Genomic DNA, 138,355 nt, shown 5'->3' with positions numbered 1-138,355 from the left:
AGGACCACTGCCCAAAGAAGCAGACGATGTCCCTCTTCCTCCAGAGCTGGGGAAGGCAGCCACCGTCCTGGGGGAGGACTGAGCCCAGGAGTGTGTTCTTTCTGAAGCCCCCGCCTTCAGTGGGCGTTGCTACGTCTCAGGCCCCCTCAGCCCCAGAGTCAGGAGCAGTGAGGGACTGTCTCCAGCCCTGACCCAGGATCGTGACCCAAAACCATCCTGTCTTTGGGATGACAAGCCTCCTTCAAATGCCACGGAGGGGACTGGCCCCTCTCCCCTCCCCAGGTCCAGGATGCTCAGGACCTGCAAAAGCTTTTCATTTGAGGAGGAGTCATGGAGAGCGTGTGTGTCTCATCAGCCCAGCAAGTGAAAGAACCAAACCCCAACGCTCAGGTTCTAACAGAAGCAGAATTTCAATGTACTGTTTAGGGGCAGCCTCCTCCCCTCTTACGTGGCCTTGGGGGACCCCAGGGAAAGGCTTCTTTGTTCTTCTTCCCTCAGAGAGGACCTGGCCCCGTGTCACGGGGTCCCCACCATCTCCCACTGCTGAGGAAGAGCCATACACGGGGGCCTGGTGTCAGGAGTGTGGTCAACCACTGCTCCTGGGCTCCCAGCCAGGGGCCTGGGGGCTGCATGGAAGGGCTAAATTGCTTCTGGGGGGGAGGGGTGCTCAATGCCGACACAGCTCACCATCCCCCACTGCACGCTGCAATCCAGGCTCTGTGCCCAGCTTAGGTCAATCACCAGCACTCCACATGTTCCTGCCATGGGAGGGATCATTCAGCATCACCCCATTGCACAAAGGAGGAGAGCAAGACCCAGAGAGGGATGTAAATGGTTCCAGTCCCAGGGCTGGTCAGCAGAGGAGCTGGAAGGCAAGCACTCCAGAAGCCCTGCTAGCCCAGCCAGAGACTCCCTGAGCCCAGAGCGAGCCCTCCCCTGGATGCCCAGCCACGCACTGGCCCCTGAGCTTCATGATGGCCTGTTCTTGGCCCTGAAGGTGTTGCTGACCGACTAGGAGGGGGAGTCCAGCTCATAGGACAGGCTGTAGATACAGGACAGAGTGACACGTCTGAGCTAGCAAGAGCCAAACTCTGGTCTCCCTCCCGGAGCCTGCCCGGGAGCAGGAGTCTGCGTGCCCTAGGGGCCAGCACACAACAGGGTCTGCGCTGACCAGGGAGCCATGGCCCCCAGGGAGAATCAACTCTGCCATCTCCCCACTCCTGCCTGGCCTCACCTCTCCTCACTGTGGGGCTCCAGGACCCGGAATCACGCCCCATTGGGCTGGCTCGGCCCCACCTTGTAATGATGTTGCACCCCCAGAGCAGCTGGATTTCCTGGGACTGGAGGGAGGACTGGCTGCAGACAGGGACTGGGCTGGGGAGGATGCGGGCCTTGTGGAGGGTGAAGGATGGGGCAGGGGCCGGGTCCTGGGGCTGAAATCCCTGGATGCCCATGGGGTCCCTGATTACAGTAACAACCACCTTCACACTCGGGCATCCTGCTGGGGGGCCCCTCCTCCCCGGCCTCCTTCCCGCCCCTCTGACTCCAGCCAGGGCTGCAGCCAGGGACAGGCTGGACCTCTGTCCTGGGTCCTGCCAGGAAGACAAGGCAGAAGGAGGAGAGGAGAAGGGGAAGGGGCGGACTGATCTTCTCCCTGCCCTGAGTTGGCCTCCACGGATGCCTCCAGGTCCTCTGGCCCAGCCCTGCACTTAGCTGGACCGTGAGAGGGTATCTGCATTCCAGGCCAGCTGGGTGGGGGTATTCAGTGACTTTTGCATCCCCAGATGTCCACCCACCTGGCCTTGCACCTGAGGCCTGCTGCCCAGGATGGGTGTGGTTGCAGGGCTCAGTGGACTTCAGGGCCACAGAGCAGTTGGTGGTGGTGAGAGAACGTGGGGGACCGGTCAGGTGTGGAGCCATGGGTCTCATGCACATCTGCCGCAGGGCTGGGTCATGGTACAGGAGCTGTGGACAGGTCATCTGTGCACACCTGGCCATGACACACCTGGCTGGCCCGCTCGGTGGGGAGGCCTGTGTGCCTGGTGAACCTGTCCCCCACCTAACCCTGGAGGAGCAGCCACATTCAAGCGTTTCCATGTCCAACCCTAAGGGACAGTTGGGAACCTGGGTCAAGAGAGGCAGGGACTGGCCCAGGACAACTGAGGGGTGCAGAGTCCAAGGAGCAGGGCCACTCTCCAGTCCTAGGCAAGCATCCCATGAGGTTCGTTTTGGGGGTGAGAGCCCCTCAGATCATCGGGAAGAGCTACCCACCCTGTCCCATGTGGGGACATGACCTTGGTCATCCCCAGGCACGTAGAGGCATGTGCACCTGCACGCACACAGACACACACACACACACACACACACACCACTCTGACTGGGGGTCAGAAGGGGAGGACACCCTGGGAGCGAGGTGGGTGACAAGGGGGAAAGAAGAAACAGGTTGCAGACAGCTGGGCCATGGGGCAGGGCATCAGGACTCCTGGCAAGGACCCAGATCCATAGCATGGGGAGGGGAGACAGGCCAGGCTGAGGGTCAGGGGTCCCCAAGGGGCCCCGAAGGGTTGCCAGGGCACTGGGAGAGGACAGGGTCTGGGTTCCGGTGTCCATCACCAGCCTGGGCACTTGGAAGCAGGAAGAGATACCCACCCCCAAGTCCAGAGGGGCTACAGCACAAAGGCCTCAGCTTACTCTTCTGTCACTTGGGCTGTAGAGATGCAGTGTCCCTAGGGTCCCACAGGCTTGTGGAAGAGCCTTTGGCCTTGAATCTCCATCCCCGACCCACTGTGCTCCCAGTCCTGGGAAAATGCTTTGTACTCCCTCGAGGTCCTTCTGAGCAGGGGACAGACTGGGGGCTTGGGGGGCTGAGGACCTGGGTACGCAGAACGTGGCAGAGCACTGGACCACTGGTCTGGGGACCAAGGTCAAGACCCTCCTTGTTGCAGCCTCAGGGTCCCCATTTGGAAGAGGTTCCAGAATCACTGCTCTGGTCTGGCTGAGGAGGCCTTAGGAAGGAAAGGAGCACCGGGACAGGAGAGGGAAACACGGACAAGGGAGGCTTCTGACGTTTCTCACATCACCCCTGGAGTCCACAGATCCTGCTCCTGTGAGAGACACAGAGACAGAGACAGAAACAGAGAAGGAGACAGAGAATGAACACACGACAGAGGGAACCAGAAGAAGTCACACACTTTCCTCCATCAGCTTGGAAATGACATCCCAGCATTTTGCCCCATTCTCTTCCTGAGAGCGCGGTCACACAGGCCATCCACCCCGGAGGGGAGGGGATTCCACAGGGATGTGTGAGCAGGATGCGGGAATGCCCGAGAACACCTGTGGGGACTGCCCAGCACATGGGTGCAGACGAGGCCCCGGGGCCTGAGCCTAAACCTAATGAGAGCCCCCTGGAAGTGTGCATCACCAGGGGACAAGGTCGGAATCCGTTCATTGCAACCTTCCCACAGGGGCTGGGAAGAGGCAAGAAGGGGGTGGCTTTGCCCAGACCCCAGAGCAGACCCAGGCCCCTCTGAGCTGTGTTCCATGTCCCGCCCAGCCCCTGGCTCATCCTTGCATTGCCAAGTGTGCCCCAGCCTCCTGTGATAGCAGGTACGGAATGTATGTAGAGGTCCTACCCCTGATGGCGTCCCTAGGAGTAGAAGCCAGAACACCCCACTGTGCAGATGGGGAGCCTGGGGAGGCCCTGAGAGGCACAGGGTCTGTCCAGGGTCACAGCCCTGGGCACGCACAGGAGCCCAGTCTGAAGCCAGCTCTGTGTCCTCACAGCGGGGACACCGGCTGCACCCAGGCCTTGGGAAGGCTGTAGGTGGGCTGTGAGGGAGTCACTGTATGGATGGGGCATGGGGGGAGGGGGAGCATTGAGCAGCTGGGGGAGGGGGCCCTCGGGGGCGGGGTCTTGTGTGAGGAGGAAGTTGGGTAAGGGGACCCCAGGCAGTGGTGACCTCACTTCCCTGACAACAGAGTCCAACAGAATTTGGAACCCAGGTAACAAGGCACCCACATTCCAGAGACAGCCCCCTGCCCAGCTCATTTCGTTGGAGATCATCCAACCATGAACATGTGGGCTTGTTGCCTCCCTAAGTCTGGATGCTGCAGGCTGAAGAAAGCCCGCCCTGCAAACACTAGCCCCCGCTGGGGATGTCCGATCAGGGCTCCCCACCGCCTCTGGCCGTTTGGCCGGAAGGCCCGAAAGGTGACACCAGCAGGCCCAAAGCCGGCCACCCAGCCCCACAGGGTCTAATCCACCTGTGCAGCCCCAGGTCCCCTCCCCTCCGTGTGTGTGTGTGTGTGTGTGTGTGTGAAGAGGGGTCATGTGGGGTGGGCCAACGCCATTCAAGAGCAGGCTGATGAGGGGTCAGATAACCCGTGGGCAGGTCATGTTCAAGGTCCAGGCTGGCTGGGTGGGACGGGGTGTGGGGGGCTGTGAGCTTCTGCCCAGGGTTTATCTCGATCGCCCTGCAGGGATGGGTCATTGTCCCGCGTGCAGGGCTGTGCACCCACAGGTGTGTGTCTGATCTGGGAGCAGCAGGGCGACTGGGCAGGGGACAGGGAGGTTGGCCGGGCAGGACTGGGATGCCTCCGGGCCGGCTACCCGTCCCTGTCTTTGCAGACCTCCGATGAGATCGGCACGAGGCTGGCGGACACCCACTCCATGTCCGGGATCCGGAGCGTGACCCCACAGGACTCCCCTGGAGCAGGTGCTGGGGATTGCGGGGAGAGGCCTCCGACACCACCCAGACCACTGTCCCTGGTGGTCATTGACTGCATTGTGCTCCAGGAGCCAGAGCCCACGGAGGCCGAGCCTGAGGCTGAGAAGCCCGGGGCTGGGTGCCCGTGCGTGTGTGCGGAAGGGTGGGGACTGGCCCCACAGGGAGGAGCCCCCAGAGCCTGGTGTGGGGCCTGGAGCAATGACTGGGCTCAGAGCGCCCAGCGGGTGGACTGCGGTCGGGGAGACGCCCCGGGGAGGGCTCCTTCCTGGCTGCGGCTTCTCTGGGAGGCCCTGGGCTGGGTTCTGTCTCCACGGAGAGCAGGCTCAGGGTGAGCTTTTCTCCTCTCACAGCTGCTCCACCACCTGAGGAGCTAGAGCCGGCTCCAACTCCATCGGCAGCTCTGGACGGAGAGGTGGTGGCTGCGACTTCAGCAGGAGACCAGGAGCCGGCAGGTGACCCAGCACCCGCCCACGGAGAGCCTGACGGGGGCCAGGAAGGGCCTGCTGGACAACCTGCCTCCGGAGAGCCTGCCCCTGGGCCTGCCCCTGTTCCTGCCAGAGCCGCCGCCCCTGCGCCTGCCCCAAACTGTGGCCCTGCTCCTGCGCCCGACCCAGCTCCTGCCCTGGATCCTGACCCATCCCTACCCCTGCCAGTGCCCCGGTTCTTGCCCCTGACCCAGATACTGCCCCGGGTCCTGTACGTGCCAATGCGGCAGACCCTGTCCCTCCCCTTGCACCTGCCCCCTCCCCTTCCCCGGCTTGTGCTCCTGTTCCGGCCCCTGCCCCAACTCCTGCCCCTTCCCCTGCCCCTTCCCCTGCCCCTGCTAGAGCCAATGTCCCTTCTCCTGACCCACCTCCTGCCCCTGCACCTGCCCCTTCCCCAGCACCTGCCTGTGCACCTGTTCTTGCCCCTGACCCAGCTCCTGACCCTGCACCAGCCCCTTCCCTTACCTGTGCACCTGTTCTTGCCCCTGATCCGGATCCTGACCCTGACCCAGCTCCTGCCCTGGATCCTGCCCCTTCCCTTGCCCCTGCCTGTGCTCCTATTCTTGCCCCTGACCCGGGTTCTGCCCCTGCCCCTGCCCCTGCCTGTGGTCCTGTTCCTGTCCCTGACCCACCTCCTGCCCCTGCACCTGCCCCTTCCCCTACCTGTGTTCCTGTTCTTGCCCCGGACCCAGCTCCTGCCCTGGATCCTGCCCCTTCTCCTGCCCCTGCCTGTATTCCTGTTCTTGCCCTTGACTCGGCTTCTGCCCCTGCAACTGTCCCTTCCCCAGCCCCTCCCTGTGCTCCTATCCTTGCCTCTGACCCAGCTCCTTCCCCTTTCACTACCCGTTTCCCTGCCCCTGCGTGTGCGCCCATTCCTGCCCCTGACCCACCCCCTGCCCCTGCACCTGTCCCTTCCTCTACCTGTGTCCCTGTTCCGGCCCCTGCCAGAGCTGATGCCCATTCCCCTGCCTGCATCCCTGTTCCTGCCCCTGCCCCTGCCAGAGCCGATGCCCTTTGCCCTGCCTGCGTCCCTGTTCCTGCCCCTGCCAGAGCCGATGCCCCTTCCCCTGCCTGCGTCCCTATTCCTGCCCCTGCCCCTGCCAGAGCCGATGCCCCTTCCCCTGCCTGCGTCCCTGTTCCTGCCCCTGCCCCTGCCAGAGCCGATGCCCCTTGCCCTGCCTGCGTCCCCGTTCCTGCCCCTGCCAGAGCCGATGCCCCTTCCCCTGCCTGCGTCCCTGTTCCTGCCCCTGCCCCTGCCAGAGCCGATGCCCCTTCCCCTGCCAGTGTCCCTGTTCCGGCCCCTGCCAGAGCCGATGCCCCTTCCCCTGCCAGTGTCCCTGTTCCTGCCCCTGACCCTGCCAGAGCCAATGCCCCTTCCCCTGCCGGTGTCCCTGTTCCTGCCCCTGCCCCTGCCAGAGCCGATGCCCCTTCCCCTGCTTTCCAGGGCCGCTGCCCCTTCCCCTGGCCCTGCCTGTGCTCCTGTACTTGCCCCTGACCCAGCTCTTACCGTGGATCCTACCCCTGGCCCTGCTCTTGCATCTGGCCCTGCTCTTGCATCTGGCCCTGCCCCTCCTCCTGCTCCTGCAGGGCTCCCAGAACCACATCCAGAGCCCACATCCTCATGGGGAGAGCTCCTTGTACCATTACCCTTAGCTCCATCACCCGACCCCGATGCCCCGCCAGATTGTTTCATCCCCTCCCCCTATGTTCTTTCTCTCTGGTTCGTATTAACTGTTCTATTCTCTTTCCATGTCCTATATGCTGTTTATTATTCATTTTAAATAAAATGAATTGTTTTCAGTTGAACAAGTCCTGAGCATCAAGTACATTCCCAACGCCGGGCCACCACACCACAGAACATGGCTGTGGAATATCTGCTTCCCCAAAGGAGTCCCCGAACCAGAAGGCCTCCCTGGAAACCCCTAAGCTGCTTCCTCTCTCTGTTCCTTTATGTGTTCTGGATGTTTCCTGTACGTGGAATCACACAGTATGGGCCTTTGTGTCTGCCCCCCTATTTTCAAAGGGGACTCCTTCTTTTCTGGGTTGACTTGACATAGAATTTCCCTTATTTGATGTTGAAATCCCCGATGGATTACAGATGAGATGGAACCATAGAGCCCCCTTTGGTAAATATGGACACAATCTCGGGGCGGAGACCCCTGTTCCTGCTGGGACACCTCAGCCTGACCCCAGACAGGAAAGGGCTGGTTCCTCCTGTGACCCACAGAGAAACCAGGGAAATGCAGAAAGCTGGAAGACACACCCCAAAGGGCCAAAGCATTGCTGACAACCCAAGGCCACAGAAAGGTTTCCCATGCCTCTGGTCCAAACCATGCTCCAAGTCACTGGGTTCCACAGGGACAGAGACGAAATGCATGCAAGTCCAAGGGGAGGGGGACAGGCATGGGGGGAGTCAGAGATGCAGGAGCTCCCGGGGAAGGACTCTGGCAAAGGAAACCCTATGGAGGCAGCACTGGTCACCCTCAGACTGGCAGGTGTCTGGTCTGGGGACCAGCAGCCCTGGCGAGAACGTGAGGAAACGGAGGTCCCCGGGAGAGAAGGGTGACGGGCACCCCTGTCTGGGAGAACAGTGAGCAGCACCCATCCCAGGCCACAGGTGCACCCATCACCTAGCGTGGGCAGCTCACTCCCACCCTGTTGAAGGAAGGGAACACCGTGTCCATCAACCTCTATTTGCAACAGAATCCATAAAGTGGAGTTTCTGGGTCAACACGTATACAGTGTTGAAGATACAAGCCTCAACTTCCAACATCCCAGGTCTGCTTGTCCACCTTGAGCCTTGTTTGGGAAGCAGGGGTGGGGAACCCTGGGGCTGTGACCTGTGGGAGGGGTGGGGAGGGGGAGCTCTGAGTAGAGTGACCAAGGTACCCGGGGTGACCTGCCCAGCAGGGACCCTCCCGCCCCCAGCCCCTCTCCTGACCTCGTGCACGACGGCGAGGGTGTGACGGTGAAGGTGCTGGCCCTTGGCTGGCGAGTTCCATAGCTGGTGCTGGAGCTGCTCAAGCTCCAAACTGGGCTCTGATCCCAGAGCTGGCGCGAGAGCCGAAGCTGCAGCTGCCCCAGTCTCGGGAGCTGCGGCACGCATCGGTGTAGGACCTGGCTCGAGCTCTGGGGCAGGTGCTGGAGCTGAATCCCCCTCCAGAGATGATCTAGACCCAGTTCCGCACTTGGATAGGGCTCTTGAACCCACGAACGGCTTTCCTCCCCTGCCCACTTCATGGATGCAAAACTCGGGATGGTGACGGGACCGGCTACATGGGGGTAATGGCTACGGGGGGATTCAGACCAAGGATCCTGCATCGCCTTCACCACGCGCCCCACGCGGGTCGGTCCTGAGCTGCCAGACGGGGACAAGGGCCTGAACCGCTGCTCCCGGCAGCTGCCCCCAGCTGAGCAGAGACACTTGCCGGGGACCTGAAGTCCTCGTTTGACCTCTGCTCCGGCCAGCCCCACGCGACCAGGGACCGTGCTTCCTCACCGCTGGGTCCCCAACCCCCAGAACAGTGCCTGGGAAGTGGTAGTACTTCACAGTTTAGTGAATCGGTGGGATCCCCCAGCAGCCCCGGGATGCGGGGGATGTTGTTACAGATGAGAGATCTGGGCCACAGACTCTTGTGTTCGCGCTTTCTTCCACGCGTGCATCATCCACACCTGTGTCTGTTCGCTGGAATGCAGAGGGGACCCCCAGACACCCTCCCTGCCCTCGGAGCTCCCAGCCTAACCAGTGGGTCAGCATCTCACCCACGGTCAGCAAGTGGGCGGTACAGAGCTAGAGCACCTCGAGCACGAGACCTTGCACGAGCCGTGGGGCAGCTAAGATCTAGAACCATCTGACGCACCAGAACGTGCCCCAGCGCTGACTCGAGCCAGCCGTGGAAGTAGCTCGAGAGCCTGAGCCAGGGCCCCGCAGACTAGAGCCCCTCCAGCTCCGACACGCGGTCCCCCTCCGGAGGCAAAAGCAGCTTCGGGGTGAATTCCAGAGCAGAGCCACCTCCACACCAGTTCTCCCACCCGATCCGGCACCACTGGCAGAGTGAGAGGCAGCCCGAGAACGAGAGCCAGGTCTCGAGGCAGCTCAGCGCTGCTGGGGGAGGCCGGTTTCCTCTGACAAGGCACAGGGACGGGCTGTGGGGATCAGCACAGGGTGATCACCCTGGCAGGGTGGTGACCTTCTCCCCTCCTGCTGCTTCGGCACCATCTCGAGATGGAGAACTGGCCTCTGCCCCGGGGCCGGTCACCGCTGCAGAGTCGACGTGGCTGCAGAAGCAGCTACAGACCCAAAGCCCGCTGCAGAGCTCGAGGCATTTCCATCTCCTGGTGCGGGGCCTTCGCCAGGAGCTCAGGAGCTGGAGCCACGTGCGCCCCAGTGGGAGGAAGCCCCTGGACCTACGGCTCCATCACCGACTGCAGAGCTAGAGCCAAGGCAAGACTCTGAGCTGGATCGGCTCCACAGTCAGCTCCGGCGGCACCTCCGACCTGGAGCCAGCGCTGGCTCCCCCTGCAGAGCTAGGGCCAGTGGGAGCGAGACCAAAGCCAGCACCAGCTACAGCCAGCTCCGGCCCCACCTCCCGGAGCAGCTGATGAGCTCCAGCCAGGGCCAGTTCCAGCACCAGAGTCGGCCTGTCCTCACCAGCGAACGCATTCCTTTTCTTCTCTTTTGGCTTTTGTTTCTTTTCATGTTTCCAGGTATATTTGTAGCTTAACATAAAATAAACTTTATCTTTTTAAACATTTCAAAGTGTGCAAACCACTGTTATCAACTCCATTTCCCGTGCTGGCACCATCACCCTATCTAGTCCCAGAACATTTAATGCCCTGGAGAGAAACCCCGCACCCTCTGAGCAGGCAGTCACTGGTCATTCCCCATCCCCCTGCTCCCAGGCAACCACTGATCTGGCACCTGTCATTTACCTGGGACGAATTTTTCATACACGTGGGATCATACCGTATGTGGTATTTGGGGTCTAGTTTCTTCCACTGAGTAGGATGTTTTCGAAGTTCACCCACGTGATAGCGTGTATCACTACTTCATTCCTGGCGTGGCTGAATGAATCCCATTGTATGAACAGACCACGTTGTGTTTGTCCATTCAACTGTGGATGCACCTGTGGGTTGTTTTCATCTTTCGATTATTGTCGAGAGTGTTGCTACGAATACTTCCGTGCAGGCTGTTGTTAGAGGGCCTGTATTCCATTCTTCTGTTTAGAGAATGAGTGGAGTTCGGCCAAATGAGAACAGTATGCTCAACGTATGGACGACGTGCCACACCCTTTGCCACAGTGGCTCCGCCATATTACATCTCCCCCAGCAATGGAGGAGGGTTCTGTTTCCCCAGATCCTCTCCAACACTTGTTATTTCTGCTTATTCACTATAGCCCCTCCTCCTGGATGGGGGAAGGCATGTCACTGTGGTGTTGGCTTGCATTTCCTACGATCTCATGAGGAAAATCGCCCCATGTGCTCACTGGGTCGTCTGACTATCTTCTTTGGAGAAATGTCTATTATTTTCAGTGGGGTTGTTTAGGTTCTTAAGTTGTAGGAGTTTTGTACACATTCTAGATGCAAGACTCGTATGAGATTTGCAAATATTTCCTACCATTCTTTGGGTTTCTTTACATTCTCTTGAGATTACCCTTTTGTTCACAAAAGTTTTTAGCAACGTTGAAGTCCAGTGTCTCTGTTTTCTCTGTTGTTGCTTGGGCTTCGGGTGCCATACAAGAGACACCATATTGCCAAATCCAAGGGAAGGAAGATCTGCCCCTAAGTGCTCTTAGTTTCCTTCTGAGTGTTAAGAATTTTCGCTCTTAAAGTTCATTCTTGGACCCATGTGGAGTTCATTTTTTATATGGTGGAAGGGAATGCTCTGACTTCACTCCTTCGTATGTGGATATCCGGTTTCTCAACACCGTTTGTTGGAGACACTGTTTTTGCCTCATTGAATGATCTTGCTCTCCGTGTTCGAAAACAACTGATAGTACATGTATGTATTCCTTGATTCTCAGCAGTATTCCATTGATCCATATGTGTTGGCCTTCTCTGCTCATACCTTTCGGGAAATATTATAATCTCATACAGAGTTTTTCAAATTCTTAGGATTATTTGCATAGAAGATCATGTCATATATAAATAACCTTTTTCTTCTTCCTTTCCATTTGTGAGCTTTTAGTAACTAATCTTGTATAATTTCTCTGACCAAACTTCCATGACAATATTGAAATGAAGTGGTGGACATGGGCATCCTTGACTTTTTGGGGATTTTAAGGAGAAAACTCCCAGTCTTTCACCACAGAGAATGATATACATATGAGTTATTTTTCATAAATATCCTTTATCATAATTTTTAAAGAATTATTTATTTATTTATTTATTTGAGAGCATGCAAACCCAAGAGTGGGGAGGGGCAGAGGGAGAGAATCTCCAAGCAGACTCCCGACTGAGTGCAGAGCCCTCCCTGGAGCTCAATCTGAAGACTCTTGAGATCATGACCTGAGCCCAAACCAAGAGTCGGACACTCAACCCACTGAGCCACCCAGGGACCTTTCCTTTATCACAACTGAATCTTCTATTTCTATTTTATTGAGAATACTTGTTATGAAAAGGTTTGGATTTTGTCAAAGCTTATCCTACAACAATTGACATGATCATGTTTCTTCTGGATGTGGTCTAGGACACTGATTAGCTACGTTGAACAGCCTTTGCATTCCCGGTGTAAATCACACTTGGTCATGATGTAGAGTCCTGTCAATGTGCTGCTAGATTCTGTCGCTAGAATTCTGTTGAGGATTTTTGCCTCGCTCTTCATAATGGATTTTGGCCTGCAACTGTCTTTTCTTGTAAGGTCTTTGTCAGTCTTTGGAATCGGGACAATGCTGGCATTCTAGGGTGACGTGGGAAGTGTTCCCTCCTCTTGTACTTTTTTCAGACTTTCAGAAGGATTGGTATTATGTCTTCTTTAAACGTGTGGGCCAAATCACCAGGGAAAGCATCAGGTTCTGGACTTTTCATTCTTGGGAAGTTCTCATGACTGCTTCAGTCTATTTACTTATTAGAGGTCTGCTCAGGGTTTCCATTTCTTCTGGAGTCACTTTGGTAGTTTGTGTGCTTCTCAGAATGATCTGCTTCATCTCAGGGAGCCAACTGGTTGGTATAAAGTGGTTCCATTTTTGTCTCTTTGTCAATTTTGGTAAATCTGCAAAAGAAAGAACTGTTGTTTTCACTGATTTTTCTCACATGCTCTTCTCTTCCATTTATCTCTGCCCTAATCTTCATAGTTTCCTTTGCTCTACTAACTTTGATCTTCTTCTTCGACTGAACCAGAGGAACATTCTAACTGTTCCAGATGCCAGCCAGCCAGAGGGCCATTGTCTAGGTCTGGGTTGTTGGGTAGAGAAGCAATACAGACTGGAGTGGATCAGGCTACCTGGGCAATTTCTACCTCACCTGGCATTCCAGGTCACCCCCAGACCGTCATTTCAGGCTGAAGCTCTCCTCCTGCCAGGCATGATGCCCAGCAACAGACTGACCTGACTTCCCATGAACCACTCACGACCTTAGGGGCCTTCTGTGCTCTAGGAACAAGCAGACTAGCTGAATTTTGCCAAGGAGCACTGCCCATGAGCAGAAAACCTGCATAGCTCAGGGCACTGTCTTCTGTGTGCTTCCTTCACACCTTCCCATGTGTGGGTCACAGCCACCTGTGCCCACGGACACCCTAGAGCACCCATTCACCCAGGGTGTCGGATCAATGCAAAGTCAGCCCTTCAATTCTGCCACCGCACCCCCAACACAACACCCAAGACCAAAAGGAGCGCTCACTCCAAGTCCTGGGACCAGCTCAGATGCAGCCCCTACCTGCGCAGCAGGGACATCGCCTACCCGCTCTGCATGCTCCTCCAGCCCGATGTAGATGTGGAGGACATTAGTGTGGGTTTTGTCCCAGGATCCCTGATGGCCAGGAAAAGGAGGTGACTGTCCCACCCTTTCTCCCTGACAGACATCCCTTCCTGGAGCCTGGATCCCCACTCCACAGCCACAAGGGGCCAAGAAGACTCAGTCTCTAGAAGCTTCTGGGCTAGATGCTGACCGGGGTTGCCTTACACAGTCTGGTGTTTCTGCTGGCCTTGCCGTTCCTCAAGTTCCGGAGTTGACCTCCCAGTCGTCGCTGCAGACCTCAGGCATCATCTCAGCCTCTGTCAGCACCTCCCCCTCCTCAGCCTCCATCACATCTGTGGCAGCCTCGGACTCACACGAGCGCCGTGTCTCGGGGTCTGCAACCACGGCTCCTCGCTGCTGCTCTCCATGCAGCAGGTGGGCGCTGCTGCCTCAACCCCATCAGCCTGGACATGAAGATCGGCACCATGTACAAGAGCATCCTGCTGAACTGGGCACGTGGGGCGTCCCTTTGGTCTCCTGACTCAGACGTCTCTGAGTACTGACCTCACTGAAACAGCTAGCTACTCTGACGAAGCCACCTCTGGACCTTCCAGGCAGCATGCCCAGGCCTGGAAGGACGCAGACGACCACCACGGCCCCACTCTACACAGGAGGAAACTGCGGCAGCCTCCTCACCTCTGGCTGGTGCTTGCTTGGTGATCCCCATGCTTGGGTGGGGACAATAACATGCCCACCAAGCTCCTTCTAAATCTACGATGCTGTGACTCTGGTAAGACTGCCCGGATTGTGTCCCCTGAACCCCCCAACCCGCAGTGTCCCCTGACTCCTTGCCCAATATCCAGAGAGCCCTGCGTGATCTGGTCTAGACATGCTCCCCAGTGTGCACCCCTCAGCCCACTCCAGCCTCTGTAGGGCCTTCGTCCCCCAGGGAGCCCGGCAAGAATTTGCCCCTCAGAACCCCTGCCGTCCCTCCCTATGACCCCCATCCAGGGTGGCCTCACCTCCAAGCCCGGGCTCAAAGGCTACTTCCTCCGGCTCCTCTGTAAGCTCAGGCTTTGGGTCAGATTGAGCTGGGTTCAAACCCACAGCAGGGCCATGTCACAGCCCTGTGACTGGCAAGCTCCTGTGGGAACTCCTGGGACCTCAGTTTTCTACTTTGGAGATGGGGTCAGTGACTCCCACCTCAGGAGGATGGGTTGGGGTTTAAAGCAGGGAGATGAAGGTGTTTGAGTGCCGGATTTTGGGGAGAGGGGCTGCTGCCAGGAAGACAGGGGGAGGGGATGTAGAGGAGGCAAAGGCGGCCTGACCTCCTCCCTGCCCACACGTGTCCCCATCACCCTCCCCTGACCCCCCCGCCATGCACTGAGATGAACACTGAAGTGGAACGTGGGGGCCAGGACGGCAGTGGGGGTATATTTCATTTCTCTCTAGTCCCCAGGTCTCCATGTCCACTCAGTCCAGCGGCCCTGCCTGGCGGGACTGGGGCTGGCCCCCGGCCTAAGAGGACGTGAGGGTCACTGAGCAGGCAGTGGAGATCGGGACACGGAGGACCAAGGCCACAGCCAGCCCCTCGGGGTTGCGCAGGCCTGCTGGCAGGTTGGGTCCCACGCAGGCGCCGTCTGCTGGGCCGTGTGCGCCTGCGCAGGATCCACCTGCCTCCGACCCACCATTGGTGGGAGGGCCCCACCCACCCAGAGTGCACCTGCGCCACGTCCACCCAAAAGGTGGGAGCCGACCGGCCACGCCGAGCCACGCTAATGAAGTTCCTCCTCCAAGCCCTCATGGGACAGTCGGCAAACTGAGGGCAGGAGAGGCAGGGACTGGCCTGGGACCCACCAGCTGAGCAGAGGCTAGAGGAACAGGGAGGGTTCCAGCTTCCGAGGCCAAGCTTCACCTCACATGGGGTTTCCTTTGGGAACGAGGACCCCTATGATCCGGGGGACCCCTGCCCACACTCCCATGTGGGGCCCTTTCCTCTGGTCACCCTCGCGCGGGCACACGTACACACAAGGCTCTGCGTGCGCGCGCGCGCACACACACACACACACACAAACTCCCCAGGGGCGTCCAAGGGGGCGTGGACCCTGGAGGGGACAAGGGGGAAAGAAGGAGGAGGTTGGAGGCAGCTGGGCCGTGGGCTGTGGGCATTGTCTCCTGGGAACATGCCCGGGGCCGTAGCATGGGGCTCGGGGGAGACATGCCAGGCTGATGGCCAGGGCGTCCCCAAGATGCCCAAGGGCTGTCACAGGCACCCACATTCTAGAGACAGCCCCCTTCCTACTCAGTTCACTTGGCTGGAGATGCTGCAATCCTGCTGTATCCCGATGTCCCCAGGATGTGGTCTCAGCAAAGCCGACAGTGAGAGCCGTTGCCTACACTGCAGACCTGGGGTCAGGTCCCACCCCTGACACCTCTGGCCATTTGCCTGGAGGGGCCCAAAGGGAACACAGGGAGGCCCAGAGCCAGCCAGGCCAGCCAGACACTGCTGTGATCCGACCGTGCAGCCCAGCACCCCTCCTGTGTGTGTGTGTGTGTGTGTGTGTGTGTGTGCAGAGGTCTCAGGCAGGGTAGCCCACCCTGAGCAGGAGCAGGGTGATGAGGGGCCAGATGCCTGGTGGGTGGATCATGTTGACACCCCGGGTCAAGGCTGGCTGGGTGGGACGGGGTGTGCTGGGGCGGCCTCCTTCTCCCCAGGGTTGATCCGGAGCCCTGTCGATACATGTCACTGCACCCCGGGCGCAGGGCTGTGCCCGCACGGGGCTGTGTCTGATCTGGGGGCAGCAGTGGGGCTGGGCAGGAGGACGGTGAGGACGGCTGGGCAGGGCTGTGATGCCTCCGGGCCGGGCGCCGCTCACTGTCTTCGCAGAGCCCCATGGAAGAAATTGGGGACAAGCTGGTCAACAGGAGCCTCACTCGACGGCTCCCCGGCGTGGGGCACGTGCACCAGGCAGTCGGTAAGGGCTGGTGCGGGCTCAGGGGGAGTGTGGGGACGAGGGCGCTCCAGGACCGGGCTCGGGGAGGGCCGGGAGGGTCTCCTGCCCCGACGCCATCCGGGACACTGACGACCCGGGGTGCCACGACGGCTGTGCCCCTTACGTGGCCATGATCTCAACCCAAGGGGTCTGGGCTGCTCCCTTCACAGACCCACACACACAGACACACACGCCAAACACACACACACACCCAGTCCTTCAAACACACACACACACACACACCTGGTCCTTCACACACACACACACACACCCGGTCCAGCCCCAGCCTTGGCCAGGTACAAAATCACCCTTCACATACGTGGAAGATGATCTGAACCAATTTGGATATTCTGTTGCACTTCAGGACACGGACAGGAATAGTTTTGCAGTTTGTGTGTTGTGAATTGTCCCTCCTTTACCGCAGATCAGCCCCACCGTGAACCTGAGTGGGCCCTGCCGCTGGGGGCGAGCCAGAGGCTGTGGGCAGTCCGTGCTGACAGCCTGAGGAAGCTGGTGGAGCCGGGCCAGGCCCTCTCCTGTGGCCCCTCTCCCGGAGCACCTCCCAGAGGAACGCCTCCCCAGCCCTTCCCACACCTGCTGCTCACCAAGGTGAGCAGGGCCCCCCGTCCCGCCCGGAGGCTCCCCCTCACCTGCGGGCTGTGTGTCTCGGGCCTGGCACGTCCCCTCTCTGAACCTCAGGTGTCTCCTGGGGACCCTGCGTGCCACGAGGCCAGGCCCCACACACGGGGTTGCCGTCGGGCCTGTTGGGACCGCTCCCCGACCCTGTGGCCGGCCCACGGGGAGGGTGGCCTGGGGCTGAGGCGGTTCCTCTCCACCATGAAGGAGCTCTCTGCCCCAAGCCTCGGTGTCCTGTGTCCGGGGCAAAGCCGCATTCCTGGCTGTGAGGAGGTTTCAGATTCCATCTGGGGCTCCCATCCTGGGTGGAGCCAGAGCAGGGATCCCTGGGGGCTGGCAGAGGGGCCCCAGAGCCACTCAGACATCTGAAAGGTGCTGGCTGGGCTTCATCGACTCCACACATGGACAGGAAGCCCCTTCTAGACATTTTCCATAATTCAGGGAACAGGGCAGACAAATGTCCCTGCCCCACGGGCCTCTTTCTAGGTGGGGGTCCGCCGCTAAGCCTAGACGACAAAGCAGAGATGGGCACACGACACTCCGTGGGACGCCCTGCCGGCCTCCTCTAGATACGGATCCCTCTGCTCTCATTGTCCAAAGGATGACGGGCCCTAGGACGAAGAAGAACCCTTGTCTCCGAGGTGGTGAGGGAATGCGGGGAACCAGTCAGGTGCGGAGCCATGGGTCTCGTGCACATCTGCCGCAGGGCTGGGTCATGGTACAGGAGCTGTGGGCAGGTCGTCTGTGCACACCTGGCCATGACACACCTGGCTGGCCCTCTCGGTGGGGAGGCCTGCGTGCCTGGTGCACCTGTCCCCCACCTACCCCTGGAGGAGCAGCCACGTTCAAGCCTTTCCATGTCCGACCCTCAGGGACAGTTGGGAACCTGGGTCAAGAGAGGCAGGGACTGGCCCAGGACAACTGAGGGGTGCAGAGTCCAAGGAGCTGCTCTCCAGTCCTAGGCCAGTCCCAACCCTCCCATGAGGTTTGCTTTGGGGGTGAGAGCCACTCAGATCCTCGGGAAGAGCTACCCACCCCGTTCCATGTGGGGACATGACCTTGGCATCCCCAGGCACGTAGAGGCACGTGCAGCTGCACACACCCCCCCACACACACACACACCCACACACACACCACTCTGACTGCCCAGCTGGGGGTCAGAAGGGGAGGACACCCTGGGAGCGAGGTGGGTGACAGGGGGGAAAGAAGAAACAGGTTGCAGACAGCTGGGCCATGGGGCAGGGCATCAGGACTCCTGGCAAGGACCCAGATCCATAGCATGGGGAGGGGAGACAGGCCAGGCTGAGGGTCAGGGGTCCCCAAGGGGCCCCGAAGGGTTGCCAGGGCACTGGGAGAGGACAGGGTCTGGGTTCCGGTGTCCATCACCAGCCTGGGCACTTGGAAGCAGGAAGAGATACCCACCCCCAAGTCCAGAGGGGCTACAGCACAAAGGCCTCAGCTTACTCTTCTGTCACTTGGGCTGTAGAGATGCAGTGTCCCTAGGGTCCCACAGGCTTGTGGAAGAGCCTATTGGCCTTGGATCTCCATCCCCGACCCACTGTGCTCCCAGTCCTGGGAAAATGCTTTGTACTCCCTCGAGGTCCTTCTGAGCAGGGGACAGACTGGGGACTTGGGGGGCTGAGGACCTGGGTACGCAGAACATGGCAGAGCACTGACCACTAGTCTGGGGACCAAGGCCAAGACCCTCCTTGTTGCAGCCTCCGGGTCTCCATTTGGAAGAGGTTCCAGATTCACTGCTCTGGTCCGGGTGACAAGGCCTTAGGAAGGAATGGAGCACCGGGACAGACGAGGGAAACACGGACAAGGGAGGCTTCTGAGGTTTCTCACATCACCCCTGGAGTCCACAGATCCTGCTCCTGTGAGAGACACAGAGACAGAGACAGAAAGAGATAAGGAGACAGAGAATGAACACACGACAGAGGGAACCAGAAGAAGTCACAGACTTTCCTCCATCAGCTTGGAAATGACATCCCAGCATTTTGCCCCATTCTCTTCCTGAGAGCGCGGTCACACAGGCCATCCACCCCGGAGGGGAGGGGATTCCACAGGGATGTGTGAGCAAGATGTGGGAATGCCCGGGAACCACTGTGGGGACTGCCCAGCACATGGGCGCAGACGAGGCCCCGGGGCCTGAGCCTAAACCTAATGGGAGCCCCTGGAAGTGTGCGTCACCAGGGGACAAGGTCGGAATCCGTTCATTGCAACCTTCCCACAGGGGCTGGTAACAGGCAAGAAGGGGGTGGCTTTGCCCAGACCCCAGAGCAGACCCAGGCCCCTCTGAGCTGTGCTCCATGTCCCGCCCAGCCCCTGGCTCATCCTTACATTGCCAAGTGTGCCCCAGCCTCCTGTGATAGCAAGTACGGAATGTATGTAGAGGTCCTACCCCTGATGGCGTCCCTAGGAGTAGAAGCCAGAACACCCCACTGTGCAGATGGGGAGCCTGGGGAGGCCCTGAGAGGCACAGGGTCTGTCCAGGGTCACAGCCCTGGGCACGCACAGGAGCCCAGTCTGAAGCCAGCTCTGTGTCCTCACAGCGGGGACACCGGCTGCACCCAGGCCTTGGGAAGGCTGTGGGTGGGCTGTGAGGGAGTCACTGTATGGATGGGGCATGGGGGGAGGGGGCCCTCGGGGGTGGGGTCTTGTGTGAGGAGGAAGTTGGGTAAGGGGACCCCAGGCAATGGTGACCTCACTTCCCTGACAACAGAGTCCAACAGAATTTGGAACCCAGGTAACCAGGCACCCACATTCCAGAGACAGCCCCTTGCCCAGCTCATTTCATTGGAGATCATCCAACCATGAACATGTGGGCTTGTTGCCTCCCTAAGTCTGGATGCTGCAGGCTGAAGAAAGCCCGCCCTGCAAACGCTGGCCCCCGCTGGGGATGTCCGATCAGGGCTCCCCACCGCCTCTGGCCGTTTGGCCGGAAGGCCCGAAAGGTGACACCAGGAGGCCCAGAGCCGGCCACCCAGCCCCACAGGGTCTAATCCACCTGTGCAGCCCCAGGTTCCCTCCCCTCCGTGCGTGTGTGTGTGTGTGTGTGTGTGTGTGTGTGTGTGTGTGTGTGTGTGAAGAGGGGTCATGTGGGGTGGGCCAACGCCATTCAAGAGCAGGCTGATGAGGGGTCAGATAACGCATGGGCAGGTCATGTTCAAGGTCCAGGCTGGCTGGGTGGGATGGGGTGTGGGGGGCTGTGAGCTTCTGCCCAGGGTTTGTCTCGATCGCCCTGCAGGGATGGGTCATTGTCCCGCGTGCAGGGCTGTACACCCACAGGTGTGTGTCTGATCTGGGAGCAGCAGGGCGACTGGGCAGGGGACAGGGAGGTTGGCCGGGCAGGACTGGGATGCCTCCGGGCCGGCTACCCATCCCTGTCTTTGCAGACCTCCGATGAGATCGGCACGAGGCTGGCGGACACCCACTCCATGTCCGGGATCCGGAGCATGACCCCACAGGACTCCCCTGGAGCAGGTGCTGGGGATTGCGGGGAGAGGCCTCCGACACCACCCAGACCACTGTCCCTGGTGGTCATTGACTGCATTGTGCTCCAGGAGCCAGAGCCCACGGAGGCCGAGCCTGAGGCTGAGAAGCCCGGGGCTGGGTGCCCGTGCGTGTGTGTGGAAGGGTGGGGGCTGGCCCCACAGGGAGGAGCCCCCAGAGCCTGGTGTGGGGCCTGGAGCAACGACTGGGCTCAGAGCGCCCAGCGGGTGGACTGCGGTCGGGGAGACGCCCCGGGGAGGTCTCCTTCCTGGCTGCGGCTTCTCTGGGAGGCCCTGGGCTGGGTTCTGTCTCCACGGAGAGCAGGCTCGGGGTGAGCTTTTCTCCTCTCACAGCTGCTCCACCACCTGAGGAGCTAGAGCCGGCTCCAACTCCACCGGCAGCTCTGGACGGAGGGGTGGTGGCTGCGACTTCAGCAGGAGACCAGGAGCCGGCAGGTGACCCAGCACCCGCCCACGGAGAGCCTGACGGGGGCCAGGAAGGGCCTGCTGGACAACCTGCCTCCGGAGAGCCTGCCCCTGTTCCTGCCAGAGCCGCCGCCCCTGCGCCTGCCCCAAACTGTGGCCCTGCTCCTGCGCCCGACCCAGCTCCTGCCCTGGATCCTGACCCATCCCTACCCCTGCCAGTGCCCCGGTTCTTGCCCCTGACCCAGATACTGCCCCGGGTCCTGTACGTGCCAGTGCGGCAGACCCTGTCCCTCCCCTTGCACCTGCCCCCTCCCTTTCTCCGGCTTGTGCTCCTGTTCCGGCCCCTGCCCCAACTCCTGCCCCTTCCCCTGCCCCTGCTAGAGCCAATGTCCCTTCTCCTGACCCACCTCCTGCCCCTGCACCTGCCCCTTCCCCAGCACCTGCCTGTGCACCTGTTCTTGCCCCTGACCCAGCTCCTGACCCTGCACCAGCCCCTTCCCTTACCTGTGCACCTGTTCTTGCCCCTGATCCGGATCCTGACCCTGACCCAGCTCCTGCCCTGGATCCTGCCCCTTCCCTTGCCCCTGCCTGTGCTCCTATTCTTGCCCCTGACCCGGGTTCTGCCCCTGCCCCTGCCTGTGGTCCTGTTCCTGTCCCTGACCCACCTCCTGCCCCTGCCCCTGCCCCTTCCCCTACCTGTGTTCCTGTTCTTGCCCCGGACCCAGCTCCTGCCCTGGATCCTGCCCCTTCTCCTGCCCCTGCCTGTATTCCTGTTCTTGCCCTTGACTCGGCTTCTGCCCCTGCAACTGTCCCTTCCCCAGCCCCTCCCTGTGCTCCTATCCTTGCCTCTGACCCAGCTCCTTCCCCTTTCACTACCCGTTTCCCTGCCCCTGCGTGTGCGCCCATTCCTGCCCCTGACCCACCCCCTGCCCCTGCACCTGTCCCTTCCTCTGCCTGTGTCCCTGTTCCGGCCCCTGCCAGAGCTGATGCCCGTTCCCCTGCCTGCGTCCCTGTTCCTGCCCCTGCCCCTGCCAGAGCCGATGCCCCTTGCCCTGCCTGCGTCCCTGTTCCTGCCCCTGCCAGAGCCGATGCCCCTTCCCCTGCCTGCGTCCCTGTTCCTGCCCCTGCCAAAGCCGATGCCCCTTCCCCTGCCTGCGTCCCTGTTCCTGCCCCTGCCCCTGCCAGAGCCGATGCCCGTTCCCCTGCCTGTGTCCCTGTTCCTGCCCCTGCCCCTGCCCCTGCCAGAGCCGATGCCCCTTCCCCTGCCTGCGTCCCCGTTCCTGCCCCTGCCAGAGCTGATGCCCCTTCCCCTGCCTGCGTCCCTATTCCGGCCCCTGCCAGAGCCGATGCCCCTTCCCCTGCCAGTGTCCCCGTTCCTGCCCCTGCCAGAGCCGATGCCCCTTCCCCTGCCTGTGTCCCTGTTCCTGCCCCTGCCAGAGCCGATGCCCCTTCCCCTGCCAGTGTCCCTGTTCCTGCCCCTGCCAAAGCCGATGCCCCTTCCCCTGCCTGCGTCCCTGTTCCTGCCCCTGCCCCTGCCAGAGCCGATGCCCCTTCCCCTGCCAGTGTCCCTGTTCCGGCCCCTGCCAGAGCCGATGCCCCTTCCCCTGCCAGTGTCCCTGTTCCTGCCCCTGCCAGAGCCGATGCCCCTTCCCCTGCCTGTGTCCCTGTTCCTGCCCCTGCCAGAGCCGATGCCCCTTCCCCTGCTTTCCAGGGCCGCTGCCCCTTCCCCTGGCCCTGCCTGTGCTCCTGTACTTGCCCCTGACCCAGCTCTTACCGTGGATCCTGCCCCTGGCCCTGCTCTTGCATCTGGCCCTGCCCCTCCTCCTGCTCCTGCAGGGCTCCCAGAACCACATCCAGAGCCCACATCCTCACGGGGAGAGCTCCTTGTACCATTACCCTTAGCTCCATCACCCGACCCCGATGCCCCGCCAGATTGTTTCATCCCCTCCCCCTATGTTCTTTCTCTCTGGTTCGTATTAACTGTTCTATTCTCTTTCCATGTCCTATATGCTGTTTATTATTCATTTTAAATAAAATGAATTGTTTTCAGTTGAACAAGTCCTGAGCATCAGTACATTCCCAACGCTGGGCCACCACACCACAGAACATGGCTGTGGAATATCTGCCTCCCCAAAGAAGTACCCGAACCAGAAGACCTCCCTGGAAACCCCTAAGCTGCTTCCTCTCTCTGTTCCTTTACCTGTTCTGGATGTTTCCTGTACGTGGAATCACACAGTATGGGCCTTTGTGTCTGCCCCCCTATTTTCAAAGGGGACTCCTTCTTTTCTGTGTTGACTTGACATAGAATTTCCCTTATTTGATGTTGAAATCCCTGATGGATTACAGATGAGATGGAACCATAGAGCCCCCTTTGGTAAATATGGACACAATCTCGGGGCGGAGACCCCTGTTCCTGCTGGGACACCTCAGCCTGACCCCAGACAGGAAAGGGCTGGTTCCTCCTGTGACCCACAGAGAAACCAGGGAAATGCAGAAAACTGGAAGACACACCCCAAAGGGCCAAAGCATTGCTGACAACCCAAGGCCACAGAAAGGTTTCCCATGCCTCTGGTCCAAACCATGCTCCAAGTCACTGGGTTCCACAGGGACAGAGACGACATGCATGCAAGTCCAAGGGGAGGGGGACAGGCATGGGGGGAGTCAGAGATGCAGGAGCTCCCGGGGAAGGACTCTGGCAAAGGAAACCCTATGGAGGCAGCACTGGTCACCCTCAGACTGGCAGGTGTCTGGTCTGGGGACCAGCAGCCCTGGCGAGAACGTGAGGAAACGGAGGTCCCCGGGAGAGAAGGGTGACGGGCACCCCTGTCTGGGAGAACAGTGAGCAGCACCCATCCCAGGCTACAGGTGCACCCATCACCTAGCGTGGGCAGCTCACTCCCACCCTGTTGAAGGAAGGGAACACCGTGTCCATCAACCTCTATTTGCAACAGAATCCATAAAGTGGAGTTTCTGGGTCAACACATATACCGTGTTGAAGGTACAAGCCTCAACTTCCAACATCCCAGGTCTGCTTGTCCACCTTGAGCCTTGTTTGGGAAGCAGGGGTGGGGATGCCTGGGGCTGTGACCTGTGGGAGGGGTGGGGAGGGGGAGCTCTGAGTGGAGTGACCAAGGTACCCGGGGTGACCTGCCCAGCAGGGACCCTCCCACCCCCAGCCCCTCTCCTGACCTCGTGCACGATGGCGAGGGTGTGACGGTGAAGGTGCTGGCCCTTGGCTGGCGAGTTCCATAGCTGGTGCTGGAGCTGCTCAAGCTCCAAACCGGGCTCTGATCCCAGAGCTGGCGCGAGAGCCGAAGCTGCAGCTGCCCAGTCTCGGGAGCTGTGGCATGCATCGGTGTAGGACCTGGCTCGAGCTCTGGGGCAGGTGCTGGAGCTGAATCCCCCTCCAGAGATGATCTAGACCCAGTTCCGCACTTGGATAGGGCTCTTGAACCCACGAACGGCTTTCTTCCCCTGCCCACTTCATGGATGACAAAACTCGGGACGGTGACGGGACCGGCTACATGGGGGTAATGGCTACGGGGGGATTCAGACCAAGGATCCTGCATCCCCTTCACCACGCGCCCCACGCAGATCGGTCCTGAGCTGCCAGACGGGGACAAGGGCCTGACCCGCTGCTCCCGGCAGCTGCCCCCAGCTGAGCAGAGACACTTGCCGGGGACCTGAAGTCCTCGTTTGACCTCTGCTCCGGCCAGCCCCACGTGAGCAGGGACTGTGCTTCCTCACCGCTGGGTCCCCAACCCCCAGAACAGTGCCTGGGAGGTGGTAGCACTTCAAAGTTTAGTGTACCGGTGGGATTCCCCCAGCAGCACCGTGATGCGGCGGATGTTGTTACAGATGACAGGTCTGGGCCACAGACTCTTGTGTTCGCGCTTTCTTCCACGCGTGCATCATCCACACCTGTGTCTGTTCGCTGGAACGCAGAGGGGACCCCCAGACACCCTCCCTGCCCTCGGAGCTCCCAGCCTAACCAGTGGGTCAGCATCTCACCCACGGTCAGCAAGTGGGCGATACAGAGCTAGAGCACCTCGAGCACGAGACCTTGCACGAGGCAGACGCTTAATGACTGAGCCACCCAGGCACCCTGAGACTGACATTTTTACACAGGCACTAAGACTACTTCCCTGTGCCTACCCCATACCTCGCAGGTTAGTAAATCGCTCACACAGGGAAGGTGGATACTACATTTAAATAGGGGACGAGCACATACACCCAGCAGACATGAGTCAGGTCACCAGGGGGCAAGTAGAGGCCCAGCCAATGGGGGAACAAGCCAGACATGATGCAAGGGGAGAGAAGAGTGCTCCTGGCAGAGGGCACAGAGAATGTAAAGGATTGGAGTCAGGCCCAAGGCACATGTGGGACAACCACACAGCTTGGTGGCCCACAGAGGGGGGCTGCAGTGGGAGAGGTGAGGCTGGAGAGTACAGACAGCTGGGGAGCGGATCGCAGAGAGGCTCAAAGGTTATGTTCTGAAATGATCAATCTGGTTACCGGAGGAGAATGGTCTCTATACAGCAGAGGACAGGGAGACCCTAACCCTAACCCTAACCCCTAACCCTAAACCTAACCCGTACCCTAACCCTAACCCTAACCCATACCCTAACCCGTACCCTAACCCTAACCCATACCCTAACCCGTACCCTCACCCGTAACCTCACCCATACCCTAACCTGTACCCTAACCCGTACCCTAACCCGTACCCTAACCCTAACCTGTACCCTCACCCGTACCCTAACCCTAACCCGTACCCTCACCCATACCCATACCCTCACCCGTAACCTCACCCATACCCTAACCCGTACCCTAAGAAAAGAAATGACACTCCCGCTGACCCACGCCTTCAACCCTCACCCCCGGGAACCTCAACGCAGCGCTGGCAGATCAGGCCTCCCGTGTCCCTATGTCCTAACCCTCACCCTACGTTGGCTTCTGAGGAGTCAGTCCCCAGAACCTCGCTCCAAAGCCCCAAAGATTCGGGACGCCCGAGCAGTATCAAGGGACTCAGGCTGCCACCCAGAAGGAAAACGCACCATTTGGAACTCGGGAAAGCATTCAGACCAGGAGAACTCTGAATGCCCATCCGAGGAACGCACAAATTTGGCGCCCTCTGGCGGCAAAACCTGAGCCTGACACTCAACCTGACCCAAGCCCTCAAGACAATCCCCGGTAAGCAGGCCACAGTGCTGGCACGTCGGGCCTGCCATGCCCCTAGGCCCTAACCCTATCCCTCATTGGCATCTGAGGGCTCTGGTCCCAGAGGCCTGGCTCGAAAGCCACAGGGATTGGGGGCACCTGAGCAATACCAGACGATTCAGTCTCCCAGAAGGAAACCGCACCATTTGGAACTCGGGCCAAACGTTTCAGAGTAGAACTCTGCGTGCCCATCCCAGCGAAATGCCACTTTCAACGGTCCCCTGCCCACAAACCCTGAGCCTGACACTCACCCTGACCCACACCCCCAACTCAGACCCCCGAGCCCCCCAAAGCTTGCCCCAGCGTGGGCACATCAGGGCTGAAATGACCCTAGGCCGTAAGTGTATCCCTAGGTTGGCTACTGAGTTTCTGTCCCCAGAAGCCTGACTCCAAAGCCCCAGGGATGGCAATAACCGAGCGACACCAGAGGACTCAGCTTGCCAAAAAGAATTCAAACACACTACTTGGAACTCTGGAAAGCATTCAGAACAGAAGTCTGAATGCCCATCCCAAGGAACGCACAAATTTGGCGCCCTCTGGCGGCCAACCCTGAGCCTGACACTCAACTTAACCCACGCCCACAAAACAAACCCCCAACAGCATGCTACAGTGCTTGCAGGGCAGGCCTGCCGTGCCCCTAGGCCCTAACCGTAACCCTACGGAGGCTTCTGGAGGGTATGTCCCCAGGGGCCTGGATCCAAAGCCCCAGGGATCTGGAACACCTGACCAGTACCAGAGGACTCAGCCTGCCACTAAACAGGAAAACGTGCCATTCGGAACTCTGGTAAGCATTCAGAGCAGGAAAACTGTGCCGGTCCATCCCAACGAGCCCCAAGTTCAACGTACCCAGGCCGCAATCCCTGATCCTGACACTGCCCCCGACCCACGACCTCAACTCAGACCCCGGGGAGCTCATCACAGCGCCGGCACATCAGGCCTGTCATGCCCCTAAGCCCTAATCCTAACCCTAGGTTGGTTTCTGAGCGGTCTGTCCCCAGAGCCTGGCGACAAATCCCCAAGGATTCGGGACACCCGAGCAATATCAAGGGACTCAGGCTGCCACCCAGAAGGAAACCGCACCACTGGGAACTCTGGAAAGCTTTCAGAGCAGGAGAATTCTGAATGCCCATCCCAGGGAACTCACAAATTTTGTGCCCTCTGATGACAAACCCTGAGCCTGACACTCAACCTGACCCGCCCTCAAGATGGACCCCCGGTAAGCAGGCCACAGTGCTGGCAGATTGGCCCTGTCGTGCCCCCAGGACCTAACCGTCACCCTATGAGGGCTTCTGAGGTGTCTGTCCCCAGAGCCTGGCTCCAAAGCCCCAGGGATTTCGGACACCTGACCAGCACCAGAGGACTCAGCCTGCCACCAAAAAGGAAAACATGCCATTTGGAACTCCAGAATGCATTCAGAGCAGCGAACTGTGCCGGTCCATCCCAACGAACCCCAAGTTCAACGTGCGCAGGCTGCAGTCCCTGAGCCTGACACTCCCCCGTGACCCACGGCCTCAACTCAGACCCCGGGGAGCTCATCACAGGGCTGGCACATCAGGCCTGTCATGCCCCTAAGCCCTAAGCCTAACCCTAGGTTGGCTTCTGAACAGTCTGTCCCCAGAGCCTGGCGACAAATCCCCAAGGATTCGGGACACCCGAGCAGTATCGAGTGACTCAGGTCGCCACCCAGAAGGACACCCCGCCATTTGGAACCCCGGAAAGCATTCATAGCAGGAGAAATCTGCATGCCCATCCAAGCGAAACTGCACTTTTAGGGGCCCCCTGGAGGCCAACCCTGAGCCTAACACTCCTCCTGACCCACGCCCTCAACTCAGAGCCCCGGGAAGCTCGCACAGCATGGGCAGATCTGGGCCAAAATGACCGGAGGCCCTAACCCTAACCCTAATTTGAGTTCTCAGGGGTCTGTGCGCAGAAGTCTGGCTCCAAAGCCACTGAGATGGGGACCCCTGAGCAAGACCAGAAGACTCAGCCTGTCACCCAGAAGGAAAACACACCTTTGGGAACTCCGGAACGCATTCAGAGCACAAGGATACTGCATGCCCAGCCCAGCGAACCCCCAGTATCATCGGCCCCTTGCCCGAAATCCATGAGCTTGGCGCTCATCCTGATGAACGCCCTTAAGTCAAACCACCCGTATCTCACCACAGCGCCGGCACTTGGGGCCTGCCATGCCCCCAGGCCCTAACCGTCATCCTGGGGAGGCTTCTGAGGGGTCTGTCCCCAGAGACCTGCCTCCAATCCCCAGTATTGAGGACACCTGACCAGTACCAGAGGACTCAGACTGCCACTGAAACGGAAAACGCGCCATGTGGAACTCTGGAAAGGCTTCATAGCAGGAGTACACTGCATGCACATTAAAGCATACATGCACTTTCATTGGCCCCCTGGCCGCAAACCATGAGCTTCACACTCACGCTGACCCATGCCCTCAACTCAGACCCCCAGGAAGCTAGCCATAGCGCCCGTAGATTCAACCTGCCAAGGCCCTAGGCCCTAACTGCAACCTAGCTTTGAGTCTCAGGAGTCGATCCTCAGAGGCCTGTTTCCAAAGCCCCAGGAATTGAGACCACCTGAGAAGTACCAGAAGACTCAGCCTGACACCCAGAAGGAAACCTTGCCATTTGGACTCCAGAAAGCATTCAGGGCAAGAGAAACCTGCATGCCCACCCCATCAATCTCCCACATTCAGCGGTCGGGCCTAAAATCCTCAGCCTGGCACTCACCCTGACCCACGCCCACAACACAGCCCCCCGGGAAGCTCGCCACAGTCCTGGTAGATCGGGCCTACCATGCACTTAAGCCCTAACCTTAACCCTATTTTGGCTTCTGAAGGGCCTGTCCCCAGAGATCTTCCTCTAAACTCCAAGGACTGGTGACAACTGAGCAATACCGGAGGACTCAGACTGCCACACAGAAGGAAACCTCGCCATTGGGAACTCCGTATGCCCATCCTAGCGAACCCCCGCTTTCAGCGGCACTCTGGCCAAAATCCCTAGCATGACATTCATCCTGATCGACACCCTCAACTCAGTCCCCTGGAAAGCCTGCCACAGTGCTTGCAGATCGGACCTGTTATGCCCCTAGTCCCGAACCCTAACCCTGGCTTGGGTTCTGATGGCTTTGTCCCCAGAGTCCTGGATACAAAGCCCCAGGCACTGGGGACACCTGAGGAATAGGAGAGGACTCAGGCCGCCACCCAGAAGGATCCCGTGCCATGTGGAACTACGGAAAGGTCTATGACCTGGAGACATCTGCATGCCTATCCCAGCGAGCCCCCACATTCAGCTGTACCTCAACAAAAATACTTGACAGGTTCAATATGCATTTGTGATAAAAACTCTAAACCATCTGGGTAGAGAGGGAACACCTCAAGACAACAAAGTCCATATATGAAAAGTTCACAACTGACATCATACTCAAGGCTGAAAAGCTGAAAACATTTCCACTAAGATCAAAAACAAGGCAAAGATGCCCACTCTCATCACTTTCATTCAACACAGTATTGAAAGCCCTAGCCAAAGCAATTAGACAAAAAGAAAGAAAGAAAGAAAAAGAAAAGATGAAATCCAAATAGGAAAACTGTCAGTATTTGCAAATGACATAATACTATATATAGAAGTCCCTAAAGATTCCACCAAAAAACCGTTAGAATAAACAAATTCAGTAAAGCTGCAGAATACAAAGTCAATATACAGAGACCTGTTGCATTTCTTTTTTTTCAAGATTTTATTTATTTATTTGACACAGAGAGAGAGACAGCACAAGCAGGGTACGTGGGAGAGGGAGAGGGAGAAGCACACTCCCCACTGAGCAGGGAGCCCAGTGTGGGTCTCGATCCCAGGACCCCGGGATCATGACCTGAGCCAAAGGCAGACGCTTAACTGACTGAGCCACCCGGGCGCCCCAACTTGTTGCATTTCTGTGTACCGATGACAAACCTTCCCAAACAGAAAATAAGAAGGCGATGCCATTTACAATTGCATCAAGAAAAAAAAAATCTAGGATTAAAAGTAACCAAGAATGAGAAAGAGCTGGTACACTGAACACATGGTGGAAAAGGAAGGAAAAACACGGGTGTGTTGACGGGGAATGTATGAGTCAAACAAACGGAGGACGACACAAATAAGTGAAAGCATACGCCATGCTCGTTAACCGAAGAGTAATCATGTTAGCATGTCCATCGCAACCAAAGTGATCTACAGATGTGATGAAATCCCTATCTGAATTCCAGTGGCATTATTCAAAGAAATAGAACACAGTCCTAAAATTCGTATGGAATCACAAAAGACACCAAATACCCAGAGCAATCGGGAGAAAGAAGAAGAGAGCAGGAGTCACCACACTCCCTCATTTCAAGCAAGATGACAAAGCTGTAGTCATCGAAACTGTATGGTACTGGCCTAGAAACACAGCTCAGTGGAACAGAAGAGAAAGCTCAGAAAATGATAATCATAGCACTTTTGGCAAAGTTTATTCATAGAGTCGGTACATTAAAGGTATATTTAAACTTAGTTCTGATACAATTATTATTAACTCTGAATGGGAATTAATATTTATGTCCCCTTTCAACAGCTGATGCCAATAAATGCATTTCTTTAAACTTGTTTTATATAAATATATATTATTAAATAAGGATGATTTAGAATCCATGTTTTTAAGAAATATTAAAATCGCTTTAATAAACCTATCATGGAAAAGGAAACAGAGATATCAATCAACACAACTGATTGCATCACAAAAGACGACCAGACACAGTCCCTTATCTGATGGAAGAATATAACATTTATTGAGTAGTTCTACCCAAATGTTAAACCTGTTGAAAGCTATAGATCCAGCAACTCATTGACAAAAACACACATGTCAGAGAAATGTCCTAACAAATAGTATGAACATGTAATCAATAAAGTCCACACTGCATATATTCCAACAAGAAAAATACTTTCCCAAAAAATAAACTGTAAAACAAAAAAATAAAGGAGGACGAGAAGGAGGAAAAGGGGAAGAGGAAGGGGAAGGAGGAAGGGGAAGAGAAGAGGAGGAGGAGAAGAAGAACAAAAAGAAACCTGAGAAACTAACCCACACATATATGGTCTTAACTTACGACACAAGAGCGGAAAATATACAATGGAGAAAGGACTGTCTCTTCAGTGAACGGTACTGGAAAACTGGACACTAAAGGCAGAAGAATGGAACTAGATCACTTTCTTACAGCACACATAAAAATTTTAAATGGATGAATGACTTGAATATAAAACCTGAACCCATAAACCTCCGAGAAGAAAACACAGGTAGTAAGTGTCTCCACATTGGTTTTGGCAAAGAGTCTTTTAGATCGCACACCAAAAGCAAAGGCAACAAATGCAAAAATAAACAAGTGGAACGACATCAAACAAAAATTTCTATGTGGCAAAAGAAACCATCAAAACTTAAAAGGCGACCTACCCAATGAGAAAAAACAATCTGCACATCATATGTGGGAGAAGAAACTAATATCCAAAATACACAAAACACTCCTACAAATCAAAAGACATAAACAAAAAAGACCTGTACAAAGAATGGGGAGAATATGTGAATACATACTTTCCAAAGATGGCACCCACATGGCCAACAGACACAGAAAAAGTTGTTCAACATCACTAATCGTCGTCAAGAAAACCTATGTCAAAACCGCAATCAGCTATCATCTCACAACTGTAGGGACGACAATCATCCCAGAGACAGACACCAGGTGTGGTCAAGGGTGTGTAGACAAGGGGACCCTGTGCACTGTTGGTGGGAATGTAAACTGGTGCAGCCACTGTGACAAACAGTATGGAGTTTCCTGAAAAAATAAATACAACTATCACATGGCCCAGGAATGGCTCTACTGAGTGGATTTCTTTGGAGAACACAAAAACACTACCTCAAAAAGACAGATGCATGTTCACTGCAGCATTATTCACAGTAACCAGACATCGAAACAGAGACCTTGGGAGCATTATGCTAAGTAACTCAGACACAGAAAGACAAATACCAGGTGCTGTCATGGACATTCCACACGGAAACAAAAATACTGAACGCATAGATACTGAGAACAGATGGGTGGTTGCCAGGTTCGGGGATGGGGGGGCACGTGGGAAGGTGGTCAAAGGCACATGTTTGAGTGATAAAATGCGTAAGTCATGGAACGTTTTCTGCAGCATGGAGACTAAAGCTAACCCTGCAGGATGGGGTACAGGTCCCCCCGCTATTTGAAAGTACAGTGTTCCTAGGAAACCTTTCACAGCAGAAATGGTGTAAACCAAAGGAGGAATTACCATTCATTTATACAGAAAAAATAGTGAGCGTGCTCACACTCCAAAAATGACTTCTCTTTGGCTTTTCCTAGGCCTCAGGGCACAACTTCCTAAGGGATGCCCAAAATAAATGGAGATGAAACACAGCAGATGCTCACAGACACGATTCAAAGTGCTGAGGGCTGGACGCAGAGAGCGGTTCCCAGGAAGGAGCTGGTTGGGGTGCAGGCTGCCTCTGCAGTGGCTCCCCGCAAAACAGATGCTGAACGCGAGGCTCACTTTTCGACTTCTTTCATAAGACGGAAATCCTCTTCAGGTTTCTTCCTGTTACTGAAGCCGAGTAATGACGTAGATCTTTCAAAAAACCCAAATGTCTTACCATGAACTTTTAAAAAGTGGGGGATACTTGTACTTGAAAGTTGCTGAGGGAGGAGATGTTAAATGTTCTCCCGGACACACGCATCAGCAGATCCACCGTGAGAGGCACCTTCCTCAGCATGGGGAACACGGACTACCTCCTACCCCCAGAAACCTCCTCCTTCCCCTTCCTCAGGACAACAAACCACAGCTGGGAGTTACCCCAATTCCTCCTTTCTGCCACTCCCAATATCTAATCCATTGGCAAATCCTGTGAGCTCCATCTTCAAAATGTACTCAGAATAGGACTAACCACTTCTTCCGAGACCACCTGTCTGGCCCACACTGGAGCCCATCTCTTGCCTGACTTCCTGGAAAAGCTTCATCATGGACCTCCCTTGCCCATCCTCAACCCTCTGTCACCTGTTCTCAGCACTGTAGCCAGGAAGGCCCAGTGAAACAGGGTCCCATGGGGTCACAGCCCTGCAGTGACTTTCTGTCTCCCTCTGTCCCCTCCCTGAGGCCATGTCCTAAGCTGTCTCCTGTGGCCACAGGGCCTTCTTGCTGCTCCTGGACATACCTGGTATGCTCCTGCCCCAGGGCCTTTGCACACGCTTTCCCTTCCATTTAGAATGCGCTTGATGTGATATCACTCACCTTCTTTAGATCTTGACTCAAGGATCACCTTCCTAGTGAAGTCCCACCTGGCCCCTACGTGAATGGCAAGCACCACCCCCACCTCCCCTTCAGCATGCCAGCCCTGTCTCCTGCTCTATATTTCCACATATAGAACTTATCACAGTCACCAGTCCATCTCGGCAGGGCAGAAACGGAGGCCTACACGGATGCTTTCACCACGGACTACCTCCGATTTCCTGGTCCAAAGCCCTGGGGAAAAGGTGCCCCAGAGCTCTTGCACAGCCAGGATGCCCGGGACAAGGGGGTCCACCTACTGCACCCTGAACACCATCAGGAAAATGAGCCATACGAGGACTCCACCTGCCCATGAGACCTGAAACCAGACACTTTCCTCGATTACAGGTGAGCACACACACGTCCTCTCCTTGCCTGAGGTGCTCATCTGAGAAAGCTGAGCAGAGACCCATCCCAGGACCCAAATCTCCCTTTGCCCAAGGTCCTGGGAAACAAACATCTCTCCTCCCTGCACCAACCACCTGTGATTGAAGTCCGGAATCCTCCTGTGGTCAAGCAGAGTGGTGCACCTGTCCCTCTTTCCTGTGATGTCATCACAAACCAAGCTTTGCTGCACAGGACATCTGCTGTGCCTCCTCTGAGGAAGCAAGGGGCACACTGCACAAGAATCGATAATGCTGCGAGTGAGCTGCTTCCCACCAACCACCCTGCTGAGCCGAGGGCTCGAGAACCAAACAGGAAGCAACTCTCTTATCACATCTGCAGCAGGAGGGCTGGCCAGGGAGGAGAGCCCAGGCCCTATCCCTGGAGCAAGCTGGCCTGCCCATCGTGAGCGATTGTCCACCACCACGGCGTCACAACCTCCCACCTATCTGATCCGACTACCCTGCCAGGCTCAGACCTGCTCACACAGAGAGTCATAAGACCCAGCGACTTCTTTCCACTCCAGCTCAATGCTTCTCACGGAGAAGCAAACTCCAGCCTCACATATGTGCTCATCGTTACCTCTGGAATTCCCTGGGTGGTGTCTACACTGGCCCACACAGCTGTCCCATCCAGGCCACTCCACAAATGCCCTAGGGTTTCAGCCACTTCCAAGCTGCCCTTAGAAAGGCAGGAACTGGCCCGATGAGGCACACCAGCCAAGTGACTCCATGTGCTAGAAACTCGGACAACATCCTCGCTGAACACCAACGCTTCCGAGTCCGAGCTTCAAACATTCGCTCACTGGGCACTGAGCACCATGTCAACATCAACACTGCTCTTTCAATTCACTTGTCTCCCATTCCTTAAAGTCGGAAACCAAGCTCCAGTCACTGCTCTAGTTTCCCTTCAGAGAAATAAGGCAAATGAGAGAATAAAACACTATGTGTGCACAGCACACTTCTATCAAAATATAACTCCTTCGTCTTTCTCATACGGGCAGCCCTACATGACCCATACGAATGAGACATGCCACGAGTTGAGTCATTATATATATATCTGACCTTGTGTTTTTCCTTTTGATATTTGTATCTCGAAGTCAATGTCTATATTGCTCTCTTAAAATAATAATAATAATAATGACATGGTCACATAAGGGTCTGGATCTCCATAGCCACACACCCTGGCTCTGGTCCAGATAAGGAGGAAGACACAACCTCAGCCCAGGAAGCGAGGCCCACACCCTCAGGGATCCCGACACGCCTCACGGGTGATGGGTTCCTTTGCGACATGCAGTTGTCCGAGCACAGAGGATGCAGGCACCCTCCAGGATTCCTTGTTTTCTTCATAAATTCCCCAGCTCAAGTCGCAAGCGACTCACGGGGTCAAGCTTCCAGAGCCCAAGATGGGCCACCAGGTAAGCAGCCCCATTGGGAAGGCTAACAGGGGGCTCGATTTCCTTTGGGAGCACGACGAGACACTCCCCAAGCTCCTAAAGAACCTACACTCCTTCTCCATGTGTCCCTCTCACAAAGGGCACCGTACCCTGTTACAGATCTGCGGCTGTGTTTTACTTTAAAACATAATTTCTAATATCGGAATGTGGTACATGGAACAGGAAAACATGAACACTCACAAAGGATTCTTTTAATATCTTTGAAGATTGTTTTCCCATTGTTTAATTAAAATGGGAAATAAAAACACACAGATAGCCCCTTCCACTAGCAGGAATGATTCTCTTTGGTGATTGAAAAAAAAGCAGGATAAAAAAAAATTAAAAAAAAAAAAGTTGCTAAATAAAAAATTTTTTAAAAATTTTAAAAAAAGAAAAAAGAGCAGGAAATGAAAGAGTAACAGATGTTCTGACGACCCGTCATTTCCATAATCAAAGTTTTGAAACTTCACACACAAAGAAAGAAGCTCAAACAAACGTCTCGGCCTGGCAACTCTGAGACGTCTGAACTGGACTAACAGGGACAGATGATGAGGTTGTGTGTGTTGGGTGAGCCTGGTGGCAAAGAAGGTGCTCGGCCAGCTCTCCACCTGGGCCTCACCTGTCCTCAGCCAGGAACCTGCTCACGGCCCTCACCTGTCACAACTCTCACACGGGAGACCCACAGCCAGCCCTGGAGCCCGCCCTGCCCACACCCTCCTGCATAATGCACTCAGCTCTCCTCTGAGGCCCCTGTCAGCTTTACCCAGACCTGGAACTCCCCCATCTGCTGCAGAGCTCCAGGATTTCCCCTCTTCTTCCAAAATGACACTGGCCCAAAGGTAGAAGGCTACTTAATGAATGGTTCACACCTACTTGCCCCTTCTGTCGTATTTCTCTCCATTTACCTTCCTACCTGTGCAAACTGTAAGTAACATATCAATGGAATATGAACATGCTCTGAGATCGGATTCTTTCACTGCAACCTTCTGAGGACTCCTTGTATAATAAAATACCATATCCTATGACGGGGGGATTAAAACTATTATTTACAGAATAATTCAGCCCAAATCACCTCAATTTTAATGGCTCTTCATTAGGCAGAACAGTTTCTGTGGAAAAAGACTTTCCATAGAGGGGCGCCTGGGTGGCTCAGTCGTTAGGCGTCTGCCTTCGGCTCGGGTGGTGATCTTGGGGTCCTGGGATCGAGCCCTGCATCAGGCTCCCTGTTCAGCGGGGAGCCTGCTTCTCCCTCTCCCACCCCCCCGCCCCCGCTTGTGTTCCCACTCGCTATCTCTCTGTCAAATAAATAAATAAAATGTTTAAAAAAAAAGACTTTCCATAGACATTACCTTCCAGCAATTTCATAAGGAGTCAACGGAAGCTCTGTGGGATAACCTGACGCACCTAGGCTCAGGCAAGCAGTTCCAGAACTCAACCCAGTGCTCCTGACACCAGCATGCCTCCATCCAGAATTCCCAAACACTCTCCTTCTGACTCCACCACCAAAGAAACTACAGAGAAAATACAGCATGTCAAAATATCTAGAGGATACATTTAGAAAAACTAGAAACTCAGGCTCAACTTTTAAACAGTAAAAGCCTGCTTTGAATAATTTTGATTTTTCCCTTGACCCTAACTGTAACTCTTCTGATGAAAACACTAATCAATTATGAAACATCACCTTTGACAAATGACAAGACATCATCCGAATCTGTATCTGACGACAAAAAGCCACCTAACTCTAGATGCTGGCCGCTCAACCATATCCTAGGCCCAATTGAATAAACGCTATTAGATTGAGGAACAAAAGATATCTTAAAAACACACAAAGAGTAAATTTCACCTTCCCCTTCTAATAAAAGTTACTTCTAGGAAACAGATGATCAGAATATATTTTGTAAGCAATAAATGAACAGAGAAAATCGGATCCCCTGCAATGTTCTACCCGCAGGGAAAGTAACTCTTGAACCAAATGGAGAATGCTGAGAGCTACTTAAGTTTTACTTCGTAGCTCAACTAGAAAAAAGAGGAAAGCCCAGGAGGTTTGGGGTTAATCAGAAGTTTTACCTCCAGTCCTGACTTGAAGATGACATTGTGCCAAATGGACCTGCTGCTCTCTCTGAATGCTGACGTCCTGTGACGAGCAGCATCACTGACTCACATGCTGATGTTCAAAACTTCGGGTCTCATGGAGCCAGAGGGGAGAAGTGCTGTCAGGTGGGGATAAGTAGGACCTCCGACCTATGGCAAGCACACCTGCTTCGGTTTCTGGGAGAAGGGGAAACACATACTTGTTTTTTAAGTACTAATTATCTTCATTCTAAAGTAGACCAATGACTTTGACATTTTTGGAAACGCGAAATGACTCTTCCAAATCAACACCTCAACTCATCTGTTCCTCATGCAACTTGAGTAGGGTCTAGTTTACTCCAGCCTCCAGGCCCCCACCTGGAGGACCCTCCCGCACAATCCTGACAGCCCATTACCACCATACCCGGGGAACATGGGGCACAATGCTAAGTTGGAGGACGGCTCTGGGGCTTGTTACCGCCACACCTGTGCCTGGGGGAAGAGGGGACACCCTGCTGAACTCGGGGTGCTACTCAAGGTCCATTACCTGCACTCTGCCAGGGGACAGGGGGCACCCCACTGAACTTGGGGACTGTGTGCGGTCCTTACGTGCACTCTTCCAGGGGAACACGGGAAACCCTGAAATGTCCGCAACCCATCCCAAAAAAGCTCGGGTGAGCGGAGCCCTGGAGTTCACGGGGCTGGGGGATACGGCCCGTTGAAGGACTTTCAACGATTAGGAAACTCATCTGAGTTCGCGGGATTAGCTCGCTCCCCGCCTCCTTCGAGGACCCAACTCCCACCCGAGGTGCACCCTACCCCCGGGACCCCACCCCGGCCCACAGCGTGGTCTCACCCAGCCGGGAACTCTACAGGTGAACTCTCTGGGAGCTGGCCTTCTGCCCCACCTCTGCATCCGGGGCCGCTCCGGGTCCTCCCTCAGAGAGGTAACTCCACCCCCACGCGGTGATTGGTCGGGGAGGGTGGTGCCCCGAGCCCATTGGATGCCGCGCCTGCCTCTACCGGCCAACCCGCCCTCAGTCCCGCGGCTCCCTATGACGGCAGGTGGTCCAGGAGGCCCGTCCTCACGCCAACACCTGGCTCGGCGGCGCAGGCGTGGGCGGGGGCTATGGGCGGGGTCCGCCCCCCCACACACACCCGGCCCATTCCGCGGCCGCCTCTGGCTGCAGACCACCCCCAGAGCCCTGCCCCTTCCCTTCCTGCACCAACCCCTGCCTGCAGAGCTGTTCCCGGCTCCCGGCAAGATCAGCTGCGCTCGGACCTTCTGAGGCTTTGGGCTTTAGGAAATGCAATGGTTTCACGCATTTCCAAGGCAGTTTTAAACCCAAAAACTAATGCTCTAAACGTGAAGAGCTTCGCCTTCTGGCCTCACCCATGGACTGGATAGTGCTTCTTGGACCTTCAAAGCATCCCTGTAGGATGAGCCCGTTTATGCTAGAATATATATACATATGCTTGGTTCTGCAGGGAAGCTCCAGGATGAAGAACAGCCACCCTTCTCTGCTGTTGGAGTTGTGAACGAGGAACATTTATTTTTCACTTAAAAAGAAAACATATTGTTATTCTCGACACTGAATGAACAAACCCTTTTACACACTTTAGGGAAAAAGGAAGGGAGTTTTATTCAAACCCAAGTCAGGACAGCTGCCTGGGAGACACAATCTTCACAAAAAAGGGAGTGCTCCGGGGAAGGAACATTTGAGGCAGGTTTATATATTTGTTCTGTGTTGATTTACATACAGAGTTACATATCATCATGAGGAAGAACATTCAAGAAAGTGACAGACTTTCTCTTACGTTTTCAGTTTGTACAAGTTGGTATGACTCTAATCTTATGGAAGCCAGAGAGGTTCTTTTGTTTTTCTTATCTTTATGTTTGCAATGGCATTTTGGGGTTATCTTTTTCTTCTCAAACCAGATGTACAATATGTGCTTGGGACAGAAATAGGACCCATACTCTGAGGCTTTGCCCAGTCATTTTGACCTTGGTAAAATGTTAAAGGATAGCTTCTCTGGGAGCCCAGGATCCAGGCCCACGGATGGTAAAAGATAAAAATTTCCATTATCATTAGAATTGCTACTAAAGGGAGGAACTTGAGACAAAAGTACCTTTAACAATAGTGCCAAAAAATCAAAATGATGCCTAGAGAAGTTCACCTGTCCCACGTCAACACAGGTAACAGAGGTGTTCACAGATGCTGGGCTCCTCCCCTTCTCCTGCCCAAATCTCTGAAGCACACAGATAATTTAAAGTCAGAATTTTAGAACTCCTAGACATCTCAGTGATGTCTGGCACCATTCCCTTGGACTATAGAATAAAAAAGAGTAGCTCATTTTCACAACACTAATGGAAACATGAAGTGCCCCTAAAGCTTGCATACACTGTCTCAGTTCTTTCCTTGCAGATTTTGACTAATGTTAAGTCATAGTCATACCATATAAACACTACGATGGTTGGGAAGTAAGTAATCATAGCTAAGGGACTATTTTAGCAATGTTTATAAGCACTGTCTCACTTTGTAGAAGAGGCTGAGCTGAGTGTTTTTAAATACTATTTCAGACTTGTCTTACAGCACACTCTGAACATACTAGAGGCTGAATCAATTAAAAAAAAAGACAGTTCTTTCAGTAACTTGAAGATCTCAAGCAGATTATAATGTCTCTATTCCTAGAGATCTTGGAGTACCTTACTCAAAGGTCCTCCACTGATCATGATGGGCATAGTTTAAAAGGCCAGCTGAATTCATTCCAGTTGGCCACACAAGAAAATCCTGGTACTTGATATGTTTCCAGATGGAGAAGACCAGAGATAACAGGGAAAGAGTTCCGTGTATGGAATAACAAGGGATTTGGAGTCAGTTTGGAGATCCCACTTAGGTCTCTGACACTAAAATCCTCCGTGACTCGTATCGTCTCTGAGCCCCCGTCTAACCATCTAGAAAATGTGACTAAAAATACCTACATCATAGTTTAGAAGTTTAAGAGGGAGAATTCCACAAAGAGCAGTGTGATGGAGCTCAAGGGCAGGTGCTCAGAAACCATAATTACTATTTGGATCTATTTCTTTTCCAGAAAAAAGGACACATGTTGAAACCATATTTCTGATAGATGACTCACAAGATGATTTTCAAACCTTAAGGAAGGTCAAGAAGCTGCTATTGTGTCATGTTTCACTCAGAAATCATCTTGTTGGACTGGTGAGGACAATACAATAGCACCATCGTCACTAGGAGTGGGGAGCTTCCCATTTCCATATGGCTATGTTGTCCTCCTTAGCTCAGGGCTACCAGAAAGGGCAGCTGGGGGCGACCACATGCCAAGGCTGCCAGGTGTGGCTGAGGCAGGCAGAACTCGGACTTAAGGCTCAACTCCTGTCTACCTTATTTATAGTGCTCTTCACGGATAGAATGCCATTGTCTGTGAGCTCTGATGTAGGAAAGATCGAGACTTTCCATTGTGATTCCCTCTCTGACCCTTAGGATATGTAGCAAATTTACATTTAAGTTTTAAGCATTGAGTGACTTCCTGCTTTTCTTTTCATTATGACTATGGCTCGATTCCCTGTAGTCTAAGAATATAACCTAGTTAATTTCAGGCTTTTAAAATGTGTAGACTTGATTCATGGCCCAACATATCGTCTATTTGGATAAATATTCTAGCACCACTTGAAAATAATGTATTCTGCACTTACTCTGTAATGTTCCATATATGTCAATTAGGTCACATGTCTTACCAATGTTTTGTCTGCTTTTTCTATCAGATATTGAGAAAGGTATATTAAAATCTTCAAGCAATGCTACTCTGGTCAACATTCCATTGGAGAATCTCCCAAGTGTTATAAGCCAAGAGAAACAAAAAGAATAAGAAGCGAGGAGATCATTGTGACTATTTACAGATAATATGATGGTATACATAGAAAATCCAAAGTATTCTATAAATACACTATTAGAATTAAAAATGGAAAACTTGCAAATCTTAGAACCAAGGAAGCAATCCAGAAAGCAGCCAGGGGGAACAGATTTCTTATGTACGGAGGGAGGAACATCAGAATAACGTCAGACCTGTCCATAGGGACTTTGCAGGCGAAAAAGAGCCGGAAAGACATATTCACAGTACTAAATGAGAACATGCAGCCAAGGATACATAACCAGGGAAATGTTGCAAAAGAAAACCAAACCTGGGGGCATCACAATGCCTGACGTCAATCTATATTGCAAATCTGTGACGGGATGGTATTGGCACAAAAACACATAGATCAATGGAACAGAATAAAGACCTCAGAAATGGACCCTCAACTCTATGGTCCACCAATCTTTGACAGATCAAGAATGAATGTCCAATGGAAAAAAGACAGTCTCTCCAATAAATGGTGCTGGGAAAATGGACAGCCACATGCAGAAGATTGAAACTCGACCATTCTCTAACATCATGGACAAAGATAAACTCAAAATGGATAAAAGACCTCAATGTGAGACAGGAGTCCATCAAAATCCTAGAGGAGAACAGAGGCAGTCACCTCTTTGACATCGGCCACAGCAACTTCTTTCAAGACATGTCTGTAAAGGCAAGGGAAACAAAGGCAAAAATGAACTTTTGGGACTTCATCAAGATAAAAAGCTTCTGCACAGCAAACGAAACAGTCAACAAAACTAAGAGGCAACCCATGGAATGGGAGAAGATATTTGCAAATGACATTACAGATGAAGGGCTGGTACCCAAGATCTAGAAAGAACTTCTCAAACTCAACACCCAAAAAAAAAATAATACTAATAATAATAACCCAATCAAGAAATGGGCAGAAGACATTAACAGACATTTCTCCAAAAAAGACATAAAAATGACTAACGTTTAACATCACTAGCCATCAGGGAAATTCAAATCAAAACCACAACGAGATACCACCTCACACTGGTCAGAATGGCTAAAATGAACAAGTCAGGAAATGACAGATGTTCTGAGGATGTGGAGAAAGGGGAACCCTCTTTACACTGTTGGTGGGAATGCAAGCTGGTACAGCCACTCTGGAAAACAGTATGGAGGTTCCTCAAGATGTTAAAAATAGAACTACACTACTACCTGACAATTGCACTACCGGGTATTTACCCCAAAGACACAGACGTAGTGAAAAGAAGGGGTACCTGAACCCCAATGTTCATAGCAACAATGTCTGCAATAGCCAAACTGGGGAAGGAGCTCAGATGCCCTTCAACAGATGAATGGATAAAGATGTGGTCCAAATATACAAGGGATTACTCAGCCATCAGAAAGGATAAATACCTACAATTTGCATTGACGTGGATGGAACTGGAGGGGATTAGGCTAAGTGAAATAAGTCAAGCAGAGAAAGACAGTTACCATATGGTTTCACTCATATGTGGAACATAAGGAATAGCATGGAGGACCGTAGCGGAAGAGAAGGAAAACTGAATGGGAAGAAATCAGAGAGGGAGACAAACCATGAGAGACTCTGGACTCCGGGAACCTAACTGAGGGTTACAGAAGGGAGGGGGTGGGGGAATGGGGTATCTGGGTGATAGGTATTAAGAAGGTCACATATTGTGACGAGCACTGGGTGTTATATGCAAATAATGAGTCATTTAACAATACATCAAAAAATAAAGATGTACTATATGTTGGCTAATTGAGCATAATTAAATAAGTAAATAAATAAATATGCTTTCTACATGAAAAACAAATAATGGGTACAGAATTTCAGATTTGCAAATGAAATGTTCTCAAGATATGCATCACAGCAGTATAAATATACTTAACACTACCGGACTTTATACTGAAAATATTAAAATGGCAAAATCAATGTTATGATTTTTTACAACTTTTTTCCCTTTTTTTATTATGTTAATCACCATACATTACATCATTTTCCCCTGCCTACTATCTTCTTTTTTCTTAACATATAATGTATTATTTGCTTCAGAGGTACAGGTCTGTGATTCAACAGTCTTACACAATTCACACTGCTCGCCATAGCACATACCCTCCCCAATGTCTATCACGCAGCCGCCCCATCCCTCCCACCCCCCACCACTCCAGCAACCCTCACTTGGTTTCCTGAGATTAAGAATTACTCACATCAGTGAGATCATATGACAGATTTTTTACAACTTTTTAAAAGTACATTCTGTAGGATTCCATTTTTATAAAGATTTTATTAATTTATTTTAGAGAGAGAGAGTGTGGCACGGGAGTGGTAGGAGAGGCAGGAGGTGGAAAAGAGAATCGTGAGCCCACGCTGCCCTGAACACAGACCCTACATGGGGCTCCATCCCACACCATGAGATCACATCCTGAGCCAAAATCAAGAGTCAATGGCTTAACGGACTGAGCCACCATCCATCTCCTTGGGCATTACTGCTGTTCCATTCCCTGCTCTCTCCACCACTGCTGTGCTGAACACTCCTGAAGACACATCTGTGAAAAACCGGGCCAGAGTTTCCGGGGGTGAGCCTGAGGCCAAGCACTGCCAGGTGATGGGTGCACCTGCGGCCTGGGATGGGTGCTGCTCACTGTTCTCCCAGACAGGGGTGCCCGTCACCCTTCTCTCCAGGGGATCTGCGGGGGACCCCCATGTCCTCAGGCACCTGAGGGCCACCTGGCCCAGGAATTCACCTTCTCTAGCAGAGGACAGATGGGACTTCTTTCTCTGGCCAGAAATATGAAACCTGATCCTGGGAAAGGAGAGCTCTCCTGGACTCCTCACCCAGCCAGGCAGCTGTGGCCACGATGTATGTGATGGAGCCAGAGCGGCTGGGCCTTGGGGGGAATGAGTGCCTTAAACCAGCCTTGCGCAGGGCATGTGGGAGCAACAGCCCCTGCTTCCTGGGGAGCAGTGATGTGTGCGGAAGGAAGGAGGCTGGGGTGGAGCCTTCCAAGCCACACCACAGTCTCTCCCTTGGTCCTGAAACCAGCAGGAAGGGAGCTCCGAGAGCAGAGACGAGACTCCAGGAGGATTCCTATCCAGAGAAAGGGTGCCCTAAAGCAGCCAGCCCCACCAACCCACAGACCATTTGCACAGGATCACCTCCCGCGCTTCCTTAGCAAGTTGTCCGTCTTCGTGTGTGGACAGTGACTGGCTGGTGCACTTCCAGAGGCAGACTAGAAACTTTTCAGTGCTTGCTCGTGGGTCAGAGGACCACCGCCCAAAGAAACAGAGGATGTCCCTCTTCCTCCGGAGCTGGGGAAGGCAGCCACCGTCCTGGAGCAGGACCGGGTCCAGGAGTGTGTTCTTTCTGAAGCCCCCACTTTCAGTGGGCGTTGCTGTGCCTGAGAAAGGCCCACTGAGCCCCAGAGTCAGGAGCAGTGAGGGGCTGTCTCCAGCCCTGGCCCAGGATCACGACCCGAAAACATCCTGTCTTTGGGAGGACAGGTCTCCTTCAGGAGCCAGGGAGGGGACTGGCCCCTCTCCCCTCCCCAGGTCCAGGACGCCCGGGACCTGCAAGAGTTCTTCATTTGAGAAGGAGTCATGGAGAGCGTGTGTGTCTCGTCAGCCCAGCAAGTGAAAGAACCAAACCCCAATGCTCAGGTTCTAACAGAAGCAGAATTTCAATGTACCATTTAGGGGCAGCCTCCTCCCTTCTTACGTGGCCTTAGGGGACCCCAGGGAAAGTCTTTGTTCTCCTTCCGTCAGAGACAAGAGCTGGCCCCGTGTCACGGGGTCCCCACCACATCCCCATTCCTGAGGAAGAGCCACACACAGGGGCCTGGTGTCTGGAGTGTGGTCGGCCACTGCTTCTGGGCTCCCAGCCAGGGGCCTGGGGGCTGCATGGAAGGGCTGGATTGCTTTTGGGGGGAGGGGTGCTCATTGCCGACATGGCTCACCATCCCCCACTGCACTCTGCAATCCAGGTTCTGTGCCCAGCACCCCACATGTTCCTGCCATGGGAGCAATCATTCACCATTACCCCACTGCACAGAGGAGGAGAGTGAGGCCCAGAGAGGGGAGGTACATGGCTCCAGTCCCAAGGCTGGTCAGCAGAGAAGCTGGAAGGCCAGCCCTCCCAAGCCCCTGCTAGCCCAGCCAGAGACTCCCTGAGCTGAAAGCAAGCCCTCCCCTGCCTGCCCAGCCACGCACTGGCCCCTGAGCTTCATGATGGCCTGTTCTTGGTCCTGAAGGTGTTGCTGGCCAACTAGGAGGGGGAGTCCAGCTCGGGAGACAGGCTGTAGATACAGGACAGAGTGACACGTCTGAGCTAATAGGAACCACACTCTGGTCTCCCTCCCAGAGCCTGCCCGGGAGCTGAAATCTGGGTGCCCTAGGGGCCAGCACACAACAGGGTCTGCGCTGACCAGGGAGCCATGGCCCCCAGGGAGAGTCCACTCTGCCCTCTCCCCGCTCCTGCCTGGCCTCACCTCTCCTCACTGTGGGGCTGCAGGACCCAGAATCAAGCCCCATAGGGCTGGCTCTGCTCCAGCTTGTAATGATTTTGCAGCCCCCGGAACAGCTGGATTTCCTGGGACTGGAGGGAGGACTGGCTGCAGACAGGGACTGGGCTGGGGAGGATGCGGGCCTTGTGGAGGGTGAAGGATGGGGCAGGGGCCGGGTCCTGGGGCTGAAATCCCTGAATGCCCACGGGGTCCCTGATTACAGTAACGACCACCTTCACACTCGGGCATCCTGCTGGGGGGCCCCTCCTCCCCGGCCTCCTTCCCGCCCCTCTGACTCCAGCCAGGGCTGCAGCCAGGGACAGGCTGGACCTCTGTCCTGGGTCCTGCCAGGAAGACAAGGCAGAAGGAGGAGAGGAGAAGGGGAAGGGGCGGACTGATCTTCTCCCTGCCCTGAGTTGGCCTCCACTGATGCCTCCAGGTCCTCTGGCCCAGCCCTGCACTTAGCTGGACCCGGAGAGGGTATCTGCATTCCAGGCCAGCTGGGTGGGGGGTATTCAGTGACTTTTGCATCCCCAGATATCCACCCCACCTGGCCTTGCACCCTAAGGCCTGCTGCCCAGGATGGGTGTGGTTGCGGGGCTCAGTGGACTTTGGGGCCACAGAGCAGTTGGCGGTGGTGAGAGAACGTGGGGGACCGGTCAGGTGCGGAGCCATGGGTCTCGTGCACATCCGCCGCAGGGCTGGGTCATGCTACAGGAGCTGTGGGCAGCTCATCTGTGCACACCTGGCCATGACACACTTGGCTGCCCCTCTCAGTGGGGAGAGCTGTGTGCCTGGTGCACCTGTCCTCCACCTACCCCTGGAGGAGTGGCCGCATTCAAGCATTTCCATGTCCAACCCTCAGGGACAGTTGGGAACCTGGGTCAAGAGAGGCAGGGACTGGCCCAGGACAAATAAGGGGTGCAGAGTCCAAGGAGCAGGGCCACTATCCAGTCCTAGGCCAGCCCCAACCTTCCCATGAGGTTCACTTCGGAAGTGAGAGCCCCTCAGATCCTCGGGAATAGCTACCCACCCCATCCCATGTGGGGACATGACCTTGGGCATCCCCAGACACATGGAGGCATGCACACCTGCACGCACACACGCGCACACACACACACACACACCCCACTCTGGCTGCCCAGCTGGGGGTCAGAAGGGGAGGACACCCTGGTAGCAAGGTGGGTGACAAGGGGTAAAGAAGAAACAGGTTGCAGACAGCTGGGCCATGGGGCAGGGCATCAGGACTCCTGGCAAGGACCCAGATCCATAGCATGGGGAGGGGAGACAGGCCAGGCTGGTGCTCAGGGGTCCCCAAGGGGCCCATGGGGTTTCCAGGGCACTGGGAGAGGACAGGGTCTGGGTTCCGGTGTCCATCACCAGCCTGGGCACTTGGAAGCAGGAAGAGATACCCACCCCCAAGTCCAGAGGGGCTACAGCACAAAGGCCTCAGCTTACTCTTCTGTCACTTGGGCTATAGAGATGCAGGGTCCCTAGGGTCCCACAGGCTTGTGGAAGAGCCTGTTGGCCTTGGATCTCCAACCCTGACCCACTGTGCTCCCAGTCCTGGGAAAATGCTTTGTACTCCCTCGAGGTCCTTCTGAGCAGAGCACAGCCTAGGGGCTTGGGGGGCTGAGGACCTGGGTACGCAGAACGTGGCAGAGCACTGAACCTCTGGTCTGGGGACCAAGGCCAAGACCCTCCTTGTTGCAGCCTCCGGGTCCCCATTTGGAAGAGGTTCCAGAATCACTGCTCTGGTCGGGCTGAGGAGGCCTTAGGAAGGAACGGAGCACCAGGACAGGAGAGGGAAACAGGGACAAGGGAGGCTTCTGAGGTTTCTCACATCACCCCTGGAGTCCGCAGATCCTGCTCCTGTGAGAAACACAGAGACAGAGACAGAGAAGGAGACAAAGAATGCACACAGGACAGAGGGAACCAGAAGTCACAGACTTTCCTCCATCAGCTTGGAAATGACATCCCAGCATTTTGCCCCATTATCTTCCTGAGAGGCCATCCACCCTGGAGGGGAGGGGATTCCATAGGGATCCGTGACCAGGATTCGGGGATGCTGGGAGCCACTGTGAGGACTGCTCAGCACATGGGCACAGATGAGTCCCTGGGACCTGAGCCTAACCCTAATAGAAGCCCCTGGAAGTCTGTGTTGTGAGAGGACAAGGTCAGAATCAGTTCATTATAACCTTCCCACGGGGGCTGGGACACAGGCAGGAGGGGGATGGCTTTGCCCGGACCCCAGAGCAGACCCAGGCCCCTCTGAGCTGTGCTCCATGTCCCGCCCAGCCCCTGGCTCATCCTTGCAATCCCAAGTGTGCACCAGCCTCCTGTGATAGCAGGTACGGAACATGTGTAGAGGTCCTATCCCTGATGGCGTCCCTAGAAATAGAAGCCAGAATACCCCAATGGGCAGATGGGCAGACTGGGGAGGCCCTGAGAGCCACAGGGTCTGTCCTGGGTCACAGCCCTGGGCACGCGCAGGAGCCCGGTCTGAACCCAGCTCTGTGTCCTCACAGCGGGGACACCTGATGCACCCAGGCCTCCCGGGGGCTGTGGGTGGGCTGTGTGGGTGGCACTGTATGGATGGGGCATGGGGGGAGGGTGAGCATTGAGCAGCTGGGGGAGGAGGCCCTCGGGGGTGGGGGTCTTGTGTGAGGAGGAAGTTGGGTAAGGGGACCCCAGGCAGTGGTGACCTCACTTCCCTGACAACAGAGCCCAACAGAATTTGGAACCCCAGTAACCAGGCACCCACATTCCAGAGACAGCCCCCTGCCCAGCTCATTTCTTTGGAGACCCTCCAACAAAAAGCATGTTCGGGTGTTGCTTCCCCAAATCTGGACGCTGCAGGCTGAAGAAAGAGCGCCCTGCAAACGCTGTCCCCCGCTGGGGATGTCGAATCAGGGCTCCCCACCGCCTCTGGCCATTTGGCCGGAAGGACAGAAAGGTGACACCAGGAGGCCCAGAGCCTGCCACCCAGCCCCACACGCTCTGATCTGACCTGTGCAGCCCCAGGCCCCCCTCTGTGTGTGTGTGTCTGTGCGTGTCTGTGTGTGAGTGTGCGTGTGCGTGCGTGTGTGTCTGTGGGTGTGCGTGCGTGTGTGTGTGTGAAGAGGGTTCATGCGGGGTGGGGCCACCCTGAGCAGGAGCAGGCTGATGAGGGGTCAGATTCCCAGTGGGCAGGTCATGTTCAAGGTCAAGGCTGGCTGTGTGGGATGGGGTGCGCAGGCGCTGCCCCTTCTACCCAGGGTTTATCCCGATAGCCCTGCAGGGATGGGTCACTGCATCCCGGGTGCAGGGCTGTGCACTCACAGGTCTGTGTCTGATCTGGGAGCAGCAGGGGGACTGGGCAGGAGGACAGTGAGGATGGCCGGGCAGGGCTGTGATGCCTCCAGCCGGCTACCCGTCCCTGTCTTTGCAGAAGGCCACGGATGACCTCCAGAGGCAGCTGGCGGACATGCCCTCCTCCCTGACAGAGGGGTTGACCCCACAGGCATCCCCAAAAACAAGTGCTGGGGATTGCCGGGCAAGACCTCCAACACCACCCAGACCACTGTCCCAGGTGGTTGGTCACTGGACAGTGGTCCAGGAGCCGGAGCCCACGGAGACCGAGCCCGAGGGTGAGAAGGCTGGGGCTGGGTGTTTGTGGTGTGTGGAGATGGGTCGGTGCTGGCCCCACAGGGACGAGCCCCCAGAGGCTGGTGTGGGGCCTGGAGCAAAGACTGGGCACAGAGCATCCAGCGGGTGGACTGCAGTCGGGGAGACACCCCAGGGAGGGCTCCTTCCTGGCTGCGGCTTCTCTGGGAGGCCCTGGGCTGGGTTCTGTCTCCGCAAAGGCCCACGGAGAGCAGGCACGGGGTGAGCTTTTCTCCTCTCACAGCTGCTCCACCACCTGAGGAGCTAGAGCCGGCTCCAACTCCATCGGCAGCTCTGGAGGGAGGGGTGGTGCCTGCAGCGACTTCAGGAGGAGACCAGGAGCCGGCAGGTGACCCGGCACCCACCCACGGACAGCCTGAACCGGACCAGGAAGAACTGGCACCTGCTCCTGACCCAGCTCCTGCTACTGTTCCTGCACCTGACCCAGCTCCTGCCCTGGATCCTGCACCTGCCACTGCTCCAACCCAGCTCCTGATCCTCCTCCTACCCCTTCCCCTGCCCCTGCCAGAGCCACTGCCCCTTCCCCTGCCTGAGCTCCGGTTCCTGCTCCTTCTCCTGCTCCTCTCCCTGCCCCTGCCAGACTCCGCTGCCCCTTCCCCTGACCCTTCCTGAGCTCCTGTTCTTGTCCCTGACCCTGCTCCTGCTCATAACCCTACCCCTGCCAGACCTGCTGCCCCTTCCCCTGCCCCTGCCTGAGCTCCTGTTCCTGCTCCTGCTTCTGCCCCTTCCCCTGCAAGACCTGCTGCCCCTGCCCCTGCCCCTGCCTGAGCTCCTGTTCCTGCCCCTGCTTCTGCCCCTTCCCCTGCCCCTGCCTGAGCTCCTGTTCCTGCTCCTTTTCCTGCTCCTGCTTCTGCCCCTTTCCCTGCCAGACCCGCTGCGCCTTCCCCTGCCCCTTCCTGGGCTCCTGTTCCTGCTCCTTCTCCTGCTGCTGCCCCTGCCCCTGTGCCTGCCGGAGCTCCTGTTCCTGCTCCTTACCCAGGTCCTGCCCTGGATCCTGCATCTGCCACTACTGCTGACCCCGTCCCTCCCCTTGCCCCTGCCCCTGGCCCTGCTCTTACACCTGTCCCTGCCCCAGCCCCTGGCCCTGCTCTTACACCTGTCCCTGCCCCTAGCCCTGCTCTTACACCTGTCCCTGCCCCTGCCCCTGGCCCTGCTCTTACACCTGGCCCTGCCCCAGGCCCTGCCCCATCCCAACCCCTGCCCCTGCTCCTGCTCCCGCAGGGCTCCCAGAGCCACATCCAGAGCCCACAGCCCTGCGGGGAGAGCTCCTTGTACAATTACCCTTAGTTCCATCGCCGGACCCCAATGCCCCACCAGATTGTTTCATCCCTTCCCCTTATGTTCTTTCTCTCTGGTACATATTAACTGTTATTTTATCCTTCCATGTCCTATATACTGTTTATGATTTGTTTTAAATAAAATTACTTGTTTTCATTTGAGTACGTCATGAGCATTAAGTACATTCCCAACGCTGTGCCACCACACTATAGAACATTGCTGCAGAATATCTCATTTCCCAAAGGAGTCCCCGAACCAGAAGCCCTCCCTGCCCATTTCTCCCCCAGCCCACACCATCAAAACCCCTAAGCTGCTTTCTCTCTCTGTTTCTTTACCTATTCCTGATGTTTCTGTACGTGGAATCACGCAATAGGTGCCTTTGTGTCTGCCCATCTATTTTCTTTTTTTTTTTTTTTTAAGATTTTATTTATTTATTTGAGACAGAGAGAATGAGAGACAGAGAGCATGAGAGGGAGGAGGGTCAGAGGGAGAAGCAGACTCCCTGCCAAGCAGGGAGCCCGATGCGGGACTCGATCCAGGGACTCCAGGATCATGACCTGAGCCGAAGGCGGTCGCTTAACCAACTGAGCCACCCAGGCGCCCTGCCCACCTATTTTCAAAGGGGATTTGTTTTCTTCTGTGTTTATTTGTCATAAAATTTCCCTTATTTGATATTGAAATCCCCGATGGATTACAGATCAGATGTTATCAGAGAGGCCGCTTTAGGAATTATGGGCACAATCTCGGGGCCGAGACCCCTGTTCCTGCTGGGACACCACAGCCTGACCCCAGACAGGACAGGGCTGGTTCCTCCTGTGGCACAGAAACCGAGGAAATGCAGAAAGCTGGAAGACACACCACAAAGGGCAAAAGCACTGCTCACAACCCAAGGCCAGAGAAAGGTTTCACCTGACTCTGGTCCAAACCATGCTCCAAGTCACTGGGTTCCACAGGGATGGAGACCAAACACATGCCAGTCCAAGGGGGAGGATAGGCATGCAGGGAATATGTGTCAGAGATGTGGAGCTCCCGGGGAAGGATTCCGGCAAAAGAAACCCTATGGAGGCAGTGCTGGTCACCCTCAGACTGGCAGGTGTCTGGTCTGGGGAGAACGTGAGGAAGCAGAGGTCCAGTGCAGATCCGCTGGAGGAAAGGGTGAAGGGCACCCCTGTCTGGGAGAACAGTGAGCAGCACCCATCCCAGGCCACAGGTGCACCCATCACCTGGCATGCTCAGCCTCTGACCAACCCCCGGAAACTCTGGCTCGGTTTTTCACACATGTATTTTCAGGAGTGTTCATCACAGCGGTGGTGGAGCAAGCAGAGAATGGAACAACACTAATGCCCAAGGAGATGGATGGGATCCATGGTCCCAGTCCTCAAGATAGAATACCTTGTAGCTACTGTCACATTGTCGTTTGGGGCACAGGATCCGGGAAGCCCCTCCTGAGACCCCCTCCTGCGACCCTCTTCCTGGGAACATTGAGAATTGTTTGAGGAGGAGGTGGAGAGGATCCAGGATGACACCGGGTCCAAGGAGAAGGAAGGTCAGCACCAGGAGGACAGTTGGACGTGCCCTGAGCCACCATCCAGGGCCCAGGCTGTGATGCCCTCGGACCTCACCCCAAATAATGGCTCCTGAGGTATGGATCCAGCTTCTGTGCTTTGACTCCCTCCCTCCCTACGTCATTTATTCACTCCCTCATTCACTCCCGCCCCTTCCCTTCCACCCCTCCCGTCCTCCCTGTCTCCCTCCCTCTCCTCTACCCCTCCCATCCTCCCTTCCCTCCTCCCTCTCTCCCCTCCCTCTCTCCCATCCTCCCTTCCTCTCTCTTTCCCTCACTTCCATCCCTCATGTGAGGTTTCTCACATCACCCTGGAGTCCGCAGATCTCTCTCTCTCTCTCTCTCTCTCACACACACACACACCCGTGAGACTCTGATGACAGCCATTGAGGGAGACACACGGAGACGGGAAGACACCCCGTGCTCAGGGAAGGATGACACTGTGAAAATCCCTGCTCTGCCCAAAGCCGTCTGCAGAGTCCGCGCCGGCGCTACCGAACCTCCAGGACCGAACCAACAGCCCCGAAGCGGGTGCGGACGCGGGGAGGACCCCGCAGGGCGGGGCCGGGGGAGCACGAGCACCGCGGGGGGCGGCCGCCCCCTGACCGCAGACTGCCGGAGGAGCCCCCGGAACCGAATCCGGGCGCGCGTAAACACCAGCGCATGGACCCCCGGAGCGGATCCGAGCCCAGAAAGGGGAGACCCGACAGCCCCGTGATCAGCACCGCGGGACCCCACGTCACCGCACACAAAGCCACCGAAACCCCACCGTCTACACCGCGTGCCCTTCCTCCACGGGGTCCTGTGAGCACGCACCCCCTCAGCAGTCCCCGCCCAGGCGGCTTCGCACCTCCTCCTCCGGGGCTGGGTCCTGAGGAGACCGGGCTCCCGTCGGTGTGGACACGGACCCACGGCCTCCGCAGCGGGTTCTGCCAGCGTGTAGACGGCCCACATCCTCCGCAGCGGGTTCTGCCAGCATGGACATGGCCCCACGGCCTCCGCAGCCGGTCCTGAGCAGGCGGAACACCTGTCAGGGCAGGTGCACGGGCGGCCGCAGACAGAGCACGCCTCCCTCGGGTCCGGGAGCCAGGCCCCGGGCGCCCCCTGCGGGCGGCGGAGGCAGTGCAGCACTCACTGGGCTTCCTGCGGTCAGACTGAATCCGTTAACTTTAGGAATTTCAACCTGAAAGGGAGCCCAGTAACCCGTGACTTCTCCAGAAATACTTAAGGAACAATTAATTGGAAACAGTATGCCATACAAAGCAATGCAATGAAATACAGGCACAAACTTTACAACTGACACCAAAATTCACTAAAAATTGCAGATAAACTTAAAGGGCAAAACTACTGAAATATCAAAAAGAAAATATAAAATCTACATGATGAGTGTGGTGTGGTGATGAGCTTTAACACAATGCCAAAACCAGTCCACAAAAGAAAAAAGCTGATAACATGAACTTTATAAAATTAAAACTACTCTGTGAAAGACCTTGCTCAGAGAGCCAAAAGACAAGCCCACACCCTGGGAGAAAATATTTGCAAAACACACATCTGGTAATGGATTTGTATTCAAAATATGCAAAGGACTCTCAGAAAACTCTCAGAATTCAACAAACAGAAAACATACAACCTCAATGAAAATGGGTAAAAATCTGAACAGACATTTGGCCAAAGAAGACATACAGATAGTAAATAAGCACACAAAAATATGCTCTCCATCCTCTACCATTAGGAAATTACAAATTGTACACACCTATTAACTGCTAAACTCCAAAATAAATAAATAAATAAATGGCGGTATCAATTGTTGGAGGATACGGAATGAGAGGAGGTCTCCTTCACCAGGGGAACGCATATACAGGCACTTTGGAAGTGAAAATTAGTAACGGGAAACCTCACTAAAACGGAGTCTGGGAAGGTTCCATCAGGGAGGGTCTCACACCTACCACTCTACATCAATTGCAGACCCAACAGGAAGACATAGACCTTGCCCAGTATGTACCATTTTACTGTCCCAGAAGGAAGAAAGAAGGTTTCCTCCTCCCAAGCAACAGCTCAGCCAATAAGAAGCCACTACACTTCGAGCCCCCAGTTTACTCCAGTGGACTTTCGGTTTATGACAGCCCCTCCCAACTTCCCGCTTTCCTCTCTAAAAGAGCAATGATCCTCTGCTTTGTTCAGTGTACTTGCCTATGGTTTTGTCTAAGCTTGCTTGTCCTGGATTGAAATTCTCAACTACTCCCAAATAAACCCATTTTTGCTGGTAAAATAATTGTCAATTTCATTTTTAAGTTAACGAAGACAGTTTGACATTTTCCCCCAAAGCTGAACAAGTCTCACCTTTGGATCCAACCATCATCACACTTTAGCTGTTTAGATAACTGCTTTGGAAAACCGTTTCCAAACAAAAACTCACATTCAGCTATACATAGCAGCTCTATTCATAATGGCTAAAATTTTAAAGAAATCAGGAAGTCCTTCAACAGATGAATCCATAATCAAACTGTGGTGCATCCATGTGAAGGAAGCAGAACACTCCACTTCAGAATATGGCTCTTTGGCACAAGGATTACTTGGGCCTGATTAATTTTAAGAAAGCAGACAGGGGCACCTGGGTGGCTCAGTCAGATAAGCGGCTGACTTCAGCTCAGGTCATGATCCCAGGGCACGTGCGCTCTCTCTCTCTGACAAATAAATTTAAAAATCGAAAGAAAGAAAGAAAAGGAAAGAAAGAAAGAAAGAAGAAAGAAAGAAAGAAAGAAAGAAAGAAAGAAAGAAAGAAAGAAAGAAAGAAAAGAAAGAAAGAAAAAGAAAGAAGAAAGAAAGAAAGAAAGAAAGAAAGAAAGAAAGAAAGAAAGAAAGAAAGAAAAAGAAACAGCAGATAAAGAAGACTCTCTGAAAACCGAGTAGAAGTTGTCCTGTAGTGAGCAAAATTTACATTTATAAAGGAACTCTCCATCTGTAAGGGTATCTCCCTCTCTGCACTAGAAACGGAAGGATGACTAAATCTCAAGAAACTCTTATTAGTGGACAAGGCCTGAACTTAAACCTGCACAACAACCTTATCCTTATATGCTGTCCTTGGTCTGATAACCTCCCTTAACTGGCCTTCTCACCACCCAAAAACTTTGTCGTTAGCTGAAGATGGTATTTAAAGTGATTACTTGGGCCATTTCAGGGAGCTAATCAGTTTTCCTGAGTATCTCCCATGTACACAAGATGTATACATGTTATTAAACTTCGTTTTTCTCCTGTTCATCTTTTATTGCTAGAAGTGGTCTCAGCCAAGAACCTAGAAGAGTAAAGGAAAAATTATTTTTAGTCACCTATATATGCAATGCAATACTATTCAGCAGTAGAAAGGAATGAAACATCAACCCCTACAAAGACATTGATGAATCTAACACGTATTTGCTAAGTAAAAGAATCCAGTCTGAAGAGACTACACACTGTATGGCGCCATTTATAGGACATTCTGGAAAAGGCAAAACTACAGAGATGATAAACGGATCATGGGGTTAGGGTTTGAGGTATCCCATATGATATTTTAGTGATGAATACTTGCCACCATGCATTTGTCAAAACTCATAGATTTTTATAGCCTGAGGAGTACATCATAATTATTCAAATTGAATTATTTAGGATGTGGGATTGTCACAGGACGGAATGCAGAATGTGACAAATAACCTAACTGTATTAGAAATGAAATGTACGGAAAAACTCACTGTCGGTGGTGGGGCACCAGGTTCGGAAATGAATGGAATGTGTAGACTGAAGTCACATAGAGAGTGGACTCTATTTTATAAAGTTCCTTCCCATGATGGCAGTAGCCAATGATGCTGAAGCACTTACGTCTGTAAGATAAAATGGAGCAGTGAATTAAGTAAATGATAAATGGTAGGAGCCCAGTTCCTCACTGTTAGAGTGGTCAGTTACGGATGAGCAAAGGGAGATTACAGTATCTATGTGATAATGGATCAGGTTAGAGACACCCGTATAAACTCTTTAGCTTAATATGCATACAGACAGTTCCACATAATAACTATCAATGTGAAGGTCAAATACCAGTTATGTTAGCAGTAAAATGAGTTTATTTGGGAATAGCGGAAGAATTACAATCTGGGACAAGTGAGCTATGGCAAACCACAGGAACACTTGAAGAGAAAAAGTGAATCTCAGCTTCTATTAGGTTTTAGGAGGACACTGGGGAGGGCTGTTCTAAACTAAAGTTCACTGGGGATGCCAACAGAAGCCATCTCCTAGCTTTGTCCTCACTGCCCCAAATTGTCCCAAAGCTGCAGGGGTATCCTCAAGCCCACTCATACCCTCATCTAGGTGTGTGCCTGACTCTGAGGCTAGGATATGCATGCTCTCCCTCAGGTCAGAGAGCCAGGGTAGAGAGTACCCTACTGTCCACTAGGCTGCAGCACAGGATACACCCCACTCACAGTTTAGCCCTTCAGGGGGCACGTCCAGTGAATCCCTGAAATTCAGCGTTCTGATTATTCAGTGCCATAATTTGTAAATTCCAATTGAAATAGAGCCCATCAAAGAAGTAAAATATAAAAAAGGTCCAGTGCTATGGTCTGAGTTTGTTTCCCCGCAAATGCACGTTGGAATCCTAATGCCGGATGTGATGGTGTTAGACCAGGATGCCTTTGGGAGGTGATTAGCTTGTGAATGGGATTACTCCCCCTATAAAAGACCCTAAGCCATTCCCTACATGTGAAAATATGAGGAGCGTGCCACCTCAAAGAGGGCCCTCACCCGATCATGTCAGCACCCTGATCTCAGACTTCCAGCTCAGCAACTATGAGAAATGAATTTCTGTTTATAAGCCACCCAAAATGCAATAGTTTTGCCTTAGCAGTCCAGATGGGCTAAAGCAATCAGCAACCAGTCTGATCCCGAACACTACCCCTAACTTTGTCCCTAAACCCTGGGCCCTTACTTCTGATCTCTAGCCCTCACCCTGGCCCTAGATCCTGACCCTGAGCGGAGGCCCCAATCCTTTTTTTTTTTTTTTTAAGGTTTTATTTATTTACTTGACCGAGAGAGATCACAAGTAGGCAGAGCGGCAGGCAGAGGGAGAGGGAGAAGCAGGCTCTCCACTGAGCAGGGAGCCCGACGCCAGGCTCAATCTCAGGACCCTGGGATCATGACCTGAGCCAAAGGCAGCCACTTAATCAACTGAGCCACTCAGGCACCCCTAGGCCCCAATCCTAAAGCATGGCCCTGGCACCTGGTCCCTGACCCCCCCAAACCCAACCCTAAACGTAAATTCTCACCATCACCCTAACCCTCATCCCTTGCTGCCATGAAAATATGTTACCGTTACCCAATTATCTTTTGTTTAACCTTTTCGCGAAATAGGAAAATTGTGCCCAAAAACTAACCATAAACACCCTTCAGACACGTATTCTCTCATGGAGTCCGAGCTACCACTTTTCTGTTTTGCCATTCAAACTAAGTGTGTTTAGTTAAAAATAATGTCGACTGGGTAACACAGTCAGTTGACCGTCCGACTCTTGGTTTTGGCCCGGGTCGTGATCTCATGGTCGTGGGATCAAGCCCCGCATCGGGCTCTGTGCTCGGCAGAGCCTGAGGGATTCTCTCTCTCCCCGTCTGCCCTTCCCCCTCCACTTAAGCACGTGCTTGTGCTCTCTCTCAAATACATAAATCTTCAAAAAAAATAACAATGTCTTCCCTAAGTGTACTAGCATGGTACAGAATGAGGCAATAACACAAAGAGTAGGAGAAAACACATGCTTGTAATAAAGAAAAAGTTTATTTTTAAAGATTTTTGGAAAATATGTAGTCAAGAATTTCAATCCCACACAGGAAACACAAGCCATGCCAAGAAGGCCCAAGTGCCATAACTATGTTTATTGATATCCTTTGTATTTATCCAATGTATATCCACTCACTAAAATTTTTGTTTGAAATTTCTGGCATTAATTCCCTGAAAGGTCCAGACTCGCAAAACCATTGTTACATACACAGTTGATTTTTACATTACATACTTGATATTTATACATTTGATATTTCCTTTGCACATGTCTATGGCTTTACTACTTTCAAGACAAAAATCGCATACAGAAATACATACTCAAAACATAAAATTTGTCAACAGTTGTCTAGAATGTGGTTTACAATATAGAGGTTACAGGCGACACATAATCCATCTGTCAGGAAACAGAGAGTAGTAGTGCATCATACTGGACTCTGGTGAGGGGCACTTCAGCCCAGGAAAACCCATTTACAATTCTTCTCGACGTGTATAAGATAAACACCAAACTATTTCACATATATTATATCTATATATACTTTTAACCAAATTCTGGTTTAAACATCACAAACCGACAACATGTAAATACAAACACAAATGTTAGGAAAGGTTTGACATATATAGGGAAAAACATGTCTTATGCATTATGAGGAGTTTTTATAGGCTAGCATAAAGGCAAATGTGGTTTTAAAAAAAATAAAATCCACATACAATTAAAAAACTTAGTCAAGCCACCTAGTGTAACAGACTTCACAAATATCATGTGTTTAACATTATGCTCCAAATGTCCACGTATTGCAGAGATTGCTACATATCAATTAGAATGATGTCAGCAAAGATGTGCACACTACGAAGTGATCGCAAGTAAACATAAACCATGCGCTTCTGAGACAAGGATGCTTGACCTTCAGTTAAAAGCAGGCTAAAAATGACTATGAAGTAACTGTCTTTACAAAGGATTACATTTTCAAATCTAGGGCAACAGACATGTTTTCCCAGGTATGCATGCACACAGTATCCTGTGAAAAAAAAAATGATTCAGTTACTTAAAAAAGAAGAAAAGGTTAAAAAAGAAAGAAAGAAAGAAATTAAATAAACTACCAGAACTCGGTTCAGCTGGGGAAACCACAAAGACAAGCTCAGCAACACCCAAGAGGCTGAGGGATAACATTAGTCATAAACTCTGGATGACTGATCCAACATCAGCACTCTGAGTTCGAGTTTCTTGCTGACATTTTATACCATACTTTTCTTTTGGAACAAAAAGTAAGTTTGAAAAGAACCAATTGTAATTTGAAAACATTCTGCCATCTGACAGGATGGCCTTTTCTTCTAGACCCAGAACTAGGTAAAGACAGAAAGCGCTCAACCCAAAGGGCCTGGAGAAGGTAGATTTCACAAGTCACTGGTGGTTACACCATTATTCTAATGCAATGGAGCTACTAAAATACATGTATTTGTTATTAAGAAAAATTAGAAAACTAACATGTCTTTTTCTCCAGAATTATAAAAGATAAAACCTATTAATCAGTACTCTAATGCGATTACAGAAAAATAGCCAACTGAAGTTTAAAAAAAAAGCACAGGCTGTCTGTAACATTGTCCCCACTGTATTTCCTGCAGTTTTAATACTTTGCACCTGTTCTGAGGACTGAGCACATCCACGCCTTAGACACCCATTAGCATATTCAAGGTTGGGTCATGAGTCATCCCTACCCTTAGGGTAAAAGTAATGTAGCTTAGTACACACAACACTTGTTTCATTCTTGAGTATTTTGTAAGGGATTACCCGACATTGGCTCTTCCAAAGATAAGAAAAAAGGTGTCAGGAAAATATTCCTTGGATTATTTTGGAATTCCACAGAGACATCTGGCAGTTTGATACTTTTAACCCTCCTTCCCCATCACAATTTCCCTCTTTTGAAATCACAATCAACAACTCACATAAGATTTAATCACATTTATTTAAAATAAGGGAGAGCTTTTCAATAATGTTCCCCCCTCCAGAGAACTAAAAGGGTTAGTGGAGCTCAGTGCCAGTAATTAAGAGGTTGATACCATAAAGTTCTAACTCAGACACAAGTGTGTCACACCCAGGAAAGATGTTACACACTTGCAAACTTGTGCTTGCTTTCACATTTTATAAGCAACACAGGTTAATTTCAATGTCACTGCTTCGTGGGTAATGCACACAGGTGTGTCTTGGTTAATTTCAATGTCACTGCTTCGTGGGTAATGCACACAGGTGTGTCTTGGTTAATTTCAATGTCACTGCTTCGTGGGTAATGCACACAGGTGTGTCTTGGGTGGTCTCTGCGTGCAGGTGTCAAGAGCTTCACCAGAGCAAAAAGCAAACACCCTTGTCTCCAGGACAGTCTCTCCCTTTTGAGAAAACATTCTCCTATGCACTTTGTCAGATTATGTTTACTGAAATGATACCAATGAATGGAATTCTAGAGGAAAACCAAGAACAAACTGAAGACAAAAAGGTGGAGAGGACCGCACTCTCCTTCCCCATAGCATGTGCCCGGGCAACCCCGTGAGGGCGTGGGGTGCAGCCTTGGGCTCCGCCTCCGTTCAGCCCCCACAGACTTACTTCTCTCTGTAATAGAGCAGGTAGTATTTCAGGGGATCTGGCAGAGGGAGGCTCAGGACCTTCTCACGAAGGAAGTTCACTGGTCGGGCTGGCTTCGCGTCCGGCGGCGGGGCTCTGTCCTCCTCCCGCTGCTCCTCTTCCAAGTCCTCACAGCTGTTGTCATCGGATGGGCTGGAGATCCGACTGGCAAATACCTCTTTGTCCAAAAAGACGATCGTTTCCATGCGACGGCGGCGCACTCTCCTTCGCTTGGCCCTGGGAGTGTTCTTCAGTCCATTTCCGCCGCTGCTCACTGTTTCCTGACGGATGACCTTTTTAATGGTGCCCCGGATGGCGATTCGAGCCAGATCCTGGAGGCTCCGCACAGCCAGGGGCGCTGCGGAGCAAAGGAGATGCGTCAACCTCATCAGCAAGGGACCCAGACAGCACAGGGCCCTAACTCTAGAAACCCATCCCCTCACGGTCATTCGCGGTCGCGGTCATTCGCGAGCGTTATTTACAGCACAAGCACAGAGGAGCACTCCCAGCAAACAGCTGGGATGACAGCTCTGACACGCATGTCTGTGGTCCTTCTCAGTGGTATTTTCAAACACACGAACCCGAACTCATATAAGGAAAGGAAGCAAGGTTGTTTGTCTCATCAGTCAGAAGCAGAAGAAAACCCTGGGTTCATGACTCTGTTTACTGTATTCATTCCTGGGTTCTAGCTCATGCAGTGAATGTAATGCTCCAGAATTCTTTTATCTATCTTTACATTTTCACAGTACTTTACAAATTGAGTATTTGTTCCTTTTTTATTAGAGAAAAGCAAATCCAAAACATTTTTAGTAAGTACACAAACTCCAAAGCATACCAAGGAAAAATAAAATCTGGAGATTCAAGTCCAGCTCAGTGTAAGGCAGGCGGTACACACATGGCAACAGGAGAGTTCTTCTTAAAGGGGGAGGAATTAGGGGGGTTGTGTGTCTAAATACATTATACTGAAAACCACCATCACTTTTCTCCCTCCAGGACCTAACTTTTTTTTTTCCCCTAAGATTTTATTTATTTGACAGAGAGAGCACAAGCAGGGGGAGCAGGAGAGGAAGATGTGGGGCTCCAGTACCTAACTTCTTCCAAAAAAGATGACAACCTACAATATAGGGAGGGTTCTTATGTTGTCTGTAACATTTACTACCCAAATCAAAGTGGCCTGCACAGAATCCCGTGCAATGCTCCCTGTTCCACGGGAGCCCAGGGAAGCCCGCCGGGCCCCAGGCTCTCGGCACCTTCTCCCGTGTCCACACTAGGCCTCCTCTCCTGCTCAACTGTCTCCTCCCTGTTGTCCAGGACAAGCTCCAGCACATGCCCCACGTGTCTCACTACACAACACCGTAATCACGACTTCCTGCTCAATACACCCACCTTTCCTTGCCCTGCCCCTCAGTCTGCTGAACGGACTCCTTCTCCGGCTCTCCCTGAGGTCCCACTTGAAGGGAACCAACTCGGCCCAAGTCTCTGCTGCCAGTCCCTCCCCCACCGCGGCTGTAGTGCTCCCTCGGGTGCTGATTTCTACCATCTCCCCCACTCCACGTCCCCATCAACCCTTGGTTTGACATCGAGTAACAAAGACTGGGCGGTGGCTCGCAGGGCTCTGCTCCATTCCTGACTGGGGTCCCGAGCCTCCCCAGACCCACATCTACAACAGGTGCCGGACACCTCAGGGCACACATCCTTTCTCAGAAACACCGTATGTGCCTGCCCCCGAATCCCTTCAGCTGCAGAGGCCGTCTCCATGGACACAACTTTGCTAGTTAGAAAACTCTGGCCCAGGAAGACAAAGTTACAAATAACTAGCTGTTCACTGCTGGAACCCAAACATCACGTTATTTATTATCCAGCATTGGCTCTGAAGTCCAGCCTCAAAACCCGCATCTCAGGGTGCCCTCCACGCTGTCACAACTCTTACCCAGACCCAGTCAGGCCCTCACACCAAGAGACTCGTGTCCAACCAAACCCCCATCGAAGCTGCATAGATGCACTGACCACAGCCTCACCTTCCGACGCTCGGGCAGTGTTCTGGAAGGCCGCGCCCTGGCTGACTGCGAGCAATGCTAGCTTCTCCTGGGCAGATTTCCAGGGAGCATGCCGGTGACCCTGGCCAGCAGGGTCGTCGAGAAGACAGAAGCACCACATCTTTTCGATCACACGTCTGGTGGCTCCCACAGCCTCCATGACAAGTCCGACCTACGTAGTGGACTAGTTTCTCCTATACACCCGCACTCGGACCACGCTGAGGAGCATGCATGTACAAAGTCCCCATCAGCCTCTGCTCATGCCTCTTCTCCCTTTCTTCTCTCTTCAAAGAATGTACTTTCACCCAAAACATCCCATCCTCTGTCAAACCCTCCCTGGCCCTTCTCAGCCCCTTTCTGTATTGTACTGTTGCTCTTACCAAATTTCAAGGACCACATCTACCGCATGCAACCTCCACTTAGCAGAGACCAAGGCAGAGCATGACTATCTGATAAATGATTCCTCACAAATTAAAAAAAAAAAATTCTGGAAGGAATTTGCCAACATGTATTATCTTTGGGTGGTGAGATTATGGTTATTTTTTTCCCTTTTTTTTTTTTTTGGTGCATTTTCCAAATTTTCTAAATGATCAGAATGCAGAATCCATGCTCTTATTGGTCTTATTTTAAATAAAATCATTTGCTATTCTCATTGCCATATAAATTTGTTTAAATTATACAACAGTATCTGGATGAATGCTGGCCCTGATGTCAGCTCTTTGTGGTTCTACACGCCTAGCCAAGTAAGGCTCCACGGTAAGCCTCCCACCATACACCAGCAGACCGGCTGAAGCATGTGCCCACGAGGCGGCCCCAAGGAGGAAAGAGTCCCGTGACTCTGCAAGAGCCCTCTGGCCCAGTGGTGCTGGCAACACAGTCTCTCTGTGAGACCTCTCCACCAAGCAGAATTAACTCCCTCTCATGGGAGTCTTCTGCTTTCAATGGCATGACCAGCAATAATTCCTGTAGATTTAAAAGAAGGCAGAAGTAACCTAAAATAGGCTGAAAACAGATGATTTTTCAATTTCTAAAAATCATTTGTAACATTTTAAGGTTTCAATGGGTAGAAAAACGCTCTTTAATATTAAAAGATTCCTTACAATTTGTCTTTCTCTTCAAATTCTACTGAGATTATTTAAAAGATCTAAAAGATAAATAAGGGTCTTTGTACTTACGTAACTGGACAAGTCTTGATTTTCCAGACTCTGAATGACAGGGCTGGATCAAAGGAGCAAAAGAAACTGCCAGAATCTTTTTGGTTTCCCAAGCAGAAGGACCAGTTCGTGTTATCTTAGTCAACTGCCCCAAAGAGAAAACAAGAATATTCACAAGATTTGGCTACTGTTAGTTGATATTTAATCACTCCTACATATAAACTAAAAAAAACACAGATATGCTAATAATGAAATAACCTGACAACAGAGGCCCCTAAAGTGATATGACATGAAGTACCCGTAATGAATTATTATACTTGCAAGGATATTTTGCCTGAATATATTCAAAGCCTCTAGACCTCATATGTATTTTTAGAGAAAAGAAGTCAAAGGACACCAAACCAAGAAGAGACAATCGGATGAGACAACTTCCCTGGGCTCTCCGCAAGAGTCAGCGCTGAGGGCAATAGTGGGGCGGGGGGGGGGGCGGGGGGCGGACGTACATTCTAAAGTCAAAGTCATTAAAGACATTCCCGACCACCTGCAATGCCCCAGTCTAGACGGGATCCCAGGCTGTTTTTTCTGGAGGACAGAAACCATAAAAAGACCTTCCTGCAACAACAGGACCACACACCCAACAGCAGCTACTATTGCAGCTTCACGGTCCCGTCGCCTCTGTCAGAGCTTCTCCTCACTACAGCACTGAGTTTCTGTGTGACATCATCGCCACGACACCCAGACTTGCACTGAAGGTCATGAAAACATTCCTATGAATCACAGCATTAGGGGCATCAGAAGAACCTAATTAGGCAACATGGCCCTCCTGTGTATTCCGTGACGGTGCCAGTTTCTGAAAGGCCCAAGCAGGTCACAGTGCTATTTTCTGCTCAGCTATGACATGCGAAGATTATATACTCTCTTGTCTAAAAATACGTAAGCCAGCAAATCCTCTAAAAACTAAGATTCTATATCACGAACCTTAGAACTGAAAGCATTAAGTAGCCACGTACCAGGTAAACATCAACAAGTCATTCATACTCTTGTGTACCAGCAAAAACTTCTTTTTAAAAACATTTTTTCTAAGGAGAGGTTCTAGTTACAATGAACATCAAATATCTAAATACAATCGATAAATAACGTGTGAACTGTTCAAGAAAACTATAAATCCATATTCCATGTTCCAGACAAGGAGATGGATACTGAAAATATGTCTATGATCCTCAAATTAATACACACATAACACAATTCCAATAAAAGGTCTGACATATTTTTCTGATACAACAAAGATTTCTAAAATAATTTAAGTCAAGGGGTGCCTGGATGGCTCAGTTGGTTAAGCGGCCAACTCTTGATTTCAGATAGAGAGCCTTGATCAGGTGCATTCAGTAGCGAGTCTGCTCCAGGATTCTCCCTCTCCCTCTGCCCCACCCCACCACCCCCCTCACCACCCCCCACCCGGCACAAGCCCTCTCTCTCTCTCAAATAAATCAATATTTTAAAAAATAAAACAATTTGGGGCACCTGGGTGGCTCAGTCGTTAAGCGTCTGCCTTCGGCTCAGGTCATGATCCCAGGGTCCTGGGATCGAGCCCCGCATCGGCCTCCCTGCTCAGCCAGGAGCCTGCTTCTCCCTCTCCCACTCCCCCTGCTTGTGTTCCCTCTCTAGCTGTGTCTCTCTGTCAAATAAATAAATACAATCTTTAAAAAAAAAAAAAAAACAATTTAAATAAAGATGTATTTAAAACAATAACCTGAGACAGAAGAGCAAAAATGGGGACATGTAGCCCTGCTATCCACAATGATGACAGCAATAAGCAGGTGGAACTGTCAGCAAGGGCATGGGTGGCTCCTCTCCCAAAAGGCAGTTGGCCAAAGTTAAAATACAGAGTCTCTGATCAAGCACTTCTGCTTTTGAGACTGCACCTGGAAGAGGTCTTGGGTGTAGACAAAGATTAAGAATATCCACAAACATGTCTATGCACACCCTCTTCACAGCAGTACTGCTTGTAAACAGCAGAAGGGTGGAAAGAACCCAAATGCCCATCAAACAACCACATTCTCATACACCAACAGAAAACATTTTTAAGTAAAAAAAATTGGGACAGAAAAGAATTTCCACGTATACCAAATATCAAATACTTAAAATGAACAATAAGCAACGATAACACCTAAAACTATCAATTCCTATTTCATATGTCTGGATGAATACACAGAATGGAAAAAAATGTGCATATCTTCACCGAAGTAAAGTTATGAAAAAAGTGTGTTTGCTTATGTATTTTTTGAGTAAACAGATAAACTAAAAACAAAGTGGTTACCTACAGGTGAAGTGGAGGGGACATACATGGAAAAAAATTCTGTGAGTGTTTATTATTTAGACCTTGGAACCCTGTAAATATTTAACAGAGTTATAAAACCTAATATGGCAATTCCTAGAAACTGAAACAAAAGAGCTGTAAGTCAGCCCGGCAGGATAACCTCACAGGGAAGCATTATTTCCAGTGACTTTCAAACACATGAATGTGTACATCCCCAGGGGAATAAAAGGGCAATCTAAGGACAGTCAGGGAGCAGGCCTTCCGGCGCAGGACACAGATAATGCTGATTTAAGACGGAAGAAGTCAGAAAAACCCTCTGGTCCTAACTTTGAGCCGGAAGTACCAATATAAACCCATGGAGTGTTTTATGTCCAAAAGCCAAACCAACAAAAAACTTAAGTATGTATGGGGGTGGCTTCCTAGCTCCAGAATTCTACTGTAAAAAACTAACCCAGTATTGAAGGTTCCGACAAAGGCCCCACCTGTGGTCCCTAAACACCGATTCCCACTGAACTTAAAATTAACAGAGATCCTCAGAAATGGTTAATTCCAACTTCGTGGTAAAAAATACACAAAATGAGTGTGGAACACCTTTTCTTACCAGAAAGTAATAAAACCATCAAAGACTACTGAGGGTATATGAGAGTCCAAGAGCCAAACTGAAGAGACGCCCGTTGGCCAAGATAGGGCATTTTAGGCTTCAATAAGAATCATACAATGATTAAAATTTTAAGTATGTCTATATCCATGAATTCACACCACCACTAGAAACCAAATAAAAACTTATTAGTCACCACCTTCAACAGATGCTAGAGAACCAGATTATTGAGGAAACTGATAAATAAAGCTTAGGAATCAGAATTTATCCAGCCTCTCCTTATAAAGTGTACTTAGTGTAACCAAATAACTGATGAGGGTGTTTCTCTTTATGTAAGTATTCCAGGTACTATAAAGTTGCAAGATACAAAATCAATGTGCAGAAATTCACTGCATTTCTTTTTTTTTATTTATTATTTATTTCACTGCATTTCTATACACCTATAATGATGCAGCAGAAAGAGAAATTAAGAAAACAATCCCATTTACAACCGCTCCAAAAAGAATGAAATATCTAGAAATAGACTTAAAAAGGAGGTGAAACACCTCTACTCTGAAATTTATAAAACACCGATGAAAGAAACTAAAGACGACACAAAGACATAAAACGGATTAAGGACCTAATGTGACACCTAAAGCCATAAAAATCCTACAAGAGAGCACGCACAGGCAGTAATGTCCCTGACATCAGTCATAGCAACATTTTTCTAGATAGGTCCCTTGAGGCAAAGGAAACAAAAGCAAAAATAAACTGTTGGGACTACATCAAAATAGAAAGCTTCTGCACAGCAAAGTAAACAACCAACAAAACTAAAAGACAACCTACTGAATGGGAGAAGATATTTGCAAATGACATATCCGATAAAAGGTTAGTATCTAAATTACATAAAGAACTTATACAACTCAATGCCCAAAAACCAAATAGTCCAATCTAAAAATGGGCAGAAGACATGAACACATATTTCTCCAAAGAATCCAGATGGCAAACACACACATGAAAAGATGCTCAATATCACTCATCATCAGGGAAATGCAAATCAAAAGCACAAAAGCCTGGGCGGCTCAGTTGGTTGAGCATCCAACGCCTGGTTTCGGCTCAGGTCATGATCTCGGAGTCGTGAGATCGAGCCCCGCATCAAGCTCCACATTCAGCACGGAGTCTGCATGAGATTCTCTCTTCCTCTCCTCTGCACATCCTACTCATGCTCTCTCTCTCTAAAATAAATAAATAAATCTTAAAAAAAAAAAAAACCCACAATGAGATACCACCTCACACCTGTCAGAATGACTAAAATCAACAACACAGGAACAAGCATTGGTGAGGACGTGAGAAAAAAGAACCCTCCTGCACCACTGGTGAATGCAAGCTGGTGCAGCCACTCTGGAAAACAGTATGGAGGGTCCTCAAGAAGTTAAAAATAGAGCTACCCTACAATCCAGCATTGCACTACTAAGTATTTATCCAGAAAATATAAAAACATTAATTCAAAGGGACACATGCACCCTGATGTCTACTGCAGCATTATTTACAATAGCCAAGATATGGAAGCAATCCAGTGTCCATGGATAGATGAATGGATAAAGAAGATACAGCATACCTATACACAATGGAATATTATTTGGCCATCAAGAAGAATGAAATCTGCCATTTGCAATGACATGGATGGAGCTAGAGAGTGCTATGCTAAGCAAAATAAGCCAGTCAGAGAAAGATAAATACCATATGATTTCACTCATATGTGGAATTTAAGAAACACAATTGAACAAACGAAAAAAAAAAAGAGACAAAACAAAAAACAGACTCTTAAAGAACAAACTGAGGGTCACCAAAGAGGAAGTGGGTAGGACGATGGGGGAAACAGGTGAAGGGGATTAAGAGTCCACTTATGTTGATGAGCACTGGGTGATGTATGAAAGTGCTGAATCACTTCATCATACACCTGAGGCTAATATAACACTGTATGTTAACTATACTGGAATTAAAATTAAAAAGAAAAAAGTATTTGAGGTACTAAATGAAGAGAAATGATGGAATCAGAACGTATTGTTCTGCATCCCTTAATGAAATAACGGATCAGGACCACAACTGCACTGCTAGCATCGGAAAAAGAGACCACAGGCATGATGTGCCTGTATATGAATGTACACGGTAACAGGTTAAGTATTCTTGCACCCCTCCACCCCCAAATTAAGTCCAACTGGAAACTAAGCAAGTCTTTAGATCCAACTAACAATTTATGATGAAAACAGGGAGCAGAAAGAATATGTAAAACATCACCACAGGGATACGTAATCTCCAAATCCAGGCTATAGGAAACTCTGTAAGACAAATCACCTGATTTCTTCAACAAGTACATTACAAGGAAAAAGTAAAAAAAAAGAAAAAAAGAAGTCACAGATAAAAAACATTTAAGAGATATATCAACCCTGGGTGCCAGCCTGTCTCAATCAGTGAGTGGAGCGTGCAACTCTTGCTCTTGGGGTCATGAGTTTAAGCCCCACGCTGGGTGCAGAGATTACTCAAAAATAAAATCTTTAAAAAAAAAGAGAGAGAGAGAGAGAGAGAGAAAGATCAACCAAATACAAGACATAAATCTTAAATGGAGATCCAAATAAACTATTCAAACAAATTTTGAGACAATCAGGAAAATTTGAACATTAGCTGCCAGTTTGAAAATAACTAAGAAATTACTGGTAATTTTTTAGATTGATAATGGTTTTGTGATATCTTAAAAAAAACAGCCCTTATCTTTTATAGATACACTTTGAAATATTTATGGATAAAAATTTTGTTTTACTTAGCGATATTCACTACCTTCTGTATATAATAGTAAGTAACAGAGTGTTTTACACACAGCCTCGTGTCCATTTCCAGGAGCCAGAGGATACACTACGGTCAACTATTCCACAGGTTACTATATAAGCACTCAATAGGATGATACGAAATGTTAAATGGCTTAAGATCATCTCATCAATTAAATAAAACCGTATGCACAATGACCTTCTTGGAAAAGGGTACAAACTACAAGAATCATACACTAACAGTGCTTACAGTGAGGACTGTGAGCAATTTTTCTTAATTTTCACATGTTCTGGATTTTCAACCATGAATGATTCCTTTTTAAACAAAATAAACGCTAACATATTTAAATTGCAGAAAATCACACAAAAATGCACAATCTCCTAATTTTTATCATTTCCATTTTTCCTAGCTCTTTGTGACGGAGACTTTCTCCCTGATGACCAATTCAGGTTTGATTAACCTGCCTGTTTATTACAACTTGTTTTTCTCAACGAAGCACAACAGTTACGACGTACAGAAACACGCACGACCCAACAGCCGACTGAGACAAGATTCCTCCTAAGGAAGGGACTCCCGTATAATGCTCACAGTCACAGAATTTAACAATTAAAATAGAACTGCTCTAATGATTTTGCACGACCCAACAGCCGACTGAGACAAGATTCCTCCTAAGGAAGGGACTCCCGTATAATGCTCACGGTCACAGAATTTAACAATTAAAATAAAACTACTCTAATGATTTTTACATATAATTCTAACAATAGAATAAGCATACCAGAATAGCTGTGGAGGAGGGGAGGGAGGTGGGAGAGAGCAGGAGACAGAACGGAGAGGAGGGTAAGGGCTTACAGTGCAGGCCCTAGGGTGCCTACCTGAGTCAGGCCCTGGCCCAAGCTAGGCTGCCTTTATGACCTGTCCCTGCCTGTGTCCTCATTTGTGAAACGGAAGGAGTTGTCATGAGGAATACAAGGAAAAAATATATGGAAACTTCTTGGAACAGACCTTGGCCAATAGTTAAGCGTGTCAGTTAGGAGAGGGGTCTGACCTTCTCTTCCAGTGGCATGACAAGGATGCCCCCTACTTTGAGAAGACTCTTCATGTACTCTTCATGCTCTTTCTGCACACCAGCCCCACAGTACACACGATCGTACTGAGAACAATCTGGAGAAATCTCCAGGCAATTGCCAGTAACAAAGGAAGGTTCACAGAAGTCAAATCTAAAAGCAAAAAATGTTTTCTGTAACTGAGTATATCACATTACAGCAAGTCTATCTATAGTAAGTCTATACTAACCACAGGTTATGTTTTCCTTGAACAACCCTACAATGACATAATACAATTGACAGAGCCAAAAGATGGAAGTCAGACCTCCAAAAAGAATTATATTATTAATAAACAGAACCCTAGAAATTCCAAACAAAATATTCTGAAAGTGAATGTCATAAACATAATACAGACTTAAATCATCTAACCTCCAATCATCACTGTCTTTGCTCTGTTTTTATAAATCATTACCTTATTTAAGATCTACTAAAACCAAGTGCAATGAGGGGCGCCTGGGTGGTTCAGTCAGTTAAATGTCTGACTCTTGGTTTCAGCTCAGGTCATGATCTCAGCGTCATGAGACTGAGCCCAGTTCTCATCAGGCTCCACACTCAGCATGGAGTCCGCCTGAGATTCCCTCTCTCCCTTTCCCTCTGACCCTCCCCCACACTTGTGTGCATATGCACGTGCTCTCTCTCTCTCTCTCTCAAATAAATAAATCTTTAAAAAAATAAAATATAAAAACAAGTAAAATGAAAGAAAACTACATCTGGTGTTTCTAAAAATGCTAAACCCTAAAGTAAGAACTTTAATGTCTTATTTAAAAATGGAAAGAGAGGGGCGCCGGGGTGGCTCAGATGGTTAAATGTCTGCCTTCCGCTCAGGTCATGATCCCAGGGTCCTGGGATTGAGCCCCGCATCAGGCTCCCTGCTTGGCGGGGAGCCTGCTTCTCCCTCTTCCATTCCCCCTGCCTGTGTTCCTGCTCTCACTATCCCTCTGTCAAATAAATAAATAAAATCTTTTTTTAAAAAAAATGGCAAGAGGTAGTTATATATACTATTTAAAGACAAATGCAACAATTCTGTCTTAGAAACCATTAGGTAATAAATTGTTGTCTGTGTTGGAAACATGAAAACTGGACAAAATGAACATTCTACTTCCTTCTCTTATTATATTGGTGAAAAATTACCTTTCCTTGGTATCATAGTTAAAAAACCTAAAGCCCTCAAAAGCACAAAATATTTAAAAAGTAATTAGAACAACTATGCACATACCCCTGATTCTCCTCCCAAAGTTGAATCCTGTTTGCTGGTGTATGAACACGAATAAACTTATGTCTCCCATCTAATCAAAAGTCTAAATTATAATCCACACAGCAACCCAAGGGCAGTATTTGATCTTACTTGTCAAAGCTGTCACTGGTTCTAATGAAGAAGTCCAGCTTCTGCTTTGCATATTCTATTACATCCGAGTGGAGTTCAACCCCGTGGTTCACACCAAAAGGACCTAAAATGTTCCAGAATAAGAAAACTTTTAGAACTAGGGCGAGAACTCTTACTCTTTACTTCTGTTTTGTCAACTACAATGTACCAGGTTCAGCATGTACAATTACATGAAGAAATTCACAAGGTTTTGAGGTCTTGTCGTGTTCCTGGACCTAAACCACCCACGCTGAGCTCTGACTGTGCAGGGCAGACTCTGCTCACCACACTGTAAATGCTTGTTTCTTTGACACTACCCACGTCACAGCGAAAGCCTGGGCCGCTCTGCTCTCAAAGGCGTAAAAAAGGCCAAGATCTGCAACCAAGAATTCAAGATCTCACTAACGAATTAAAAAAGGAAAATGCTATTTCCAAATGAAACTGGACTCAGGACTGTGTTCCAAACGGTCGCCCAGACTCTCAGACATGGACACAAATAGCTTTCGATCATCTTTAAAATAAAACTGTAACAGGGGTACCTGAGTGGCTCAGTCGGTTGAATGTCCGACTCTTGGTTTCAGCTCAGGTCATGATCTCAGGGTCGTGGGATCAAGCCCCAAGTAGGGCTCTGTGCTCAGCACGGGGTCTGCTGCAGATTCTCTCTCTCCCTCTACCCCTGCCCCTTCCCCCACTCACGCACGTGCGCTCTCTCCAAACAAAATAAACAAATAAAACTATAACCAAGTCACAATGAAACATTTTTTATATCAAAGGAAATTTATCAATAATTGGAAATAAAGCTGTGAGAAAAGTTACAAGCCCACTTCACAATAAAGGTGTTCCCTCCATATAAAACTGCCTTTAGGTGAGATCTATTGACACAGACAGCTTAGGTGAGTCTCTTTGTTGTGGGAATTCATTTCTATGAAGGTCAGAAACAGGCAACACTTATTTGTGATGATGGAGAAAAGGGTGCTCTCCTTTCTGGAGGGGGAGGGGCAGCATGAGAGCTTCTGGGGTGCTGGTTCTACGCCGTACCTTGTTCTGGGTGGTGCCTGCATGAAGGTGAATACTTACATAAAAATTCACTAAGCTACACACCTCACACTTGTTCATTTACTACAGGTTAACTTACACAGCCATTTTTTTAAATATCTCCATGTGAAAATCAACAGGGCATGTAAAACTTTATTTCCTGGACAGACATACTGAAGTCACAATGCAGCACTTAACGCTACAGTCCAACAGAAATACTGGAAAATAAGCAACCATCTGTGCACCCATATCTTGATATTTTGCACTTGGGCTTACCTGGTCCCCCGACAGCACAACACCCACCCCAGGCCATGGCTTCCCTCTCCTCGACCTGGACAGCTCACCTGGGGCTCTCTTCTCTCAACATCTGCTGATGCTAAAACATTCTCATTAAAACACACCCTACCTGAGAAGTCATTTTCACTATTTACAACATCAAATCCAAATTATCCAATTTCAAGACCCTCTGCCAAGTCACTGACTTCCATCCCACTGCCCTCTGGCTAGCAGCACGTGCCAGAAACCAAGAAAACCTTTACTTCCCCACTCATCATAGTTTCATTAGCCCCTCACCCTTTATCAAAACCTATTAAGCAGTTAATTCTCATAACAGATCCAGGACATAGTTCCTATCCCCAAGAAGCTTAACACCAAATACAGTAATAACACATAGCCCCTGACTCACCCCAATAAAAAGATGACTAAGAGGGGAGGGAGGGCACGGGAGGAGTCAGGACTGAGACATCAAGGGCATGGCACTGAAGCCAGACTGCAAGCCCCACCCCCCATCCCCACCCCGCAGGAGGGCACTCCACTCCCTAATCACACAGCACTTCAGGTTAGCTGCACAGGAGTACAGCAGAAAAGGGATAAACTTCAGAGCCAGGCAGAAAGGCAGTTGGGTTTAAAAAAGAGTCAGATGAAAGACTCCAGACCTCACATCTGCAGGCAATGGGAAGCCAAAATGGTCTTCAGCTCTGGAGTGATGTGCATGAAACAACATTAAAGGCTGAGTAAACTGGAGAGGGAGGCCCAGAACACGTGGTATCCGGACAGAGATATCAGCCAGTGCGTGCACCCTCCTCCCTGCAAACGCAAGATGTCTCTCCATGAAAGGAAACTCTCCATTCACCTCCTTCAAATACATCACAGCAGTACAGAGCATCCACTGCAACCCCCAAAAAAGCTTCCCTTCCTTTAGATCTCTCCCCACCCCACCATCTAATTACATTCCCAGCAAACAGGGGACTAAGAGAAGCTGTTTATAATTTGTAGGGAATGTCAAGTGCAACAGGTCACCTCAGGCTTACTGTAAGAACTGAGCATCTCAATTCTTTTCAACAGCATTTCTAACCTAGTTAATCTGACACCCTATCCCCCTCTCTGCCAAAGAGCATCTCATCCTTAGCTCCCCCAATTTCTCTGCTCCACTGAATTACCTTTCACTAATTCCAGAATGATACATCACCTGGGCTCTTCACAAAGCAGTCTTAATCCAAAACAAATTAAGTTCAAGAAGCATTTAGCTTTAAAAAACAAACCTAAAAATCTGAGGATAGCAATCTATAGCCTAAGTCAAATGATCAGTCTCAAAACTTCACCAAATTCCGAAGTCTATGAACTTATAAAGAACCAAAAATTTCACTCCATACCCACAAAAACCAACTGTCACTGCTAAGATTTTCTGTAACAACCGCAAAGAAACAATGGACGCTGCCCCCCTCACAGATGCTACAGCAGCCCCCGCCCTACTTCCTCTTCAGAGAAACCCTTTAAAGGGCAGGTCAGCCCTTTTTACTCCTCTGGCAAAACCGTTCTATCTCAGAGTAAAAACAGACACCTAAACCCGCAATTATCTGATACTGTTGTTTCAATAACAAAAATGCCAATCCCCATGTGTAGTCTCACAACTTATTTGGGAAAAGAGACAAAACCTGTGAAATCCTTCCCATCCCTGGAATTTATTTACAAACAACAACTTACAGGCATTAACTCTTTGAGCATTAAAACAAAACAAAACAAAACTGCTTGGAAGAACTTTAACTTCCAGGGAACTGTAAACTTAGTCTCAGTTTACAGAGTGACAAAGCAGGCCGGGTGATTGTATTAAACAAGAAATCACTGTAAGTCCCGATTTACACAATTCTCTCGGTCCTCTGTTGTCCAGAAGGAGGGTGTGCTGAACAGACAGTGGAGGTACAGGTGGGCGGGGGCAGGGAACAGGAGGGGTTCCTCCAGAAAACTCGGAGCCCTCCCTCCCCAGCCCACCCAATGACTACGCATAAACCACAGCAGACGATGCTCAGAAGGTGATGAGACAACACCGCCAGCGGACCCTCTCCTCCCGCACCACGACACAGACGGTGCTGTGCCCCACTCTGTCCAGACTTACCGAGAATGAGCCCCACCACGACACAGACGGTGCTGTGCCCCACTCTGTCCAGACTTACCGAGAATGAGCCCCACCATGGAGCTGAGGTAGCCAGTGCCACTGCCCAAGTTCAAGAAGGAGAGCCCCGGCTGCAGGTCCAGGGCCTCCATCACTTCCGAGTAGATGCACGGAGCCGAGAGGTGGATGTTGCCATGCTTCCACGCCAGGTCTTTATAGGCATTTTCTTTAAATTCTTCAAGATAATAATCTGCACGATCAATAGCTCGGAAAGCCTGCTCGACCAGCTCAGTCCGGATGTACTGTGCTTCTTTCAAATTGTCTATTAGCTCATCATTGTCTTCACCAGCACTCACAGCACCTCCCATCTTCAAGATCACACTTAGGCAACACTGCAATTAAAAATGTTTTTAAAGAGCTATTTACATTAAAGGTAAGAGCACGAGAGTTAAAGTTCTAATAACATGCCAATTTCAAATTCTGAATTCTGAAAATACCACAGATGGAATATATTTGGTCAGCACCCACCTACCCCATCCCAACCCCGCTAAATTCAGAAGGAAAAAAAAAACAGTTAAATATGAAATTCCATTATATCCATCACGAAGTTTGTAATTTACAATATCAAATGAATTCAAATGAACTTGAGGTACCTAATGCGTATTTGACAACTGAAAACATCATTAAAGTAGGAGCTCAATATTTTACTTTAGGTCGTCAATCTACAAAATCGGATATTTAGGATTAAAATTATCTTGAATATAGATCTGCCTTAACACGGATATATTCACATATGGCAAAGTCAATGGATATAAGCATAAAAGAACACAGATATGTCTAGAAAATCACACTAATATCAACTCTTTGAATATTTCAAGTGCTACAGATCACTTTTGATAAATAAATCTTTAAAAGCAAAAAAATCAAAGATAAAACAACAAATACTATAAAGTTATTGTTTACTTGAAATTCAAAACTAACTGGTGTCCTAAATTTTACCCAACAACTCTACACCCCCACATACACATCGGGTCAAGGAATCCATTCAGTCTGTTCATTTGGATATTCGGATGTACAAACTTCAGGCCAAAATACCCCTAACAAAACTCTTACCCAACAGGACATTTTATTGTAACAAATACAAAATCTGTTTCCAGGCTACAGCTGCTCCAAGAGCTCCTACAGCCCCTCTGGAAGCGTATGTTATGCAACCTTTCTACCTCTTCAGCAGTAAAAGGTACATTGCTTACCTTCTTCCCAACTGCCTTCAAGAAGAAAAAGCAACAGTGGGAACCCTTCTGAGCCACCTGCTAACAAACAATGTGCCTCCATCTAATTCACATGGACCTCATCTCCATGAACCATAAAAATATCTTCTCCAATTTTATACGTACCCCAAGTAACTCTTTCCAAAAGAATGATTTTACTTCATGTTTTACAAAACATCTGATGTAAATTGCTGGCAAAAAACAGAAAACACCAGACTTCACAAAGACTGATACATTTTCTGCTTCAGGACAACTTCCATAATAACATACTATCATTTATTATTACAAAGTTTATCCTTGCTTTCCCCCTCACAATCCTCTGGATCTCTAACAGCGGAACGAGAAGCATAAATACTGAGGGAAGAGATTTCCGTACACATATCCCAAGCACACTACTGGCAATTGTGGTGGGAGAGGTTATCCCAGGAATAAAAATAAATGAACACATGATAAATCTTCAGCTTCTCACAACAAATACACAAAATATGTAAAACATAGGGCTTAGTATAAATGCTCTAACATTTCACGATTGGAACAGTTCATCTTCATCATCAAGATTTTAGAGCTGAATATTATACTTTCCAAATCACCAGGATGGTCCAATTACTAGCTTTTCATGCCATTTCAAGATGTTCTGGAGCCCTTGCAAGGTTATGGTCCACAGTCAGTGAACTTAGCCGACTGGATAAAGTGCTAGTGAGGTCAAGTTTAATCTTCGATAAGCCACTTAGTTCTGAGGCTACAGTCTACATCCCAAGCCTAGGACAGTCATCTTAAAATTTAGGTCACTGCTTCAAAGTGGAGTTGCGTTTGCTGCCTAAAGGTCTATTTAGGAAAAGGCCTGGAAAGCACGCATCTTTCACGGTGGATCTAATTCTGTTCCTAATGTTCTACCATTCTAGCTCAATACCATCATTCCATCTTCAGAAAGCAAACACTAACTAGATATTGGACACATTTTATTTTCTACTATGTAACCTATCACTTATTTTCAACTTCACCTCACTCTGAAAGTTTATTCATATACAACAGCTAGCATTTTAGTAAAAAGAGCTACAATCTTTACAGGCGCCACCCGCCAGTCACAGGAGTTCATGTTAGCTTCACAACATACTGAGGCAAATTGGGACCCAGCAGCTATTTTGCTCATGATCACACACCAGTGCATGAAGAGAAGGCTAGAATTCAAACCCAGGACTGTCTGGCCAAAGGCCTACGTTCTCAAATTCTCAAAGGGAAAACATTCTTTAACACAACATGTTGGTAATCTTTGCCCCAAATGACAGGCTACATAACTATGCAGTAACCACACCCCCCCCCCCCCCCCCCCCGTTGCCGCTGGTAGGATGGATGTGACCATCTACAGGGTCTGAGAATATTAACTTTGCCTGGTCATCTACCACTCCCTCACAGTGGATACAATCACTGCTTACTCCTGACCACCCCTGTGACTGCTCATAAGACCACCCAAAAACACCAACAACAGATTCAAAGATATCCTTGCCAAACCAAATATGGATCTATAATCTAGGCAAATCCAATTGTTCAAAGTAATGAGAAATAATTTCTGGATGCTGTACTTGATTATACTTTGCAATCCCCAATATAAGTCACTACTCTGGGGTAACTGGCCAACAGGACCTCCTTAGTCTCATACGGCTCCAAAACCAACTGCCAGAGCACACTGAGGAAGACAGCTAAGCAGCAATAGGCATGGGAGGGCCTCATGACGGGCAGCCAAGGAGGCTATAGCTGGGTCAACACAGCCTGAAGCCAGGATAATGGGGGTGTGCAGTTCCGATCTACACTGGGTTTGTCAGACTACACATGGAGGGCCGTGTTCCAACCTGAATATCACTTCTTAATGGAAATATGGACAAGGTAATTTTATGTGGAAAATGAGCTGGGGGAAAGGACCCTGTGGTTTAAGCCCTGAAAGGTTTGTCTTTTTTGTAATGCAACGGCCTGACTTAAGTTTTGACTGGTGAGGAAGATACGCTTTGCCTCCTGCCACTCAACTCCATGAAGAACCAGGCCTTTGTTTGAGATCAGATCTTAGTTGATTTCCATAACAGACCTTTAGGGCCACTTGTCTTTTCTCTTCCCATGCTCTACATTCCCTCTTTTGTTTTATATTCCCCAATAAAGAGCAAGCCTGAGAAGCCCCAGGCTCCCCACACTCAACCCCAATACAAGCAGAAACCCAGGCCTGTGCTCGCTAGAGCTCTCTCTCTCTTCCCCGTTTCACTGTGTGGCCCCAGGTATGCTATAAAATTTCCAGGTTCCGTAAGTAATAAACCTTTATTTTTTTCAGTTTCCTGATGGTTGTTGCTGAAAGGTGTCTTGCAATCATAATAACCGCAGGCGCCAGTCCAACCACATTGGTTAGAAGAAAACAGAACCAAAACCACACCTCCTGCTGGCAGAATAATGAAAGAAACACTTATCTTAAAACCTAGAACACTTGCTAGGAATACATATAGAGGGATTTTTTTTCAAATACTTGAAAGGCTGCCATGTATATACTATTCCTGGAACTGATAAAAACTGGATCCATGGAACACATTAGATGAAAATAATTTCTACTAAACACAGAAAAGCTTTCTAACAACTAGAATTCCAAATACTGAACTGTTCTTAGAACCTCGAACCTGTCACCCCCAGGGATGTCCCAGGTTAGGTACAAGCTGAGGTGGGGCCAGGAGGCCTAGGCACTGACCCCAACACCTCAGAGGCCCCCTCTCATTCCACCTCTAAAGCTCTATTTCACCCAAGCACAGCCACAAGTTCTGAGTTGTTTGCAGGAACCTGCCTTCACTAATTCTTGATTGACAGTCTACTCAACACCCAAAACGGAGTTGTTTACTTCAGCCAGTCCTCTGCCAGAAAGAAAGAAGAAAACTATTACAGGCTTGTGATGAACAAAGGGGACAGGCAAAGATTTAGGTAACTCGTTTGAGGGGAAACGCTGGAGCACACATCAACGTGGGAGGCACATCCCATGGAAAAAAACGGAACACAGGCACCAAGCCCAGCCGAGTTCTCCTTCCCCAACCACAGACCTTTTTCAGACACCTGAAGTTAAGCCCCAGGGTTCTGTGCCAATTCTCAGTATCCCCAAGGCTTGGAAGGGCACCTATCTTTATGGTTCTGTTTCTTTGTTTTTGGTTTTTTTAGAGACTTAATTTTAAGTAATCTCTACATCCAACATGGGGCTTGAACCCACAACCCCAAGATCAAGAGTCGCACTTTCTACGGACTGAGTCAGCCGCGCGCCCCTAGACTGTCAACTTCTGAAAAGGTCCAAGGGAGAACTGTCTTAGACGCTGATGAGCCTTGACTTGGCTCAGAGCTAACTGCGAACGTTGCCCACTGAGTAAGCTGGAGTCAAGTACATCCAAGGGTGCAAGCGACGCGCCCTGAGAGAGAGACCTCCAGGAGGCTCTGGAACGCTGGAGGGCAAGCCACGGGGCGCGCCCGGGGCGAGCCCCCGGCGGAGCGCAGCAGGTGAAGGGTCACGTTCTTGCAGGGGAGGCGCCTCTCTCTCCGTGGGGGCTGGGGGCCGGGGGGAGACACGCAGCAGGGGAACCCGGGGACGGCAGGGGGAGGCGCGGGGGGCGGGCTGAGGAACGCCGGTGGGGAGAAGGGAGCAAGGGCGCACGCCAGGCGGGGCGGGGCGGGGGGGGGAGGGGAGTCGCCGGGGGGGGGGGGGAGCCGGGGGGCGGTTAGGCGGGGAGAGGACAGGAGGGGGACGCCCCGGAGGAGGGGGCCAGGCGCTCGGGACCGGGCAGGGGAGGTGGGCGGGGGGAGGGGTCCGCGGGGAGACGCCGCCGCCGCCGCCCGCCACAGGCCGGGCCGAGGGCGGCGGCGAGGGCGGCTCTACCTCCGGGCTCGGCCGGCCCGCGAGATCGGGCCGCCTAGGCCGCGACCTGGAGCTCCTCGGGCAGCCCTCGCCCGTCCGCGGCCCGGCTGCGCCTCGCCGACCTCTGCCGCCGTAAACACCCGCCGCCACCGCGCCTGTGCGCGCAACGGCCCGACTGCGCGCGAGCCCGGCCCCGGCGCTTAAAGGGGCGACGGCGCTGCCGGTGGGCCCGGGGCGGCCCCTGCCCGCGACTCCCCCGCCGCGACTGACCGCGAGGCGCGTGAGAGGACGCACGGAGAGCGGGGCCGGCCCGCACCCTTCGGGGGTATTGGAGGGGCGGCGGTCGCCTAACCGCTGCAGGTGAGGATTGGGGCTTCCACGCACCACCCAGAGCCAGGACCCGCGAGGAAGGCTTATGAAAACCCTGTGTGATGGGCAGTAACTCACGGCAGTGGCTTCTCTGGCTTGGGTGGCACAGAGGGGACATCCGAGCTAAGGTGCGTGGGACAAGAAGGATGCAGCCGTGCGAGAGAGGGGCCAGTGGCTGCAGGCCAGGGAGAGCGGAAGTGGGCAGGACCCACCCGCCCTGTGCACATCTGGAAGCAAGCCGTAGCAAGCAGCCGCCGGCCCCCGCTCGGCTTCAGTAGGCTGCCACCTCCTACACCTGCGTCTGGGCAGACCCTTCACCTCTCTTCTGGGCCTCAGCAGAGAAACACGGAGTCGGAGTAGACCCCATCTAAGCTCTGTCCCACCAAGTGAACCGTGAACCCATACATGCCCATATCGTGGAGCTGCTTTGCCTAGTAGTCTCCACAACAGACAACTGGAGACATCTCAGATGACACAAAGACCCAGCATCGTGGATTCTCAAGGTTTTCGTTCCTAGAGGATGATGGAGTTGGGGCAAGGGGGCAGGCTGGTACAATTTCTTTGGGTCCTACAAGGCGAAGAGAACTGTTTTTGCATAATATGAATAGGAATAATATAAAAAGGAACGTTATGCAGACATGAACTTCCTAACTCCACGGAGGAAGGAGGAGAACCCTGCCTCTAGGAGGAGAACACTGCTGGGTGGGTGATGTGCTGGGTGGCAAGAGGATGTGGTTGCAGATCCTACAGACCTGGAGGAGCCAAGGAGTGTGTGCACCCACATGTGTGTCCCGCCCAGAGAGTGCAGAGTAAGGGTGTGTCTGCCCTGTCTCAAGGTGAGGGTTGTCCTAGTGAAGCAGATCAACCTAAGCCTCGGTGCCTTGTGGGACACCACATAGGAGGCCAAGCCCCTGCGGGCTGAAGTTGGACCCGATCTCAAAACAGAGACGTTGTGCTCGACGGCATCATGCTTTAGATGTTGACCAGGCACATGGCCCCTGCTCAGGCTGCCCTCCATGTGAGAACAGTCTGAGATACCTTTGCTGGACATCAGTCAAGATCATTCTGCATCTCAAAAGTGACCTTGTGGTTCTGTGTCCAGGTCCTCGATGCTGCCTCCCCTCACCAACCCCAGTCACCCTGGGACCTGTCCTCTTCTGCCGCCTGCATGCCACGTATCCCTTTGTGAACTGCCTGCACGGCCTACCCGGTAAACTTTGTGAAATTCTACCCCACTCTTCCTTTCCCAACCTCACCTGTGGTTTTCCAAATGAGCTTTTAGCAGCAGAACCCTTTCTTTGAACACAGTCTTAGAAGCCACCCCATCTACAAACAGCCACAAGCACTGCTGTTGTGGAGGAAAGGGCTTACCACCAATCTCCTGACCTTGACAGGACTCTCAGAGGTCTTCCTACCTGCGCTCCTTTGCTTATCGTGACAGTTACAAATTACAGAGGCCCTAGAGCCGTCCTTGGCCCTCTCCCCACTGTCTACACCCTCCATATACTCCACCCTGTCTTATCCCTGTATCCCTCACCTCTTACCAGGATAATGTCCTCACTGACCTACATACCCTCTCACCAGCCATCCCTCCCTGGGCTCTGCCACGTGGTCTTCCTAAAGCACGGTCTGGTCACATCAGGCCTGGAGGCCTTCCCTTGAGACCCATCTGCTTGCCTCTCCAAGGTGATTTCCCCCACCCCCCATGTCAGCTCCACCATCCATATACCGTCAGTATTAATCTTTGTAGAATGTCACAGTAAGCACTTTACATGGGTTATTTCCGTGACGTAGATACTAATATGATCTCTGAGAATGAGAAGAGCAGTCTCTGACATTGGGAGCTGGCCTGGCGCTCACAGCAAGGCCATGGGTTCTCCTGTTGGACATGGACCATCTTGCAGAGGCACTCCATTGTGAGAGAGTGAGACAAAACATCATAGCCGTGCCCAAGCAAGCGCCCTGAGTCACCCACAGAAACTCAGACAAGCTCTCTCCCAGCCAATAGCAACGACCCCTGCTCTTTCATCGGCTACAGATGAGCCTCCCTCTGCCCCGCCCTTCTAACAGATAATCACTTATTGAGATGTCCCTGCTTCCTGACAGCATCCAATCCACGCAGAGTTTCCCTGTCTGTCAAATAGAGGTGTCAGTGCCCTGCCAAAGGCCACCAGACACACACAGAGTTGGATGAGCTTGTATGCCTTGTTCTGTGAGTGGGATGCACACCATGGGCTGGGGGGTGTCTCTAACAGGTGTTGGGAAGAATAACTGAGGGGTATGGGCTTTGGTTGGGGGATGTATGGGCCGCTGGTGGTTGGCATATCTGGAGGAGGAGTCCCCAGGCAAAGGGAAGGTCGTGTAGAGGCCTGAGGTCAGGGTGGACCTGGGTGCTCGTGGCTGGAGCTGCATGCAGTGGGTTGTGTTGTTATCTTCAAAGTGCAGTATGAAGACTTCCTTTAGTTAAGGTAGCCCTTTAAAAAAATGTTTTTTTATTGTGGTAATATATAGATAACATAAAATTTACCATTTTAACCATTTTTAAGACCTAAAATTTACCATCTTAGCCATTTTTAAGGATACAGTTCAATGGCATTAAGTACATTTCTTGTTGTTGTGCAACCATCACCACTATTCATCTCCAGAATTTTTTTCGTCATCTCTAACTGAAATGTGCCAAGAAACTCTGAAACTCTGACCAAGATGGACTGAACTTGCTCTCATGCCTGAGACAACCAAGAAATGGACTAATATGTGAAGCAACAGTTCTCAGAACCTGGACATTGTGCAACAAAGCTCAGTGACTCCTGAGAGACGAGAAACCAGTGGGCTGAGCCCTTACAGTTGCCTCATCTCACCACCGCGAGTGTCTTCAGGCTGCAGGGCAGGGAGGGGAATCCCACACAGAGCAAGGTGGCTGGAAGTCCCAGGGCAGAGTGCAGGTGGGGAGAAATTTACAGAGAGGACTTGGGAACCTGCAGCCGCTCCCCCTCAAGTGTTCAGTAGAGAACTAATCAGCACATGTGTGTGTGCAGAAGCAACCCAGAGCCAGGGAAAGAACTGTCCAAAAGGGTCACACTGCCATGGTTGCACAAGGCAGAGAGTGGTGTCGGTTACCAGCAGCCACCCTGGAAAAACTCTTGGTTCATGGAACAGTGGGAAGAGTACGCGGGAGGGTCTTGCCTCGGGAGTGAGTCATAGCTCACCCCAGACTGATCACTGCTCAAACCCCACCTAACGTATCAGAGAAAGATCTGAAAGGATCAAAATGTTTCCTGGCCACTGTGTCCCAGAGCAAAGCTCAAGAATATTTACAAGAATACAAAATACCCAACACTCAACAAGGTAAAATTTACAATGTCTGGCATCCAATCTAAAATTGTCAGGAATATAAAGAAGGACGTAAAACAAGGAGTTAAGTGCAGACACAGAGGTTACATAAAGAGACCCAAATATAACTTCCAGAAGTAAAAATTACAATGTCTGAGTTGAAAAATACCGTAAGTGGTATTAGCAGCAGATTGGATGTTGCTGAAGAAAGGGTTGAAGACACAGCAGTAGGAACTATGCCAAAGATGTGAAGAGAAAAGAGAATAAATTGACAGCATCAGGGGCACCTGTGGGGCAGCCTCACGTGGCCTGACACACCTGTAATGACCGTCCCAGAAAGAAGGGACACAAACGGGATGAAAAGAAATAGTGGAGAAAATGCCGGATCTTTCCCAATTTGATGAAAACCCTAACCCTCAATGAACCCCAAGCACAGGAACATGAAGGAAAGTACCAAGGCACAATATAATCAAATTGCTCAAAACCAATGATAAAGAGGAAAAATTTAAAACACCCAGAGAACAAAGATATTTTACAAACAAAGGAATCGAGAGGAGGATGGCAGATTACAAGAGGCCACGATGACCACCAGGCGTCGCCCCAGGCCGCTGTTGCATCGAGACGCTCCAAACCATCCTCCAAAAAGGGAAGAAATCATTCTTCCTCCTCATAAGCCATTTGTAGGCAGCAAGTGGAATTAGCCAGTTCTCAGACATGCCTCATACTTCTCTGCTATTCCTACTCTGCAGGTGAGTGCAGTTTGATGTTATCTGAAAGTATTGGTGAACTCCAGTGTATTTGTATCATAAAATGATTGAGAAGGGAGTCTAAAAAATAATTTCTTGTCTTGAAACAAACCACTTTAATAAAAAAGTAATGCGTGGGAAGAGGTCTGTGATGGTTAATTTTATGTGTCCACTTGGCTAGGCTATGGTGCCCAGATGTTTGGTCAAACACCAGTCTAGATGTTCCTCAGAGGGTATTTTTTGGATGTGATTAACATTTAAATCGGCAAACATGGAGTAAAGCAAATTACCCTCCATAATGTGGATGGGTCTTATCCAAGCACTTGAGGCCCTAAGAGCAAAGCCTAACATTCCCCAGGGAATGAGGAATTCTGCCCCCAGACGGCCTTTGGACACCAGACTGCAGCATCATCTCTTCCCAGGTCTCCAGCCTGCCCCATGCTCTGCAGATATCGGATTTAGCCACCACGACTGAGTGAGCCAATCCCACAAAATAAATCCCCTCCCCACCCCACTTCCTGTGTGTGTGTGTGTGTGTGTTTTATATATATATAGGACACAAAGAAGTAGTGTCAGACCAGGGCCAGAGGCCTGCCCACAGGGTACCTGGGATGGAAGCACCCTGAGGAGCTGACACCCACATTTCTTTTCTTTAGAGATGGAGAGAGGGGGGAGGGGCAGAGGGAGAGGAAGAGAGAGAATCTTAACCAGGCTCAACGCGGGGCTCAGTCTCACCACCCTGAGACCATGACCTGAGCCGAAACCAAGAGTTGGAGGCTTACCCAACTGAGCCACCCAGGCGCCACCACCACATTTCTTAGGCTGTGAGTCCTAGGGTTCCAGGGTCCCCTCCCCCTTTGCCAGCCCCTCAGACTCTCCTCCCTAGGTCGTAACTTACAAGAGGAAAGGCTTGAGGGGAGAGCAAGAGTGGGCAGCAGCCTTGGAGAAGGGAGGCCAGTCTGGGAAGACCAAACTCCGAACTTGGCGGGCCAGACCAGTTGCTAGCAGAGGTGGGAACAGCAGATGTACTCGCTCCTCTGGCACCTAGACTTAGGGGTACAAACAGGAGGGCCCTGGGTGGTGCCTACAAACCCAGGCCTTACCTGGCAGCTGTGGTCACACGTCGGGTGGCTCGGCAACCCACCAGAGGCAGACCTTGGGGCCGGGAGTGGTGGCTCATATAAATGGGGAGATGCAGGGAAGGGGAGGTGAGTTCAAGGGTGTCCTCAGAGTGTCAGGAGATGGTGCATGACCTGGGGCCTGGGCCAACCCTTTCCACCCCCTCTCCCTCCCTCCTTCAGTAGATGTGTTGTGGACTCCTTTACAGAGAAGGAAGCCGAAGCACAGAGGCTAGAAATGACCTGCCCATGGTCCCCAGCTGTGAGATGGCCCCGGACTCAGACAGAAAGAGCTACTGTGTCCAAAACCAGGAGCCCCCACGAAGGGGACTTGCCCAACACCCCTAACTCTCGTCCATGCAGCCACCCCGTGCAGACACATTTCCTATCCCCACCCCCCCATGGAGCACACATCCTGTACTTGGCTGATTCTCCCATGTGGTCTCCTAGGCTCTGTACGTAGCTGGGGAGGGAGGTAGCTAGAGACTCTCTGAGGGAACATCTGTCTGAGATTTCCCAAACGTGCTGGCCATCTCCCTTAGGCCACACCAGTTTGGACCCTCTACCTTGGCCAGAACAGCCCAGCGGCTCTGTGTGACACTCCATGTAAAGGGTGTGAGTGCTTGAACAATGTTTGAAGGTCACCAGTCCTGACTGAGGGCCTCAACATGCAGGGCAGCAGCATCAGCCCCTCCTCCCATACCACTGGGCGGGGGCATCGGGCATCATGACACTGTTGAAAGCTGCCCCAGGACACCCCCAACATGGTTGCGGGGGTGAGTCGGTGGTGTCTAGGGAAGGGCTTTATGGGCATGGAGTGAGCCTTGAGGCCTGAAGCAGACCACCATCATCACAGGCCCCTCTTACTGATGCCTCTGAGGCAGCTTCCCAGGGACCCTGAGCTGGTGGGGAGTGGGAGCATCCAAATGTTTCAGCTGTTTCAGAATGACCCGGTCCCCACTGTGGTGAATGCACATGTCTCACTTCTTCATATGCCCCTCTTTCTGTGCTGATAAGGAAACTGCAGCCCAGAGAGTCAACTTCTCAGGGCCTAGTCAGTGCAAATGGTGGTCCCTAGCCCATGGCCATTATGAGTGTCATATTCATAGGCTACACTTTGGGACTGAGTCAGGAAATTTCCCCACTGCTCAAGAATGTGGGAGGGCTGTGGATTAGGAAAAAGATCCCCCCTCCCCCACACATGCACACATAATTTCTCAAAGTCAAGGGGTTCCAAACCCCAGAAAGGCCCCCCGGATTCAGCACTGCATGAAGGAAATGTGCTTGGGGGTCTCTCCCAGTGATCCCAGACCTGCTTTCAGGCCCCACCTCAGACCTCAACTTGGCAGAAATCACACAGAGGGCCAGCACCTGGGATGGGGCCAGGCAGCTAGCTGTCATAACCTCTGGGAACAGCATGAGGGTACAAATGTGGTGGTGGCTAGGGAATGATCAGGAATGTTCTGGAGACCGTGGTCCCAGTACAAGGACCACGTCTTAGTCCTTTCTGTTACTGACTAAAAATGTGTGCAGGGGAAGAAACTGCCTTTAGGAGTCTAGAAAACGGATCTTGGACAAGCCTAACTGTCCTGTGGGAAACCCCTGGCCAGCTCTAGTGACAGCCCGGCCCAGCTGATGAAGGCAAGGAGAGGCCCCTGCAGGGACATGGTCCACCCTGCTTAGCCCTGCAGGCAGGAGGAGCCAGAAAAATCGCTGGAGAACCTGCCTCCACCTCAAGGAGACTTCAGAGTCTGTATCTAGTCCCAGCTACCTTAAGGAATGGTCAGAGCTTCCCAGAAGAAAGTGGTGTCTGCCAGGCCAACTGTCCCAAAACTGGGAGACCTGTCTGTCCACACTGCGCCTGGACAGATTCTTCCTGGTGCCTCCTACCTTCTCCTCTGGCTCCTCCGTGCCCACTGCTCCATGGAGCTCAGCTGAGCTGGCACCTCTTCCTCTTCCTGAGGAGAACAGACCCCAGGGGCCAGAGGCCTGGTGTAAATCCTGGCTGCATAGCCAATCCTGTGTGTGACCCTGAGCAGCCTCCTGGGCCTCAGTTTCCTAGGCTGTATGATGGGAATAATCCTAGTGCCTGCACCATGGTGTTCAGAGGTCATTACTTCTCTCCTGTACCTGCTCAGGGCTGAGCCAGGTAGGGTTTTGTGTGGGGTAACTCAGCTGTGACTGACTGAGCCCTTCCAGGTTTGGTGCCTAATGGGGTCTTGGATTATCAAGCTCTGCTTGGGTCTCAAGCAGTAGCCCAAGGGGCATGATGTGGGACTTCAAAGCACTTCTGCTTGGTCTTCACGACACAGCAGGTGGGCCTTGGGTGGATTCCTTACTGTCTTTACATAAACAGCACCAGGTTTCTCCTTTGCTATTTTGACAACTTCTACAGAGAGAACCGCAACAGAATTAAATACAAGGAAAACATTTTTGACAGTGTGTGAAAGACACGGGCAGAAATGTGTCCAATTTGGCAGAAGGTACCCTATGAACAGCGATGGGTGGGTCCATGAGGGGGTGTTCGCTGGCAGGGTGCTGGGGAGGGAGCTGTACTTTCCTCCTCTACATCCACTCCCACGATCCCACGTGGGAAGCAGGGTGGCTCTGTGGGCTTCCCTGCCCCTCCCCATAGACCCCTCATCCTGGAAGTGGTGGACTGGGGATGACCCCACAGGGCTGAGACGGTACCAGCTCCTCAATTCTGTGGGGCTCCCGGTGTGCCCCTAAGGCCTATACTGGCTCAAGAAGCTGCTGCGTGGGGTGGCCAGCCATCAGGAGCCAGAACCAGCCCAAGCAGACACCTCAGTTAGTGGGAGGGGCTCCCTTGGAGCTCAGCAATCACCGTGTCCACACCGTCCCCTATGGTAGACAGGGCATGGCTGGAGCCATAATACATGCATCCCTGCACAGCTAGACACGTAACCCAAATAACCGCCTGTTTTTCCTCAAGTCACACACTGCCCTCATTAGGGCAGCACCCACGGGTGCCCCGTCTGGGCGGCACCCACGGCCCAACGGGTGTTCTGTGGTGACGTTGACATCCGTGTGATGGCCCCTCTTGGTAGCTTGCATGTGGCCATGATCTCTTCAGCTGGGTGACGGCAGGTATCTGGCTGGGCCTGGGGAGGGCCAGGATGGGAGCAGCCAGTGGGCTACTGTGGTCACCTGGGTACATGTCCTGTGGCCTGTGGGACGTCCAAGTGGAGTCCCAGAAAGTGCTAGAACTGGGAAAAGCAGGCTTGGGAGACAGTGAGGTGGTTCTCTGCATGTGGCAGACATGAGCTGTAGGGATGTTGACCCAGGGGAGGAGGGAGGCCAGGATGTGGACTGGGGCAGGCTCTGAGGAGCACACAGGGGGACAGCATCCACAGAGGCAGGTGCAGGGTGGGGCAGAAACCAGGAAGGGGCGACAGGCAGATGAGAAGAGTGGAGGAGAGGAGGAGGGAGCCATAGAAGTTTCCAGAAGAGAAGAGGCCAGGCTTCAGAGGCCTGCCCATTGTAGACACTGAGAGGCAAAAGAGAGAGGCAAAGACAATGGGGAGCAGGGGTGGGGACGTGGGTCTGGGGTACAGTGAAGGTCCCTGGGCAGCTCTCCTAAGGGTCAACTGCCCTCCAAACACACCAGATGCCCCCAGGTGTCCTGGACGCTGTTTGACTCAGACATGGTTTGGAAATGAGGCTCAGAATGTCTAAGAATTTTCCTTTGTCAGGTCAGATGGGAGCTCCAGGTTGGACTTCAGGACCAGATTCCCAGGGAGGTCAAAAGGGGTTGACAGATCAGGTTGAATATCCAAATCTAAGTCAGGTTAGAAACTCCAAACCTAAGTCTCACCCTGGGAGAGCTAGAGCTCCACCCGACACTAAAGTGTAAAAATAGTGAGCTGCCACAGCAAGACCAAAAAGCCAAACACAAGAGCTTAAGCAACAAGGAAAAGAAGAAGGATGGGCGGGAGAAGAGGAGGAGGGGAGGAGGGGGGAGGAGGAGTTCATGCCCCTCATAACTGGGAAGTGCAAGGGTGGGCAATCTTCAAGTATGGCCGGATCCAGGAGCTCTGAAAGGATCAGCGTTCCCTCATCCTCCTCCCACCTCCACTGTAATCTCTCCATTTCTCAGCTCTGCCTCCCTCCAGATGTCCAAACTCTCTCCTACTGCAGATGGCTTCCTCCTTGTGGCCAGAAGAGACAGCCTGTGGCAACCCCCATTCCACCCCGCAACCCCACCACCCCCACCACCCCACCCGGTCTGACAACCCCAATAGGGAGACTTCTCTCTGAGCCCGAGGGAAAGTGGTGCATTGCACATGCCCAGTCACGCGGGAAGGGGCAGGGCACTGTGACTTAGACTTCCTAGAACCACACCTCGGGGGAAAGATGTTGGTTCCACACGTGGTATCAAAAAGAGACCCAGATGGAAGAGTCCCCAAGAAGGTGACAGAGACCGACGTCAGCACACACCACTCCCGTGCACAGTCAGAGTGGACTTTTATTAGGAAATCACCCTGCAAACACACCGAGAAGTGCTGTGCTGTGGGTTCCACGCGTTTCCTGAGGAAGGGGATCACAGTATTGGAGCCGTCAAGGGACAGGGAGCCTGTGAGTGGGGACTGCTCGGTGCTGCCTGTGGCCAGCACTCCTTCTCAGCAGCATGACTCGGCCATCAAGAACCGGCACACAGATGCAACACGAGAAACACGCCAGAGCACACACATCTGCGCTACATGTAAATAAATAATAAATACAGAATTCCATTTGCTGTTGTCCGTACCTGAAACAAAAGGAACCAAAGGGGTAAAGAAAACCAAAAAGTCTTTCTTTCCATTGGACCCAGGGAAAAATATCCCCAAATTATCAAAATTCCTCAGTTACAAAATACTTTTTTAAAAATTCCATTATTAAAAGAATAAATAACAAAATATATAAAAAATAAGTTGGTTGCATCAAAATTATAAGAAGACTTCTATATATAGAAGGTACAGCAAGATTTTTTTTGTGGCCTATCTCATAGTCCAATCATTAATTTTGCTTTGATTTCATTGATTTCCCTCTCATGGTGTCCTGGTGTGGGGTCTAGTTGAAATAGTACAAAATTAATAAATAAAAATGTTAAATAAATAGCAAATGTTAACATAAGAGGTTGTGAATATAAATACTTACATCTTGACAAAATTAAATAATTTACAGAATAATTAAACTAACTACTTTTTTATTTCTTCCAGGAAGTGCAATTTCTCTACGTTTAAATACTAACTTGGAATTGTAGTCACAATCGATTTGGACTCTATTTACATGTTAGGAACATTGTGTTTAACACTTTCCATTACAATTTTTTTCGCATCTTGAATGGATCTAAAAAGAAATGAATCTTGGTGGTCTCCAAATTAGGAATTTATTCCCTGACTTGCTGACGCCGTCCCCACCTCAGTCGAGCTCGGCCGTGACCCGGATAATGCGGCAGTGACAGGTCACGGGCACGGGTGGACACACAGAGAGCCAGAGACCCTGGCCCTGACCCAGACCTGGATCCGAAGGCTGCAGCCCCAAGAGGGAGCATGACCCCACGCTGTACATGTCTGTGCAGGCTGGGGGTGCCAGCCACCCCTAGATGTGTGAGGTGCTTTCATGTGGAACGTCCAGGGGCATCCCAGGTTAGAGTCCTCAAGTTGACCATGGGCTGTAGGTCTCTTTCTAACCCTCTGGAACAGTGCTTTGTTCCATCCTTAAGACAAAACTGAATTAAATGAAAACAGAAAACACACGTGCCACATTGACCTCACTGAGCAGATGCGCACCCTGGGGTGCATGCTCCAGGCTGACGCTGTCACACGACCACCCGCCCCGTGCCCACGGCTACCCTCCCAGCCTCGACAGACAAAGGAATACTGTGGTTGCAAACTCCAAAACTTCCCTGAGAACCTTGTCCATGAGCTTCCACTGGAGACTTTGAGCTGCTCTTCAGATTTCTTTCAAAAAACAAAAATAAATCACTTTGTAATACGCCGTGCCTTCCCCTGCACTTGTGTGGGGAGGTCGAGGCCTCCAGCCTGGCAAGCGCAACGAGAAAGACACGGATTTCCAGGCACCCCTTTGGATAAGCCCACCTGAGGCCGCCCTGGGCTGCCAACTAGTCACTGCAAGCTAGGAATCTCCACTGCGGGGGCAGGGCAAGGGAGGCGAACGATGGAGCCAAGTCGGGGAGCCCCAGGTGTCCCGGTTGGCGGGGTGGCTTCTGGATGGCGAGGTCTAGACCTGGATGCCCCTCACAGCCCGTTTGATGCTCTCCAGGAGGTCCTTGTTCTCGGGGTCCTGGTAGCACTCCTGGTCGGAGTACATGTCGGTGAGGGTGCTCACGTAGGCATCAAAATTCTGCTCACATATTGGCTCCTGGAGAACAGAACTGGGTTAGCAAGCTCCATCCATGCAATGGGCCACATGATTTTCAGAAGCCACAGAAATCTACGGATGAACACAGAACGCCCCCTGAGACAAGCCCACACCTACCAGGGGCACCACTGGCACCCTTGGGCCGAAACAACCATGAGTATTCTGCTGTGGATTCCTAAGCTCTTCAGGAGATCTAGAGCCACCACGGCCAGCAGCCTGCAGGGCAAAGCACCTGGATCGGGGCCCTTGTGGCAGAGGGGTGCCCTGCCCTCCTCACCTTCCCCAGAGTCCTGGGGGTCAGCTACCAACCAGCTCAGCTGCGTGCCCGCAGGGCCACATCCTGCTTACCATGTGCGGAAGGCGGATGTTGGCAAGACTTTGGATGAGGGCCTGGCTCAGGCCCGACAGCTCCAGAAACAGGGCTTCATTCTGTTCCTCGATGAGCTTGTTCTCCTCCTCGATGTTCTTTAGGCTCTTTTCCATGGAGGAGATCTGCACCAGACCGAGATGGGAAATGCCTCCTGCCATGGGAGTCCCATGGACCACATCCCTCAGGTCCTCCTGGGACACACCCAGCATGCTAACTGTGCCACACTTCATGTCTCTCTGGGAGAGGGTGAAGAGGCAGGGACCCTGGTCCCTGGGTGGAGGAGGGGATGCAGTGACTGAGCCAGGGGCTGTGTGGGGCCATAGCCTTCTGTGCCACATCTGTCCTGCAGGGTCACGGAGGAACACAGACTCCAAAGCACCCTGGGCTCAAATCCCAGCCCACCACTAGCTGCGCAGTTAAGTTCACCATGTTCCTTCTTCCTTGTCTGTAATGGGAATACTGCATCCACTTTGGGGGGTGTCTGGCCACCTTTGGGTCTTTCCCCCACCAGAAAGACCAACAAAATGCCTTAATAAAGCTGTGGAAGGCAAGCAGAACAGGCAACTGCTTCTCCCTCTGCAACTCCTAGCTGAGTGGAGCCAGTCGATGACCCCTCCAGCACACCCTTACAGTGACAGTGACAACAGGGCTGATGGTCAGGGGCAGTCCTGAATGCTCTGGGCAGCTCAGGTGATCAGAGAGGTGAGTCTCAGGGTCAGCACAATCCTATGCAGAGGTTCACAGCCAGTGTGAGGAAGGTGGGAAGCCTGCCCTGGGGCCCGGTCTGGAGAAAACTTGCTTGGGAGGGCAGCTCCCAACCTGACTGCATCTCAAGGGAGCCTTGGGCTGCGGCAAGCTCACACAATGTGTGTGACTCATTGAGCCATCCCCTAGGTGCACAAAGGTGAGCTGCCTCTTAGGGGGCAATGCATGGGGTGGAGTGCTTTCTTCCAACCACATGGCTGGGAAACATCATGCTTCATCACCTGGTGAAAAGTCTTTGGCTTAAAACAGTTTGAGTAGGAGTTAGGGGCCTGCCTTCTCTTTGCCTGAGACTTTCTGCAGAGCACAGGACTCAAAACTCCCTCTAGAGGAAAGGGGGCTCTGAGTCAGTCCAAAAAGATGCTAGTGAATAAAAAGATGGAAATCAGCAAAAAAAAAAAAAAAAGAAAGAAAGAAAGAAAGAAAGAAAAGAAAGAAAGAAAGAAAGAAAGAAAGAAAGAAAGAAAGAAAGAAAGAAAGAAAAAGGAAAAGAAAGAAAGGATTAAAAAAGAAAAGAAAAGACATCAGAGGTGCTGTCCCAAGGTTACTTCAGGAAGAGAGAGAGCAGTGAGAGACAGAGGGTGGTGGTTACCCAGTGATGTGTCTCGGCACCCAGAGATGCCCCAATACTCCTCTGCTTCTACTGCCTGTGAGCCTGGGGAAGATGGTGCATGGCAGACAAAGACCCTTCCTGATCTCTACGGGCGGATGCTATTTTTATCTAGGCTTCCAAGTCACAGGAGGTCAGCATAAAAGCCTCTTGGCCAATGGAAGAAGAGACAGCATAACAAGATACATGGGGCTCTATTATGTCACACTGCAGCCTCTGGGAAGGGCTACCTTCCCATCTGTCCTTTCTGCCCTCAGATCCTGCAGGGCCCAGTCACCTCCTTGTCCCTCTGTCCCTCCAGCCATAGGGGACAGAGCTATGTGTGGCCACTCCTTCTGTGCCCCAGCTCTTGCTCTGGCCCCTTACTCAACAGCTAAGGACAGGGCTTCTTTTCAAAATAAGACCCTCATTGCATTTTTTTTTCTGATGACCAGTGTTCATTTGGGGGAAATCAGAGAGATATGACACATATACTTAAAGTAATTTGTAACCCTATCACCCAACAATAGTGACTCTTTTGGGGTCAGACACTTTCCCATAGAAATGCGTTTATCTTACAACAACCTCACAGAGTTGATTCCTATTATCATCCCCATTCTACCAGTAAGGACATCAAGGTACAGACTGATAACAGGTTTGCCAGGTTACTAAGCTGCTATATGGCAGCTCTGGGGTAGAATCAGCCTCCCAGCCAGGTCCTCAGAACCTAGCCTGTGATCCTACTCCTACTGACAGGGCCAGCAGTCAACCCTGACGGGACCACTAACCCTGATGGGACCCCCAGCATGGGCACCCCAGGACCCCTACTGCTAGAAGAACTACCAAAGCTGGCAGGTGTGGCTTGTTCTGAGTGTCCCTGAGAGCTGCACTGTCAGCTCAGCCTAACAGCAACCTTGACGAGCTCAGCTCTCCTGCCTCATGGAAGAGGAGGCTGAGGACAAGGACCCCCTTGGGTTGGGTGGCAACACCACCCACCTGGGACTGCAGCTGCGCCACCCGCCTGGGACTGCACCTGGGACTACAGTTGTGCCACCCACCTGGGACTGCAGCTGCACCATGGCGGCCTCCATCTCAGAGTTGGACTCATTCAGGTCGCGAATCTCCTGGTTCAGCTGCTTGATCTCCTCATCATTCTCCAATACTGCTCCAGAGAAAAACCTTGGTTGTGGCTCTTGGCTTTATGCCCAGGCCAGCATGTGGGGGTGCAGTAGAGGCCTATTTTCTAGGTGGAACAAAGGACCCTTTCCAAACAGAGGTAACCGGCCTGGCATGCTAGGCAGCTCATATCCCACATGTCATGCTGGAAAAGTCGGGCTTGGAGACTAGTAGCCATATGCCTACATCTGCCTCCTGACCCTGGGTGATGGGTAGGAGGATATAAATCTCTCTGTCAGGTATTAATCGCTAAGATAAAGATGGAAGTTTTCCAGGTGGTGCTGAATTTCCTCAGCTTCCCTCTTCCTTGAAACTGAATTCACAACTCCACAAACCCCGAGAACATGGCTTCTGATGCCGCCTGCAGGGTTCTCTGATGCCAACACTTACCAATACCCAAGTTAGAGCAAGCATGGCCACTTGAGGGCCAGGAGCCCAGACTCCAGGCAACCAGGGGTTCAGAGCTGAGGCTGGGAGACCTGTCGGCTCAGGTCAGGGGTCTGTCTCCACCATGACTCACTCCAGGAGGGACTCTGGCTCCCTAACCCCTTCCACCAGCACTGCTCACTCACCCAGGTTACAGAGATCACTTGGAGGAACTACAGGAACCTTACCATCACTCGTCTTGAACTTCGTGCTGAGAACCTCATCCCCTGAGACTTTTCCCTTCTTTCCAGCAAAGGTTGCTCTGGGACAGCCGGATAAGCTGGAAGCAAAGGTCACACACCAAAAACCAGTCCAAAGTCACACACCAAGGGCCAGGCCAAGATGACACATCATAATGAAACCAAGTCCTCACTGGCTGGCAGCCTGGTAGGATCCTGGCTTGGAACTTTCTCATTTATCTCCTTTTGCTCCCTGTTCCCTGGCTCCAGCCCCCAGGCCTTTCCCAGCTCTGGCCACTGCCTTAAAGTTTCGTCCCCAGATGGTGTAGGGCCAGCGCCTTACCCCTTTCTCAGAGAGGCCTCCCTAACTCCTCCCTGCCACTATTCTCCCCACAGCATCCACCCCTTTGGCCATCCTAGGTACCTCACTCATTTGTTTGCTTATAGTCGGTGCCCCACCCGCCTGGCTCAGATCAACTCTTGTTCTCTGCTCTGTCTCAGGGCCTGGTATGTAGTGGACGCTCAGTAAAGGCTTGTGGAATGAATGAGCTAATTAATCTTGTAGGTGGAGAGACAAGGGCAGAACAAAAGAAAGACAAAGGTTTCTGAAGGACTGTGTGGTAACCCCCTGCACCTCGGCCAACATCTCAGCTGCCTGACACACAGAGGAAGAGAATGGGGGGATCCAAGGCCCCCCCAGCCCTGGAGCAGGTATTGGGGGGCAAGCGAGAGCCCAGGCAGGGAGGGCTCTCGCCACCATGTCCCTTCCACAACAGGCAGAGGCCTAGACCCAAAAGTCAAAGAAGAGGCCCCAGAGGGAGGGGCAGGGCATGAGGTATGACAAAGCCTTTCATGAGAAGCTGGCAGCCTGTTTCCAGAATGCACACACCAGACTCAGGGCTCTGCTCACTCTTGCTGGAGGGACTCTACTGGGTTGTAGAAGGGGGCTCATGACAGTAGCCACATGGGGTGACACATGTCACAAACACCATGATCTCGTCCCAACAGATTGTCTATGGCTTCCCCCAGTCGGCTACCATTCTGGGCCTTGCTTTTCCCTAGAGAAACTATAGGCCACGACTGAGCCCTAGTCTGGCCCTTCCTGAAGAGCCTTGCTCACGTGCCCAAGGCTGGGGTCCCGATGAAACACAGGGTGTGCAGGGCAGTTACCTCCTGTGGGTGAGGAAGCTACCGTTGGCGTGGCCAGAGCCATCACAGCCTGGAGTGGGGCAGGTAGGCCCCTCGTTCTTCAGAGATTTCCAGGAAAAGGGTGAGCCATTAAGGGAACCCTCTTTCTGCCTCCGTGCGGCCAGTGGGCAGCCAGATGCACTTCTGTGGGAGGCGTATTTGCCGCTGATGTGACCAAGCCCCACACAGCCTGGAACAGGGCACCTGGCACAAAGAGGTCAGAGGTGAGCACAGGGCACTGGAGGAGGGAGAAGAAGCCCAGAGACTCTCCCAAGCCAGACACTGAGACTGCTGGGGGATCCTGGATAAACTCCCACTGTCCGAGTGATTCCTGAAGCCTTCCCAACCAGACACGAAGGCAGCAGAGATCATGTTCCCTCTCCAGCCGCAGCCTCACGCCCCCTGCATCCCTGGAAGGTCAGCAGCTACCCTCTCTCTCCACCCCTCAGGAGCCATGATGCCCCTGGGCCCTGGGCTAGCTCTCTGGAGCCTCTGGGTCTACACCTAGACCTTGCTGCCACATCACGTCTACATCACCCCAGGAATGTGGAGGCCACACCCTGGGGATTGCACCAAGCAAAGTGCCGGGGGCCCTGGGGGTCACAGAAGGTCACAAGTGCACATGCAGCCATGCAGTGTGGGGACAGCAGAGGCCCCATCACCCCACAGCATCCCAAAATGAGACTGTCAAGGCATGATGTCCATAGATGTCCCAGCTTCGCCACATCTGAAATGTGTGTTCTGGAAGGAAGAACCCAGGCCACAGGGCTCATGCAAGAAAGATTCGGTTCAGATATTCCATTGTGCCTCCTGCCCGAGGCTGGCTTGGAATGGTATTTTCCTTTGTTCATGTTGTTCCAGGACAAGGAGAGAATCCCTTGAAGAAATAACACAAGCCCCAGGAACAGGTGAGGTAACTGGAGAAAGGTTCAGAGTGAATCCCCCTCATGCTGCCATTGGAATCCGTGCACCACAGAAAACCAGCTGATGCAGAGGGCTCTGGCCATCCACCTTCATGGCCTTCAGGACAGACCAGGACCAGGAACTCCCTGAGATACCTGAGCACCAACATTTCAGGATCATGGGATCTGAGCTCAGGACCACCTAGGAACCAACAACTGACCGAGGATGAGATCCTGCACCTGCAAGTTCTCAGTTTTCTCCCTCCAGCAAAAGAGACTCATATAATTTGCCATTCGTTTTTACCCACTTTTTAGGGGCTGCAGACCTGCCAAACACACAGTACCTTGAAAAGGGACATGTTGCCCCAGTTTAGGGAGAGGTCTCTGGGGTGGGGAAGTCAGAGGCAGGAAGTCTTTTGGAGGGCAAGGGCCGCCCGGGGGCTCCTGCCGCAGCAGGTGAGGGGACGGGGCCTTGCTGCCCAGCAGTTGCCCCCACACTATGGCCTTGCCCCCAAGGTGGCCACTGCAGACATTTTCCTAGCCTCCTTGGCCTGGATCCGTCCTCATTTGTCTCCTCCCTTGGTGCCCATCCCTCTCTCGTCTTTGTCCCACACACATGGGCCTCAGACATGCAGGATGGCCCTGAGCCGGTCCAAGGTCATCTCGGCAAGCAGTCCAGAGTGAAGATACTGCCATGGGCCCTGCAAGGAGCTTGGGGAGGATCCACTCTACGTCTGCCCCTCACACCTGGATACCGCCCAGCTGTGGGGTCCCATGGACACTGAAGCACATCTGAGCACCCAACAGAACAAGATCAAAAGACCAAATGAGAGGCAGCTCTTCACGGTTACAACACAGACTTGGATCTGAATTCCTTTTACTCACATTCTTTGCAAAACCCTAACCTTCCTCATCAGGAATGATTCCCTGGAATTTATTCATAGTGGGTATTTCAGACATGTGGACAGCAACACTGTTTTTCTTCCCCTCCACATCCAGTATCCAAATCTTCAGAGCTATCAGGTGACCTCACACTAAGATGTGTGTGGGGTGCCAAGTCAGTCAGCTTCTGTACCTCCCAGGTGAGCCAGTGGTGGGGCCGCTAGGACCCCAAGGTCAGAGGCGCATCTCTTTTGTCAGATGTCGGTGTGGCTGGAGACAGTGGTGGGGGTGGGGGGCTCTCCACAGGCGATGGGCGTTGAGCTCCTAACCCCCACACTGGAACATCCACAAACTTTTATGGCCAGTTATTTCATTTTGGCCAAAGGGATTTACCACAATCTACTGACATGACTTAATCTCAAATGGTGCAGACACAAGATGTCATAAAAGGGAACTCTTCCCCCACCAGCCTTCCACAATCACAGCGAGCAAGCACATGCTCACAAAATCCCGTCACTCGACAGGACCTGACGCACCGATTAAAGTTTCTGCTGTGGTCTGCACTTGTTGTTATAAATACAGTTGAAGTTTATGGCTGGGAAGGAGGCCCTATAAAATGGAGGTGCTGAATGGGCACCCCCCCCCGCCCGCCTTGCCATGGAGCCATTAGGAACTTCATCCATCCTGTAAATGCTGACCTGCTTCTAAGTCATATTCTCCACTTGGCTGCAAAAATCTTGTTTTTTAAAAAGCGAAGTTGACAGCACATTAGGAGGAGGAAAACCATTTTTCCCAGTTAACTTGAAAAATGCTGATCTTGATTTTAATCATTTGCAAATGCAGCACAATTCACTTATCATAACCCTACAGCAGGATCCTTTCTAATCCATAGCAGCTTGTGTTTATATGGCTTCTCAGAAGGATAAATGTTCTTCCTCCATCCCAGCATTTAGTGGGCTGCATTCATGACACCAACATCCACATACTTTGCATTTTTGAGTTAGCATTCATTATAGTTTTACTGTAAAAACTAAATTAAATAAACAAGCCACAGCCTTTTTACACCAAACAGCTGGTGGGGCCAGCCCCTTGGAAGGATATGATGCTGGTCAATCAGGTCTCTCCTCTGTAGCCAAGCAGATGTTTAGGTGCAGCTGGGGTGAGCTCCAAGGAGGAGCTACTGACTCCTGGTCCAGGTTGCTCCCCTCAGCAGGGGTGAGCATCCAGCTACTCTTGGCCCAAAGGCAACGCAATCAGGGCAGCTGGGCTTTCTGTGCACCTGCCTGGCCATGCCCTGACCAAGCCAGCCCCAAGGCCTGCACCACGATGCAGCCAGAACCCTTCCCTTCCACTCCTCAGCTGGCAAGGGGACCCAGTGCTCTGTTCACTGTCAGCTCTGAAAGTCCTGGGAAAATTGAATGGTGGGTCACTCTGTTTGCCCCTGTGGCCCAGTCTTGCCCCTACCGGCAAGGGGGGGGGGGCTTCAGGGGGCAAGTTCCCTTCTGGAAGCATAAACTTGCAATGATGCAACCCCTACCAAGTGGCGCACTCACAGGGTCAGAGTTCACACACAATCCCCCTGATGACACGTTAGGCACCCCCATGAGACGGTCAGTGGTGGGTATCAAGGGCTTTGATCATGTAAAGCCCAGGATGTCCTTGCTCCTCCCCACAGCAGTGTCGAGGTCCCAGTTCAGAGTGACCCTCCTGGGTTCCCCCCTTCCATACCAGCTCCCTGCAAAGGTATGTGAGTGTGCAGACACACACAATTCAAAAACTGATCATCTTTCTAACCATCCTCTCCTCCTTGACTCCTGCACCTGTCCTTTCCCATCAGACCACAGCTGTGCAGGTTTCAATACCCATGAGCACCCTGGGGGGCTGCTCCATGCCCTGAGCCCTCACCCAGGTGACCCCCCAGGTGCATGGGCAGCGGGGCCCTTTGCCTCTCCTGGCCCCATCAAATACCCCCAGATCTGAGGAGCCCAGACGGAAGCCAGTGCCTCTGCGTGCTCTTGATACAACACACACAGCTCACAGCTTCACAGATGTCCACATGCACAGTAGGAGAACTTCGGTAAAAATGGGCATTGTCATTGACCAGCTGTGCTAATGAAAAAGGAGTCTAGAAGGAGCTTTCTAAAATTATAACATACAGGAACATCCCAATTCTGCAAAACAACCACAGGAGTCAGCAAGACCCCAACTTACTTCATCAGCTCGGGGTCTTCCTTGTCATCCTTGGTGGGTGTCACCCTGGCTCCACTTTTCTTGGCACGAGGGCAGCCTGACAAGCTAGTTTTGAAAAAGGAAGAAAAGCCACTGTGGTCCCAGAACGGCAACATCTCCCACCCATCTGCTCCACCCATCCCTTCCAGCTCTGTGGCCAGCCACCCCCAGGGGATCCCAAGGGAACTTCTGTCCTGGAGCACTCTCAAGGGCAGGAGGGCAACGGCAGGAGGTGTCACCACGAGCCCTTTAGTCTGGTGGCAGAGGGCGACCTGATCGGGCTCAGGAACATCAATTCAGGTGACAGAGATGAACCAGGCTCCAGCTGCCGGCAACACTATTGTCTTGTTTGGAGACAGAGATGAACCAGGCTCCAGCTGCCGGCAACACTATTGTCTTGTTTGGAGCGCTGCAACTTTGTCTGAGGAAGAGACCCATCCCACTCCATCTGGCCTGGCACCCCGGGCTCGGCAGACTCACCTTCGGTGGGAGGCGTAGTTCCCAGTTATGTGGCCAGAGCCGTCACAGCCGGGTGTGGGGCACCTGTGGAGGACAGCGGAGCTGGAACCAGAGCCAGGGAAGACACTTGACCAGAAAGGCCCCCTCGGTGCCCAGCCCCCAAGCGGGCCCACCCGCCTCCTCAGCACTGGTCTCAGAAATGGCGTGCGGTCCTGGCCAGCCTGCTGCCATGACGCCTGCCCTTCAGAACGTTGCCACCCGGTCTCCCCGGTGGGTCCAAGAAGGCCAAGACGAGTACATCTCCACTGCAGGAATCACGGGCTGCCATTTCAGCCTTCGACGGGGTTCTAGGCTGGACTAGAAGGTTCCAGAACACATATGGGCCTTTAAACAGCATTCAGAAAGGCAACCCTAACAGTTAAGATGGGCTCATCTTCCTTGACATGACTAGGAGGAAGAGGGGTTGTTTTCATGGAGGATTGCCACCATCTGAGCGAATGAACTGATGTCTACTGAGCACGCATGACACACCATCCACAGCGCCGTCACCTAGAGGTGGATTTCTCAGTGAGTGCAGAAGTCCCACAGCCAGAGGCTGTTCAGCGGTGGCAGGCACTGGCCAAGGGTGAGGAGGGGGACACAAACACAGAAGCCCAACTTGATGCGTCCAAAATGTTTGACAAACATATCCCATAGAAAGTGAAAATTACACTTTAATACAAAAGTATGGGTTTTCTTAAATTATTCTTCCCTGTATGTCCATGGCAGAAGAGTGAGTGAGTTCCTGCTGGTAGCAGAATGGGGAGGTGTGCCTGATTCTGCAGGTGGATCCACCAAAAATCTCCAGAGCAGGTCTGCCACTTTGTACCTTGTTCCATGGAAGGGCGCAGCTCCAACCCTGTGGGACCTAGCAGGACCTTGGTGTTTGCATCTGGGATTTCACAGAACACTCATCTGCGGGTTCTGGTTTCATCCTCACACAGAGAAGAAACCGTGGGAGCCGAGGCCCAAGAGGGTTATGGGGACTCACATCAGCTGAAACAGGACATGGGTCTCTGCCTCTCAGTCAGTGGAGTTCCCTAAGGCACTTAGGCTCCTGTGCTGTGCCCACAGCCCTTCCTCAGCAACCTCTTCCACCGGCCAGTGCAGCACCTGGCATTTGGAGCAGGAAGCCGGCACAGCCAAAGGACCCCCCCACAGCTCTTCGGCTGCCTCCTAGAACTCAGCAGGCCAGAACTGCCTCTTCCCATCAGAGGAAGCGCAAAGCTGGTGTGGCAACATGGGAGGGGTCAATGCCCATCCCACCAGCTTCTTCTCCAATCCCACTGTCTTTCTCAAGGCATCCCATTCATCCCTGTCCTGCAGGCCACACGTGGGAAGCCTCCCTGGGCTGACAGCAGGCCCACCAGTCCAATCGCCCTCCTGTCGGATTTAGGGATAACTCAAACCCTATGAGATTATGATGGCTCCTACTCTGGTCATGTGTGGTCACATTTCAACCCACACACGTCTAGGGCAAGAAGCTTTTTGCATTTTAATAGAAACCACACACCACCTCCATCTACGTGAGCTTCACTCCTTTCACAAAAACCCCCAACCCGTACAAAGGTCCTGCTGGGACACTCTGTGCCTCTGCATCATCCAAGGTCCCAGGGTGTGAGCTGCAGTGGTTGGCCCCTTGCTGTGGGCACCAAGTCCTTCAGGCATGTCATGGTATGCCCTCACGCTACTCTCCGCTGAGGCCAAGGCCCCGTTGATGCCTCCCTGCACCCTCCTCAGCTCAGAGTGCCCTGCCAAGCGTTCTCATGGCCCGCGCTAGCAGGAGCCCTGTTCCTGCTCTCTGGAAGGCTAAGTGCAGAGACTGAGGAGGGTGCTTCTCCTTCCTGGGTTTGCAGGTGCTCGGGTGGCCGCCTGGGGCTCCACTCTTTCTCGGCTTCGGGAAAACATGGCAGAACTCAAGCTCAGTGCTGCAGGTGGTGGGCAGGGCATCAGCAGCCCCAGGCCTCGATGCCAGTAAGTGCAGGTCTGGTCTCTGGTGCAGGCCCCGTGGCACCTGTGAGTAAGGCTGGCAGGAGAGAGCATGTACATGGGGATGGTCCCTGCCAGGTCCCAGCACAAGGGGGCCCACTGAGGCACACCTTCTCCAGACCAGGGGCGGCGGGGGCGGGGGGCATATGCACTCCTTGCTGAGGCCCAATTCAATGGCTTTTCCCAAAAGGCGTGGCCAGTAGAAAATGATGTTCATGTGGCTAGAGAAGCAGGTATCCATGCTGGGCACTGGCTGTGTCAGCCACTCTCATGCCCCTGAGGACCCACAGGATCAGTTGCAGGAACCCCACCATCTGCTTCTGAGTGCATTGTCTGGGCAAGAGGAAGAATCCTGTGTCTAAAGGACACACTATAGCTTGATAGCGCACACCAGGTCTCGTCTCAGAGCCCCATCCCTGTCCCATGGTGAGGAGGCCACCCCCACCTGTCAGAGCCCCCATCACACCACTTGCAGGGTACGCACCCTGCACCTCAACTCCCCACACACAGACTGGGCTGAGTGGCCCAAGGCAGCTGTGTCCCCAGCCCCTGACCTGGGCACTTGGTAGGGAAGAGCAAATGCCCTTGGGATTCGATTAAAGCACAGAAAACACATGATCTGAGGCTGTCACTGCACCCAGTTGTTGATAGGGAGGCCATCAAAGGAGCCCCATTTGCAAGGCAGTGATGTAGGTGTCTTTTCCTCTCTGGGGACAGGTCACCTTCCCCCATCACCGCCACAAGGCTGGTCAGGAGCAGCCTCTGCAAGATGCCCACTGGACAGGAGGAGGGAGGAAGAAGAGGGAAGCACCAGCACGCCAGGACCATCTTGGAGGCCTGCCCGCATCACCCCCAGCCCTCGCTGTGGCCCGAGAGGACAGAGTTGACTCCCACAGAAAGAGCTCTGGGGCCAGAGAAGAGCTTGAGGGGAGTCAGGGCACCTTCCCAGACCTTGCCAAAGCTGATGAGTGACTTGTTTCCACACAAGACCTTCTGTTGCTATTTCTAAACAAGTTTGGGTTAAGGTTCCTCACAGGCTCTTTGTCGTAGACGAGCACTAACGCTCCCAGATGGCCATGTTTCCAGACCCAGACCAGGCCCTGAGCCCCTGCTCTGCAGGAAGAAAGGTCTGAGAGCTCTAAAATCATTCTGGCCCTCAAACTGGAAAACCATGAAAACTAATTACAGTTAAAATGCAAGTTGAATTGGGAAAGGAAATAGGAAAAAAAAACATGGGAAAGACGTTAGGAGAAGAGAGGAAGGAAAGGGAGGGGAGGTGGATGAAGAGGGTCCTGAGCCTGCAGGACCGATGGTTTCAACTTGTTGTCTGGGGCTGGACCCGGGAGTGGATGAGTGAGCATGTGAATCTGCCATGATGAGCTGAGCCTCAGAAAATGTTCACGTTAAAGCTGTTAGCTCTTAGGACGATTCTCGTGGTGGACCTTGCCCAGAACAGAGGGCCCCATTGGTAACAAGGGGCAATGACACGCTTCTGGCTGCTGGGACCAGAACAGCCTCCCCAGAGTGACAAAGAGGAGGCTGGCAGGATGGGGGCACTCTAGAGATCTAGAGCTTTCTGCCCTGTTTCTAAATCAGCTCAGGCCCCTTGGAAGCCTTTGGCAGCAACAGCTCCTCATCTTAGAGGCCCTAGGGCCCCGGCTCCTATCTGGCCCCAGACGGAATGAGCCTAGATTCAGTGGCACCCGATATGAAGGCTCAAGGGAGGGACGAACACCCCTGGAGAGGGAGTGAGCTGAGAGGACAAGAGTAGGACCTCCTTCCTGAGCCTCTGCTCAGCCTGGGAGCCCAGGATCAGCACTGCATGGCTCAGGGTCACAGTGGCTCAACTGAATGCATAAAAACCAAAGGCAATGACAGTCCCCAACTCCAGCCCCAAGAGGACACTGATAACCTGGGAAACCTCTGGGTGCTTCCATCACATTTGAGCAGGGCAGTCAAGCAGGCTAGTTGGTGCCCACAAGGTCTGGCCTGCCTGTGTGTTAGGGACAGGGAGGAAAAGCAGAAAGAGGGGATGCTCAGCAAGGAGAAGGGGATGAGCATGGAGAGGCATATCTGGGAGGATCACCAGGGGCCAAGACAGAAGCAGCTGCAGGGGTCGTAGGAGAAGGGCAGGGCAAAGAGTTTTCTCTTGCATCATCAGCACCCAGATCCCTTAGCAAGAGCCGCGCAGCCTGAAGCCCGCTGAGCCACAGCAAGACTTAGACGCCAAGGCCAGCTCTGGGCTTCTCCCACACCGCAAGGGCAGTGACAGAAGCAGGCCCAGACAACCCCATACTGGGTCCTCGGGAGAGGGAGGGTGGGCTGGGCCATCAGGAGCTGGAGGCGGGTCCTCCGGCCCTCTGTCCTCAGAGCAGTCGGCAGGGCCAAGGGCAGCACAGGGGCCTGCAGCAAGGGACAGGCAGACAGCAACACTCAGAGCAGAGACACACAGGCGGCGGCAGCAGGAGCCCCCGGCAAGCAGGTCGGCCCCTCCATGGCCTGTCTCTCTGCCCCATCCTGCTGGGAGGGGCTCCCCTGGGGCTGGAGCCCTGGAGAAGGCCGACTTTGGCTGGGGCCTCATGGAAGGAGAGAACAGAGCAAGGGAGCCACCCAAGAGACGGGAGGCCAGGAGGGCAGACATACTTGAGGTCAGCAGAATGGGCAGCCATGAGGTTTCTGAGGCTCTTGTCAGCAAGAGGGCAACCAGAGAGGCTGAAAGAGAAGAGATGGGACACTGGGGTGAGCCAGAGGGGGAGCAGAGGAGGGGAGGGGAAGACCCACCACGCAGCACCCAGGCCAGGCTGGACCCGAGCAGGGACGAACCTGCGGTGAGAGGCATAGTTCCCGGTGATGTGGCCACTGCCATCACAGCCAGGGGTGGGGCAGCTGAACAAAGGAAAAAGAGTGTCAGAACAGAACAGAGAGCAAGGCACACCTGCCAGGCCTGCCCCCCGGGCGGAGCCCACTCGGGGAGAGTGGCCGACACTTGTTCTTGACTCACCCACAAGCCAAGGGGCGACTCCCCCCCTCGGTCCTCGGACTGCAAGCTTCTCCCACACAACTTAACTCAAGGAGGAAAAAGGAACCGAATTCAAGCTCAGCTTGAAGCTAGGATGCCTCTGCATGCACACGTGTGTGCCTCTGCATGAACGTGTAGGCCGGCGGTTCTTCCCTAAAGCGGCATGACCCTCCCTGAGGACAAGGTCCCAGACCAGAGCCTGGGAAGAGTCAGCTACAAGTTTGGTTCATAGCAAGGAGAAGAGGAACCCCAGGGGCAAACTGAGCACAGGGGAAGGCTGGGTCCCCGGCGGCACAGATGCCAGCTCCCACAGTCCTGTAGAAGACGGGCTTCTCCAAGAGCGGTTGACTCGCCCTGTCAGGTCCCAAGAGCCTCCGCTGCTCTGGGCTCTGCACTTTGGATCCCCAGAAATCCCGCAAGGGGCTGCTATTATCTCAAGCTTGAAAGTGTCAAGAACCGACAGGGCAAGGCTGTGGGGTGGCATCCAACCATAGGGTGACTCCTATCTACCAGCAGCTTCCCCAGTCTGCAATGGCATCTGCTTGGACCCCGTGAAGACCAGCTCAAAGGGGCTAGCTGGGCTGCCAGAGCCGAGGGCACTGAGTCCTAAAGCAGAGTGCACGTTAGGCCTGGGCTCTGTAAGCCAGGGCAGATGGCTGTGGCTCGGGAGAGGGTCAGCTTCCCTTGGCCCTCGTCTTGCTCTTTGGGCCCGAACAGCAGCTCTTCCTTACTCTTACACTTTAGAAGTTTGTGTTAGATCCAAGTGCAGCGCAGAGATGACGGAAAACCTGTCACCCATTGCCAGGCTCAAGAGGGTCGTTGTGCAGGACGCCCAACCTCTCCGGCCAAGAGGATGGTCGGAGCTAAGCTGGGGCAGGGACAAGGCCTGGGGCTGAGCAGATCCGGTCATTAGGGACTCAGACCAGGGCACGCTTTCTTCCAGACAATGAAGGTTCTCGGGGACTCCTCTTGGTCCAGGTGGGGACTTACGTGAGCAGCTCCTTCTTTATTTCCTTGGAGAGAAACTTCATCTTAAAGTTGGTCAGGGTAACTTCCCCAGGATACTTCCGCTCCTCAAAACTCTCTTCCGACACTTCCTGGTCATCTGCTTCAGAAGAAGCAAAAGAATGGGCTGCTGGCTCTGACTGCAAAAAACCAGCAGGGAGACGTTTTAACCAGCTGGCGGGGGGCCGGGCGCCCGACCCGGGGGCTGAGGGAGAGGGACCCTTCAAACAGTGTTCGCAGAGACATTTTCTGGAGTCTCCTGCCTTCTGGATGAGGGAGGAAGCCTTACCCCCCCAAAAAGAAAGCACAGAAGACAGCACCCCTGAGGGGCTAGAGCGCTCCCCCACCTCGGCCAGAGCTGCTCAGCTGCCCCAGGGATGAGCAGGCCTGGATGCTGCCCAGTGCGGCCGGCTGCGCCACCCTCCCACGGCCTCGGGCGTGTGGGTCACCTCCACCTAACCGCCGCTGGGCCACCTTCTAGACACAAGAACCTACACAGAGTGCAGCTCCTTGGGGCTCAACAGACAGTAGCACCAAACAAGTGTTTGTTGAGATGCTATGACGAGGAGAACACAAGGCGAGCAATAGCATACAAAATGTGACCTTGTGACCCCCTGTACCTTCCCAGCCAGCGCCAGGCCCCGACCACAGCAGGCCCTTCATAAGCTCAAGTTCTAGGTCTGGAGGGGATCGGTAACCAGCAGAGGGCAGGACACTATGGACACAGGGTTGAATAAGGGCAAAAGTAGAGAAGGTCAACACCCTGCAAGTGGGTCTGTGCTCGTTCCTGGTCCAAATCCCAGTGCTGGCATGTGTGTGTGTCTCAGGCAAGGTGTTCAACCTCTCCGGGCCCAGATGGTACACTTTCAAACTTGAGATACTAGCAGCCCCTTGCAGGATTTCTGGGGATCCAAAGTGCAGAGCCCAGAGCAGCGGAGGCTCTTGGGACCTGACCGTGAATCTCGTCAGTGTCAGGGGGGTGCAATTCCTGGCACGGATACACTGATAACGATCACTACACGAGGCACGGGGAAGCGGGTCCTTCCCCTGAGCAAGCTGGCCTTAGCTGGGTCCTCAGGGTAGATGGCAGCTTCCCAGAAACACAGGGAGGAGGCTGTTCCAGGGCAGGGAGAGCAACTCAGAGGCCCATGGACACCGCCCTGACTGCTGCCAGAGGCTGGGATGGGAGGTGAGGCTAAGGGTGAGGGCGCAGCCTTACACAGGATGGATCAAGGAGCCTCAGGCAGAGCTAGAGAGTCTGAGTCAGGGGTCCAGGGCCATGGTAGAGGGGCCAGGAATGCCTGGATAAGGGAGGCATTTCTGGGGGTGACCCACCTGTGCCCAGAAGGGGGCTGGAGGAGAGGAAGGGACTGGGAGTGAGCTGAGGCTCTAAGGTGGAGAATGACGGTGGGGAGGAGTATGGGGGCAGGCTTCTGTGGGCAAGGACCTCAGGACCTCTGAGACTGATGACATGAGTCTTGGGGTGCTCAGAGGGTGTGTGAAAGGAGAAGGGGAGGGGCAAGGCAGCCACGGATGTCAGCCTGAGCTGGGGGTCATGGAAAGGGGCAGGGAGGGGCCAAGCGAGGGGCTGCAGTCACCAGGAAGGGGGCTTAAACCTGGGGGCAGGACTGGAACAAGGTAAGAGCAGACTATACTGGTAGCTCCCCCATAAGAGGGCCCCACCTGGCCTCAGACTGGGCTCCCAGTGACCAGGGAGAAAACCACCGACACGGTCCCAGGAGACCATGTCCCAGGCCAGCCCCTTCCACTCAGGGCTCAGTCTGAGAGGTGTCCCCCTTCTGGGGCCTAACCCTAAGTTATAGCCCCACCACTGTGCCAAGGGACCTCAGCCCAGGGCCCAGTCTGCTCCTCCATAACGTGGAGATACATGTGAGGTATGTAGAGGGAGCTGGGGGAGGGAGGGTTGAACTGCAGGATGGTAGTTTCCCAGAGAGGGATCTTCCACAGGGACCGTCCCCCCTGCCCTTCTGGGGTTGGTGGGTGGGGTGCTGGCAGGGATGGGGAGGGAGAAGGGAGGGGACCTGCAGGCCCGCCCACACTGTGTGGAGGCTCCCCAGAGTCTGCCATCTCACAGCTGGGCTCTGCTACTCGGGACGCACACCTCTGTGGGGAAGAGCCTTCAACCCGTCCCACTCTCAGGAGGGTAGAGTGGTTAGAAAGGGATGTCCCCCTGTCCCCAGACTGCAGCTCTGACAAAGACATCTGGCTTGTTGCTCTTTACCAGGTGGTGCTGGTCTTGGGACTCAGGCCACTGCCCACCACAGGGGGTCCTCTGTCCAAGGAGCCAGCTGGCTGGGTTGTCCTGTGGATGGTGAGCAGGGACTGCTGCCAGAACTCAGGGTGTCCCTATCTGGACAGCAGGTTGCAGGGAGGCCACAAAACCCAGGAATTTGGAACCATTCCCAAATATTTCCCATGGGATGTGAAAGAAGCCCTCCTTCTCCCCATGCTTTCCAAGGGCCCACAATGGTGATGATCACCGAATCCACGGAAGCGAGAAGACAACTTCTCTCTTAGACGGGACAAGACCACAGCATGGCCGAGGGTGAAAAACGCCCCAGGAGGGCAGGCCGACTCCTAGCTTCCTAGAGGTAGCAAGGCCCCATGCGGGCAGGGGCAGGAGTATGAGTAGAGAAGGTCAACAGGGAGGAGGCTGTTCCAGGGCAGGGAGAGCAACTCAGAGGCCCATGGACATTGCCCTGACTGCTGCCAGAGGCTGGGATGGGAGGTGAGGCTAAGGGTGAGGGCGCAGCCTTACACAGGATGGATCAAAGAGCCTCAGGCGGAGCTAGAGAGTCTGAGTCAGGAGAAGCTCTTCCTGGAGAAGCAAGCACTTTTCACACCAGCCCTCAGGCCCCACACCCACCTCCTCGGGCTCCTCCTCTCGTTGGCGGCTGGGCTTGGTGTAGTCCAGAGGTCGATCCCACTCGTCCTGGCGGGAAGCCTGGCTCGACTGGGGCGAGGTCATGGAGCTGCTCGGGGCGCTGGTGCCGCTCTGGCGCTGGGAGGCTTCGGGAGACTTCACACCAGGGCTGCTGCTGCTGGGGAAAGCGCTTTCTCGCTTGCGGTGTTTGTGCATGCTCAAGTCCAGGGTTCCATTCTCATCCACCTCAATGTCCGCAGCCTGCAATTGTGGAGGCAAGAATCCACGCTAGCGATTTCACCCTTTCCCAGGTGTGCCTTCTGGAACATTAAATCAGCATTACAGAAAGCCCAGAACAGTGTTTCCCTTGGAAGGAAGCAGAGCCAAACAAGAATAGAAGAACCTCTGAGAAGCAAGAATCTTGACTTGCCACTTCCTGAAATTCACGTGGAGAGCCTCCATTCTCTCTCAGGTCTTGCGAACATCACAAAACCTTGAGACGGGCTGACCATGATCACACAAGGACATGTACTCGACCCTCAGATTCGGGGAAGATGAGGTCACACGTGTGGGCATGACCCTCAGACTCAGGGGACCTCATGGGAACGTGTGTGGGCATGACCCTCAGACTCAGGGGAACGCATGGGAACGTGTGTGGGCATGACCCTCAGACTCAGGGGAACACATGGGAACGTGTGTGGGCATGAGCCTCAGACTCAGGGGAACGCGTGGGAACATGTGTGGGCATGACCCTCAGACTCAGGGGAACACATGGGAACGTGTGTGGGCATGACCCTCAGACTCAGGGAAACACGTGGGAACGTGTGTGGGCATGACCTTCAGACTCAGGGGAAGATGAGGTCACACGTGTGGGCATGACCCTCAGACTCAGGGGACCTCATGGGAACGTGTGTGGGCATGACCCTCAGACTCAGGGGACCGCATGGGAACGTGCGTGGGCATGACCCTCAGACTCAGGGGACCGCATGGGAACGTGTGTGGGCATGACCCTCAGACTCAGGGGAAGATGAGGTCACACGTGTGTGCAATGACCCTCAGACTCAGGGGAACACAAGGAAACCCGACCCTCAGACTTAGGAGAACATGAAGGAATATGTGTGTGCATAGCCATTCGGTCCTCCTTAGGCACAGCACACAGAGCTCTCAGAGGGGACTCATCCAACCTCTCTGGTCATCGTGAGCCACTACCAGGAGGAAGAAAAGGTAAGAATGATAATTGCCAAGTGGACACTGAGTGTCCCTAAGCGCATTTCATGCAGGGGCATGTGGTCCTGACTGCAAGTCCCACCAGCCTGTCTCTGCCTCAGAGGGGCTCCTTGTAGGGGACCCACCAACCTTGCTGGGCAGGTCCTGTGGCTTCGTGCTGAGGTTCTCGGGCATTTCCCAGCAGCGCGTGGAGAGGTTCAGGATGGCTGTGGCGGCCATGTGTGCAGCCTCGGCATCATGCGCGTAGTCGAAGCCTGCAGAGGAGGATGAAGCGCAGGGGCTGTGCCTGGGGGAAGAGGCCTTTGGGAAAGGTTTGGCTGCAAAAAGGGAACAACACCAGGCTGATACACAACTTGAATGGGAAGTGGCCACACAGACACAGTGGGGAACTTTGGATGCCTGGGAGTGCACAGGGCACAGCTATATGGAGGGTGGGCTAGGGGCAGGGTCATTCATCCCAGTCACAGGTACCCACAGCACACTCCTACTCACCCTCTCATAGGGCATTCAGGAGGCCATTTCTGGCTCATTTAAAATTTGGGCAGAGACCAGAGAGCAAAACCCTCCAAAGATATTCCAGCATCTCTGATATATCAAGCAAATACAAGTTGTCTATTGGTGAATGCTAACTGAGAGAGTAAAGAATTCTGTAAATAGGAGTGGGTGGAATATTATTCAAGTAGGAAAGTTTTTGTCACAACATCTCAAAAGGCTACTTTTGGTGTCCCCATAATACCACTTCAATAAAGTCATGTTATTATTCAAACAAACATGACCAATGAAGGCACAAAAAGTTATCTTTCTAGGAATTATATTGTAGTCATAAACTAACTCTCAGGCATGACATTTCTGATATCACAGTATCACCAGTAAATCTCCAGATCTACAAAGAGCTCCTTGTGAGTGTTACGTAGTGCCCATGCATAATGGCACCGAACAAGTGGGGCAGATGTCCACACTACAGCTGACCATCACAGAAGCCTGTCCACACCTGTGGGCGCCGTTCTCCACCTGGCTGGTCTTCCTGCCCTGACCCCTGTGCTGTCCTCCCAGCCTCTCCTCCTTCCCTTGTCTCCGCGCTGACCATCACAGAAGCCTGTCCACACCTGTGCGGGCCGTTCCCCGCCTGGCTGGGCTTCCTGCCCTGACCCCTGTGCTGTCCTCCCAGCCTCTCCTCCTCCCCTTGTCTCCGCGCTGACCACCCTCCTCCTCCCCTTGTCTCCGCGCTGACCACCCTCCTCCTCCCCTTGTCTCCGCGCTGACCACCCTCCTTCTCCCCTTGTCTCCGCGCTGACCACCCTCCTCCTCCCCTTGTCTCCGGGCTGACCACCCTCCTCCTTCCCTTGTCTCCACACTGACCATCCTCCTCCTTCCCTTGTCTCTGCGCTGACCATCACAGAAGCCTGTCCACACCTGTGGGGGCCGTTCCCCGCCTGGCTGGTCTTCCTGCCCTGACCCCTGTGCTGTCCTCCCAGCCTCTCCTCCTTCCCTTGTCTCCGTGGTGACCATCCTCCTCCTTCCCTTGTCTCCGCGCTGACCATCACAGAAGCCTGTCCACACCTGTGGGGGCCGTTCCCCGCCTGGCTGGTCTTCCTGCCCTGGCCCTTGTGCTGTCTGGGCTGGTGTCTCTGTGCTCTCTCTCATGCATTTACAACACTGAGCTCTTCCAAGTGTCATCACTTAGTGTTTCCATTATTAACATGACAGAAATTCCTCACTGCTGTATTTGAGGGCCAAACACCCACTGGGAGAGGCCAGTTCCTACCTCATGGGTAAACTGGGGTGCTTTTCCATTTTATATGTGTTTCCAGGGCTAATGGGCTTGCAAACCACAGACTGGTATATATTCAGTGACCAAAACAGGCAGGAAGGGTTGTTTTGGAATGCATTTTGTTAGTACAAGTACCCAGAAAACTTGTGGCTAATATCACAACACACTATCCAGCAAGATGGTCCACTTGCAGGAAGGCAAAGAGCTTCTCTGTCAGGGTACCCAGGCTCAGCATAGTGGTTGTCTGAGCCCCCACAGGGTGGACCACATCAGGGAAGCTATTCTTAAGCCTTTGGACATGCACACCACAAAGAACCTAGGTTTTGTTTCACAAATAGTGAAGAGACACATCACGCTTGATGGGGAACATGGCGGCAGTAACATGGGCAAGATACAGACTCCGGGAAAGCCACCATGGTAGACACTGGGATGGCCAGGTACCCCCAGGGGAGAGATTCCCTACATGCTTCTGGCGAGGGGGGTCCTTCCTCCCCCGTCTCCCAAACCCTACACCTCCCAGGAGTAGATCTCCCCAACTTACATTTAAAGGCTTTAGGTGAGGTTTCGCTGGTCTGAATCTTTGGGGCAAGCATGCGTTTGCCAAAAACCTGAGCGTCAAAACTTGCGTAGTCAAAGGTGACCTTGGAGAACTTCTCCAGCTCCTTGGCCAGGTTGGCCCTGGGTGTGGCAGGGGCCACACTAGGGCGGTAGCTTCCATACGGAGGGACTTCAAGCTGCTTCACGAAGCACATAGGCCTGAGGTGCAGGACAGAGGTGCAGAACCATGAGGACAGGGCCCAGGGATCCCAAGCCCCATCCTACAGCCTGGGCAGGAAACCCTCAGAGCCCTGTGTGCACAGAGACCCTCCCCCATGTCCCACCACTAATGGGTGTCTGGGCCTGCTCTGTATGAGAAAGAACTGCCTGTAGGGAGCAAGCAATAGAGGCCTTGAAGAAATGATGGCATGTGTCCTTGCAGACCAGAAGAAGAGGGAGGGCCTTAGACGTTCCCCCAGAACTTAGGAGGGCATGTTTCAAACAGCTCTGCTACCAGCAGTGTGAGCCCTTAGCAGGCAGGCCTCCAGGAGCATCCCTCAGAAAGTGGCCAGCCAGCCCTAGACAGAATTCTCCTGGTGCAATAATACAGCTGCCCAGTGAGGAAGGAGATGGGGCATCCAGAGGGGACATGGGTACTTCTGAGGACCAGGCTCAGGGAGGGCCCCCACATAAGGTCAGCTCTTCATGGGCCAGGGGCTCAGCCCTCCACTATTCTCTGCTTGAAGTCGGTGGAGAAGAGCCCCAGAGGGGCTGAGAGGGTTGAGAGCAGATGAAAAGGTCACTGCAAGCATCGGTTCACTGTCACCGAAGCCCTTGGAAGAGCTCAGCGTTGTAAATGCACGAGAAAGAGCACAGAGACACCAGCCCAGACAGCACAAGGGCCAGGGCAGGAAGACCAGCCAGGCGGGGAATGGCCCCCACATAAGGTGTGGACAGGCTTCTGTGATGGTCAGCGCAGAGACAAGGGAAGGAGGAGGATGGTCAGCGCGGAGACAAGGGAAGGAGGAGGGTGGTCAGCGCGGAGACAAGGGAAGGAGGAGGGTGGTCAGCATGGAGACAAGGGAAGGAGGAGGGTGGTCAGCACAGAGACAAGGGAAGGAGGAGGGTGGTCAGCGCAGAGACAAGGGAAGGAGGAGAGGCTGGGAGGACAGCACAAGGGCCAGGGCAGGAAGACCAGCCAGGCGGGGAACGGCCCCCACAGGTGTGGACAGGCTTCTGTGATGGTCAGCGCAGAGACAAGGGAAGGAGGAGGAGAGCCTGGGAGGACAACCCAAGCTCTCTTTACTCCTGACTCTGAACCAAGCAATGACTGCAGTCTGGAATTAAGAAGGGGTGGACGGTAAGGTCTCCAAGATGCTGAGTACTGTAAGAACAGGAGCCCACTGACAGACCCCGCAACCATGAGGAAATCAGCTCTGAGCCTGGACCTTGGAAAAGCAGATGCCCCCAAGCACAGGCATTCTCCCCCCAAGGAGGGCCAGGCGGCATCTGAAGAAGTTCCGGAACAGTGCTCAGGCACCGCCCAGGGGAGAAAAGAACCCTGAACTTAATATTGGTGCCACGTTTGGTTGGCTTCCTTGACCAGGGCTCCATCCCGCAGCAGACTTAGCGTCTGTGATGCCAACAGAGATTTGCAAAGACTCACCCCACACCCCAGGGCATGACCCTCAGAAACGTGGTCACAACGAATAAACAGAACCTGAACACAAGGCTCCTGCATCCTGGCCTCAATCGATACCATTTGAGGATCGTCACCAAGGGCCTGGGGAAGCAAAATGTCACCATCTTGTTCAAGCCTCCTGAGATATTTGTGAAGTCCACAAGATAACACTGTTGTCCACTTTCACAGGCAAACAAATGGAGGTCAAATTCCCAGGAGCACAGCCACCGCGTTGGAGCCTCTTTGCCCCCAACCCCGGGCTCACGGGGCCTCACCTGCCTGCTGGTTTGACATTTTACCAGTGACTTAGATCAAGTCAGGAAAAGACCTGGATTAGTAACGGACAGGAAGCTAGAAGGAACAGTTATAGGGTAAAAGTAAGAAGCAGCTTCCAACCATCCCAACAGCCAGCAAGTGGAAAGGAGCCAACTGGACATACAGGGTTGAAGGCACCCGTGGATGGGAGTGCAGGAGGGTGAGGCCCTGGCTCTGGCCCCATCCAGAGACCCCTCACAGGGGACCTGCAGAGCAAGCCCAGGTGGGTGGCTGGGTTCTCTGGTTGAGACTTTGGCAGGCACATGCCAGGGAAGGGACAGGGGGTTGGGTGGGCCCTGAAAGGAGGTGGGCCTCCCTCCAGACCAGGGTCCATGCTATTGCCCACGTTCGTGACTGCCTGACAACGGCCCTTGCCTCCCACATTCTCCTTTGAGAGGCAGACATGGGGCTGGGGTCTGGAAAACTGGGGAAGGGGAAGACTTATGTGAGTCCGAGTCCCTGAGGGAGACAGGAAGCAGATTGTCCACCGAGTATGGGCAGTAGGTAGGGAGTCACCCCGCTTGCCAAGAACAAGACTCGGAGGGTGGGCTGGCCGGGGGCCAGGGCCAGGTCCCCCAGCCGGTAACTGCGGCCTTGGGCAAGTTCCTGAGACTCGGGCCTTCATGTGTCACCTGCTTCACAGACTCACCTGGGTGGCGGGAGTGCTAAGCAGATGCATTCCGTATGGCCTTTCAGAAGCCCCCTTATTGCTGCCATATGTCCTGCCTCAGAACCTCTGGGGCCCCAAGCAGGCAATGCTCTGAAGGGCACCCCATGTACCCACTCCTCTCCCTCGGTTTCGGGCCCTTCCCCGGGGTGAGGGAGGTGTAGACAGGACAGCCAGGAAGGAGCAGCTCCCGGTGCGTCTGGGCGGCAGTGGCCCTCAGCTGGTGTAGCCTGCTCTCTTGACACAGGACAGCATCTCCACAAACAAAGCCCTGAGCAATCTCAAGCGGTGAGATCAGATGCCTTTGGGGAGAGCAGGGCAGGGGCGGCTTCGTGGGTGTTCACGCCACAGCCGAAACACTGGTGAGTGCAGCAGACGTCAGACTCTGTTCTGTGCGCCCCAGAAACTACCCTGCAGCTCTGCCCCCGGGAGGTCCCCAGGGCAACTCGGGGCATCACCACACTCATGCACATGCGTGCACGCACACACACACACACACAAGGGCACATGCAGTCCCAGAGACACTGGGAAGACCCCTGCAGGACTTGGGGAGGCAGGCGCCTTCAGTTCTGTGACTCATTTCACTCACCTGAGGATCCTGTCTGAATTGGAGCTATTCTTGGAAGGATCTCCCGTTTGAGGCTGTTGCTTCTCATGAGATTTGGCTAATTTTTCAGCAGCAGCGATGGGACACCCAGACAAACTAGAGAAAAGGCAAAGAGGACAGCTAAGCCCTCTCCTCCAGACCCTGCCTGTCCAAGCCAGGGAACCTGGAAGCACCAGCCAGAGTGTCTCTCTCACTCTGTCCTCGAGCCCGCAAACAGCAGCTGCACAGTCAGTTTCTGTCCGGGGAAACTCCAGGCAATGACACGCAAAAACCAAGTATATCCTAAATGCCTTCACGGCTTTGGGCGAAGGCACCTCCTCTGGGCAGGTCTGGGCAATGGGCCTGCGGAGCAGCTCCCTGCCCTCCCCTCACTGCTGACCGGAGCTGCCCTCGGGACCTGTCTCTGGCTCTCGCTCCATCAGCCAACCCGGGGAAGCCCAGGGCCCCACAGGCCACACAACCTGGGTGCTGACCCTGGAGGCCCAGGCCCCTCCCAGGAAAGGACCCCGTCTAATACATCAAGGGAGCAACTTCATCTGTCAGAATTAAGCTGACTGACTGCTGGCAAGGTGACAGTCCCAACCCCACTCAGGAATCTAGCCTCTTCTCAATGAAGGGGTCTCAAAAGCTCTAGCAGCCTTTGCAAGGACATCCCATCACAGCCACGGTACCCAAGGGGCTCCGGGCAAGCGTGGGGAATATGGTCACCTCTCACTGTGCAAGATGGCAGAGAGCTAAACCTTGAGTGCCTCCCAGGAGTCTCATGTCTATCTGGGCCGCGGCACCCACAGTCTAGCCCAGAGCTTGGTCCTGGCCGGCAGAGGCCCGCCATGAGCAAAAGTCAGTGTGCAGAGGCTCCCCAAACATCAGCAGGACTCACAGCCTGCACCTGGCTTTCCCCAAGGGCAGGAGGCCTCTCTGAAGGGCATATACCCATCCCTCCAGCTGCCCTCTGGTCTCTAAGGAAACCCCCAACAGGGACCACACTTCTGACCCCCCACCAAGAGGCCTGCCCTGACCTGGCACCCATCCCAAGCTGGGGCACACACACGAGGCCCAGCCCACCCCACCACGGCCCTCGCCATGCCTGGCTCCCCTCAGTACCTTCTGTGCGTGTTGCGGTTGCTGTTCACGTGGCCTTGGCCTGTACAGCCAGGAGTCGGGCACTTGAGCACATTCTCATGCATAGCCAAGACTGTAAGAGAACCAGAGGGAGGGACAGGTGAGCACAGCCCAGGAAGACGTAGGAGCCCCATCTGAAGTCTGCAACTTTGTAGGAGGACGGCAGCTTCGAGCAGCAACCCGGGAGGGCCCGCAAGCCTCAGCCCTGTCCCACTGTGGCCCCCTGCCTCCCTGGGGCAGAAACCAACTTGGCCTCAAACCCTCTGGTTGTTCTGTGATTTGCCTTTGAAATGCATGTTCACAAGCACTGCCTCTAGCCAGAAGTGAGGACAGGCTCTCTCCTTGTGCCCTTCGGAGCACAGGAGGCTGGCTCTTCCCTCGCAGGCCTCCTGGGGGCCCTGACACGGGCTGCTGTCTCAAGGTGGGTAACTGGGCACACTGCATGTCCCCAGCCTCGTAGGACTCAAGTTTGGGCATCTGCCAATCAGAAAGGGACAGGGCCCTGGGTGACTCCTCCTCCACGTGAACACCATCCAAGCAGCAGAGACGGCCTGAGCTATGCACAGCTACTCACTCTCCGGGGGGATCCTGTCCTTGTGGGGGCAACCAGACAGGCTTCGGTGGTGAGGGTACAGCCCTGTAACGTGGCCAGTGCCGTCACAGCCTGGTGTTGGACACTTGATCTCGCGCTTCTCAGCTCGTGAGGGATCTAAACACACAAGACACATCAGTTAGAGAGTAGCCAGAAAGCAGCGTTGTGGGTGGCAAGTGGGGGAGGAGGACGGGACAGCCATGGTTCTTCATTCACGCTGTCCAGAAGAGAGTGGCCAGACTGCCCAAGAGCCCGGGAGGGACCGGGGCTGGATAGTTCTGGGGAAGCTGGTCTACATCAGCCGTCCTCATGGAAAGTTGTCCCACATAACAGGATGTGCGTCATTTTAAAGAGGAGGACCCAGGTGGCAGCCAGCGCCCTCTATCCCTGCTCCTGTTGATATTGTGTGAATCCCGCTGGCTTCAGTGTGGGGGTCATGCCTCCAAGAGCCCCCATGCCTAGAGGTCCAGCCTCTGCACAGAGTCGTGAAAAATGGGACAAGTTCCTTGCCGGGATTTGGATTTGGATTTAACAAAACGAGGAGGACAAGAAGTTAACTTGCCAACAGCCGCGTGACTAATAAATGCATGGGCAGAAATTTCAACTCAAATCTCAGTTGCTGACCTCATCTAGCCTCCTGGGCCAGGAGATGTCACTACTGGGTATGGGGGCCAGAAAAGAACACCTGTCAGAGAACATCTGTCAGGACACGGATGATCCCCAGAGCAGAGCCGATGTCCCAGAGAAATTCCTAGGTGGAGCCGTCGCCTCTGGGAGAATGCAGAAGTCACACAGCCACACTCAGAACTCCCACCCCAGGCAAGGCAGAAACCCAAGGGGGTTCTGAAGTGCAGGACCCCTGGCTCTGCATCTCCACGTCCAAATGGGCAGGAAGTTGGACGTTCACCAGCCCAGCAGGCAGGGTCATCACCAACCCTTCCGCAACGCCTGCTTCCTGAACTGCTGCCACCACCACACAGACCCTGTCTGGGGCTCACGCTGCATCAGTCCCTTGGTGTGAGCCTTGTCTCTCCCACTGCCCGGTGCTTCCAGCCCGGCCATCTGCCTCACCCTGAGGCTCTGTCCCCTGGGTCCATGCCCTCAACTCCATCCCTGAAGGCAGGGCCCCCAACGTCTGTTCCCACAGGTCTGAGTCCCCCAAACACCTGGGCCTGGGGCTGTCACTCTGCCTGTGTCCCCCAGCCATGCAACCCTCAACAGTGTCCCACCGATGTCTGCCCTGATCTGTGAGCCCCAAGCCCACCACCTGCAGACTGATACCCCACACAGGCCCCAACACCTGTCCTAAATTTTGTCACCTTTACTTGGGTCTCCGTGCATCTGTGTCCCCTCAAGACCTTGCCGGTCTGAATTGAACTCTCAAGCAGCTGTCCCCCATATCTGTGCCACCCTAAAAGGGGGTCCCCTTGACAGCTATCCTCCAGGTTGAAACAATGTCCTCATCTGTGTCCCCTCAGCTGTGTCCCTCAGTATCTGCCCCAAGCCTGTCTCATGTGAGTATCCCCAGGAAATCTGTGCCCTGTGTCCCCACCTACCTACCGACTGGGCTTCCCCAGAGCTCACTCAGGTCTCTCCATGACCCAGATATGTCCTCCCAGGGTCTGCTTGTGTCTCTCCATGACCACGCAGGCCCCCAGGAAATCTGTGCCCTGTGTCCCCACCTACCTACCGACTGGGCTTCCCCAGAGCTCACTCAGGTCTCTCCATGACCCAGATATGTCCTCCCAGGGTCTGCCTGTGTCTCTCCATGACCACGCAGGCCCCCAGGAAATCTGTGCCCTGTGTCCCTACCTACCGACTGGGCTTCCCCAGAGCTCACTCAGGTCTCTCCATGACCCAGATATGTCCTCCCAGGGTCTGCCTGTGTCTCTCCATGACCACGCAGGCCCCCCGGGCTGTGGCTGTGCTCCCGGAACCAGCTCACTGTCCCTCCCACCCTCCTCCTCCCACCTGGAGCTCTGCTTCTCTCTCTGGATCACCCTATGTGAGCAGTGTGAGCCCGTTTCCTCAGTACCAACAGCCAGTCTGTGGCTGTGTGTATGTTTGTCCTTTGTCTGCACCTGCCAGCCCCGCCTCCAGTCTGTAAGGGCCTCTGGCCATGCCTCTCACTCAGCCTGCTTCTCCATGCCCAGTGGGGACAGGGAGGCACTACCCATCTCTGGATGGAGGGAGGAAGGATGGGTGTGCAGGGCCCGGCCGCCAGCCCTACCTTTGCTGCAGTAGTTCTTCCGGGCAGCATCCAGGGGCCTCACCACCTTCCCAGGCTCACCGGGGCCCAGCTGGCCCTGCTCGGTGGGTGGGCAGCCTGGCTCGCAGACGGCTTGTACCTGCTCAGCCTTCAGGGCAATAGCCTGCTCCAGGAGGCCCAGGTTCCCACGTGTCATCATGTCATACATCTCCGACTCGTCCGTGACCGCAGACTTCTGGGAGCGCGAGTCTTCGTCCTTGCCGTCATCAGAGTGCACCTCCACTATGACAGAGTACTCGGGCTTGGGGCTGGGAGAGGCCGGATGCCGGAGTTCGGGGGCCTTCTGGGTGGGGGCAAGGGGGGCATCCTCCTGGCAGATGACCTCAGGAGCGGCTACCTCCTCCTCCTCCTCCTCTTCCTCCTCTTCCTCCTCCTCCTCTTCCTCCTCCTCCTCCTCTTCCTCCTCCTCTTCCTCCTCCTCTTCCTCCTCCTCCTCCTCCTCCTCCTCCTCCTCTTCTTCCTCCTCCTCATTACCCAGGGCGACTTTCATCTTGCTGGACTCCTCACTGGCCACGCCCTCCACGGACTGGGGGCAGAGCTCCTGGGAGCGCTCCCTGGTGACTCCCGCGACTTCCTCTGTATCCTCTGGGGGGAGGAACACGTCCTTCTCCCCCTCATCACTGGTGGCCCCTTCCTCAGCCTCCTCCTGAACCAGGTGCACAACACCTGGGACCGGCTTGGCCACCTGGCCCAAGTCCTCCCCAACTAGGGTATCTACAGCGATTTGGCCCAAGTTTAAGAGAGAAGTGGCGATGATCTCCTGGTAGCTGCTGTAACTGCCCTTGGCGGGGCCCGCGGAGCTGCTGATGGGCTTGGGTCCGAAGTGGGGCTTGACAGGGGCCCTTCCTGCACAGAATCAGAAAGACGTGGGAGGAGCACAAGGGGCACCCTGCCCCAACACAGCCTGGGGAACACAAAACCCCGGGGAGGGCAGTGTGTCGGCTGTGGCAGCCCCCCTGCCTGGAACTTGGAGACGCCATGAACTTGTTTTAGGGGGAGAAGGAGTAGAGTCACTACTGTGTTTGAAGCTGAGAAATACTCTGATATTCGTCCCTAATGGTCCTCCCCTTTAGGGCTACTTTCTCAAATCAAGTAAACCTGCATTTCATAAAATGGAACTTAAAGAATACAACGGATTTTTAAAATTGCTTCACGAACGCAAAGCAGAAAACGAATTTATGTTTTTAAAAGACACAAATTTACACCTCTTAACTGCCATGACTCTGTTGTAGTGGGTGCTCACCACACACAGGCCCTGTGGGATGGTCGACAAGGATGCCCAGGGTGCAGGAGCCAGCCTTGCCATCCGCCCATCCCAGGATGGGACCAGCCGGGGCTGGTGCCCAAACCCCAAACTCCCTCCTCTGTAAGAAAGCGGGCAAGCTAGTCCTTTCTCCCTAGAGCACATGGGGCCACACAGCACTTCAAGCATAACCAGAGACCCCCCAGGAGGGAAGCAAGTGTGAGGACTCTCCCTAAGGATTGGCTACTAAATAAAATAAAAATCCATCTCAGACCCTGCAAGGTCAAAAGACACAAGCACCTTGGGGGCCCTGGGGCGTTGGGACCTCAGGTCTCAGTCACACCCTCAGGACTCTGAAGTCTGCCAGACTGGGGGGCACATGGACACTTCCCTCCAGAACCTGGGGCCACTTTTACACCAGCATTTGCCAAAGTCTGGGTGCCCCCCCAGGGAAGAAAGTGCAGCAGGGAATCCCTTCGGTTCCCCATCCCACCCCAGGCTTCCCTGGATGCCCCCACACAGTCTCACCTGATGCCAAGCAGACCCCTCACCCCCACCCCCAGCTGCTCTTCCCTGGGGCCAAGTGGAGTGGGGGGGGTCTGTCTGAGACCCCCTCCCCCCATGCACGGACGCACAGCCCATGTCCATCTGTCCATCCATCTTTCCCATGCACACAGACACACATCCACACTCACACACACAGTGTTCACAGAGATGCGCCCACAGGCCCCTCAAACGCCCTGTACTAGCCCCTCTCCAGGAAGCCCCAACAAATGTCAGGACAAGACCTCGCTTGTTCTCAGGAAGGGCCTCCTCGGCGGCCCTTTCACTGACTCGGAATGGGGGCCCCCTCCCCACTCACAGGCTGCGATTCTCCAGGGCCACACTAAGCGCCCTTTATTTCGGGGGAGAAAGAGCCACAAAGCACCTTCAGCTGGCTCAGGACGATGAATCTCCTCCTGTCCTGACATTTCAGCCTCGTCCTCCTCCAGAGTTCCTTCCGATTCATCTGAAACAGAGGCGTCCTTCACCTCGGCGTCCTCACTGCCATCGGTGTCCACGCTGTAGCCCTCGTCCAGAGCCAGCTTCAGGGGGTGGGACTTCCGCGTAGATGCCAGGTGCTCGGCCTGGGCCCCCTCCAGCTTCCTCTTCTTGGCCAGAGGGCAGCTCTGCAAACTGGGAGGAAGGGGACCAGGGCCACCCTGTCAACACTCTCTGGGAGTCCTCCCGCCCGCTCTCCACCCTCGGCAGCCGCGTTCCCTGTTGTGAAAGCTTGTCTTTACATCTCATCACTATCCCTCAGTTAAAAGCCCCACATTCACGACAGGCAGGTTGATGTGCTTAACAATTTACATGAATTGTCCACATTAAAAACTCGTGATGTGCTTTAAATTACATCTTGTTCTTCTCTCGTAAGACCTAACTTCAGAGGCTCTGTCCACACCATTCCCCCTGTGGGGAAGAGGAGGGCACTGGCGCTCTGTCAGACCCAGCCCACTTCCTTCCACCAAGCAGGTCATCAGGATGCCCTGGGCCCTTCCTTCTCCACCTCCAGACCCTGCACACCCTCACCCACCCACAGTCAAGCTAAACTGCCACCCCCCCCCAGGATGAGAACAGTGACGACCAAGTGGCAGCTGATTGGGGTCACCCCTATGCGTGGCAGGTCTGCTCTGAGCTCTGCCCCACGGACTCATCCGGCCTTGCAGCCCCCAACAGAGAGACCCCGGGTTGACACGCCATGGCCGTGTTGGCCTCAGCAGCCGCAGGCACAGTTGAAATGTTCTAGATCTACAAAAGGGCCCAGAGAGGGAGAGGGGCTCCGACACCTCACAGCCCAACCTCTCTCCCAGGAACCTCCTTACCTGCGGTGCCTGGAGTACTTGCCCCGGATGTGTCCTGAGCCAGTACATCCTGGGGTGGGGCAGCTGGGGGGAGGCAAGCAGGGGTGGTCACTTGGGGGAAGGACCCGCCCACCCCAGACCCTCACCCTGGGGAGCAGGAGATTGTCTCCAAACAGTGCATCTCAGAATGGCTGCTTGCAGTTCACTAAAAATTAATGAAATATCTCACCCCATTTAAATAAACGAATGACTCATTACAATTTTATGAGTGTGTTTAATTAAAGATCTGTATGTATGAGATCAAGACTTCCAACATCGGTGTCTCCTAGATGGCTTCTTTTCTCTGTGGATAAGTCTTTCCCACTGCTGGCAAACTGCCGTCAGGCTTCCAAGCAGCTGGGAAACAGGAAGCTCTGTGGAGCGCCCAGAACCAGCACCTGAGGCTGGCCCGCGGGCAAAGCAGGCCATCTCTGGTGCTTTGAGGCCTGCAGCCCCTGCCAGGCACACCCTTGGCCTGGCAGAGTGAGCAGGTGCCTCCAGGCAGGAACGACTCAATGTAGACATGCAGGCCTGGCCCAAGCTACAGGACTCCTCCAGAACCAGCAGCCTGGTACAGGGAGGTGAGGCCAGGTGGGCTGATGACCCAAGGGCTACCCATAGACGTGGCTGGAGGAGCTGCACGGGGATGAAGGCGAGGCCCCCAGGAGTTCCTCGCCCTCCACTGTCATCTGTCTCCCCACTGAACCAAACCACAGAAAGCCCTGGAAACTTCTGATCATGGGCACAGGGTATGCCACCCAATCCTGGAGTCCACTCCATGCAAGGCCAAGATCCTGTGGGCTGCTGGGCACGTCCACGGACCACAGACAGCAAGAAGCGGACATCACCTCCTGTTCCAGAGTGGCAAGCTAATGCCCAGAGAAATGGGAGAACACATGGGAACCTCTTCCCATCACTGGTGCCCCCTCTTTGGAGGGGCCATCCCAAGGTGCCCAAGATGGGAAGACCTTGTTTTTAACAGGACTGGCATCACATGGTCTGAGCTCCCCACCTCAGATCAGGCTCTCCCAGATCCTGCGAGGGAAGAACAGGGTGGGCCCCAGGAGGGGCAAGGCCCTTGACCTCTGGGTAGACACGTCTGATGGTTTCTAATTTGATTGATCATGGGCCTGACTGTAATGCACTGTGGGGCTCATCTGACTCATGGACAGGTCAGGGAGAAACAGGACAGTCGATGGAGGCAGAGCCCCACCCACCCTGAGCTCAACAGCAGCTTTTGGGGGGAGCAGCGGTCTCCCTGCAGCCCTCCAAGCTGGGGCCACCATGGCTGATCTTAGGGCTGGTTTTCATGATTTTAAAAGGAAGAAAGGAAAGGAGGAAGGGAAGAGAGAGAAGAAAGGGAGGGAGGAAGGGGAGAGGGAGGGAAGACATGCCACATTTTATTGTGGATTTCCTTTCCAGACAGACAGGACTTACTGCTGCCCGGGCCTGTCTATACTAAAATCGATGCCCCACGCTTGCTTTCTCTCTCTCAAGAGCTAGCTTTGAGACTCTTCACAAAAGGTCCTTGTTACTGGGGATTTGAAGCTGAGGTCCAATTAGCCGATTAATCACTGAGTTAACCAGGCAATTACGTAACAGCTGCTGTGAGCCCTGTAGGCCACGGGCACTGCCCCTAAACACGTCACCAGCTCCGAGCCACACCTCCAGCCACCAGTTCACAGGAGTCCTGGCCTCCAGCCCAGGCGGCAGCGGGACAGGCCGAGAGCCCACACGTCTGGAGCAGGTGAGGACCACTGTGGGAGAAGAAGCTGGAGCCCCCGCACTCCTGCTTTCCACGACGCGGCGACGGGAGACTTGGCCGAATGCCCCACGGTTCGCACCGTTTCCCCTACAAGCGCGCCCCGGGTGACATCACTGGTGCCCCCAGGGTCCTCGGGGCCAAAGTGAAGAAGCAGCACCAGTTCCAGACCTCAGGAGCCTCTTCCCAGCCTGGGGGAGGAGGCAGATGCAGCCAAGCCTTCTCCCTGAACTCCCCCATGTAGTTCCCTGAGTGTGGCAGAGACAGGAACATAGGCAGGGAGGCTTGCAGAGGGCCTGCTCACAGTCTGCACGGGGCAGAGTCCTGGTGACAGCTTTGGGGCATCTAACCATAAACAGCAGGTGTCAAGGGAAGTCAAGGCCGAGGCCAGGAAGAACCAAATCCCAGCCGGAGCCCTGAACTCAGCTACCACCCCTCAAAGGGACTGACTTCCCTCCAGCCCCCTGGAGGCAGGTGGAGGACCCACCTCCATTCCCATCTGTCCCCTAGGCAGGAGCTGGTCACTGGCTCAGAGGAGGCCCTCAGGTAAGGGAACCCAGATGCAGGTATGACAGATGGGCAACTCTCCTCGAACTTGGAGACAACCCTGAAGGTGCTCTGGAAGGGGTCCGGCGGCTTGCACCTGCAGAGGAGGCAGGTGCCTCACCTTCCCACTAGCCAACACCTCCAAAAGAGCCACTCCAAGGTTGTGTGGCAGCAGATGGTCCCAGACTAAGACACAAATGGAAGTGTCTACCGGTTATTCACTGATGCAAAGGAAAAACCACCAGGTCCGTTTGCTATCTCTTGGGCACTCGGTGTTAAATCCAGGGCACAGAGAAGCAACATGGGCTCCAGAGGTGGGAGAAGGCAATCAGAGCCCTGATTGCTCCTGGTCAGCCTCCTGCTCAGCTCAGCAACTAACAACCACCATGCCACTACCCCAAGAGCAAGCAGCTTCCTGGGAGCCTGCTTGAGCTGGGGAAAATACAAACTGGGGCAGGGGACAGTGGCCAAATTCTGGGACAGGGAGGCAACCGTCCCTCATCCATGGAGCAAGTCCCACAGTAGAGCTTCACCCTAACTTGGCTCTCCCTTCCAGTGATTCTGCATAAGTTTATCTAACATCATGACATCCTGCTCCAGGTCATGTTCTCCCTGCACTGACGCCCACGGTGTAAGCCTCACCGGGACAGGGCAGAGGCACCGGTGAGCTGGGGAAGACAGCCCGGCTTGCGGTGTCTGTCCGTCCTCATGGCATAGAGGTGCCCCTGGGGCTGATGTGCGCAGCTAAGGAGTGAGAAGCACGAGCGCACCACAGATCACAGCCCCAGGCGTAGCTCATGGCCCGCGAGCCGTGGGGACACAGGAGTGACAGGCACCTTCCAGGCAGGACATGTGCGATTCTTTGGCATAGACTACTCCACTCAAATCCAAGCAGCCATTCCCCAAAACTTGAGGAATTGTTGAAGATCTTGTTGCTAAAACATTAATGTCAATGCATTCATCCCTAGTTTCTCCATTAAAAACTGTAACAGTCTCACCATTACCGAGGAAGTAGGTTGAGACCACACGATTACTGAAGGTGCTCATATAATCCTCTCATGGCTGGATCCTCTCTGAGAGTATTTCAAAACAATTCTATCTTCAGAGTCATTTTTGCTTCTGCTATTTCAAAATTATGAGAGCAAGCTCTTTGGATCTGCCTTTGCAAGTCCCTCCATAACTTTATCTGTTGCCAAAATTAATTGCTGTTACCAAAACCCAGAGCTTCCTCGAGTCCTATGCCCAGCCTCCTCCCCTTCACTGTCCTGAAGATGTCCTCTGCTGAGCATCACATGCCCAGGGGAAGGGGCGCCTCCTCCTGGAAGCCTTCTCTCCCCTCCGGTGTCCCCAGCCCCTTTGAGCATCCGCTGGTCCACCCGTCAGAGGGCGCCTCCCTTCCAGGGACCGTGTTCTGCAGAGCTTCCAACTGGCCTTTCCACCCTCACCCTCGCGCCCTCTGACCTGGGCTGGGGCTTTGAGCAGTGCACGTCTGATCCAGCTCTTCTGCTCAAACTGGAACCCTCCGAGCCTCGGTTTCCCTTCACCAATGAGGTAACAATAGCACCAGGCAGTGACTCCTGAGAGCAAAACTGGGCTGTGCAGCCACTGTAGAGCCCGTCACAAGCCTGAGCACCCGGCCTCCCTCTGTGCCCCTTCCCTTCTGTCCCTAACTTACTGCCTCAAAGGTTAGAGGGACGTGGGGACACTCTGGGCTCCTCTCACTGTCCTGATTGGCAAAAACCAGCCATCAACAACTCTGGTGAAGAAGGAGACGGCCCTGGCCCCAGACTTCTTCAGTTTGGTGAGAATCTTTCCCCCTGAGAATTAGGAAGCCCTGAAGCTCCAGATGCAGTGTCACAGGAAAGGCGACTCCGGGCTGGGGGCAGAGGGCCCTCAGAAACTGGAATGTTCTGTGTGGCCCCAGCTAGGAGTCCAGAAGCTCACAGAAACCCCACTGAGGTGTGGTCGTCCCTCTTGGCCCCTCCACGTGGGCGGAGCACCACACCAACGAAGCCCTTGCCCGCCGTCCCGGGATGCTGGGGGCTGAGGGCTCTGTGGGAAAGAAGGTGGGCTTGGAGCCCTTCTGTCCCCCAAGGACAAGCCTCTGGCAGGTCGGCTCTGCTGCAGCCCAAGCCTGGCTTCGTCTTGTGGGGAATTTGTGACAATTAAAGGGGGCCCCTGATGCCCACCCGACACGCTGGGACCCTCCGCGAGCACCACTTCCCTTTCCCCTTTCCGGTTAGAGCAGGAAGACACTGGCACTCCCTCTCCTCAGAAAACAGGGGGATCTGAGGCTGGTTTTCCTTGTCGGTTACTGGACATCATCAGCACTGTCTAAGCAAAACAGCACCAAGAGCCTGAAGAGTCTGAAGTTCGAAGGTCGTGTGGGTGGTTCTTGGACAGCCCTGACACACCAGCTGGGTGGGCTTTCTCTCTGGTCACCCCCCGCTCCAATTCCAGGGGCCAATCCCAGGACAGAAGCCAGCAGGTAAGGGCAAGTCGACCTGGCCCCTCCCGCTCGGACCCAGCAATCCCTACAGTGGGCTGTCCTCCCTTCCTCCTCAGGATGCTCATCCCTGGTGAGATGTGACCTAGAATCTGCAAAGTCACAGAGCTCAGCCATTGGAGGTCACCAACACACCAACCACTGTCAGCACCTGGAGTCCATGGACAACTGGGGACCTCGGCAGCCTGTTCTCTCATCTCTGGCCAAATGGGGCTTCCGGCCACCAGACACAGAAGCCTTTGTGAGAGCCCCCTAATACAGCACCTTGTTGTTGGCTGGGGACCATGGTGACAGGCAGGTCCTGGTGGTGACCAGGGGCCAGCACATCTGTGCCCCTGTCTCAAGGCTGGCTGCGTGGTAGGGCCGAGACAGAGGTGGGAGAGGGCAGAGGCAAGGTGAAGACAGTGGGACTCATGGCAAGGAGGAAAGGGGTTCAGGAGTACAGTTGGGCAACACAAAGTGCCCCATGTGGGACATTTGGGGTGTTTGGGGGTCACAAGCATGCGCAATGCTGGGTGCTAGCAGAAAGCCTTTCTTACCTGAGGTCGGCACCTGTGGGCTCTGGGGGCACTGGGTGAGAGAAAGAGAGAAACAGGGAAACACATGTGGGAGTCCGAACTGAAAAGGCACATTGTCCTCATGGCACAGATGGAAAAAAGCGGAGGCAACCCCAGTGAAAACTGAACCCCATCCTTTCCTGACCTCCTGGAATGTCCTGCAGGGTCCAATGGAGTGAGCTGCCACCTCTCCCCCGATGCTTGCACCAGACTCCCCGCGAGAGGCTGGTGGTTTTGCAGAGTGGGTCAGGTGCCCCCACCTAATGCCGGCTCTCCTGGCCTTCAGGGCCAGGACAGTATCTCGTTCTCTAATTGCAGCTGGAAGTCAGCTTCCGACAGGAAATGTGACCCAGCAGATGAAGCTGGACGGAGAGAACCAAGCGACTGGCCCCTGGTGATGGGGCCACTGGGGGTAAAAATGCACAGGGGTCCAACTGAGCCGCTCGCCCGAGAAGCTCAGCGTTCTGGCCACTCCACGCACGGGACATGCAGCCATGGCCCAGTGTGTGCTTACGGTGTCAGGGAGGTGAGCCGGCCAAGGGATCCCCCCAGCCCACTGCCAGTTCCCTTCAGCACCAAGACTGACACCCTGGGAGGGCAGGAGTCTGTGGCAGAAGCCTGGCAGCATTTCAGCTCCAAACAGAAAGGTCTCCTGACTGAGCTTTGCCTTCCCCACTCTGTGGAGCCGTCTGCCTCCTCACCTCCACCCAGGCAGGTTTGTCTGGACCCCACAGCAGACCTCGCAGGCACCAGACATCATGGGCCCAAGTGCACAGGAGGTAGGAGGGGAGGAGCGCCCAGGGCCTGGTCATCACTGTGGGGTTCTGCTTTCCTGAGCAACGCAGCATTTGCTGCTTTAGGACCTAGGACTCACTGCTGGGAGGGGGCGGCACTCACCTCGGAGGGCCTTGGAGCGCGTGCGAGCCCGCTTATCCTCATTTTCTAAGCTCATCTGCAAGCAAGAACAACTGCGATGTTAACGGAGGCCAAACACAGAACCACCCCCAGAGGGCTGCGCAGGGCCTGCAGCTGAGCTGGCCACGGTGAATCTGTGACACAGAAAGACAAGGGGTGGGCTCGCAGGAGGAAAAGACCTGAGACCCGGGGGCAACAGGCCTGGGTCAGGTGCTTCATGGGGGGAGACCACGGCTCCTGGCCCTATTCCCGGCCCTGTTCCTGGCCCTTGCGCTGCCCCCACGTTTCCACCCCCACAGGAACCTCAAGCAAGAGCCCTGCCCCACCTGCTGGATCCTCGTGGATGGTAGGATTCTTGGCACATGGTCTCCTGGCAAGGCTGAGGAGCACCACCCACTGCTCACTTGGGGGTGCCAACCGCTCATGCTTCATGGCAGGTCACCAACTGGGCCCCGGAGCCTGGCTTCCACTGGAGTGAGTGCCCCACCACACTAGGGTCATCCTCTTAGAAACAGATGGACGGGACCCGAATGGGCCTCCACAAAGTGTCCAGAAAATGAATGACTTCAATTTCTACCACATGCCATCCCGGAGGGAGCCCAGGGACAGGCGGCCTGAGCTCAGGAACCAGACCATCCCTAACATGAGACGGGACGTGCTCACGGAGTGTGTGTTCCCAGAAGTGAGGTACCACCACCCAGTGGGAACAGAACGCAAGTCAGCACAGTGCTTTCAGTGTCCTGGCAGCCACATTACAAATGTAAAAGGACACATGATGTGGATTTTAGTACTAACCCTTACCTAGCCCAATCTACCCAAAACATTATCATTTCAACAGTAATCAATGAAAAAACTGTGAGTGGGATGCTGTTTTGTGCTAACTCATAGAGACCCTGCATGTCTCCTGGACTCACAGCACATCTGAGATCGGCTGGCCACATGCCACGGGTCCGTGGCCGTTGTGCTGGACAGTGTGGCTCTAGACGTGGGAAGCAGTCTCAAGTGGAAGGCAGCTTCGGGCAAGAATGCAAGCCAAGGGGCGCCTGGGTGGCTCAGTCGTTAAGTGTCTGCCTTCGGCTCAGGTCATGATCCCAGGGTCCTGGGATCAAGCCCTGCATCGGGCTCCCTGCTCGGCGGGAAGTCTGCTTCTCCCTCTCCCACTCCCCTGGTTTGTGTTCCCTCTCTCACTGTCTCTCTGTCAAATAAATAAAAATCTTTAAAAAAAAAAAAAAGAATGCAAGCCAAGGGGCCATCTGGACAGGACACACGGGCCACCCTCCCAGGGATGTCACTTCTCCCAGGAGTGGGTGAGTGGGGCATCCCAAGGGGGACAGGGCATCCCACACAGTACAGACCCCTCACCTCCTCTGGCCACCCCACCTGAGCCCATCAGTGCACCCCCACATTCCCTGCCCCTGACCAACTTCCATGGGGAACACTGTCCACATAGTCCTGTGAGGGAGTCAAAGAAAAACCCTCAGGAGGGTGAAGCCTGGGGACAAGAGTCACAGGGAAGCCCGAGGACGGGATGCCCCCTGGGGCTATAGGTCATCACATAGAATCTTGGACCTATGTCACCCATGACAAATCCGGGCAGATAGGTAATGAAGAGGTAGGGGGTAGGTGGGACCCCCGAAGTGCTCCTTGTCTCTGAGGCCAGGTGGGGAGGGGCCTCTTTCTGGCAAGGTGTGTCCTGTGCATCCCATGAGCCCCACAGGGCTCACCACCTGTCCCTGTGGTCAGGAAGGGGAGGGAGCAATTCCATCTGTCCCAGGTCATAACCAAGGCTTGTCAAAGGCCAGGCCAGGCAGCAGGAGAAAGGAAGGAAGGGCAACAGAAGTGGGCTTTAGAGCCCAGAGACCTGCAAGAGACAAGTCTGAGCTCTGAGGTACAGAGGACCCGCCAAGGAGAGGAAGGGAATCCCCCCCCCCCCCTCGTTTAGGAAGATGAAATTTGCAAAGTAAACCTCCCCCACAGGCGGCACTAACATACAACGATTTATGTGATTTGTTAAGGAAGAAAAACCAAAACCTGGGATAATTTATGCAACCTGTCGACCCCAGGCTGCAGAGCCCAGTGTCAGGGGCTGTGCGTTTATTACAGCCTTCCAATAGCACGGAAGACAATTACTATAATCTCTATTTTTAAAGCAGAGGTTCCCCGTGGACCAATGACTCACATTTAAAGTGAAGAGAGGGGCAGGTGTCAAAGGGACTTCATTACATTTATGAGCCTTCAAATGTCATCTGCACTGGGCCCAAGCGCAATGCCTTCCCATGTAGGCCGCACAATGGAGCTAATGCGTCTGATTGCCGGGCGCCTGCTTTCAGCTGAAATGCAATCTACAGCCTTTTTTTTTTTTTTTTTGTCAGTTTTCCCAAGGAAATTGGCAATCATTCTGCTAGGTTAAAGCGTGCCTTGGCAATTTGGATTTCCTGCAGATAAATTATTCAAAGAGCACAGAATAGAGAGGGTTGCAGGGATGCGTAATGGGCGCTGCTTGCAAACTACGAGCTCCCATTGATGAAGCTAACAGCTGTGACATTCATTTTGCTGAGCACCTTTCCATTTGCAATTTATCTGCATCAAATGGTCAATAAGTGAGAAGTTCTCTTCAGTGCCTGTAGCTTTGATTTTAAAAGGGGGCAAAAAAGCTCAACCATAGGAGGAAAAACAGGTTAGCTCTTTAATATGAGAATGAATCTGTGAGAGGGTGATGTAGGACATCAACAAGGAAGCGGGGAGACTTTGATTTCTGGGCTGTTTGAAAGGAGCAGTGGTGGCTGCCTCGGAAGCGTCTGGGCAGAGCTGTGGTAAAACCAGCTCCACTCGATGTCCGTTGTTTTCCTTCCTAGAGAGCTGAGAGTTCTTCAGAGGTGGGTTCTCTGATGGCCTCCCTCCCTGTGTTGTAGATGGAGAACCAATGCCCATACAGCCCAGCATCACCTGGAATCATGCTACTACTTGGCTTCCTAGCAGCCCCCCAGGGCCTTCTGTCCCTCACCACACAAAGGCAGGTCACTCATCCGTGCAAAGACGAGACACGTCCCAGTGTTTCACTGATTTATTTTTAAGAACCCTTCACTTGTTCCAAGCACAAGCCAATCACGTGTTTATTTTTGTACAGCCCAGAAATAACGGAATGGTCTCTCACCTGCAGGGCGAAAAGGCCCCCTTGTCACAGCCAAGCCAACCTCAATCCCCACTCTCACTGCGGGGCAGTGATCTCTCTCAAGAGCATCGTCTGTGCTCTGTCTCTGTGAGCCACCTTCATTCTGCCACCAGGAGCCTGTCTTACAGCTTCCCTGTGCTCCTTAAACCATCACTCCACTCTAATTAATATTTCAATAGTTCTGTCTTCAATGGGAAAACTATGGGGAGGAGAATCATTTACAAATGCAAATACACCCTGTTTTGCCACATCCATTAACCAGAGAGAATTGTCTTTTCATCCTTCCTTTTAACTTGCTTTGTTAGTGCCATATAATGGGTCTCACTCAAGAAGGTGTTACTATTTTGTTCTGTTTTGTATTTCTTTATAAAGTCAAGATTCATCACATAAGCTCTTTTTAAATATAAACGGTTCTCACAACATCATTCTACAAAGACCAGCCCCTTTTCAGATCCATCTGTGTAGCACCCTTGCCAAAACTGAGTTCCTAAGTTGGACATTTACAAACTTGGGGACCAAAAAAGCAAATGCAGTAATTATGCAGCCTTGAAACCCATAAATTTGTCTGGATTCTCAGAAATGCACTCAGAAGCCAGACACACAGTCAGGAAGAAAGCAGAGAGATAGACTCTCAATGTCCAAGAATGCCCAGTCCGAGATTTTTCACAAGGTATGTGATGAGGCCCAACAGACTTTGTGCCAATCTTTGCCTTTACCCTCAGAGGCCGGCTCTGCCTCCTGACCCCCCAACCCACCTCCAAGTTCAGGAACATCTGTGGTAGTCACTGGAGGGGTCCCCCTCCCCCCTCTCTCTCATACATTCTCCTTCTCTCCCTCCCTCACGTCTTCTGGGCTCTTCCCAGGTCCTCACAGCTCCTCTCCACCCTATGCATGTCCCTGCTCTTCTGCATGGATGGCTAAGGGTGGGACAAAGAACAGAATTCATGCTGAAATTGTCCTGCCTCCACAGCCCCTGCAGGTGTCCTGGCAGGAGGCGTGCAGGCCTCAGTAGCCAGGTGGCAGGGTCCTCACCCTAAGGGAGAGCTCAGGAGGGAGGGCACTGTTCAGACTTGGGAGCCTGGGTGGGAGTGAGGAGGCTCAGGGAATCAGTGAGGACCTGAGTGTCTTAGGGGTGATGGCCTCAGGGTGGGAGGTGCTCCAGTCCTGGGAAGCAGGAAACGTCCCTGGGTGGCCTCTCAAAAGTCAGGCCTGTGCCTCCCATTTCCCACCTTCTCCCCCTCACTCTCCATTCTGTGCCTGTTCATTTCCCTCGTGGTCCTCATCTCAATGTGAACACCCAGTCATGTTTTCAAGGTCAGTGCCTCTCCTACAGGGCTTCATTCACTGGCCAGCACATATTCTGTAAGGACGGACAGACAGACCAACAGACGAATGGCGATACTTGGAAATGTCTCTGAGGCCCTGGAACTGGGGAATATGGCCAGGAGCAGTCAGAAGGGACTGAACAAATACCAGAGCCTGAAGCTGGGTGGGGGTTCCAGGCCCCCTGACCATGGGGGTCATTCATCTCAGCGCTGGGCTGGAGGAGGAGACAGGTTAGTGTTCCATTTTATTTAGAATGTGTTCCAACGGCTAGCAAAGCTGGAAAATTAGAATGAACCTAGGACAATTTTTTAAATCCACAAGATTATATGGATTATAGTGTCCCTGTGGGTGGGTTTCAGTGTTTTCCCTCCTGGAAGACCTAGACAAAGAGAGGGGGGCATCACTGACTCCCAGGAGACCAAAGGCAAACCTGCCTAGGAGGAAGGGGTGACGTGGGATGAGGAGGGCAGAGGGACATAACAGGAGTGGCAGCAAACTGGCTGTCACCCACCCTGTTGGCGGCAACAGCATCTGCCAATGTCCCCTTTCTCCAGGGGAGGGAAGGGTGGGGGAGGAGTAGCAATCTGGGTTTGTTGTATTCTCTCGAGTGTGCATAGCCAAGGGCGATGCCCACTTGCACACTACCACTAGGAAGCCCTTCCAGCAGACCCATGTTCCCACCACTGAAGGATTTAGGAGCAGCATTAAAATGTGTTCCTTGCTGCTTCTCCCCACCAAGCATTCCAGTGGAATCCTTCAGAGCCTTGCATCTCCAGTCCTAGATGCTGCCTGCCTGCACAACCTCCCTGGCTTCCCATTCTTTTGAACACGTACCTGCATGCCGGATCAAGGTCAGCCCGAAGAGCAGCCTCCTTCTTCGAAGATGTACAAGTTCTACCACCTCAGGAACCCTCTGCACACATTCAGCTTTCCATTCCCTGATCTGTGAGGCTAAACCGCATGCCCACAGCCCTGCTCCCCACCCATGGCCATCACAGCACCCCTGCTCCTTGAAATGATAGTTCTGTCCCCCTTTGGGGGGCATCCCACTGTGTCTCTGAAATTCTGCTGACATTCCACCCATTGTATGACCTACTGGCAGCTGAATAGAGCAGGCTTTTCCTTGGTTTGTAGAAAGGACACCCCAGGAAGCATTATTTAACACATGTCTTGGGAGGGGTTATCCTAACATCTCTGAGCAGGGGATTGGGGCTCATGCAAATCCCCAAATTAAAAATTATAGTTATATGGAGACAAACAAACAAACAAACAAAAAACCCAGAATCTTAACTATAGAGAACAAACTGGTTTTTGCCAGAGGGAACATAGTTGGTGGGATGAGTGAAACAGGTGATGGAGATGAAGAACACACTTATTGTGATGAGCACTGAGTAATGTACAGAATTATTGAATCACTGTATTGTACACCTGAAACTAATATAATGCTGTATGTTAATTGTACTGCAAATTTAAAATTAATTAATTAATTAATTTTTAAAAATTACAGCTATAGGGGCACCTGGGTGCCTCAGTTGGTTGAGCATCTGACTCTTGGTTTCAGCTCAGGTCATGGTCTCAGGGGTCCTGGGATTGAGCCCTAAGTCAGGGGTCCTTGCTCAGCGAGGAGTCTGCTTGAGGATTCTCTCTCTCTCTCTGACTCTGCCCCTCCCCCCACTCGTGTGCACTCTCTCCCTCAAATAAATCTTTTTTAAAAATTACAGCTATATTGTAGACACTCTGATAAAGCAGCTATGTGTGGGTCCATCTGTTTAAAACTCCAACGTAAATGGAATTTCTACCTACCCAAGGGTAGAAATCTAGTCACATCCAGTGAAGCAGGCCAGAAAGGTCATGCACAGTGGTACCCCCTCCCTTGTCAGGAAGGACTGCTAGACCTCCATGCAATCAGCCCTCTCCTGGATTCATACCCAGAGTTCTCCATTGCTTACGTGATTGGAGCCCAAATGCTTCATTCTTAAGGTCAAGAAGTACTTTAAGGACCTACCATCAATGCCTACTCCTTTTCTCAAGTTAAAAAATAAAAATAAACAGCTCAATGCCCAGCACTTTCCCCAAACACACAAGCACCTCCTAATGGCCCCTTCTCAGCCCGTCTCTGAGCTGTCCACGTCCCTGGTGCTGACGCAGCAGGTGGTAAGCGCTATACTCCCATCACCCTCCAGACACAGAAGTCCACATCACCCACCAACCCCCATATAAAGTCAGTCCACCCTGACTGTGTGATGCTCTGCTCTCCCGTGGCCACCACTGGCCCCCTGCTTCGGCCTCCCCTAGCCTGCTCAGTGAGCACATACCACCTGGGCCAGCCCTGCAGTCCTTCTGGAAACCCACCCTGTCAAAGGCACATCTTCCCTCCTTCTCTGGCCTCTTAGCTTCTCTGCTCAGAACAGTTACTCAGGCCCTATCTGCCCAAACTAGAGGGAAGACTCTGTAATGGAGCAGTTGTTGCCTGGAAAGCCTGAGCACAGGCCACCAGGCTGCTCACAGCAGGTCCTGCACCCTCTGAGCTTGTCAGCCGGCGCTGTCCCTCACACACCTCCCACACTTGTCAAGACATGTCATCCAGAGCCCCTGACCTCAGATCAGATAACTCTTTCAGTCACAAAGTCTCTGTTTGAATGCTCAGCCCAGGGAAGAGATGAGTGAGGTATTCACCCAGGTGTAAATTTAAGGTGGGAAACAAAAACTCAGTGATTGAGATAACGGTTTAATGCAATATTTCAAAATAACAAAATTAATGCCAAAAATCCATGGTGAACAAAATACCCAAAATTTAAATAAAGATAGGACTGATACTACCGACTTTTCCTTTTGCCTCAGGCTCCAACACAGCAGAACACTGACAAGCCTACAGGAATGAAAGTGGGAGTGGAAGTGCTTAACAAGGTGCCAGGAGAGACCCATTAAAAACAATATCCTAGTCACCAGGTTCAAAGGAAACTAAAACATCCTCAAATAAACTTGCTGCCTCAAACTTTCTAGCCCTTCCTGTCCACACCCTGGGCCATCACATCTGGGTGGCCATGCCCTGACTCATGGCTAGGATCCTTGATGGGGACCATCTCCACCTGAAGGAAATGAGAGACTGGATTTTAGGTCTGGAAAGGAATGCCCAAAGGCCTGTTTTCATCCCTACTTCCACCTCTGAGGGTCACCAGACTCTGGGAAGCCGGGATCACACAGAGTGCATCCTGGGAGGTTCTAGAATTGGAGGTTGGGTGTGGCTGTAAGCACATGGCATGCCCTGG

General features: G+C 52.9%; 2 protein-coding genes and 3 long non-coding RNA genes across 9 annotated transcripts; 1 reads left to right on the top strand and 4 right to left on the bottom strand.

Annotated features, from left to right (window-relative positions):
- Positions 1-12,377: 12,377 nt before the first annotated feature.
- LOC135361701 (uncharacterized) lies at positions 12,378-16,913 on the bottom strand. The gene is made up of 3 exons (XR_010405384.1): positions 16,749-16,913; positions 13,331-13,569; positions 12,378-12,422 (listed from the first exon to the last, which is right to left on the bottom strand). It is a non-coding gene; the product is annotated as an uncharacterized LOC135361701 (long non-coding RNA).
- Positions 16,914-17,230: 317 nt separating this feature from the next.
- Positions 17,231-37,948, bottom strand: LOC135361700 (uncharacterized). Of its 2 annotated transcripts, XR_010405383.1 has the most exons (4): positions 37,101-37,947; positions 36,383-36,544; positions 18,412-18,611; positions 17,231-17,345 (listed from the first exon to the last, which is right to left on the bottom strand). It is a non-coding gene; the product is annotated as an uncharacterized LOC135361700 (long non-coding RNA). The 2 variants fall into 2 exon arrangements; XR_010405382.1 differs by lacking the exon at positions 17,231-17,345 and having other exon boundaries at positions 17,536-18,611; positions 37,101-37,948.
- A 19,835-nt stretch (positions 37,949-57,783) lies between these two features.
- Positions 57,784-81,043, bottom strand: PCMTD2 (protein-L-isoaspartate (D-aspartate) O-methyltransferase domain containing 2). 4 transcript variants are annotated; one of them, XM_045886188.3, is made up of 8 exons: positions 80,365-80,499; positions 79,294-79,360; positions 75,275-75,605; positions 71,772-71,874; positions 70,369-70,540; positions 63,628-63,751; positions 60,399-60,774; positions 57,784-58,821 (listed from the first exon to the last, which is right to left on the bottom strand). In XM_045886188.3, exons 3-8 carry the CDS (start codon positions 75,579-75,581, stop codon positions 58,776-58,778), a joined length of 1,128 nt encoding a protein of 375 aa, XP_045742144.1. In that variant the 5' UTR covers positions 75,582-75,605; positions 79,294-79,360; positions 80,365-80,499; the 3' UTR covers positions 57,784-58,775. The 4 variants fall into 4 exon arrangements, with proteins under 4 accessions (XP_045742144.1, XP_045742145.1, XP_045742143.1 ...); XM_045886189.3 differs by lacking the exons at positions 79,294-79,360; positions 80,365-80,499 and adding an exon at positions 80,791-81,043; XM_045886187.3 differs by lacking the exon at positions 79,294-79,360 and having other exon boundaries at positions 80,365-80,503.
- A 73-nt stretch (positions 81,044-81,116) lies between these two features.
- LOC135361822 (uncharacterized) lies at positions 81,117-95,473 on the top strand. Its single transcript, XR_010405970.1, has 2 exons — positions 81,117-84,791; positions 91,126-95,473. It is a non-coding gene; the product is annotated as an uncharacterized LOC135361822 (long non-coding RNA).
- MYT1 (myelin transcription factor 1) lies at positions 92,150-122,203 on the bottom strand. Its single transcript, XM_045886185.2, is given in 18 exon segments — positions 92,150-92,290; positions 92,639-92,782; positions 95,070-95,173; positions 95,802-95,893; positions 96,963-97,184; positions 100,976-101,059; positions 101,474-101,536; positions 106,124-106,192; positions 106,304-106,366; positions 107,490-107,644; positions 110,392-110,649; positions 111,745-111,869; positions 113,928-114,142; positions 117,176-117,289; positions 118,298-118,388; positions 118,890-119,024; positions 121,138-121,975; positions 121,977-122,203. Coding segments are annotated over 18 exon segments (3,093 nt in total). The 5' UTR covers positions 122,157-122,203.
- Between the last annotated feature and the right edge of the window lie 16,152 nt (positions 122,204-138,355).

Source organism: Mirounga angustirostris, unplaced genomic scaffold (assembly GCF_029215605.1).
Source record: "Mirounga angustirostris isolate CCGP_5_RB_7025 unplaced genomic scaffold, mMirAng1.0.hap1 SCAF_10, whole genome shotgun sequence".
NCBI classification, from domain to species: Eukaryota; Metazoa; Chordata; class Mammalia; order Carnivora; family Phocidae; genus Mirounga; species Mirounga angustirostris.
Note: the sequence above shows the minus strand (reverse complement) of the source record. Positions and strands in the feature narration are given on the sequence as shown.

Bases quoted from the DNA above. Each gene is read 5' to 3' on its own strand.
- PCMTD2 (XM_045886189.3), bottom strand. From the start codon at position 75,581: ATGGGAGGTGCTGTGAGTGCTGGTGAAGACAATGATGAGCTAATAGAC. The intron at 71,875-75,274 runs GTAAGTCTGGAC...GGAACATTTTAG, and splicing joins CATGGTGGGGCTCATTCTCG to GTCCTTTTGGTGTGAACCAC. The intron at 58,822-60,398 runs GTAAGTCTGTGG...TTTTTTTCACAG, and splicing joins CTGCTCTATTACAGAGAGAA to GATACTGTGTGCATGCATAC.